General features: G+C 54.9%; 4 protein-coding genes across 10 annotated transcripts; 2 read left to right on the plus strand and 2 right to left on the minus strand.

The window, feature by feature from the left end:
• Positions 1–352: 352 nt before the first annotated feature.
• On the plus strand, positions 353–16,682 carry LOC119107074 (venom protease). Of its 2 annotated transcripts, none has more exons than XM_037230433.1 (8): positions 353–554; positions 10,640–10,813; positions 11,170–11,439; positions 12,435–12,604; positions 13,725–13,828; positions 15,225–15,487; positions 15,862–16,037; positions 16,372–16,682. In XM_037230433.1, the coding sequence occupies exons 1-8, from the start codon at positions 488–490 to the stop codon at positions 16,582–16,584; spliced, it is 1,437 nt and encodes a 478-aa protein (XP_037086328.1). In that variant the 5' UTR covers positions 353–487; the 3' UTR covers positions 16,585–16,682. The 2 variants fall into 2 exon arrangements, with proteins under 2 accessions (XP_037086328.1, XP_037086326.1); XM_037230431.1 differs by lacking the exon at positions 353–554 and adding an exon at positions 9,208–9,276.
• A 1,150-nt stretch (positions 16,683–17,832) lies between these two features.
• LOC119108624 (cytosolic Fe-S cluster assembly factor NBP35) lies at positions 17,833–30,215 on the minus strand. The gene is made up of 8 exons (XM_037232224.1): positions 30,000–30,215; positions 28,000–28,063; positions 27,608–27,697; positions 26,797–26,953; positions 25,550–25,713; positions 23,161–23,256; positions 21,006–21,103; positions 17,833–19,231 (listed from the first exon to the last, which is right to left on the minus strand). The coding sequence occupies exons 1-8, from the start codon at positions 30,033–30,035 to the stop codon at positions 19,019–19,021; spliced, it is 918 nt and encodes a 305-aa protein (XP_037088119.1). The 5' UTR covers positions 30,036–30,215; the 3' UTR covers positions 17,833–19,018.
• Positions 30,216–30,436: 221 nt separating this feature from the next.
• LOC119108484 (protein SENSITIVITY TO RED LIGHT REDUCED 1) lies at positions 30,437–32,826 on the plus strand. Of its 4 annotated transcripts, none has more exons than XM_037232058.1 (3): positions 30,437–30,448; positions 30,732–30,897; positions 32,072–32,826. In XM_037232058.1, exons 2-3 carry the CDS (start codon positions 30,758–30,760, stop codon positions 32,814–32,816), a joined length of 885 nt encoding a protein of 294 aa, XP_037087953.1. In that variant the 5' UTR covers positions 30,437–30,448; positions 30,732–30,757; the 3' UTR covers positions 32,817–32,826. The 4 variants fall into 4 exon arrangements, with proteins under 4 accessions (XP_037087953.1, XP_037087950.1, XP_037087954.1 ...); XM_037232055.1 differs by having other exon boundaries at positions 30,438–30,485; XM_037232059.1 differs by lacking the exon at positions 30,437–30,448 and adding an exon at positions 30,453–30,466.
• Positions 32,827–38,905: 6,079 nt separating this feature from the next.
• Positions 38,906–114,219, minus strand: LOC119107151 (LIM domain only protein 3). 3 transcript variants are annotated; one of them, XM_037230523.1, is made up of 6 exons: positions 114,069–114,219; positions 70,931–71,027; positions 48,011–48,236; positions 41,785–41,910; positions 40,695–40,836; positions 38,906–39,139 (listed from the first exon to the last, which is right to left on the minus strand). In XM_037230523.1, the coding sequence occupies exons 2-6, from the start codon at positions 71,010–71,012 to the stop codon at positions 38,945–38,947; spliced, it is 771 nt and encodes a 256-aa protein (XP_037086418.1). In that variant the 5' UTR covers positions 71,013–71,027; positions 114,069–114,219; the 3' UTR covers positions 38,906–38,944. The 3 variants fall into 3 exon arrangements, with proteins under 3 accessions (XP_037086418.1, XP_037086419.1, XP_037086420.1); XM_037230525.1 differs by having other exon boundaries at positions 38,934–39,139; positions 40,714–40,836; XM_037230524.1 differs by lacking the exons at positions 70,931–71,027; positions 114,069–114,219 and adding an exon at positions 52,085–52,211.
• Positions 114,220–143,127: the final 28,908 nt, after the last annotated feature.

Consider the following 143,127-nt stretch of genomic DNA (forward strand, 5'->3'; position numbering starts at 1 on the left):
AAATGCGGGAACAAGGGTAACACAACACCACGCTCGACCCATAAATTTGTAATGAGAGCAGGCTGGGCAGTTCGGTGTTCAATTGCATACGGTCGGGTGCTGCCCTTTCTGAATGACGACTACGCCTAAATGTTAAGCTGTAACCGGTTACAGCCATCTACAGTACTTTACGCCCCGTCCTCAGGCATCGCCGGATGTCCTGATCTGCTTCCAGGACGCGACCGGGCCTCGGCACACGTGACCGCGAGACGGCACGCGATTGGCCGAGCCCGCTGCGTCCAGCAGCATATAACCAGTCAGGCTGGAGCCGTCGCCACCAGACCGGATTACGTGGCGCGTGGCTGCGCCACTGTTCATCACACACAGGTGGCGGCACACGTGCCTCAGAAAAGTCTGAGTCGGGTCTGGAGTGCGAGTCCGAGTTCGGAGCCCGCCACTAGATCAAGACCGAGTCTAGAGCGCATCGGGAGCTAGTTCGAGACTCGCCATGGCGCTTCGGCGGTCGTCGTTCGCAGTGACGGCTGTGGTCCTAGTGCTGATGGGGACCGTTACAGGTAAGTGCAGCACTGAATCACGCATGCACATGCTGATCGCTAGTCTTGGTAAGATACAGCCGCTAATGTCAACGTTAATTCGTACTAGTTCCCACGGTGCCTCCGCGGTTAAAGGCGAGCTGACTCAGGCAAAGAGGTGCGGTACAGCGTTGTGCATTCACTCGCAGAAACGGACGAAGGACTGCGGTTGGTTGGTACAACCTGGCGTTCTATCGCATGCTTCTTTGTTCGATGAACGCCACTGCATTTATTGTACCTGATATATACTTGAACATGCAGTCGCTTCATTTATGTATACATATATATATATATATATATATATATATATATATATATATATATATATATTATGCGTGGTATAAATCAATGCATCGTATGTTCTTAACAACATCCTGTATCGCTGGGTTAAGGGGACAGGTTGCAAATGAGCATCATAGTGAACGCTATCTTAACGTTCTGAGATAATTTGTGCCGGACGCACCGCCGTGTGTGTGTGAGCAACGAGCGGCGCGCCCGGCGCAACTCCTCCAAAACACGATAACTCACGCGGGCTTACATAACAAAAACACACCCATATAACGAGTGGTAAGATTATCCGCTCAATCATAATCGCATCAGCCGGTGGGACTGGCCCTAGAGCGACTTCACGAGCGCCGCCCACCGGACTTGAGCGTTTGCTAGAGGGTTGTCTGTCCCGTCCGACCCCGCCTGACGCCTGTCGTCGGATTGCCGCTCCCGACCCCTGGCTGGCCCCCATCACGTCGCGATCGTCGCAGATCGGACAGATAGCGGCGGTTTAGTGTCAACGACGAAGGTCGGTGCACGGAAACGCCTTTGACGCGTCAGTGGGGATGGCATTACCGATAGCTTTTTTAGATTTTTAGATTTTAGATTGCCTCAGACCGTTGCGCCTTCTGTTAAAATTCATATGTGTGGAGGAAGGAGGCTTTTTCACCTACTGGCAACCCACGGTTCAAGGATTACAACTGGTTTGTATCATGGGCATCCCAATACATAAAATTGTCTCATACAAAAGTCGCGTGATAAGCATCGCAGGTTATTATGTTGGATGCCGAAGAAAACCACGGTGGACATGCCATATGCCGTGCACGAAACCCCACCGAACCTATCAGCCACACACCAAACAGATCGGATCTAATGAAACGTCACTGAGCTCGACTCATAGCAAGTTGTGTTGTGGTTGCGACCTGCTGAGGCTGTCAAACCGTTTACAATAGCAAAGCTTCCTGCTCGCCTCAGGATCTACACAACTGCTCAACGTTCTTCCTAGGCATAATTAATTCATCAACCTTCCCTTCCCCCATCATCTGTATTTGAATACCATGTGCAGATCTCTGTTTGATCGCCCCACTTTGACGTCACGATGCTGGTGGCAAGGATGGTGCTTGTCGCACTAAACTCAGCACCCATTCTCCCACATTGCGTTAAGCTGATATCCCGTCTTGTCAAGACATCTAAAACTGCTTAATTTGACCGCAGCTTGTGCAACATATATATTGGAGTACAAATAACACCATGAGTAACGCCTGCTTCCAGCGCCAGGCCATAGATAGCAACAGCACAGTCATTGAACATGAGTCATGCGGCGTGTGGCTTATTTCCGATATCGTGTGATGTCGGATGCCTTGGTGTTAATATGTATCGTAATACTGCACTTTCAGTGCTAAGCCTTGACCCGGAAATGAAAAAGACACGATGTGTTTGTGAGCCCTGGACGATCTGTGTATGCAGCAGTGGGACCTTTAGTTAAACTGTGTCATGCGCCAGAAAGCGCGCTGAAAAGGAAGTGATAGAAAGGGAAAGCACCAAAACAGAGTAGGTGTAACTTTGCCCTTGCTTGTTTGGACGCTGGCTAGAATACCAGATCAAAAGCTTAAAACGGCCAAAGAACGCAGAGAAGGCTGTGTCAATCACGCCGGGTGGCACTCCATGGCTTAATGCTGATTTTCTTTAGCCTTGAAGATCTGGTGGAAAACGGATGCACAAGCACTAATCAACAAAGCAGTATCAACATTAGATTCTTAGTTTCGAGAGCTAAGCTTGATAAAACGTGCTTTGAGGGCCCTGAAAAAAATGCGTGCATGCATGCGTTCAGTTGTTTGGATGGGCGTCAATTTTTGTAAATAATTAGGGCGAGGTGCTAAGCCGAGGACCTGTCGATCCAACCCCCCCCCCCCCCCCCCACACTCCTACATTTGCTCGATTAAGGGATTGAGTCCGGTTTTTTTACTAACGACAATTTTGGTTTTTAATTATGTCGCCTTTATCAAAACAAAGTGCATGTTGCGTATATATTCAACACTAATTTTGGTGTCACATGCAGCTATAAACAAACCACTGCATATCACCAAGTAGCCAAATCATTGTCATGTTGTGCCGATTCACACTCCAGCATCTTTCGCAGAGCAGCACATGCCTTAAATCGAAATGTACGTTATATTCTCATCAATTTATAAATGTATGAATCTGCATGCCCTTGGACGCTGTCATCAGAAATGTCAGCAAGAATACGCATCAGAGATGAATAGATGTGTCGTGGTGTTGGCAGTACTCCAGTAATGAGCAAACCCCGAACTGCCATCAAATGAAGTGTCATCAGATGGTGCTGCACGTGTGGTGGACTCCTGATTGGGTTGAGCTTGATGAACGAAAGAAATTTACGTCAGTCAGTCGAAATTTTTTAGAACAAGATTACCATCGTCTGAAAGCACGGAAAAATGTTTAAAAGATTCTTAACCTTGAGACAGGATCACGTCGCATGCAAGGCACCATCAATAACCCCTGATCTTTTCATTAAGGAGTGCTCAGGATTAACACCACGGAAATCAGATACAATCCCGGATTAACGTCGTGTCGTCTTGTTTGAATGTCATTGCCTAAGGTCACTGAGTTCGAAGGCGCACATGTGTTGGCCAGCTGCGTCCAGCGAAAGGGTGCGGCTTGCCCGAATACGGGAGATGGATCTCGACTTCTATGTGTTTTTTTTTAGGCAGATTTGTAGAAGGTGTATCCAAAAGTTTAATATCGGCGGAGGCCTATAGAAGGATGTACATGTTTAAAGCCGTTGAAGCATTTCAGAACCGACTACGATCATTTGTGGCCTTCAGACCTTTGTTCATAAGAACGCCACACATGTTCATCCGCTCACCTATTTTCGTTTCAATATGGGAACATCTAGCAAACGCAACAGCAGTGCAATGCCCTACATTCCATCACCTCGTCACGCTTAGACAGTGTCAACTGCTGGTGCAGCTTTTGGGAGTGCTAGTGACTTCTGTGGAAGTCTCCATGAAGGCGAAGCCCGCTGATCGTCACTGGGACGGCCAACGTTAGTGTAGCGGTACAGCGGCACGTCAGTTTGGGATTCAGTGGACTTTTAATCATCCTGATGTCGGTGACGGGTGATATAACATTGCGTAGCAGTAACTGTCAGCCTGTAAGTGACAGATGAAATGAGATTGTCCGTGATAGATGACATGATGCTGTCAGTAACTGATGATGTCACCCTGTCAGGAGAAGGGGAGGCAGAGGGTCGTTACTCGCGCGCAGCCGGCCCAGCCCTCGGTCCAGGCATGCTGAGGCAACAAGTTCCCGGAGATCCCCGTCCGACCCCAGACACGTGACGTCATACCCTGGAGCTACGGCCCCGTGCGCTCTCGTTGATTTGCTGGCGCCTGCTCGGTGGTTCGTTGAAGCACGTGTAGAATTCCTCTGGTAGGGGAACGGAGGCCGATTAAAAATTTTACGGGGACGTTTTAAATTGCTTACTGAGTTGTATGCTATGATGTCACGCATGGAAGTGCAATGGCAGTATTTCTGAAGAAAACGGCACTCATCGTTGAGCTGAATATGCTAAAGAAGACAACACAAAGCGTTCTCTATAAGGCTTGTGGTGCGTGAAGGGATCGGGCAACCAAAAGTCGTAAAAGTTCAGTTATATTAGGACGAAACAATCAGCTGCGACATTAAAGGGCGTCGGCATAGCCAATGTTGATGTGCAACCGAGTAAATATTATAACTCAGTTTTATGAAAGTCGTCTTTTTAATAGCGCAGCTATGGATGCTGTCGTATTACAGGGTCCGAAGATAGGGGCTGTTATTGAGGAATGCAGCACTGGCAACCACAAGGCTAATGATAAACATCGCAGAATTATTGCCACATGCATTACTCATAACCCTGAGCACAACTTGAAGGGCCGGATATTGACCGCATGACCTGTGTTTGCTTGATAACATCGTTCAACCAACACTTCCTGGTACATGCAAGGTCGATAGCTGTCCGCATAAGAACTCTGCACTCATAACGTCTAAAACCAGGGGCTCCAGACCTTTCTTACTTACATCAAACCACATGAAGAATGCACTAATGACGCTGTTGTCGCGAATGGTGTCATTAATACCCCGGGATGTTCAATTCGAAGTGTGAATTTTGAAAAGTTTGTAATATGTATAAAACAGATATTAATGTATCTATTCATGGTAAAGATATTTGAGCTTTTGTATTTTTTCTGTTTACAATCAACGTTCAACTGCCTTCAAAAACGTCTTCGCGAGAGCGGACTGAACACGAACGCTGTTCACCAAAGTCCAGAATCATCCGCAGCTGCTGATGTGTTGCCGATGGCCTACTCACACTCTGAGCGCGGGTTCAGAGACCGGCAGCTCTAGTTCCCAGACGACAATGGTTGCCTTAAAGACGCGATCGAAATGTCCGGCACTTTTCAACAAACTGGCCAGATAGTGCGTGGTTCACCTACTTAAAGTACCCTCGCTTGCACTTCTAAAATTAGCGTTTCCAGTGCAACAAATAGTGGTTCCGTTTTCCAGCTTTCACAGCTTCTCCCTCGTATCTGGTGGTCATGTGTTGAGCGTCTGGAGCTCTGTTGGAAGCCACACTCCGTCTGTGAGGTCTGTGAGGAGTGTCGCAAATGCTCTCTTGCAGCCGAGTCAGTGAACTGGGCGTGGGCCACGCCGGGATGGCTCGTGCCGCCCCAGTGCGTGGGGGCACTTCAAACGAATGCGGCGCGTCTGCAGCGCGCCGCATTCGTTTGAAGTTTCGTACTACAGCGGCGCGCATGCGGAAGTGGGGACGACAGAGGCAACGCCTGCGGTCGCAGGCGAGTGAGTCAGCCACGTTTCAGTCACTGGTCGACGCACGCATCACGTCAGACATCTTGATGTGCGTCATGGGTCACCTAATTCCGGACCGCGAGACAGGCTCCGAGCACGCGGTCAAACGAGCACTAACCAGGGTTTTCAAGGAGCCGTAAATACGTGCTTCGAGCTGCAAACCTGAGGTTCAGACTCTCCAGTCCTCAGTTGTCGTGACACCAGCTGCGTTTGGGGACGTTGGTTTCCTGGTTTCCAGGGCCAGCATCCGGATGGCAATCGTGCACGATGCATTGAAGCGCGCGTGCGGCGATGTGTTTGATAAGACGGTTGATGCGTTATATTATCATATGCTTATGTGTCGCTTCCACGAAACCTAGGGTCCACGGTCCCCTCGCCCTTATGTCATCCCGTGGTCGTGCACATTTATACACGTTATACAAGTTATACTATCATATGCTTGTGTGTCGCTTCCACGAAACCTAGGATCCACGGTCCCCTCGCACTTATGTCTTCCCATGGTCGTGCACATTTCCATGCCGTCCTTTTCCAAAGGACGAGCAATCCGTGGGCTATGAATTGGGATGAGTGTTCATTTTGTTTCCTTCCATTACGAGATTCTGCTAGTGCTGAACCTAGTTCGCCAAGGAACGTCACTCGCTGTCACCACCTGAGCGACGCGACTGTATCTCTTCCTGTCCGGCCGCGCGGGGTGGCTGCTTTGTCACTCACTGCTTGTGCTGTTTCATACACACTCGGCGCTGGATTCTCCCAGGGGGGGGGGGGGGGGCTCGCCTCGTGCCGTACCGTGACCGTCGGAGCAGGACCGCGTGCCCGGCCGGCCCGCGGCGCCGGGTCGGGGCGTGAAGAGAGGCTTCGCAGCTGCGGCCGACCGGGAAACTCCAACGACGGGGTGGCGCGCGCCCAGGCGTGTAAGACGGCAGCCGTTGCCACTGGGCGGTCGTACTTGGAAGCGTTTACGCCCCTTGATGTAATCTGGGCGATGGGATTTTGGCTACGTCACTTTGGAGAGATCACCGTCTGTGACATCGGGATGAATGTTTGTGTGTTTTCGGAGGCTGGCTGGGACCAATATATCGTGGGCATGCGTGTTCGGTACATGGCTATCCTGAGAACAGCAAGAGCCATAACTGTTTTGAATCTGTGCCATCATCGGGAAGGTTTGGGTCTTTTTCAGATCCAGGTCATTGCCTTACGTGTGTATGGGTTCAAATAAACATTGAACAAAGGCCCGAGCTCAGGATGAACCTGCGCAACATAAAAGCACTGTTTCGCGCACTTTGTTCAGAAGCGTTGCCTATAACTACCTTATTTGTGTGCAGATATGCTTGTCTCAACACCAGGTTAGCTAGAACCCCAGGCCAAGATTACTGAAACTCATTTTTTACTCATTTCAGCCGCAATATTTTGGCCACGTTTTAGTATTTTGCCTACTGTATTTACCGTGTCTGCCCTCATCCCGCAACCTGGTAGAGGTGAGGAAGTTGATTTCATGCCCGCGAGGCTCTGAAAATACATAAAGACATGCCTCCAGTCTACCTGGTTGCTGACAAACGCCATTTTTAGGAGCGCTGTGTGGTAACTCTTCTGTAGGCGCGCGTGACAGGGCGGAGATACTCATTTGATTTGCATTGAATATTGCACGAAGGAATAAAGTGAATGCATCTTGAGCTAATCTTTCTTCAGCTTCCTTCGTCCTATGGACAATATGTAGCAAAGATGTAAAGCGGAAATTACATTTGTACGTCCAGTACTAGCAATACAAAACTGGGGATGGCGCCCGACGTCGGAGCCGAGCGGCGGTCGCCATCTGCGTGACCGGCCAAGCACGTGCGGAGGGCACGCTGCTACGTTTACAAAACCCTTGCACGATTCAAACTTGGTATACAAAAACATATATTGAGATCTTGTTCAGGTGGCCTCACGCTGACTTTTTCCGCGGGGATCTATCTTTGTTAGTTTAGAAATTGTACGGGGTCGCATCGCAGTCCCCTACTTCGCTTGCGTAATGAAAAGAGTCAACCCGGGTTATGGATTAGCAGCATATCAAAACCGTTATCATATAGAAACGCCCAGTACCGCAAAGCTGTCAATCTGGGCTAATTAATATTTGTGCTAGGACATGAGCCTATGACGAAAGATGTTGGCGCTTTTTTACCACCCATGAATGACACCAATGATTGTTAAGTCCCGAAAAGTTCTTGCTGGTTGCTGATTCACGTCGCCGCTCGTGCGTGCGCAAAATGACCATTGCATTCAATGCATCCCAAATCACCAATCAAGCACAACAAAACTGCCGCTCGTTTTTTGGTGCCCCAAGATCCCAGCGATGTGCGCCGTCTAGATCTTACCCCGTGCATCCACCTTATTGTTCAGTATCTATACACCGAGGCTGAAGGATGAAATTAATCGACATTCAACGCTTGTCCGTCGCCAAATGGGATCGATCTCTGGCCGCTGAGGCCTCTGATCACGGGCGCTCAGCTGACCCGCGCCACCCCTCGGCCCGCGTACCCGTACCGAGGCTGTGTGTAGTGAGTCAGCGGGCGGCTGCGGTGGCGCCATCTGCTCCGCGCCGTGCGCGTGGGAGGAGCCGCCCGCCGCTCTCCGCTCGGCAGCCGGACAGAGGCGTCGCTCCCGTCAGTGCTGCGTCAGAGGGGAAGGCCGGTCAAGGGCGAGAACCGACCGCGGACCGGAAGTGGAAGCCCCGTGTCCGGCGAGTCGAAGCCGTCAGTGAATCCTCGCGTCGTATCCTAGGTGCGCGGCTGGTAATTCCTGAGGCCAAATCAGACTTTTCGTAAAATATGCAGCTGGCTTTGTTAAGCGCGGATTCCTTCTCTTAAGTGAACTCATTAACACTGAACATGAAGCGAACAGACCGAAATGACCAGAGCGAACAACTTAAAGGCAGCTAAACAAACAAAAGCGGCGCGCTCACTGTGGCCTTATGTAGAAATCCGTAGGTGCATCATCCGCTTTGAATCATGCTGAAACACAATGTTTGTGGCATTCTGATCCATCGGAATGAGCCTGTAACGTCGAAGTACTGTCAAGGCTCCATCTCTTTTGACTCTATCCGGGCGGCGTTGTCCTACTTACCTCGTCAGCAGCATACGAGACGACGGGAATTAGAACTAACACGGACCGTAAAGTCTGTAATCGACACCAGACCCCACCCCTTATTTACGTGGAGGCCTTCGCCATTTGAAATTACAGTGGTGGGCGTATTTTGCCCTTTTGTGGACAGATGTTGCGGGTTGTCGCCGTGGGTCAGCGTGGCGACTTTTACATCCGCGCTGGTTTGGTCGGGTTGAATCAGCGACAACCTTTCGGTATTCATGTTGTGTTTGCTGCATACTGGAAGCATCCGCCGGTGGTGCGGTGGTGACTCAGTCCCCCACGTGCACGGCCTTCGGAAACTGGTCTGACCACTGGGCCAGAGGCCTGTGAGGTCTTGGCGGCCTTTATCAGCTCTGTCGTGCAGGGGGAGCTCAGGGGAAGGGTTTATTACCAAGCTGCTGACGACGTTGTCACGGTACGAAGACATTAAGAGAATGCATATCCTGCTGAGGTGAGACCCGTAGGAATGCGCACACGTGCGACTGGCTGAAATGCTGCATTAATCAAAACTGGCATTGCCGTAATGTGTGGTGTCCCTGAGTATCTAGCGTGGTTAGCCACATGCGGTTTTCATGGATATGCAAACAGCACTCAACGGACAACGATTTGGCTATTACTATTTATTACTTAGAACTGAAGTAATAACATTTGCATCGGTGAGAATGCTTTATATTTCTAACGTCTTGCCTGCAGGGCATTGATCGGTTTAGGCGGATGACCAGTGCGGATTGGTGTGAGATAAATCTGCTTGCGTGAAGCAGTGCGTGCTATAATATACGGCGAAATATTCGTTGAACATTAAATACCGCAATACGACATGAGTCGTCACTACCTTTTTGCAATTTTGCCTTCTGGTGGAGAGATGAACCTATCGTAAGATGGCTGCCTTGATAAGTACCGAGAAAACGGGCTAACGAAGTTTTGTCCTTAATCATAGACGAAAGCGAAACGAAAACGAAAACAAAAACCAGCCGGTCTTCATATCACTACATCACTTTATGATCCTTCCGTGACTCGCATTCCTAACACTTCCACGATCCATCGGAGCTAATCCCTATTTGTAGCAGAACTTCAACTTAAAACCATTCAAACCACACCAATCAAGGCTGCGTCTCCATGTTCCCATCCAGGTTCTAGCAGAGAGCACCGTGTATGCGCGTTTGCCCGTGTACTGTGAAAACGGTATGCAACGTCCTACGCTGCCAGCGCCTTACGCCATTGATAACGCTGACGTCTCATGCTGTTGATAACGCTGGCGAATCACGCTATCGATAACGCCGGCGTCTCACGCTGTCGAAACTCCGGCGTCTTACGCTGTTGCTAACGCTGGCGTCTCACGCTATCGGCAACGTCGGCATATCACGCTGTCGATAACGTCAACGTATCACACTGTTGATAACGTCGGCGTATCACGCTATCGACAACGTCGGCGTATCACGCTGTCGATAACGCCGGTGCTTCACGCTGTCGAAATTCCAGCGTCTCACGCTGTTGACAACGCTGGCGTCTCACGCTATCGACAACTTCGGCGTATCACGCCGTCGATAGCGTCGGCGTATCACGTTGTCGATAACGTCGGCGTCTCACGCTGTTGATAACGCTGGCGTCTCACGCTATCGACGTCGGCGTATCACGCTGTCGATAACGTCGGCGTATCACGTTGTCGAGAACGTCGGCGTATCACGCTGTCGATAAAGTCGGCGTCTCACGCTGTCAGTAACATCGGCGTCTCACGCTGTCCATAACGTCTGCGTAGCGCGCTGTCGACAGTGTCGGCGTCTCCCGCTGTCGATAACACCGGCGTCTCGCCGCAGGTGACCACGTGACTCCGGTCCACAAATGCTGGACGCCGCGGGGCACAGTCGGCATGTGTCAGACGGTGAAGCAGTGCAGTCGGACCGCCAGCTTCACATACGTGCTGCGCTCGATACGAACGCGGCTCTGCTACTGGCGAAGCGGACAGCCCTTCATCTGCTGCCCCGCACCCGGTTCGTGAGCAGGGTGGAGTGTTTTACGGCGTGCCTGCTTCCTGGGGGATCACGCCTGACGATGAACCCTTGTGCGCACAGCCCTGGCAAGGAAACCGCTCTGGTTCAGAGCCACTCGGACTTGCCGGTTCTTCTCGAATCTTTGTTTGGGCTGACCTTCTGCATCAGAGTAGCTTTTTGTCGATGCCAACGATTTCATTTCGACCGCTCAGGTGTTGCATGAGGGTCCAAATACATCTTGCTCACCTGACAGTCTGGCCGTCCCCTGGAAGTCTGACCGTCCGCTAGTAGCCTGAACGTGACCTGGCAGGCCTGTCCTCCCCTGACGGCCGCCTCTCTGCGCCTGCCTGCCGCAGCGAGCGCCACAACCTCCGGTAGAGATTTCTGGCCGACCTTCTCCAGTGGCAGGCAGCCAGAACGACTGCCAACCGTCGCGCCCCTGCCGCCCCTGCCCGCTAGCCCGGAGCCGTCCGTGCCGGAGCAGGAGGGCGGGGAGGTACCCATGAAGGAGACGATGGACCAGATGCCGACGGTGAAGCCATTTCCGATGGAGCGTGAGGAGCGTGTCACCAAGAGGCCGAGGGCGAGGACCACGCGCCCACCGAGTCAGAGTCACGTGGATAACAGTGAGTGAACCTGTGATACGAAGGAAGGGTCGTGCACCACCTCGCAGAAACACGTCGCGCATTGGTATAAGCCATAGCCGAAGGGTTGTCGCTTGTATCTCCCGGCTTATTTTGCTGGTCAAACGATGTGTGCCTAATCGCGTTTTCCCAGTTAGACTTACGCGCGTTCCTAAGGCGGCCGGTGAGCAATGCTGGCCCGAAAATATGCATCATACTGAGCAGACGGGACGAAAGACTTTTAAATGAAGCATCTGAGGTGCGGTGGTGTCCGAGCTGGGCGTGTCTACTGCCGTATGTGACCCGTCCGACCCACCCACGGGAGGCGACGCACCCCACTTGTGGCGTCGGGCCGTGATATCGAGCCGGGCCATCGCTCTAACGCTTCATCGCGTCCTGCGACAGTCCTCGCGGGCAATGGCGGCACTGAAAGACCGGTCGAGCTGAAAGGATTGTGATCTGGCCCTTTCCCGCCCCGCCCGGCCCCGACGAGCCGCCAACTGGCCCTGTCCCGCGCCACTCAGTCCTCTCCCGTCCCGCCCGGCCCCGACGAGCCGCCAACTGGCCCTGTCCCGCGCCGCCCCGCCCTGTCCCGCGCCACCCAGCCCTGTCCCGCGCCGCTCGGTCCTGCCCCGCGCCACCCACCTGTCCCACCCCGCCCAGCCCTGACGAGCCGCTAGCTGGCCCTGTCCCGCCCCACCTAGCCCTGATGAGCTGCCAGCTGGCCCTGTCCCGTCTCGCCCAGCCCTGACGAGCCGCCAGCTGGCCCTGTCCCGCCCCGCCCAGCCCTGACGAGTCGTCACATGGCCCTGTCCCACCCCGCCCAGCCCTGACGAGTCGTCAGCTGGCCCTGTCCCGCCCCGCCCAGCCCTGACGAGTCGTCAGCTGGCCCTGTCCCGCCCCACCCAGCCCAGACGAGTCGCCAGCTAGGCCTGTCCCGCCCCGCCCCGCTCTGTCCCTCCCCGCCCAGCCCTGACGAGTTGCCGGACGGCCGGCAGTCTGCGGCCGATCCGATCCGGTGGTGGTGGCCGATCCGTCTGCGGCTGACATTCTGCGGCACCTCCACCCGGACGTCGACCCCTTGTTCTCCGTGGCCGGCGGCGCCTTTGGCAAGGAGGCTCGCGTCGCCGGGGGCTCCACCAGCGTCAGCGGCCGCTGGCCCTGGATGGTGAGTGCTGGCCGCACAGCTGGCCAGAAGCGGCAGCAGCCTGTCCCACGTGTCCTGACCGGCGTGAGCGTGCTCTGGTGTCACTGCGCTTGGTGGAGACCTGCTGACCATCTCTGCTGGGTGGTCGTGGTGACTTTGCGCTCGAACTACGCAGGATGGAGAGACTGACATTTGCGCTATGCTTCGCCACTTGATAAGACGGCCGCAGGCCGAGAAGCTATTGAATACTGAAAGCCGCGGCGTCCCCCGCGTCCAGCCCGTTTGCAGCGCCACCTTGGCCGCGACCGAGGCCCATCTGCTTCGACGCCCCGCGGGATTTTGGCTCGCATGTATTGCACAAAAATAAATACGTATGGGTGAGAAGGTCTCACTGAACCAGTTGAGACCTCAATGACCTCAAAGGTTTCAAGTCAAACTGATGTTGAGGTTACTAGAGTTCACTAAAGAGCAAGGTGCGTCCGTTGAAATACAAAGATTAAAGGTTTAAAGCATACGAAATCGAATTTCATTAACCAATTTAAACAACACTATTTTTGGAAGTTCACTCATACCCCTTTAAACTTTCAATCACGGGTCAGATCAGATGACGTTAACCTGCTCACTACGGCACATACACAGCTCCAGCATTTCCCTTTTGTCCCTGCTTGTGAACGCGTTTTTAACGGCCAAATAACCAATGTCATTTATTTACCGAAAATCCCTAAACACACCAATTGTACTATGGCGGCCTATCTTTCACTCAAGCTTTAGCAAAATTGATTCAGACCGAAAGGGTTACCAGCCTTTTAACATTTTTCACGCCTTTTCCGGGTGGACCTCTGTGGGTCGCTTTGGGTCAGTGACCTGGTATGACCTGGAATGATAGGTTCGACAGAGGGTGTTAAAAAAACAAGGAACGGGTAAGCGAAATGTCAGTCCTCTGTGCTTTTGAGATGTTTTGTTTGCCGGTGAAAAACTGAAGGGGTCTCGAAATGCCTCCATCGGCCCGGCGCGATGACACATACGCTTTAGATGGCTTCAGTCCTTGTAAGCTGTTTGTGTGGTCACACTTCTGTGCTGAACTGCTCCAAAAGATTGATGCCGTTTTCAATCTAAAGAGCAGTCTTGTCCCTTGCCCCAGGCCGTGATCGGGAAGGCCAACGGCTCAGATATCACCTGGCTCTGCGGCGGCAGCATAATCGATGAGTACCACGTCATCACAGCGGCGCACTGCGTGCAAGGCAGGTCAGTACCACGTGACCACTCAGTCCGCCGCCGCAGCCGTGTCTCAGAAACCGGTCGGTTGTCAAAGCTGGTAAGCCCGGGAGTGGAAAACCCGCCTCCAAGCTCCGAACGGAGCCCTGACGTGGAGTTCCAGCTGGACAAGCTGTGTCCCATCGCCGGGAAAAAAGTGTCGCGTGTAGGGCCACATGCCCTGCGACATGGTCACGAAATGTCACGCATTACACAAAGACTGCGGGAAAGAATTCGATGGCGTGAGGGTGGATTATCTGGTAGAAGCAGATAGCTTCGTCGCACATGCCGGCGGTGTTTTTTTTTTTGTGCTCATTATTCGTTCAACACCCAGCCGGATTCCTGCGGTAAATTTCTGAACGGGTTTGGAGAATTACACGCGTGTGGGTAGTTGAAAATGCCAGGTTCCAGGGAAATGATGAATAGCACAGGCGCCTGTAATCAGCGATGCTGTTTTTTCCCCTTTCTGATATCCTTGATTTTGTATGGTAGGCGGGCGACAGTGCAGTTTTGTACAGTACACGTTTAAAAGTCCAGCACATCAAATGTCACACTAGTGTCGCACTGTCCCGGCCTGTGACCGTGTTTGAAGTGGGCGCAACGCGCAGCAGTGCGAAGGTATTCCAGTATTTAATTATCATACCCGAACTGTGAAAGTTATCAGGGAAGTGGAAGCGACATGGCTGTGTCCCGCAAGGAAGTCGCTAACAGGATCCGTCCAAAGCCCATGGTGTGCACACGGAAAGGCCGCGTCCGCGCCTCCTGTGACGTCGAAGTCCTGGAACTTACCGGTTACCATTTGTCCACAACTTGAACGGCAGATTCCTGCATTTGTATAAGTTTCGAAGTGGGTTCATTGACGGGTTACTAGCGTATAAAGCCACATTAGGAAAGTTATCACGCACTTTGCGTACCTACGGCTTCCCCCCAGCCTTTGCCGTTAGCCTGACAGGGAAAGCCGTCGCTAATAACACCCTAGGCGATGCGGCGGAAAAATTTTGGTCTGAAAATGTCGGTGCCTAGGCATGATATGCTTTCTAAACCCCAGAGTGTCTTGGATCGGAAGAGCTCATTGCATGCAAGCGGGGGCGTTGCTGGATTTCAAGCCACCGGCGGCCAACGCTAATTCCCAGGCACGCACCGAAGCACAACAACCTTGCTTATGAACCAGGGCCGGCGCAGCTCCCAGCCGAGCTGGAAGGCATGAAGCCACGCGAAACGAACGCGTGTTCAAAAGAAGAGTAGGCACTTAAGATTTGGCTAAGAATCCAGCTGGGCGTTAAACTGAGCAGCACGCAACATGCACGCTGGCACGTTTTCCCTTGTCGCCGTTTCCGCTCCGCGCGGCCGTGGACCTGCCGCCACCAACGCCCGCCTCTCCCTCCAGGCCGAACGTGGTCCACTTCGGCGACTCCAACATCGCGGCCGACTTCAACAGCGGCGACCAGTCGGAGCGGCGGCGCATCGCCAAGATCACGCTGCACCCGAGGTACCGGCCGCCGCGCGCCTACCACGACCTGGCCGTGGTGACGCTTCGCCGGGCGGTGCAGTTCTCGCGCCGGGTGAGGCCCATCTGCCTGCCGCCGGCCGACCTGCGGCTCCGGCGCGGGCAGACGGCCAAGATCACCGGCCACGGCTACATGGAATTCAGTGAGTCTCCGAATATGTTCGGCGGAAGGCTCGACGAATGGGACTGAACGGTCAGGAGTGCGCAGTCGTGTACTTTGAGCGTTGTCGTGGGCTGTTGTACCGCATCACGCGTGCGCAGCACCCTCCAGTTGATTTATATAGATGCTTCGCGCGTTCATACATTCACAGCCTATTTATAGTCGTTTTCCTACATGTATCACCGCATCGTCCCTTCTAATGAGGATGGATAGTAATGGTGATTCACATCTTGTCATCGCCCATGACCTCGGATCTCGACACTCCATTTGCTACCCTCCACGAGAGAGCCTGCACGTCCAGACTCTCTGCCACCCTCAGCGTTTCTTCCTCGTGTTCACGTGTCACATGTGTGGCAGACGGCGGCGAGCTGACGCCGCAGCTGCAGGAGGCGCAGATCAAGCTGGTTCGCCGCAAGGTCTGCAACGCCTCGTACGCCCGGCTAGGCGATGCGTTCTTCGACAAGTTCCCGAACGGCATCCTCAGCCACGTGATCTGCGCCGGCCAGGAGAAGGGTGGCGTCGACGCCTGCCAGGTGAGGCCCGGCAGCTGAGGCTGCGTCATCACTGCCACAGATCATAGACAGCAACCGTCGTCATATGCTCTTTTGATCCAAATGCTGCTCAGCGGTCTCTGAAGCCGCCTGAGCGTCCGAGTAATGTAGCCGGATGTCGCCACTGATGGGATCGTACCTCAGTTCGTCTTTCCAGTCCATCTGTGGCGTGTTGCACCACACAGAACTGATCTGCCCCTGGCACCATTTCCGTGCGGACAGCAATGAAGGTTTCAGGCTGGTCGACGCGTATGGCGTCCGCCACAGCGGCCCCCCCCCCCCCCCCCTCTCCTGACCGCACCTTTGCCGTCCCTAGGGCGACTCGGGCGGACCCCTGATGCAGCACGACGACGTCAGCAACACCTACTACCAGATCGGCGTCATCGGCAGCGGCTTCGGCTGCGGCAACCCCGAGTTCCCAGGCCTCTACACCAGTATCAAGCACCACCTCAACTTCATCCGGGCCGTGACCAGGAGTCGAAGCAGCCGACTGTCTGACCTCACGGAGGCGATCGTGCCGCGCCGGTAGCGCGCCGCTGGCCGGGACGCCAAGCTCGCCGGTCCGCCTGCCGCGGCAGAGATCCGACCGGGCCACGGATCCATGCGGCAGAGATCCGACCGAGCCACGGACCCGTGCGGCAGAGATCCGACCGGGCCACGGATCCATGCGGCAGAGATCATTGTGACGGGCCACCAGCTGAACCGAGCCGTCGCGGTCAGCGCAGCCAGCAGTGATCAGCTTGCCACGCTGACGCTGCGAACCGCCGAACAGTGCGGCCAGCTCGTGCGCGGCGGCCGTGTGCTCCCAGCTCTCACGAGCTGTCACGCTTGGCGGTGGGTCTGTTGAACGCTCGGCTCGAGCGGAGGCAGTGACAGCGGGACACGTGAGGCCACCGACGTCTGCAGGACAGAAACGGGTCTGCACTGTCGACCTGGCATGTTTCTAGTGCAGGCAAGCCATCGCGATCTGTAAAGTTGCTTTGCTTGTGGTTTGTCATGTAATTTGCCAAGTCCTCGGATCTCCGCAATGCGTGTTCTTGGGACGCATCGTATCCAAAGCCAAACTGTCGATCTCCTGAGCTGAACTGTTACGCGAGATGAATCCTACCCCAGCCAAACGGCCTTACGCAAGCCACCGATCTCCGCAGTGTGAGATGAAGAGAAGACTACGTGTTCAACCCAGCCATCCCTACCACCGAGTGCCTGTTGGGACGAGCCTCGCGCTAAGACATGCGTCAGATCTGCTTTTGTTTGTGTTAGATGAATGAGACTTCAATAAAAAAACATCCATATTTGCAGCGTATCTGTCGGGAACGAACCACATGTCGGCCAAGACACCCTGTAAGGCACATGTCACGAGTCTAGCCCAGCCTGGCCACCAATCCCTGCGGTGCGCCTGCTGTGACCGGACAAGGTGTGCGCAGTCTCACGTCTCCCACTGTCTGGCCTCGAGCCTTCACTGTAGCCGCTGTGTCCAGCACTGACTGCTGTGGGCCCTCAACACCGGCGGGCCACGCCATCCGCTGGCGTGAGTCACGACAGCCGCTGGCGGGAGCCACAGCCGCTGGCGGGAGCCACACCAGCCGCTGATGGGAGCCACACCAGCCGCTAGCAGGAGCCACGCCAGTCGCTGGCTGGAGCCATACCAGCAGCTGGTGTGAGTCACACCAGCTGCTGGCGAGAGCCACGTCAGCGGAAGGTGCGGGCCGGCCGGCCGTGCGTCGATCGGCATTAACACGTGTTCAAAACAAAACGCGAATGATTCTAAATAGCTGTATATTGCACCTCACGTCGCCAATATTGACGAAAAAATACATCACAATTCCAGTTTTATGAGCATTTCTAACATGACGCAGGCTGCCCCAACAAGTACACAAAGGGCAGTTTGGAACCGGAGGATTACACTGCCGACATGCTACTGCAATGAACGATATTGCATGGCAAATGCGCGGATCGGGTAACGGACGCCACGGATTATGCATTTCACCAAAAATAGCTTTGTCGTGTGAGGTCACATAAGGCATGGAGCCAATATCGCCACTCCGAGATGTATACACAAACCGAGCAACACCTTTGACAAAATACACTATTGTCGCAATAATATCTGTAGAGATTCTTGCAAAACGGTAACATGTGAAGAAAGTGAGACCCAAACGTCAGATCACAGCGACTGAGAACTAACATGGAATAGCAACGCACCACTTTACAGCGACTATATGTCACGTTCGACCGTCATGCAGCAGCGTTTCTCTACAACAGGTGGAGTACGTCCAGCCGCGGGTCTGAAAATTGTCACATCCCAAACCCGCATCTTAATTACCCCACGCCGACATGCAATCCTTCATGAGCTTATATGCCCCGTCATGCCATACACATGTCATTACTTTACGTCCAGTGGCATGTCAGGCATGTGTGCCCGCCGACACCCCCTAATTGAATGTGTACTTGGTTAAGCTTTTAGCATGGGATTAGACGAGATCGTCCTCTTCCTAAGGCGTACCCGTTATACTTCGACAGCCGTGGCCACGCGCACTGCAGATTTTTTGCTGCTTGATCAACACACCAAATGAGCTGTGAATGCCACTCACGCCTAAGCGCGTGACACGTGGCTGGCACGGCATATGGCTCAGGCTCTGCTCGCGACCCTCAGGAGTCTCTGCTTAGACGGAAGATGACCTGCTTAAGCCATGACCTGGCTCCCACTCGTGGCCTTCTGCTGCTGACCTGCGCTTCGGAGTCATATGTTAACCACGACCACCACAGTGGCCTCCGTCACCACAGCCCAGCTAGAAGAGCGATCGGTCGCCCCCGATCCGAGTCAGCATCGGCGGGCGCTTCGTCAAAAGGATCACGCCTCACCCCGCAGGCGAGTAGGCCATCTCCACCGACCAGGTCCTCACGTGGAGTGACCAATCCCTTCCACTCACTCCACCGTCGCCAGAAGCCCTGAGTGCATGAGGCAATCAGCTCTGCTCGCAGAGTCGCGCCACTTCGGCCGCGATCTTGTCCAGCTCGGCGGCGGCACGGGATTGCGGGTATTTGGCGCCAAAATCGTGCCCCGCCTCGCAGCAGGCGGCGAGGTCGCAGTCCAGCGGCACGGAGCCGAGCAGAGGCAGACCGAAGTCAGCCGTGACCTTGGCAGCCGAGCTATCGTCGGCGAACAGCCGGTACCGCTCCTGGACCGGGGGACAAGGTCAGACTGGTCCACGGACGTGCGTGCGTGCGTGCGTGCGTGCGTGCGTGCGTGCGTGCGTGCGTGCGTGCGTGTGTATGTGTGTGTGCGTGTGTGAGAGGGGGGGGACCATAACACTTCTCGGGTGGGAAGGCTGGTCAGACGGCTGTTCAGGTAGATAAGGCAAACCAGGCCGGTGATGTAGTGAAACTGCGAATGGTGGCATGACCAAAGCGTTGTTGAGTGCTGCTGTGACTGGGACGCAGAAACATGCCGCCAGAAGATGCACAAGTACAGCATCTGGTCTGCTGCACCAGCACTGCACGGAGAGTGCAGCGTCTGGTCTGCTGCACAATCACTGCACTGAGAGTGCACCGTCTGGTCTGCTGCACCATTACTGTACTGAGAGTGCGCCGTCTGGCCTGCTGCACCATCGCTGCACTGAGAGTATACCGTCTGGTCCGCTGCACCATCGCTGCACTGAGAGTACACCGTTGGTCCGCTGCACCATCGCTGCACTGAGGGTGCAGCGTCTGGTCTGCTGCACCATGACCGCACTGAGAGATACAGCATCTGGCCCACAGCATGTGACCGTGACGCAGCGAGGACGTGTTGCCTACATCTCGTCACGTGGGTGGCCAACGGTGCTGACCCAATAACCACGTGACCCATCCGGCAGCCGGCGCCCGGCGTCCGGACGCTGCGGCCAGCGGCCCGGAAGCCAGCTGGCGCCGCCGCCGGCGCCAGCGCGCCTGCGCGAACAGGCGGCGCGGTTGGGTGCCGCCCGACACAAGCGCGCATGCGATGAGCACCGACCCGATGCGACGGCCAAACTGTCACGCGACGGTGATGAGGGGCGTCGCGCGGGCGGCTGAGCCCGCGCGCTGCCGGTCTGTGCGCCCTGCCGCCAGCGTGCCACGTGCCGAGGTCGGGCTCGCCTCGATGGCTCTATGCATGGCCGTGTTCATCGTCTCAGCTTCTTGGCATTGCCGCAGCAGAGGCGAAATGAGGGGAATACCCGGCTGTGTCTGCTCCAGCCATCTCTGCTCTGTCTAGCGGTCTGCTGGATGCACCTTGCTGCGGGTTGAGTCACGTATGACGTGCTGCAAAGCCTCACATTTGACCGTGTTCCTTGGCTTAGCGAGCGTCGATAAAACCGGATACATGATAATTGAAGTATGATAAATTCTCCGAAAGGACCCGCATTGTTGAGAGGACTTCAGTAAACAATATGGAACGAAGTTACAGACGAATGAAGGATTGTCACCCATGTATGTTCACGTACTTGAAGCCTGAGCGTGGAACATAATGTGCGTACAAAGATGGTGTTGCCATGCTATACCATGGTGTTTACCAGCTGCATGTAAATGTGACATGACTTGTCCTGGAAATGTTAAGACCCGAATTATCGCGGCATTTAACTTCGCTGCTCAAGTTGACGGTAATTACATGATTATGAGCGCACCTTGCACCTCCTGTTCGCACATACTGTCGATACGTTGCGATATGCCACGTAATAACATGAACAAAGCATGCACTTTTCAACCCATGAAAAATTTTCATAATGCATGTATATATATATATATATATATATATATATATATATATATATATATATATACAATTCCCATCGTAAAGCACCATTTAAGTCAGCAGGACCCACATATTTTGTTCACGTGCAGTAGTACGAGTTAAACTTATCACAGAGTAGCCGACACATTCGAATGCTGTCCAGTCTGCGCCGTTCTGCACGCTCCGCTGGTATGTCGTCCGTTTACCTGACAGCAGGGGCAGACGAAGTCGGCCATGTTCTCGACGAGTCCCAGTATGTGGAGCCCGACCTTACGGCAGAAGGTGATCTGGCGACGCACCACGCCTGCCGGCACGACCGCGGCCGGTGTGACACACCTCACCGCAGCGCACGCGCACACACGCACGCACGCACGCACGCACACGCGCACGCACACGCCGGGAAGCTCGGAAGAGCTCGGCTGATGCAGAGGGTGCTCTCGGCTGCTTAACCACATGAGACACGCAGGACGGGACCGACTGCATGGCCAGGATGGCACTGAAGGCAAAATCGAACTTAAATCGGTCCCATCACAGCACGTGGACGCTTGGATGTCCTTGAGAATTTGGCGCGCAATGGATCATTCGGTGGTGCAACTGCCCCCCCCCCCCCCCCCCCCCCAGCTCCTACATCCGCTGCACAACAGCCGTGTGTTCGACAGGCGACAGGCAGTCACCGTTATTTGTCTTGTGTCAGCGATTGACAATGCTGCTACGTTGCCATTATCCAATCTAAAGAGAAGGAACACGCATCAGTTTAATACCTCAGTTGTCTACCTAGGACTGACATGAATACCGTACGAATAGCGCAGTCCACGACATTCAGAACCGTCTCCTTGCACGTCGTGCGGCAGTTCACCGCCCACTAACCACTAAATACTCTATTACGTCACGGCCGCTTCGGGGTCGTCGCAGTGAAATTATCGTTTTCACACCATTTCAGGCCGCGCTGCATTCCCTGAACTGACTGAGCCCGCTCGGCCGCCTACCGGCAATGCCCACGCGTCACGTGGTCACCGGCCCCTGTGTGTGGACTTACAGTAGGGGATTTTCCGCTGATTTGCTAGGCAGTTTGGCTTACACTCCTAGCCAGTTACAAAGAGGCAACTGTCCGTCGCAGATGGATCTGCTACTCTATCCACGTTCACCCTCCACGTACCCTTCATCCCGTACCCTCGCAACGTCTCGCCATTCCTGGAGGCGGCTTTAAACCGCACGCCGGAATGATGGTCGCCCTGACGGGGAGTGCCGCCCTCGCTGGGGGTGCCGCCATGACTGGGAGTGCCGCCCTCGCTGGGAGTGCCGCCCTGACTGGGAGTGCCGCCCTGACTGGGAGTGCCGCCCTCGCTGGGAGCGCCGCCATGACTGGGAGTGCCGCCCTCGCTGGGAGTGCCGCCCTGACTGGGAGTGCCGTCCCGGCTGAGAGTGCCGTCACGACTGGGAGTGCCGCCACGGCTGAGAGTGCCGCCACGGCTGAGAGTGCCGCCACGGCTGGGAGTGCCGCCCTCGCTGGCAGTGCCGCCATGACTGGGAGTGCCGCCCTGACTGGGAGTGCCGCCCTCGCTGGGAGTGCCGCCACGACTGCGAGTGCCGCCCTGACTGGGAGTGCCACCCTGACTGGGAGTGCCGCCCTGACTGGGAGTGCCGCCCTGACTGGGAGTACCGCCCTGACTGGGAGTGCCGCCCTCGCTGGGAGTGCCGCCACGACTGCGAGTGCCGCCCTGACTGGGAGTGCCACCCTGACTGGGAGTGCCGCCCTCGCTGGGAGTGCCGCCCTGACTGGGAGTGCCGCCCTGACTGGGAGTGCCGCCCTCGCTGGGAGCGCCGCCATGACTGGGAGTGCCGCCCTCGCTGGGAGTGCCGCCCTCGCTGGGAGTGCCGCCATGACTGGGAGTGTCGCCATGACTGGGAGTGCCGCCCGGCTGGGAGTTCCGCCCAGCTGGGAGTGCCGTCCCGGCTGAGAGTGCCGCCCTGTCGCCGCACAGCATCCGACTTGTGACCGCCGCACGGAGTAGGCCCTGCTCCCGGTGATTAACGCAGGGGCGACAGTAACTCCCCGCCGTTCGCCTCGATTAATACCATCGCTCTGAATCGGTCTGCTCATACCGAAAGAGGTCCTCGTCGGAAAGCCCACAACTACCACCGTATTTCCCTGCATGCAAGGTGTAGCAAATCAAGCGAGAGAAAATGTGAACATGATGTTCAAACTAATAGGCACGTGGCGATTTTCAGGCAAACTTCAAGACATGCACGTTGCTTTTTGCCTGATTCACGGTTTTCTGACCACGCGTCGCAACGGCGCGGCAGTTTTCCAATCATCCGATCTCGCTCTGGGCGGCCACCTGCGCGCGGTGGGGTTCTCACCGCAGGCGAGGTCCTGCGGCGTGGTCACCAGCACCACGCCGTCCGGCCTCGTCTCTCGCAACAGCTTGGCCAGACTCAGGTGCTCGTCACTGGTGCCTGTAACCAGGGACGGTCTGTCACCTGTCACGATGGCTCTCACCTTCCAACGTGTCCAGAGCAGGACTGTGTGAAGCAGTCTGGCAAGAAGGCAGGGTCAGTGAAGGTCAGCGATGCAAGCGTATTTGCCAACATTGCGCTGCCTGCGGCCAGCATGCAGGAGATGGGTGCGTTATACATTCAATACCTGATCGCTGTCTTCTGAGTTTCCCCATGTGTTAGGGTGCTGGTAACGTCAGTTGCGGCCGGGGCAGGCCGTGCAGTCGCCAGCCGGCGGGCATCACATGATTATAATTATAACACCTGATTCCTGCGCACGGCATTCAATGGATTCCTGCCTCAGATGTAGCTGATGTGGCATCAGGTTGTGATTGGGGACGTCAGCACGTGCCGCAGATAGCACGTCAGATACCGCGGATGTGGCGTCAGTCTGTGATTGGGGACGTCAGTACGCCCGTGAGCATAACCGTATGCACATGCGCTTCTCTCACATATCTCTGTCAGTCAGTCAGAGGTCAGTGGCAAACCCAAGTTGGTTAAATGACTAAAATAAACCCGAAAAGAGAAAAGAAAACAGGTAAAAAGGGAAAGGCGAAGCTGAAAATGGCTTTGTCAATGGCGAACACCATAAAACGGAGAAAGGAGATTCATACGTACAAAAGGCACCATGAGATACTAGTGAACACCGAACTGAAAGCAGATACAGGCCGGCCCAAAAAAACGCATTTAAACATATAGCACGAAAACACAAAGGCGCGAAAATCCTTACCAATCACGCGCATCCAAGAAGGATACCAATAAACAAAAGGTCATAGTCGAAATGATGACGATGATCAGAAGAGTCAAAATGCACAAATGCATTGGATGAAGCCAGCTAATGCACCGCTCATGGGAAGGACCAAAACAGACTGGCCCGACAGTGCCAGGACAGCCAGAGTAGGACTGAACTCAACCCCACGGACCGGGCCGGGACTGAATTCGAATGGACTTGATGAGACCCGAACGGAGCGAGCCCAGCTGGACTGAACCTGGCCGGACCGAATGAGCTGGACTGAGCCTAGCTAGATTGGACTGGACTGGACCTAACCGTACTGGATGGAACCCAGCCAGATCTCTCTGGCCGGACAGGACCTCGGGCGACGGGCTGGGCTGGGCGCAGACAGGAAAGGAGAGGACAGGATACTTCTCTAGACTACGAACAGCCAGAATCGCGCCCGACGGGACAGGACAGGTCAGATCTGATCAGACCAACGGGGGAAAACAGGAGCAAGCCGGGCGGGGGACACCGGCAAAGCGGTCAAAACACAGAAGTGCCAGACCGGACCACATCGGGACGGAATTATCCGGATCGGACCCGGATCGGGCAAGACTTGACTGGCTGAGGCGGAACCAGGTAAAACGGGGATCTAGCGTTACGGACTGCATACCGAAACAGGAAGGCGCAGACAGGACAAGAGAGGACAGCATGGAACGGGCCCGGATGCCTGAATTCAATCGTGCCCTATTTATCACTCCGTAAATAAAATCGGAACATTATAGTAGTTTCCAAAGAGGCCCATTATGAGCTTACCCGAAATGACTAACCCGCTCGCCGGATTTAATTTCGACATACGTGATGACCGCTGGATAGTTTTCCTACTGACTTATCTAGTATTGTGCTCTTTAATCCTTTCTATTCCAAGGATAGTCCATGTTTACTTTTACCCCCGGTGACCTCTTCCATTTTAAATTGTACTCCCGTGCATGCCCAATTCGGATTTTTCGTGCCGGCGTTATTTTCTCTTATCATCCTAAATCCTGCCGGCCTACATTCCTCCCGACTTCTCCGTTCCCCCTCAGCTTCCGGGCACCGCTTCGTTGCCATCATGGTGTTGGCTGCATGGCTACATCGCACTGGTCCTCTCCAACCCCTCCGAACCAGGAGCGGCCGCTGCTCCAAGGACGCACTTAGGCCGGTGTGGCCAGTAGCGCGATGGAAGGGGTCCGCTCTGAGGACGACACGGGTGCTTCCTTCATTCATTCTGCCACGCAGCCCTATGAGCTAAATGTTTGTCCTTTCAAAATGGCAAGAGCAGCAATCCCCGGCCCCCCCCCCCCCCCGTCCGGTGGGGACCGCACGCCCGGGCGTCGCCCCCAGTCTCCTCACCGGGGGGGTGTCGCCCCCCCCCCCCCCGTCCGGTGGGGACCGCACGCCCGGGCGTCGCCCCCGGCCTCCTCACCGGGAGGGGTGTCGCCCCCCCCCCCCCCGTCCGGTGGGGACCGCACGCCCGGGCGTCGCCCCCGGTCTCCTCACCGGGAGGGGTGTCGATGACCAGGTAGCTCAGCCGTCCCCAGAGCGTGTCGGCCAGCATGGAGCGGATCAGGTGCGTCTTGCGCGGCCCGCGGAGCGCCACCGACGACTCGTCGGACGGCAGCATCGAGCCCACTGAGAGCACCCGCACGCCGCCCAGGCTGGAGCTGCGCGACGGACAGCCGCCGTCAGCGCCGGTACGGCGACGACATTGGCACACGCGCCACGCCTGCCTCACTTCATTATTGAATACAGTTCAATGTCGTTGCTGCTGATTTGCGTCGATGCAAGTTGATTTTCTCGAAATGTTGGCATTCACACCGCATCTGCGGGACCTGCTAGCAGCTTTGACAAAATCAGATTGAGCTTCGCAGGTCATATAGTTACGCAAATTTTAAAGACCATACTCATTTTAATTAGGCAAAATCATCAGTCGACATCAGCATGATGACGAAACACGCTATATGCCTTGCCTGCGTCAATAATATTGCTGTATTTTCACTCGGAATGGTGAAAGCATGTTGACATCCTTCGTGATACGAGGACATAAATAACGCTAAACAAGACCAAATATCTTACCCTTGAGCGGGTTTGCTCCCTAGCATAGCATGCTTCCATTGGCCTCTCATCTTGTCTGATACACCAGTGAACATGCCTACTCAGTCTATTTTCTGATTGTTTCTTAGCGCAGTGGTAATCCCTTTAGCACGCGATACACGTTCAAACACATCAACAAGTTCATGGCTACATGAATTCGAACTTTATCAAGCAGTATAACTGTTATCACAGTGCAGAACCACAGCATGAATGATGGATGCGCGACCATTGTCCATCGCCACAGCTGTGGCAATGGCCAATGGTCGCACGGCCGCCTCTGGCCTCCAGAAAACACGCGCGGTCACGCCGCCTCCGGCCTCAAGCAAACTCACACATCTTAACCGCCATGACTCGGACAGACAAATTATTCCCTGCAGACACCTCCAGCATCAGGTCAGACTCACATGGACGGCCTACAGTCCCCCGGCAGACTCATATGGCCGGCCTCCAGCCCCGGCAGACCCACATGGGCGACCTCCAGCCCCAAGCAAACCCATCACATGGGCGTCCTCCGGCCCCGGCGGACTCACATGGACGGCCTCCGGTCCCAGGCGGACCCACATGGGCAGCCTCCGGTCCCAGGCGGACCCGCATGGACAGCCTCCGGTCGCAGGCGGACTTACATGGGACGCCTCCAGCCGCAGAAGACTCACATGGGCGGTTTCCAGCCCCAGGGCGTGCTGATGATGTCGGCGCCATCGACGGCCAGCAGGCGCGGCAGGCTGGGGCCGCAGATGTCCGTGTCGAGCGCAGCGACCGGGCCGCGCCGAGACAGCCGCACCACCAGGCTCGCCGCCAGCGTCGACTTGCCTGGGGGAACAGTCAGGCCGGTGGGGACGCGCGGCTCTCACGGGAGACGCCACCCGTGGGGAGTTGGCCTGCCAGGGGCTTCGATGTCACAGTCGCCAGCACCGGTCACATCCGGCAGGGCCTAGCTTCGGTAGCAGTCTGGAGAAAACAAGCAACTAAGTAGACAAATGTTCACAAAAGGATTGTGCGTTAACGTATTGCTTGGGGGCTCAAATCGCGAGTCAGTCTGACTCGTCAATTAGCCGCACGACACTGGTGTCGTGCGGCCAATTGACACTGTTACGTGCGACACTGGTGTTGCATCTACCGTCCGATGCGACTTAACTGGATCGCATTAAGTAAACCCATGCAAAACATAAAGACAGCGCTTTTTCGATCATAATTGTGCTGGCATATAAAAATGCATGGTGCAGGGCTATAGCATAAGCGGAACCAGCCAGCATCAGTGCCCACAGCCCGCCTTTACATGATGGTTACGTGGGGTACAGATTAGTGTCATCACGAGACTCGGCGAAACACGCTCCCGACTTCGCCGTTTAAAGACCGCGTTAAGTGTGTGGTGGTACCAGCGCGTTCAAACAGATGTTCTTGGTGTGCTGGGAAATGTTTGCTGGAAAATGTTTCATCGCAGTATACTATTCAAGCTGCACTTACCCACTCCTCCTTTGCCGGACATGACAAGAATTTTGTGTTTTATAGCCTTCATTCGAATGTTGAGGGCTGTTTGCTTGGGGTCTGGACCACCTGTGAAATTATACATGTGGTCAGCATCTGTTGTTACGTAACGAAAATCACACACACACACACACACACGTACACGCACACGCGCACACACACACACACACGCACACGCACACGCACACGCACACGCACACGCACACGCACACGCACACGCGCACGCGCACGCACACGCATATATATATATATATATATATATATATATATATATATATATATATATATATATATATATATATACATACCATGTTGATCCATGGCATCAACAAGCAATAAGAAAATGACGCGGGAAAACATTCAGTTATTACCTTGTGCCTGACAGAGAGCTTGACCAGGGCAGCCTTGGCATCCCAATGCTCGACCTGCCTCCTCCTGAAGACAAAAAATCCTGTTTCACTTCTGTGGAATGCTGCACCACGCTACGCGTTCAGCACCTTCTTCAAGCAGACGTCAGTGAAAATAGTATCTTAATGATGACAACAACATGGAATTCCACCACAGAATGAGCTGAATGATCCAGGGTCAAGACCATGAAACTCATTTAAGTGCACATGTGACATCCCTCATGCTTGATCTGACCCTGGCAGCATGCCAAATGTGTTTAAGTGCCCGCATGACATCGCAGTACATTGGCGCCCAACTTGCCAACTTGCGAATGCCTGCGCGTACTGTTTGGGTTGGTGTGGAGGCTGGGTGAGAGGAGCGACGAGGTCGGCACTCATTGGCAGGCGTGGCTTTAGTATTCATGGCATTTCATGGGTTTCATGTGATTTGGCTGGGATCCTGATGGTGTGATGCTTAGTGCACAGGGGGTGGGGAGCTGTATTGTTCTGTGCCCTAGTATGGGATGTAAAATATCCACACCTTGAACTGGACTGCCAGTGAATGGTGGCTTGCTGGGCCATGCCAGCCAGCACTGCATGGGAGTTAACTTCCTGACAATAGGAGTTTTCTTCCCGACACAACAGCAGTGAGAGCTATCACTGTCATAAGTGTATATCAGACAAGCTGACCAGGATGAAATGACACAGTTGGGAACATGCACAGCCTCCATGTGAGAGACCTGGGTTGGATTCCCTGCATACCCTACAGCCTCTGCAGGCACTGATATGACAGAGGTCAGTGAGAACTCTAGAGGCCAATACTGCAACCTCACAGACCAAGCCCCAAAACTCCTCAGCCACCCCCATTATCTGAGCAGGCACAGGAGACTATCACCCTATAAACAAGGCCACCAGTGTTAACAATGATAAACAAATAGTAATAGGTATTAGTTATGAGGATGGGCAAACAAAGGCACAAGATTCACATAAGTTGCATTCCAAGCTGGTGCACTGATGGAATAAAATGACTCAAAAGAATATTCACTGCACAGGATAGCACCTCTATTCAAGTGAGGCAAAAGAAGTTGGTGTGCCTTGTGAAGGATTGAACAGACAATATTTTGGATCACTTATCTGAAAAATCAGCTGCAAGTGTGAGCAATTTCAAGACAGAGAATAACACTGTGGGGAGCAACATGGTGCACCTGGTGGAAAACACTTGGGGAAACCAGCCCAATCACCAATCATTCTATCAACAAGAACAATCATAAATATGATACAAGCTGTTCAGGACTATCCAACATTGGTTAGAGAGTCAGTCTATTGGATAGCCCAATTTTAAAATAGAAGTGCACCTCACTTATTGATGTTTCAGCCTTTTCAGAAAACATGGTCTTGACTATATGGTTTTTGTTGCTACTTGGTGACTCAAATGCACAATGAAATTAATGACTCCACACCTCACTAAACTTAATGACTCACAAAACAAATGCAACCTTGTTGAACAGCCATACATCATATACTGTATGAGCACCTGAACCTTATGGCATAATGTTAATCAGCTTGAGGGTGATCACATGCCATGCCACTTGGGGCATTGTGTCAGTGATGGTGGCCAACAACAGGAGTTCATTTATTGCCAAGTTAATAGTTTAGTACCATAACCCCTTAAGTTTTTTCATCATTGCTGGTATTGAGTGCTGTAAGGCAGTGGTGGAATTAATATCTGTTGCAAGCTTATAAACTAGCCTAGAACCACTTTGGGAGACATTCTTGTTGATTTGCTGCGGACAGGAATCATGAACAGTTGGGTTCACATCAGAACTTCCCTAGCCTTAACTAGATACATGAAACATTCAATAACTGAAAGCTACTTAAAGCTCGATAGATGACCATATAGTGAATGAATTTGTGCACTGGAACAAAATTTGAGAAAAACAAATTGCTGCCACGTGACGCGGGGAATGAATGCCTTCACATCTCACCAAAGCATTTGGGCATCTTGTGATATCTTCATCCATCCCTGTCAACTAAAATTATCTTTTCACTTGTAGAGAAGTTTACACCTTCAAAACCATAAGCCATAGATGAGAGGAACGTCCTGTTCAAGACATTGCCGTCCTCCAAAATTCCACACTCCACATTCCATTCCTTTTACAACTTCCACAAGTGTCCCTACAGCGCCGTATACGCTTTAATAATCGGAGGAAGTTCCCAGGTGTATTCGCTAATGGCGATCGAAAGCTTGCAAAACTGTGAAATGTGTGTCTTTTGACGAATGAAAACAACAACAATGACGTCATTACACTGCAGTTGGCCCTCAGAGCAAGTCAGTGTTCGAGGTAGCGAGCATAGTGTCGTGAACTGATCATAGCTACGAGACTTGCGCACCTGTTTCCAATGCGGGTGCTTGGCACGCAGCACACAGTGCAGTGTATCGGAGGATGGCCCCGTCTGAAATTCAAGGATTGGTGGGCGGCAATTTTGTTCGCATTGCACGATGGGCTGGTGTTTTTTGTTGATCTGTGGCATCAAAATGGTGAATGACGTTGGCTTACAAGGCCATTTATAAAAATATTGCTTTCTGGGCTCTTGAGAAAGCATAAGAACACAATATTTTAACCACTCGTCCCCTTCCATCGCGATTTGCCTGACCATTACGGTTGCATTGCCACAAAATGAATTGCATGACCATCAATTGAAATTCCTCTTTTCAGGCTGCATGTGAGGGGTAAACAAGACCATGCCACAAGTAGATAAAGATGGCTTTATTCTTGTCAGGCACAAGAATTCTCGTGGTCCGCCAGCATCCCTTATAACCAAGGGTGTGGCGCCACCAACTGACCTGAAGCCGGATGTCATTAATGTCCCAGCTGTCATCAAGTATGTCATACATGGTCTGAGGCATGCTTATGCTCATGCATGGGAACATATGCTTGAACTGTTTCAGCAGTAGATGAAAAATGAAGCTATGTCATATATCATGATTAGCTTGTTTTGAAATGTTCATTAAACAGGTCAACAACTTATACCACTGTGGGTGTTTGGTATATCTTATTCTATACCATACTTTAATAGTTAGCATGATGAATCAATGGAGACAAGCTATCAAGACAACTGATTTGATAACAGCCAGCATGAACTTGCATGACCTTGCTCACTTTTGTTTGGTATATGATAACCATAACATACTGTATAATTGTGTGTGTGTGTGTGTGTGTGTGTGCACATGTGCATGTGCATAGACATAACTAGTCTTGAATGATACTTAAGGTCATTTCAGGTTTAGTACCATTTTATGCACTCATCAATTTCATAATAACAGCTTGCACTCCACCTATTGATTAACCCTCCACCTGATTGGGGGCTTGAAGCACCCTCATAAGGTGTGTTGAGGATGCCTCTGGCATGTTGTGCAATCATGTCTAAATTTTCAGTGACTATGGGGCATCCACTGTGTGTGTGTCTTGATGTCAAAATGTGCTTGTGGCTTTTCTAATTTGGAGCAGCCGCGATTCTTTGAGGAACACTGCATGATAATTTATGGCCTTGGTGGGCGGGCGGACCATGTCGCGCGCGAGGTTGGCCGACATCACTGCATGAACGAAATGAGATCTGGGGTGTAGTTACTGTTCAGGTGGACGGACATAAGCCCCCCCCCCCAACTTGGGTGTCAGTGCTCACCCCAGCTGTGGGAAGACAGTGTCAGAATCCGGTGAGAAGCCTGCTTGTTGGCATATTTCGGCCGCAGGTTAGGTCATTTTTCACTGTTGAGCCCCGCGACTCGTTTTCGGAATCACGTCGCCGAGCCATAATTGATACATGTATGTATATGTATTGATACATATACATATACTGGAAAGTGCGATCGTTTGGAAAATTTGAACTGTGACCTGGCATAATTGGGTCAATTATTGGCCTGAAACCTCAAAACTAGCACAAATCGCAAGATTTCCTTGAGATTAATCTGCTGGTGTTTTCTACCAAACTCTATCTTTATTACTTTGGAAACGCAAGCGGAGGGCATCTACATTTCACCAGCGGCACCTTTCCCCAGGAAAATTGAGCGTCTGCGCGTGAGGCTCACCTCGTCCCGCTACCTGCCACGCTTCCTGGCCGCCGTCGACGACTGCCTGTCCGAGCAGCGCGCCGGCCAGAGCGCCGTCGCCGCGCCCAACATCGTCTGCTACGGCTTGGGACACGTGGCCAGCGCGCCGGCGCCCCAGTACCAGCTGGCGCTGCTACTGGAGCTGCGCGCGCACCTGAGCGCACCGCGGGTCGAGGCGTACGACCCGGTCTTCTGGCCGGAGGAGGCGGCGCTGCTGAGCCGACTGGGATTGCACGTGCTGGAACAGGACGAACAGTGCGGCCGCCGGCTGACGGAGCCCACTGTCCTCTACATGCCCCACTGTGAGAACGTCCACTACAACAACCTGCTGCGCGCCAACTGGCATCCGGACGTGCTGCCGCGCTGCCTGCTGATCGGCAACAGCCTGGCCTCGATCGCGCTCAAGCTGCCGCCCAGCCTGCTGCGCGAGTTCGCGTTCGTGGAGCGCGGCGCGGCGCACGCGGCCGAGCGCGGGGTCGGTGAGCGCATCGACGAGCCTGAGCTGCTGGCGCCCTTCAACGACACGGCTGTGCACTGGTTCAGCGCGGCGCGGCTGCGCGCGCTGCCGGCCTACTTCTGGGACGAGGCGCCGACGCAGTACGAGCCGCCAGAGCCGCAAACCGACTCCTCCGACGATGGCGGTCGCGCCAAGCCGCGCCGCCGCCGCCGCAAGAAGTCGCGCAACCACAACTGAGCCGCGTAGGTCTGGCGGCCGACGCCGTGCGGCGGTGGTGGCTGCCGTGTTGGCAGCGCTGGCGGCCGGCGTGGCGGCGGTGCGCTACGGCGGCGCCCCTGGCGGCGATACGGTACTTTGCGACCGCGGTCAGTTCCGCCTGGCAGGCATGGCGGCGTGCCGGCCGCTGCTCGGGTGCGCCGACCTGGCTGAGCTGAGTCTCGGCCCGCTGATCGGTCAGGGCAGCACCAAGAGCGTGTACCGCGCGCTGTGGCGCAGCCGGGAGGTGGCGCTCTCGACGCTGGCTGATCCCCGGCTGCGGCCGGACTTCCTGCATGGTCTGGAGATGCTACAGGCTTTGGGGCCGTCCGACCGCGTGGTCCAGCTGGTCGGCTTCTGTCGCACCACGGACGTGATTATCACCGAGCTCCAGCCGCTTGGGGATGCGAGCCGCGTGGCGCGCGAGGTGCGCGCCGCGGCGGGAGCGGCTGGCCCGGCGGCCGCCGCCCTGCTGGCGCTGCGTTACTGCCTCAGCTACGCAGAGGTGCTGGACTACCTGCACAGCTCGCCGGTCGGCCACCGCGTCATGTGCGACACGAACGATCTGCAGAAGACCCTGCAGCAGTTCCTGGTGACGTCAGACCAGCGGCTGGTGGTCAGTGACCTGGACGCACTCCCGGACGCCGCGGCCGGGCCCGTGCTCTGCGGGCGGCGGCCGCTGCAAGGAGAGTTTCTCGCGCCGGAACAGAGATGGCAGGCTGGCGTTAGTCCGCAGGGCTATGACGAAAAGACTGATGTGTGGAAGCTGCCGGCTGTGTGCGGTCATTTTTTAAGGGCGTCTCCTCACGGCGAGTTTGTGGCGCTGCAGCTCCATCGGATGCACAAGAAATGTCGCAGCCCCGAGCCGTCGGCGAGGCCGTCGGCCAAGCAGGTAATCTCGGAGTATGCTCGTGTTATTCGCGACCTGGAGCAGTCTGAGCCCAACTGAACGCGACATTTGGCTCTTCACGAGCCCCGCGGTTGGATTTTCTACGTCATTTTCTCCCTGTGATACTGGGACGATAATTTGGGAATGCACAAGATGATCGCACTGTGTTTTGTGTACCTGACGTGGCTTAAATACATTGCATGCACCTGTCGAGTTTTGGTTATTGATGCTGTGGGTCATAATTATTTTGCCTCTGATCTCTGCCACACCCTTACACCCGCGCTGTCTACAGTACATGCCTGAAGTGAATACCTTGCTACCTATGTGGACCGTAAGCGCTTGTACTTTGTTTGCGACGTACAGCGTCTTGATGACACGTTCGTGACCGTGCTACTGGAACACGTATGCCCCTAACATGACAGACTATTAACACGGCAGCGGCTGACGGACGACACCGGCTTCCTTCGTCCATGATATGACTAAAGAGCCTCCAAATTTGGTGAAGTACACTTATCGACGAATTTCACACAGCACACATGTAGTTGAATTGTTGCACAACGCGAGAGTTACTGTTTGATGTAATGTTGTTACTGTGCAGTGACTGTTCGTGTGATTTTAGGCCCGTTTCTTTGTGGTAGCCTTACCATTGCTTGTTCATGTTTTGCGCTTGAAACAGATTGGCCGTGAACCAGGGTTTTAGTCGCCTCCTCTTCTGGGATGATTCGTCTTTCACGCATTCTATCGATTTGCAAAGCCGCTCACATTTTGTCTTGATAAACTAGAAACTTATCGATCGTGCTAAGTTTCTAGCCTAGAAGGAAGTAAGCTAATTATAGAGTTCATTATAGTCAAATCCGTTCACATTTTCTCTTGCATTCCTCCAACGATGGGGTATGAATTTGAAACGTGATCATAGACGCTCTGTGACGAAATATCCAACAATGTTGGATATGAACTATGGCGGGAAAACAACGGTACGAGGTCTAGAACGATGCGTAAAACATATGAAAGGAAATGGTTTGCCAATATCATAATACACACACACGCACGCACGCACGCACGCACGTACGCATATAAGTGTATATATATATATATATGTCCGCCCCGGACCTGAATTGACCCCCGTTGGCAAGTTGTCAGCTGACCTTTCTATTCCAATCAGGCCAAACAATGCACCTGCTCTGGAACTCGTACCCAGTGCCGCTGGACTACGAGCACTGCATCTTGCCCCTAGGCTACGGGGGCGTTGAAAAAGGTCTAGTTTGATTTAAAACGCTCGCTGATTCCGCATTGGCGAGCTGTTTGATGCATCCTTGGAGGCTCCGGGCTTTTGATTTAGCAGCACTAAAGATGAAAGACAAAAAGATGAAGATGAAAGATGTTCGTGCAAAGTCGCCCAAATCGAATCAGCCATATATTCATCGATTTGTATATTCTACCGTTTCGACACCTTTGTCATCGTCCGAAAAATGCAAATGGCACAAGCAAGAAGCTTTGAATTTTTAAGGATGAGAAGTGTGCATGATTACCATAAAACATCGTAGAGTACAGATTTAGTAGATATTTAGGACTGATTCGGTGGCGGGCGGTAGGTATTGTAAATATGATTATGACGATGTGTCTGTATTGTTTTCATTTAGGTCGCATTTTATACGCATACAAATAACGATAGGAACATTGGTCTTCTGGTCTTTAGTACTAAACGATATTTTATGACAGCGATGTGCACTTCTCATTAAAAATATCAAATTAAAAGGTACTGATCGACAAACATTTGGGTCATTTTGCACGAGCGATCTTTTGTCTTAACGATACTAGTAAGTCGAAAGCCTGTAACCTGGAACGATGCGTAAAAAGCTTGACAGGGCGGAACCAATGATCGTTTTTAATCAAACACGCGCGCGCGCGCGCACGCACGCACACACGCACGCACGCACGCACGCACGCACGCACGCACGCATGCACGCACGCACTCACACACACGCGCACACATACACACACGTATATATATATATATATATATAATATATATATATATATAATATCTCTCTCTCTCTCTCTCCCTCCATCTCTCTCTCTCTCTCCTCCTCTCTCTCTATCTCTCTCCTCCCTCTCTCGGTCTCTCTCTCTCTCCTCTCTCGTCTCCTCTCTCTCTCGCTCTCTCCTCCTCTCTCTCCTCCTCTCTCTTCTTCTCTCTCTCCTCCTCTCATCTCTCTCTCTCTCTCTATTTTTAGATGTCAAGATGCACTGAGGAGTGGAAAAGTGAGAGGACAATGACATGTCGTATAACGGATACGTTTCAAGAGCTAGTTCTCTGAAAACAGGGATTCCCACAGCCATGCTTTGCAAGATTTTCATAGCCCTCTCTGTCTCAGGAGACCGGAAAGATTGCAATACATGTCGCTCAGTTCAGTCCCTTTCAAAGAGGTGAAAGAAAAAGCTTCCGCGTATGGAGATCGACTTGATGAACACTGGAAGTCTTGTGTCGAAACACGGTGTATCCAAATCGGGTACGACAGAAGAATGCACGCCAGCCAGTATTCTCCGCATCTGATAACGCCCTGTTGCAATGTGTTGGGCTCGTCCAAAACATGTTGAATTAATGGGCGGACACAAGAGCGCCGGTCTGCGTCAATGGTCGAGGGTGGGGCGCATAGTCTGGCGAAATAAGGTATGGGATAAGGGAGGAAAATGACCACCTAGCACCAAAATTGACCAAAAGTGTACCTCCCTTGGTCGACCCGCGTTCTTTTCAGGGTCGAGGGGCTGGAGTCTCAACGCCAAAGGGAACCACACCCCTGACTCTGGTGTACTCGAGGGCCGGGCAGCCTGAACTGTCCTAAAAGGTAAGGTTTCGAATGGCTGTAGCCCATTTTATTTAAGCGAATGCAGTATTATTGTCTTGATTCGTGTTTATTAAACAGAATCAGTTATTGGGACGGCATAAGTCAGTCATAACAAAACGCCCCGGAAAGGAAGACTGTAGGTCATATTTAAGCTTTTCCTCGATTTTATAGTGCTCCAGAAAAATGTATTGGGGGGCCCGAACCAACATTTGGGAACCAAGTGCATGCGGAGCGAGGATTCTCACTGTATAATGCAAACCGACACCCCTGGACAGACGTGGTAGCATCAACAGAATAGCCGAATAAAGCTCACCGCCATGTTCGCCTTGCATCTTTACGACAGGCATTGTCCTCCCTTATACCTCTGTGCGACATTGGAACATTATAATTGTATGTGCGCAAGATGCCGACAGTCAGATAAGAATGCTATCATCGTCGAATAACTGGATTTCTATCACTATTTCTGCTGTACGAGCTTCCGGCCGTTCGCGCAACTCAGACATCACCTGAATGTGATCTTACCTGATGCGGTAGATTCACTAAAGTCAGAAATCGATGGATTTTGGTCGGGGAAACCGTGCATGCATGCATATATACATTCACCATGATTTTTCGTGACACTTCTCTTAAGTCGTCCCGGGATTCGCCTCGGGGTTACACAGGAAGCTGTAATATTGCGACTCTTTCAACTGATTTACGAAACGGCGTCTTACAGACAGAGCAGAACACCGACAAAGACGGCAGAACGCTAGCTCAACCGGTGTGGTAGGCAGTCGCAAAAAATACATCATGGAGGACATTCGCATGAAAATGTGAGAAGATCCTCACACAGAAGATCCTCACCTACTCACATCATGTTCATCAGGTCGTGTTGGCTCTTCAGAGTGATTGCCACGTGCACTTCATGGGTTGGTGACATGCCAGTATTTAACCTTTCCGCTCGCATAGCTGTCGTGGGCAGGCGCACTGTCCTGTGGCAGGCACCGGGTGCAGATCGTGACGTCACGGACCACGTGCTGAGCGGCACGGCCGCGTCATCGGCAGCATGGGCGCTGGCCCGTGGAAGTCTGTCTGCTACCTGTTTTACGGTTGCGTCAGTTACATGCGATTTAACATGAGAAGTTCTCACGATGCAAAATGTCACCTGCTCTTCTGTTCTTTACCCTGATCATGACTGCATCTGCTGAGCGTCCTGAGCGTCCGAGCGATACACGTCCTATGCTTCGCCAAAGTAACCGTAATATGAAAGTGTTGTCAAAGCACCCTCAACTTGAAACCATACCACAAAATACGCCACAGTGGTTCCACAAGTAAAACTCAGACCGTCACACTTTGTATATGTATTATGGCACCGATTACGAAACACAAGCATGCAGTAACACAACGGACGCTGAATGGGGATGTCATAACAAATATTTATAAACTGACTCGATGAGCGTTGCCGGGGCTGGACCGTCTATGCCTGGCCGTCCTGTCCCTGGCCAGCGGCCCTGCACGCTCGCCGGTCATCGGTTGACGAAAACAGCACCAGTCCCTCGGAGGGACACGGACTCTGCCCATTGCATACGGCCATCACTAAACGCCGGCCGCCCACTCGCAGCTTGGTAACTCCGGCGGCGCCATCTCGCCCACCATGCCCACACTCCCGACCCCGGTCTCGGCTTGGCTTTTCTGGCGGCGGCCAGCGCGCGCGGCCGAAAATCGCCACCTGGGCCGAGATCCCAACTAACGGCGAGACCCGCGGCGGTGACTGACCAGCCAAGCCTGACGCCGGCCGAGTGAGGAGAGAACACGTGTCACCGGACGGTACAGCGGGGCCGAGGTGTTGACAGGCGCGCGGCACCAGGCTCGCGCGCTGCTGGCCGACGCCGGACCGCGGCACGGTGGGAGGCCGGTTCTGAGCTTCCATAAGCGGGACTATTTCGTCACAGCCTTTCCCTACCCGGCGCAAACTCAACCTGCCGCTCTACAGACGCGCGCCGCTGCTGCCCGCCGATAGCCACCGCAACCCGCAGCACCCCCGTGACAAGAACACAACAAAACGTCACGTGCTGTCGCCCCACGCCGCGTGCCGGGCAGCGGCAGTTCGGCAGCCGGCCCGGGGTCTTGGCGCCAGCCGGAAGCCGTCCGGCACCGCGGCAGAGAGGTGCCACTCCATGCCCGCCCGGTGGACCGCACAGCGCGGCCCCAGCCACACAGCGTCCGCGTCGCCGTCGCGAACGCGCCACATTCGTTGTCGGCGACGGGCGGCGCTGCCCGGCGGCCGTGCGCTGGCCGCTCCGGTCGCCACACGGTCGCGCTCAGAAGGGCGCGGCGGCGCGGCCCGGGGTCTGCGCGCGCGGGCGGCCGGCGGCGCCACTCAGCGCCGGCCGGGGTCAGCGCGTCTCCATGGTAACCGAGTCGGGACTGCCGTAGCCGGAGGAGGCGTCGTCGCCGGCGGGCCGCGCGGTCAGGGGACTGTGCAGGGCCGCGGACAGCGGACGATTGGCGGCACGCCGCCGCTGCTGCTGCTGCTGCTGTTGCTGCTGTTGCTGCTGCTGCTGCTGGGGCTGCCCCGGCTGGCCGTCTGGCTGCGGGCGCAGAAGGGAGTTAACACAGAGCTGGGAACAGCGCGAGTGGCACCACAGGGGTGGGAACAGCGTGGGAGGTACCATAGGGCTGGGAGCAGCGCGAGAGGTGCCACAGGGCTGGGAGCAGCGCGAGAGGTACCACAGGGCTGGGAACAGCGCGGGAGGTACCATAGGGCTGGGAGCAGCGCGAGAGGCACCACAGGGCTGGGAACAGCGCGGGAGGTACCACAGTGCTGGGAGCAGCGCGGGAGGCACCACATGGCTGGGAGCAGCGCGGAGGCACCACAGGGCTGGGAGCAGCGCGGGAGGCACCACAGGGCTGGAAACAGCGTGGGAGGCACCACAGGGCTGGGAGCAGAGCGGGAGGCACCACAGAGCTGGGAGGGGAGCGGGAGGCACCACAGAGCTGGGAGCAGAGTGGGAGGCACCACAGAGCTGGGAGCAGAGTGGGAGGCACCAGAGCTGGGAGCAGCGCGGAGGCACCACAGAGCTGGGAGCAGAGCGAGAAAACACCAAACAAAGAGACGCACAAGAGTCAGCCGCCAGAGGCCAGAGGCATAGCCACCACAGGTCAGGACAAAGACGAGAACGGCCACGGCGCAAGCCGCTTACGACGAGTCACGCGGCTAACGGCAGTGTAGTTTGATGACGCGGGATGACGTGGACTGCAGTCACAGCCAACCAGGACCGATTGCAACGATTGCCCATGCACGCTGGGGAGAACACATCTAGTTCGTTTCTCCGATATGACAGATTGTATGTATCAGCAGCTAAACACGATCTCATGCCCACGAACGTGCGTACAACCTCTTAAACTTTACCACACATAGTGTGCTTAACTGCGTCCAGTTCTTTTCAAACATTTTGGCATGCAATAGTCGACATGCTCCATTGGCAACGCGACGTGTCGGTAACCCAGTCAAGTGAACCACTAAGACGGGTCGAACACATGTTCCTAGCCTTCGCTGGTAAGGAAGGCTAGGAAGGAACATGATAGGCTTGTGACCTATCCACAGGTACCGCCGCCGTCTGCACATCCCCAATTCTGCGTGACGTGGTGTGTGTATGTGGGGACCAATCACCGCGATGTGATCCCATGACCTCAGGGTGAGGGAAGCCGAAGCAAGGTGGTAGCATACATGACGCTCTTGCGAAGCACTCAACGCGCCAGCCTCGGTTCACGTTTGCAATAAAAACATGCCATGCCTTTGAGAATGGAGAGAAACACAGCTTACGGTGATCATACAATGTGCATTATGCACGGGCCTTCATACTAAGTTCTGGGACAAAACGAGCACTGCCAACCCGTGCTGTGCACTCGATGCGGCTTTTGCACGCCTACGCGCAGCTGCGCGCGTCACGCACGTCTACCGAGCACGTTTGTTGAGTACACAACGTGTACTTTGCGTACCACACGTGCACATATCAAGCAACGCTGCATGACCACCGTTGAACATGCCGGCAGACGCGCTGAAGAGCATGGAAACAGCCAGGAAGTGGGTGGATCGCCGTACTAGCGTGTAGGACTGCGTGTGTGAGTGCGTGTGAGTAGTACCTGCAGATTGTTAACTTGCCGTTTGATGTGGTCCAAGCTCCCGGGCGTATAGGGAAGGGAGGCGAACACGCGTCGCTCCTCGTAGTCGTACTCGCACAGGATCTTGCCTTCGCACAGGTAGAACCGGTCGCCCACGCAAAACCTGCCGAGCCAGACGACGCGTCCCGGTGTTACAAGCCTGGCACAGATGACGCCAGCGACCCATACGGGCGCTATAGATGGCAGCACTAGACGCAGTGGCGCCGTCGGTCGCCGCTGGCCCAGCGCGGCTGCTGACCGCTGCCGGACCGGCCGCCTCGGACAGGGGAGCACGCTGTCACGGACCGGTGTCTGCCACCCGATCTCGCAGTCAGCAGTAATGCGGCGCCGACAGTGTCCACGTGCCTGCATTAACCGCCGAGACCACCACAGAAGCAGCAGCTCGACCGCCGCCAGACGACACGCCCGCCGGCGGCTCGACCGTCGCCGGGCAGCACGCTCGCCGACGGCTCGACCGTCGCCGGGCAGCACGCTCGCCGACGGCTCGACCCCCACCGGCCAACACGCTCGCCGACGGCTCGATCGTCGCCGGGCAGCACGCTCGCCGACGGCTCGACCGTCGTCGGGCAACACGCTCGCCGTGGCTCGACCGTCGCCGGCCAACACGCTCGCGGACGGCTCGACCGTCGCCGGGCAGTACGCTCGCCGTAGCTCGACCGTCGCCGGGCAGCACGCTCGCCAACGGTTCGACCCCCGCCGGCCAACACGCTCGCCGACGGCTCGACCGTCGCCGGGCAGCATGCTCGCCGACAGCTCCGCCCGGCCACCGGCGCAAACCAGCCATGGGCGGCTTAGCGCGTCGTCGAGATTTGGTGCGATGTGGGGAACACGGAGCCGCACTTTCACATCTTGATCACGTACCAGCGCCGCCGGATTAGCCTGTGCGGCGTCCGCTTTTTGATAACCGGTGTCCGCAGTCTTTTTTCTCAAGCGGAAACCACAGCCTTGTCACAATCGCTGCGCGCGCGTGGAATCGAGACAAAGACTTGTCGCAGCGGCTCGCCGGCCCCGCCAGCGTAACACACAACACGGCGCGGCCGCCAAGTCTCACCGGTGGTTGCACTGCTGACAGGCGAAGCACTCGAGGTGGTAGACGTGGTCTCTGGCGCGCATCACCATCTCGAAGGCGGGGATCAGCTTGCTGCAGGCGGCGCAGTGGCCGGTGGAGCCGAACAGCCTGCAGAGCGAGGCCGCACGGTCAGCGGGATCGCACGGTCAGCGGGGCCACACGGTCAGCGGAGGGGGGGGGGGGCATGCCCGGAGACGGCCGACGCGGCGCCAAAGGGCCGGCCGTGACGGTCACAAACGAACGAATCGAGCTCGATGGCGCCTTAAGTCCGCGTCCATGCCATGTGCAGCAAAACTCGACACTGTTTGGTGATCGGTACTCATGTTATGTGTACACAAAATGCTTCTCAAATGTTGATGAGCCATAGGCGTTCTATAGAACGGTATATTGACTATGAGCCACGGTGGAAATCCGCCCCAAGGGATTGTAGCGAAACGGCACGTTGGCTTTCCAATGCTGGCCGTCATTGTACCAGGAGGGCGCTGCCGCAGCGGCGCGCGGCGCGCGGCGGGCTCAGTTACCTCCCCTGCCAGCCTGACACCTGTGACAGTCATCAAACACCAGCGCGCCAGGGGTCGGCCGGCCGGCGGCTCGGCTGCGGCGGGGGCGCCGTCGGCTGGCGGGCCGACGGACGGCCTCATCAGCCGCCACCCCGGCCGCGACGGCCCAGTAGCGCGCAGACAGATCAACTGTCGCACGCAGCAGCCGCTGTGTCGAGCGGCGCTGTTTCAATGGACGCTCGTCGGCCAGTGTCAGCGGGCCTCGCCGCTTCATCAGGATCAGCGGATTTATAGCCGCGCAATGCCAGCTCTCGTCTGGAACCGTTGGCTCGGCTAAAAGCGGCGTGACCGAGGCTTTGGGTTTTCCATGCTCGCGTAATCGTAAGCCGTTCCTGGCCCGGTCGTGTGACGCCACTCGCCGGGCGCGATGCCCTGCCTCATCACTGCACACACGTACTACACCGTGTGTCTCACGGCTGGCCTGACGTCCGTGACTGTGTCATCGCGTGCACTGTGTGCCGTGACTATCCCGACACCCATCACTAGACGGTGCAAACTAACGCTCGGGTGAGCGCACACTCACAGTTCTGACAATGCCAAGAAGAGTCATGAGTAGAATGAGCAATTACCAGCTCACAAGCGGCGCGATTAATCACCTCAGTAATTGTCACGCTAAAGTTGGATTTCTCGTAACAAAGCTACGTACTCAAGCCATTTTCCAATTCCTCCGGTAATTGCCTCCCATCCGACGATGATAGGTCCTTGATACTAATGTGGGTTTTGATTGATGAGATAATTATATGGAATGATTTAAAATGGGATAATAGTGTCCCAAAGATAGGCTGGCCGCGCAAAGTTGGGAGCGGCCGCGTCATCGAAGTCATTAGGCCGGCGGCACGGTGGCTCGGAGCGCGCGTCATCAGGGGCCAGCTGGCCCCGTCGCGCCAGCCCGCCGTGTTGCCGGTGGTGGGCTCGGCCGGCCCCTTTTGCGAAAGCGACTGAAGCACACCTCCTCGGCCCCGCGTCCGACTGGTCTAGCGTGACGCTGTGAACTTGGACCGCAGCTCGACCCCATTCCGGACCACCCAGGACCGCCCTGAACCGCCCGGGCCATGTGGGACCGCTTGCGGCTACTGGGCACGCGAGGTGTCCGGGCCCTGCGACCCTCTTTTGTGGTGGGGTATCGGGCCCTACGACGCTCTTGTCTGGTGGGGTGTCAGGCCCTGCGACGCTCTCGTCTGGTGGGGTGTCAGGCCCTGCGACGCTCTTGTCTGGTGGGGTGTCGGACCCTGCGACGCTCTCGTCTGATGGCGCGGCGGCAGGACTCAGGTGAGCCTGACCGGGCGTTACACACAGCTCGGACGACGCGCGCCCCCGCCGGCCGGCGACGGGTCGGGACCGCCGAAGGCGTCGGCACCGCCGCGTGTGGCGGCGGCGACGGCCCGAGGACCGCCCGGTTTCAGCGAACACTGCGATCAGGGAGCCATCGGCGGTGCGGGACGGCCCGGTACGCCACGTCCCGGTGACGACTTTCCGCCACCCGCAGACCGCGGCGCCGCAGCTTGCTAAAAACCAGCCACATTAACGAGCTGCCGACCCCGACCAGCCTCATATACGGAACGTTGTCGCCCCCCCCCCCCCCCCCCCCCCGACATTCACAGTCCACCGTCAGCTGCACGCGGCGATGTTGACAGTGACGTCACGTCAGTGGCGTCACCACGCCACACCCAGCGGCGCGCTGGTCTCCACCACCACAACCGGCGGCGGGCGGCGGGCCTCTGGCGGCAGCGGCGGTCGGCGCCGGCCGGAGCCGTTACGCGGCGGGCGGCGGTGGTCGGCGTGCTGCGCCGTGCCCCGTGTCAGCCGGTCGGCCGCCGCGCCGCCAGTCATGGCGCCTAATGCAACGCGCCGGATTCGCCTGCCAATTAGGCCGGCTCGGCGGTCGCCGAACGCGCCCCCAGAGTGCACCGCCGCCGAGCCGTATCATATAGAAACGCAATTAGCGACGCGCCGAGTCATGGATTTAATCACACTAACAAGCCCGGGCTAATTAGACAAACAAGAACGGATAATTACTGAATTCCGCTAATTACGCTAATGAGCTTGCAGAGGACGGCGGCGACCGATCTGTTTGCGCCATTGCTGTAACCGGACAGCTTAGGCCCGTGCAAAGGGGCGGGCAGTGGTGCTGAAGAAGCCTTGTGGACGGAAGGCCTCAGATGCTGCCCGCCCCTCGTCTTGGTGCGCGCCTGTGCCGACGCCACATGGTGCAGCGGCACGGCAGGCATCACGCGCCAACGCATGGGGGCCAGGAGCATCGGTAGCGGTGAGGGACACGCAATTTTGCCCACCCCTCCCCCTCATTCCTGCCCTTCAAACTTCCGTCTCGGCGCCATCATGAAGAGCGACCCTTCTTCTTTCCTCTCTCCATGCTGCGCCCACGTGCAGCCTGAACAGAGCGAAGGCGATACAAACGGCACGCCGGAATGTTTGCCTGGGGAGGGAGCTGCAGCGCAGGGAAGAGGTCCAAGGCTGAAGCGACAGCCCCGACAACACAGCATGCCGCGTCAGCGCGGCCTGAGGACTCACAACGGATTGTGTTGACCGACGGTCTGCCGAGCAGATGGCAGGAGAGTATGAACCACACGTGACCTGGCCGAACGACATTCCAGCACCGTTACCGCCCATCGCCGAGATCCGCTGGCGGCGGGGGGGGGGGGGCCGCACCCACCAGACAGCCGCGGACCACGGCCCGGACCGCCACGCCACAGGGGCGACCGACGTGCCTGCGCCGGGAGGCCGACTACACAATCAAAATTAATGAGGCATGGGGAATCACTTCTGCCGGCTCTGGCTATGGTCTAATGGCAGTCCGATAATATCTACACCGAGTCCGCCACTAATTAACTTCTTAATTAAGTGATGCCATTTTTATACACATTTGCTTAATCACCAGCGTTAATATCCGCGAGACGGCGCCGAGTGTGGACGGACGGGGCCTCAGCAAATGGTGCACACAGCAGCAGCTGTCCAGGCCGTCATCCAGGCGCCATCTCACCGACTGCCAGATCCTGATATATTGGTTGTAAAGGCATCCGACAACGACGTTATTACGACACTCGGGTCAGACACCCGAAATTTCCATTTTTCAGTAGATCGGAAGGAGTCTTTCCTGGTAGAACCGACTTGGCAAACATGATTCCCCCTCAGTCAAAGACGAATCAACGTCTAATTGCCGGTAAGAGTGTCAGCATCCACACACAAACAGACCAGCGCAAGCAGCGGGCGCCAAATCCCTTCTCTCAATTAGCGCCCCGCGCCACATTCCCGCGCTTTCTCTGTTCCCCGCCACGCACACGCACGCCCGCTCGACGCCGCCGCTGTTGTGTTCCATTTCGGCCCGCCGTCGGCGCGTCGCGGTGCCCGGCTCCCTGCCGAGATCTCACACCCAGTTTTGGCCCACTAATGAGCCGATTGTCCCGCTGTGTGGCCCGATACCATCCGCCAATTAGCGGGCTGCCAACGTGTCTATCGGTCGGTATCGGCGGCGGCGCCTTCGCCGCGCCGCGCGCCGCCGCCTTTTCCTGGTTGGTGCGAGGGCGGCACCACCGGCGGCGGGCGACGGCGGTGCGCAGGCGGTGTCACCGCGCGGGGACGAGAGCGGCGCGCGGGCACGACCCCTGCCCCGCCCGGCGCTTTTTGGGCGGCGAGGAGGCCGGCCGCCACGACGCCGGCTGCAGCCGCCTGTTTATTTCTGCGCTCATTAATCGGGGGCCGTCGAGCGCAGACGGCGTCCAATTAGCCGTGAATGGGGTGCACAATCGCCCCGGGTGGTGGGGGGAGGGGGAGGCGCAGATGGCCGGCTCAGAGTCAGCGGGGGTCTGCGAGACGTCGAAAGACGTCCAACAGCGGTATGGAGAGCCTGGCGAACGACCATGATGTCACACTGCAGGCTGATACACGCTGACGACATGTTTCTATGGATGCGGAGAAACCTTCGCATTCGAGCAACGCTCAGGAAAAGCGACTCCCGGTTCTGTAAGTTCGAATGTAGCTTGACCTAGACACACGGCTGCCTACCTTGGATAGAGCCACGGGCAGCCGTGAGCTGAGCTTCAAGATGCACAAATGGTGTTCATGTCACCGCAACGAGCCCCGCATGCTAAGTAATGTCCCTAGTCTGGTGCCACTGGTGGAAGCATCAAACGTTTAAAGCAGCAGGATCTAAAACATTTGCACATTCATTGTTGGCAAACCAGAGAGGACCTTGATCAGGTGCGAGGACACCCGACGGTCGGAAAGCTGCGGGCCCACAGCAGAGCCGTCAAAATAGGCCAAGCACGCCACCTGATCTGTCCTAACAGGGGGCCTCGGCCACCGTCTCACAGGCGTCAGCCCGAGGCGGGGTGCAACTCCGCCTCCTCAGTGTGCGGTCCGAGCCACCACCTGCGCCGGTGCCGTCCGAGCGCCTGTTCAGCACAGTGCGGCATCAATCTGCCGCAGACTCTTCCACTGGACAGCACCAGAGTGGATCAGCGACGGCGGCGGCCGCCCCCGTCATCTCCAGCAGAGCCAGCACCGTCGGCATGTCGCTCATATGTCGCGGCCGCCCGAGGCGGGGGGGTTATGGCGCGTCGGCAGCAGGCCTTCAGGCTTCAACCAGCGGCCAGAGGCTTGTCGCCTGTCACCGTGGCTATGACACATCCAATTTACTTTAATGACTTTGTGCGGCCTGTAAGAAATTTAATTAGAGAAACAACGCCCTGTGTCTAAACCTGAATTAATTGTCCGGCGGCCGCGTCGTGAAAACTTCGTAATAATGGCCAGGCGGCCGAGCTGGGACGAGGTGGCAGTGTTGACACAACGCAGACAAGCGCACGTAAAATTGGACGCTTCAGACCACTAAGTACTTGTCTAAGTAATGCAATAACCGGCCGGTTTTTGTTGCTTAGGACGAGGGAAGTTGACGGCTTTGCTCCCAGCCAATGCCAGTGCAATCTCACGCAGGCAAGTTGCGCTGCACTGTACTCGGGACACCTTTTTGTCCCCTAAAATTCTAACATTGAAAACTACTCCAATCCAATAATCCAGCATTCAAACGTCGCTCACAAAATTCGTCGAAACCCGCTCAGCGCCAAGCATGTCCAATGGCAGTAAAGTACTGAGCACACCGGGTGCTTCTGGCGGCCATATCAAGTCTCCTTCCCACTGCACAACAAGTCTGCTCCAGAGTTTGCCCGCCGCCGCGTCCCGGTGGTCTCCAGAGACCGCAAGACATGCGCCAGAGATCCCTCCTCATCTGTGGCCGCGACAGGGCAGTCGGCTCCCACCCCGCTCCGTCGCCCACTCCGGCCGCGACAGGACAGTCGGTCTCCCACCCTCTCCCCCTCCGCCGCCCACCGCGGCCGCGGCAGGGCAGTCGGTCTCCCACCCCCTCCGCCGCCCACCGCAGCCGCGAGAGGGCAGTCGGTCTCCCCCCCCCCTCCCCACTCCACCGCCCACTGCGGCTGCGACGGGGTAGTCAGTCTCCCACCCCCTCCCACCCCTTCCGCCGCCCACTGCGGACGCGACAGGGCAGTCGGTCTCCCACCTCCTCCGCCGCCCACCGCAGCCGCGACGGGGCAGTCGGTCTCCCACCCCCTCCCTCCTCCGCCGCCCACCGCGGCCGTGACAGGGCAGTCGGTCTCCTAAGGCCGGCCTCCGCCCACCTGAGATAGTCGCGCCGACAGAGGATCAGATTGGCCTTCTCGTAGAGCGTGGAGCCAACCTCGCCGAGCCGGCAGTCGCAGGCGCCGCACTTGAGGCAGTCCTCGTGCCAGAACTTGTTGACCGCCTTGAGCAGGTAGCGGTCGGTGATGGCCGTGCCGCAGCCAGCGCACGACTGGGCCGGCGACGTGTTCGCGCCGCTGCCGCCCACCTCCGGCTTCTTTCGGTCTGCGGGCGGAGTTGACCTGGGGTCAGGGCAAGTCACGTGTGGGCCGCGGGCAAGACTCCAGCCTGGTGTCACTCACGCCCTGGAAACTGGAGACGAATGGGTTAGGAAGCAGACCAGCTTCACGACATCGCTGGGGAAACACCCGATAAACCGGCAGCGTCCTCAGCGTTCCCAGTAGCGTCCTCAGCGGCACTAGTCATCCCGGAGAGTCCGCACAGATGCCAGTCAGACACTGCACATGGACGGTCTCATCCGGGTGCAGATACCCTCGTCCACGTACAGTTATATATGACTGCGTGCAGCATGTGCAGCCTGCCGAAGGTCTCCTTCAGTGAAGCAGACTCCACCATCGTTTGGCGAACTGTACAGCTACATGAGGACTGACAGCACTGGTGCACAAGGACTGACTGCCAAGCTGCATGAGAACGCTTGCGTCACGATGATAGCAGCCCCCATCCAGAAGAGGATCAATATTCTCATGGACAGCAACCAGCAGTCGCAGTCAGCGGCGCAGTTCGCTGTGTCCTTGTGCCCTCATCTAGCGGCTCGTCGTCACTCAAAGGGGGAGGGGTGGGGGGCATGAGGCACAACTGCAGTCCTCCTGGATATCCCACGCCCCTCCCCGCGGTGAGTGAGCTCATCAGCACCGGTGTTTGTCCCATCGGAGCCGACCGACGGTCAGTGCGCGGTCGGAACCGACCGGGCGGCGCGTGGAAGGCCGGAACGAGATCAGGAACCATACTGGAGCGCGCAAGACTAAGACCGAGACCGGAGCAGCTGTTCCCCAGCGAAAGTCACCTGTGCCACCGGGTAACCCCCCACCCACCCACCCTACCGGGCGCCACCGCCGGCTGACGGTCAGCTGACGCCAGGCAACTGACGTCTTCTGACGCTGGATGACTGACATCAGACGACTGATGTTCACTAACACCAGGCGGCTGACGCCCACTGACGTCACACGACTGACGCCCACTGATGCCAGACGACTGACGTCCACTGACACCAGACGACTGACGTTGGACGACTGACGTCTACTGATACGAAACGACTGACGTCCACTGACGTTAGACGACTGATATCCACTGACACTTGACCACTGACGTCCACTGACGTTGGACTCCTGACGCTGGACGACTGTTATCCACTGACACTTGACCACTGACGTCCACTGACGCCGCCCGCAAAAACAGTGCCGGCTCATTAGACGGCGGCGGCAGTCGCGTAATGAGACGCCAGGCGCGTCGCGCCGCGTCGCGTCCGGGCCCCTCCCCCAGTGGCGGGGGGGGGGGGGGGGGGGGGGGGGGCGGAGAGGGGAGGGAGGCAGCGGGACGGCGGGATGCGGGCGTCGCTGATTGGCTTCCCGTGCTGTATTTGTTCAGTATCGTCGTGTGACCATGCGGGATGCGCCGGCGGTGGCGGCGCCCGAGAGATGAAATACAAACAGAGCCGGCGCCGCGCCTTTGTCGCGGCGCCGGCGCAGTCCGAAGCCGACACCGAGGATCGTCTGAGGCCCCGACCAGCGCAGCCGGTGGTGGAGACGGCGCCGATGAGGAACGGAGGCAGCGTGGCCGAACGGACCGACGGGCAAGGAAGACAGTAATGGAAGGGAGTGACCGCCGGAAAAGCGTCGTGACGGCAATGCTTCATGAACAGCGGAGGGCTTGCTCACGGCTCAGTAAACGAGAGATCCATGGCAGTCCTCAGGTCATTGGCAGGTTGGTGGCTCTGGAACTGAGAGCCATTCGATGATCAGCGTGCCTAACACGATTCTGGAGAGTCACTGAGTAAGCCCGTTCTGATGATGGACTGGCGACCCCCGCCACAGGCTCCGTCGAGTGGAAGTGCCCTCCGCTGCGCCAACTCTTCCGAAAAGCTCATCCAAAAACGTAATTAGTCGACCGAAATTTATTGCCGACCAATCTGGAGTTAAATCGTTATTAAATTAAAACACAGTCGTGCCAACCGCCGGCCACGTAGCATTTTATTTTCCGCATAAATCAGCGAGCTACCGGAATTAAGTACACCGCCGGCGATGTAATTCATTAGCGGCCGGCCGCCCGGCGGTTCCGGTCGACCGCAGCCGCAGTAAAATTCATAGAGCTAATGGCCGCCGGCCAGCCGGCTCGCACGCCAGTGGCCCGGCCCGCCAGGCTTTGTCGACTGATGGCCGGAAAATTGGCGTTAAATTGTTATCGATGCGTTTGTAATGGATTATTCCAATCGGCGTGGTGCGTGCGCGCGCCCGACCGGCGCCCCTCGTTATCGTGCCGTGCCTGTCCTCGTTCCCGTGCCAGTCTCCAGTCCCCAGTCCCTTGTCCCCGGTCCCCTGTCCACAGTTCCAGTCCCAGTCCCAGTCCCAGTCCCAGTCCCCGTCCCAGTCTCATCCTCGTCCCGTGCGCGCGTACGTGCGTGCATGCGCATGCACGTACGTGCGTGCGTGCGTGCGTGCGTGCGTGCGTGCGTCCGTGCGTCCGTGCGCGCGGGCGGGCGTGCGCACGGTGCGCGTCAGCAGCGGCGGCGGCGGCGCAGGGTGTCGGCCAGCCGACACCTGCCCTGACAGACCGTGCGCCCTCAGCGCCGCCCGCGGGGTACCGCTCGGCGCCCGCTCCCACGCCACGTCACCGCCAGGCGTGCGTCGGACGCGACGCGCGGTGTCGACGGCGCGCGCCGCACACTGCGACCCTCGGCGTCGGAGTTTCGAAGACAATCAGCCCGACGCAGTCGCGCAAAAAACCGCCGGCGCCGGAAATCCATCCCGGCCGAACAAAAAGACCATTAAACACTCGTCACATTTCTCAAATAATGGCACAACATCCCGGTTTCATTTGGCTAACAGTGGGCGTTTGATTGGACGAGCAGTCGGGACGACTGATTGGACGTCGGCTTGCAGGCCGGCGCGACTGATTGGTCGGCCAGTCTGGCCGCCGGCGTGACCGCGACGCTGTGGTTCGGCTCGACGGGGTGCGGCGACGACTGATCGCCCTAAGAGCCGACGCCGGCCGGCCAGCGGCGCGTTCGACGACTAGGCGCAGCTAAATGAGGCCGGCGCTCGCCGACTGAAGCGACCGCTCCTAAATCAGGGCGGCCACTCAGTCTGGAGGCCCCGCGATGCAAGACCAATCATGATCGCCGCCGCATCGAACGACGCATTCAACGGCCGTGGTTATTAGTGTGCACCATCCCACGCCAGTCGCCACCACGGAGCCAGTAACCGACTAACACCGGCTGCTGAACCACAGGCCGAGGTTAGAACATTGGCTGTTGGTTTACATGCAAACAAATGACTCGGGGACCGCGAGAGGTGAGACGGCCTTCACATACTAATTTGATGGCGTGCTTGTTCAATGGGGCGCGAAGGTATGATCCCGGCCGCGTGATGACCCGAATTTCCCAAACAGTCAAACGGACGGGAGACTGGCAGGGCACGAGGTTCGGTGCTAGCATTGGACTGTGACGTTCTCCGCCCCTAATATATCTCTGTTCAAGGTAGTACGCCTTGCTACAGGTGAAACAGATCAGGCCAAAGACAGCTCGCCTGGGTGCCGATTCGCCACATTTCCGATCTCGAGCGTCACACGAGGGTCACAGACAGCACATTCCACGCCAGACGTCCCAGCAAGGATGTCAGGGGTGACAAGTTGGCTCAAACTGTCAGAATGCGAGTGGCAATCTGGTCAGGCCAGCTGGTCATATACATCGCAATCCACATCAACAGAATCGCATTGAGTCCCAGAAAACGGCCAACACTACAACACATTTGCCGCCCAATTTTCGCGACTGCTGCGTCCCGGTGGATCACCTGCACGTGCGTCGCGCGCCGGTGCCCACCCCAGCTCCGCCTACTGACCGTGACTGTCAGCTGGCCTCTCCGGCTCCAGGCGGGTCGCCAGCACGACCGGCGCGCTGCCCTCGGTCAGCATTGGCGGCCTCTGCCAGCTGCGTCCTCCCGCACACCCTCAGCCCCTCACGCCACAGAACCGACTGCCGGCTGGCCGGCCGGCCGGCCGGATGCCCGCCACAACGGCAGAGACATCTAGCGGCGCGATGGGACAATGCTCCCCGGCGCGGATAGAAAGGGGGGGGGGGTCGTAGCCGGGGACAGAGTCCTGCAGCGGAGGAGGGCCCGCGATGAAGTCGTGTCACCGAGTCGTGGGGGTCTGTCATATTTCAACCAGTCCGTGGTACGAGGTTGGACAGACCGAGGGGACGCTCCGACCGGGAACAAATACAGCCGAGTCGCGGGGCAAATGACTACGGAGCGCAAAAGGCTGACACGCAAAAGGTAGATCGTTTGTGCATATCTGATCCAGCAGCGTGTGGAAACGATGGCGATGCACGACACTGGAAATGTTGGAAATTAACACGGCGAACCCTGCACGTACGCTGAGCTACATTAATCGGCTGTACGGGCCACGAGTGTCGATTTGTATTCTTTTGTGAGGGTCCCGACCCCCCCCCCCCCACAGTAGCGCAGGCAGGGGGACACAGGGGGCACGTGCCTCACACGATGGGGGGATGTGCCCCCTGTGATAAAAGGCCCGAAAAGCCAGCTAGAGGTCTCATCCCGGGGCGCCGGCCCACAGGGCCGGCCACTCCAATGCCAGCCAGAGGGCCCTGCGTGCTGATCAGAGGCCTACTCAGTCGAGATGGGCCTATATTCCGGTCAGAGTCCACCAGTAACGTGCAGTCGGCCCTGCGGCGGCATGGGTCTGAGGGCCTATTTTCAAAGCAGGGACGAAGCCGAAGCTAGCGATTTATATTACTCGGGGCCCCACAGAGCCTGACAAGGGCCCTGTGTTGTCAAGGGGTCCTAAGTCGGCCAGAGGCAGTGTTCGAGGAGACTCCAAGCGCCTAGACGGCCCACCGGGTCCGACGATCAAGGACCCGATTGGAGGGTCTAAAGTCATAAAAGGCTGGTCGGAGCCGCATTCGGGGGACCCGACCTGCGCAGACGGACCATCAAATAGCGGTCAGAGGGACCCATGCGCCGATCGGTGACCTCCTGAGTCGATATGGGGCTATATGTCGGTCAGGTACCGCCCGTACCACATAGGCGACTCCGTGTCAGTATGGGCCTGAGGACCTACTTCCCAACAAGCTATAAAACCGGGGCCAGCAATTTACACTGGTCTGGCGCCTTGCATCTGTCAGAGACCCACAGCGCGTAACGGAGGGCCCTGTGCTCGCAAGGGCCCTGAGCCGACCAAGGGAAGTGTTCGATGAGGCGCGAAAAGGGGCCCGGGCGGCCCACTGGAAACGACGACCAAAGGCCCGGTTGGAGTGCATTAGGTCCCGAAAGACTGGCTGTAGGTCACAAAACGAAACGCGGCCCTTAAGGTCGTGACCTGACATATCACTCAGAGGTTCTCTTGCACCGGTCGAGGAACTCCTGAGACAATGCAGGTGTCTAAGTCGGTCAGAGACCACGAACGCCTAACAGTCGGCCCCACGTCCGTCTGAGCCGTTGAGATCCATTCCCCGAGCAGAAACGAGGCCGGGTTCCGCGATTTTCAATGTGCGGGGTCCCTGGCGCAACCCGAGGGACCACGATGTTGAGTAGGGGTCCTGTGGCGGCAAGTGACTCCGAGTCGGAGCGGTGTTGGAGGAGGCCCAAAGTGGGCCCAAAGGGTTTCTCGAGACCAAAGATCAAGGGCCCTACGGGATGACTGAAGGGTCCGAAGGGCTGGCTGTAGGTCACAATAAGGACCCTCGCCCATAGGGCCGTGATCTCAAATGTCAGTAAGATGATCTTTTGCACCGACAGAGACCCCTGGCACAGAGCGTCCCTCTATTTCGGCCATAGACCACGAACAATGAACTGAGTGTCTAACAAGGCACTGTGGTCCCTCTGTGTCAACAAGGGACCTCGAATCGATCAGGAGAAGGTTTGCTTAACAGGGACGGGGACGGTAGCCAAATGGCAGAGGGTCTCTAGCGTTGGTCGGGACCCTCTAACAATTGAAGGAAACACAAGAGCTTACGACGAATGCTCGCAATGAGGCAATAGAAGAGTCCTGTGCCAGTCCGGGCCACAGTACTTAACGGTGGGCTCTCCATCCCTACTCCAGCGACCGCATGTGGCGAGCAGGGATGTTGTTGCGTTAATGACAGTTGACGCGTCCATCCGGGGTCAACTGCGCGGGTCAGAAGGTCTCCCGCGTCAGGGAGCGGACCAATGTGATGTGATGCATCCCCTGAGGGCCTCCGAATCGGTCAGGGGATGCCGCCCGTGTCGCCAGAATGACGGCCGGAAAACACACCGCGGTGGGACAGAATGGCCTCTCAGCCCTCGACCGGGAACAACAATGTGCCCTATTGTGTTGCACTCATAGGGGCCACTTGACCGGAAAGAAATAAGGGGTATCATCAGTGTTGAATGACGTGGGTCGGAATGAGTTCAAAACGTACATTGTTATCCTTGTTTCCCTGAGAACGTTCATTATTTTGCGAAATCGAGTAGTGAAAAAAGCACCATAGAAAGTTTTGATGCCGCGCGCCGGGTTCCAATAGTGTAGGGGTTAACGCGCCTGCGTTAACCGCTGCGCGTCTGTGAAACCACAGGTACGGGGTTCGATTCTCCGCAGTGCCCGCCCTTCCCGCCAGGGTAAGAGGCTGGCGATGCAGTAAAGCCCCAGCAGCTGAGTGCGTCATAAAGCCCCAATGACACGCCCGTAATCTCGGGGCGCAAGGACAGCGATGGCTTGGGTTGCAGCTTTCGCAAAACCAAACGGCGTTGGCCGCTGCAAGTAACGCCAGGAGGCGGGCGCCGAGCGTGCTGCAATGACCATCGTAAAATAATGTTTTTGAATGCCTTTCAAAATCAATTCGTGCAGCCCGAAGATTACCGTCGGCGAATCTTCTTTCGCAGCTTTGAGATTGTCCTCTGGACAGATAAAAAGCTACAACGATACGGAAAATAGAGATTTTGCCATACTCTTCCAGCTCCATCAGCAGATGCCAGCATCACTTTGCGGTGCTGTACAGATCAATGCGTTACTTTCAACGACAAAAAAACGCACAGGTGAAACATACGCCCGGAATATCTCTATATGTACGATTCGGTGTCCAAAACCGTTGAGAGGTACTTCTTTCAGAAGCGCCACCATTTTCGTCTACCTGTTGGCCACACCCTAATGTTAGCTGCGTAAAATAATTTGTGCCAGTAATCAATTCCGACCGAATGTTAACCAGACCCAGACGAGCATGGCTTGGCCATGTTAATACATAGTATTGACAAATGTTGATCTTCAATCTACATTCGCGGAATCTTTGCTATCTCTGTACAACCCAGAGAAAAATTTTGACAGAATTTCTGAGTTTTCTCCTTTTGAGAGGGTCACTACACCATTGTGAATGAAGAGCACCGGGGATTTATTTCATGCGGTCATTACACGCATGGGTTTATTAGTTGATTCAATGAAACTTGAGACAGAATTGTTTTCGCGGTAGCGTCTCGCCGATATTTCAGTTATGGAACGTAAAGATGTAGTATACATGTACATATATATATATATATATATATATATATATATATATATATATATATATATATATATATATATATAAGAAAACATGCCTTAAACAACAAATGGCCATATCCAGCGATTTTTGGTCGGGCCTTTTACTATAAGGGACCCTTTGTCAATCCTGCGTCACCTTGGCAAGGCTTTGGCTGCGCCTCTGCCCCCCCCCCCGCCATATTGGCGTGGGCCCCCAATGTTTTTGGCTAGAATGCTAAAAAAGGTAGGTAAAAGATGACCATAACAGAAATACTATTCTATTTGGTCTTCCTGCGCAGTGGTTTTTCGCACTACTCTCATAACAAAAAGTCATGGTTGCTCTCAACAAATGATACAAATGGCAACAGCTGAGTGGATAAACGATGCAATAACCTTCACATACCTAGGGCCATAAAACACGCAACGGTGTGTAAGTTTAAAGTGAAAAGCTCTGGATTATGGGAATGACTTAAGTCCTTCGTGGCTAAACCCGTCCCCGTTTCCCATAGCCAAAATGTGTGCCGCCTCCCATGACCGCCAAGGAGGAGCCCATCGGTGCTCTACAGTGGCCTCTAGAGGGGCGCCTTCACGTGCCCATCAGAAAAGACGCGTGCGTACAGCGCCTGCTCCCTGGATCCAACCATGCATGATTTATATACTGCTTAAATCAAAGACTTTTATAAGTTATACAAAGATTTAAAAATTATATAACGTTTAATCAAAACAAAATGGACAAAACCCGATGAAAAAACGGGGGGGGGGCGGGTGGGTTGTCGGGCTTTTGGTTCGCCCTCCCCCCTCAATAACCTAAAAGTGTCACCACCGGTACAGACGGTGCGCGTTTTTTATAAATGCATGGTGGGATGAGTGGATGAGGGCGCACGTCTTGCATGAATACCTGGCTAAATGAGGATCCGCGTCTTGCACTAATGCCTGGGTGGATGACGACGCGCGTCTTGTATCAATGCATGGCTAAATGAGGACGTACGTCTTGTATTAATGCCCGTTTGGATGAGGACGCGCGTCTTGAATCAACGCCTGGCTGGATGAGGACGAAAAACACGGCATCACGTTACGTCCTGACACGCGCCCGGGTGGCCGGCTAAATACCCTTCGCTCGGGTGGGGGGTCATATTGACCCCCTGAGATCTCGGGAACTAAGAGAGCTAGAAACACCAAATTTATAGGGTGTGTTGACCTGTACGTAAAATCACTTAGGTCAAAGCTTAAGGTTTCTAGGTCATAACCTTCGGGTCAAATAAGATCAAAGAAGGTAAAATTCCAGGTTGGTCTCCAAAGTGCCCCCAGAACCTAGATAACTGTTTCTAAGCAAAAGGTCACATGATCAGTTAAGGTCAGTGACCTTTTTTGACCTCTTGAAGGCCATGGTGACCAAAATCATACAGACTGCTCTGAGTTTTGCATTTGAATAAGCGACAAAGATTATGCTAGGCGGCATGTTTCTAAAAACAAAATGTTGACCTGGGTCATTTTGGGTCAATGACCTATTCTGACCTGTAAGAAGCCCATGAAAGATATATGGTACGGATCCTGCCCGATAAATTCGCCATGATCACCAGAAACTATCCCGTACAGCGAGCCCTAGAGTAATAAAACAGTCTGGTTTCGACCGTGGTCTCACTTTATATCTGACCTTAGGTCAACGCAATTTGCTCATTCAATATTTATGTTGCCTAAGAAAGCATCTCAGAGATGTATAGCTTCGCCTAACACGCCGTTGTTGCGCCAGATTAAAAGATTCCCTTGAAATAGACTTCGCTGAAACCATGGCCTGATTTTGACCTGCCATAGGTCAGCGACCTTACAAGGTACATCCGAATTTGTTACGCTAACGATCCGCTATTCAGTGATCTACAGCTGTGCAAAATTTGGTGCGGCTACGCGGCGCCGTTCGGAAACTATTCCGGAAAAAACCTTCGGGCGGTCAAGTTGACCCCCTCCCACCCGAGCGCGTGTTAAAGCGCGCTATGAAATGTGTGAAGAAGTCTCTACTGTGATGTCATATCGCGGGCGATCATGCCCTTCTCCCATGGCGTCACATCGCGAGGTGATCATGCCCCTCTACTGAGACGTCATATCGCGGGGTGATCATGGCCCTCTCTCGTGGGGTCACATTGCGGGGTGGCCATGCCCTCTACCGCGGAGCCATATCACGGGGTGATCATGCCCCTATACCGCGGAGTCACATCGCAGGTTGATCATGCTCCTCTACCGCGGAGTCATACCGCGGGGTGATCATGCCCTTCAACCGTGTTGTCGTATCGCGGGGTGACCATGCCCTTCAACCGTGTTGTCATATCGCGGGTGATCATGGCCCCTCCCATGGCGTCACACTGCGGGGTGATCATGCCCTCTACCGCGGAGCCATATCACGGGGTGATCGTGCCCCTCTGCCGCGGAGTCATACCGCGAGGTGATCATGCCCTTCAACCGTGTTGTCATATCGCGGGGTGATCATGGCCCACTACCGCGGCGCGTCCATTACCGCTGCAGCTGGCCACTTTATCCCGCCCTGATTTGCGTGCCGATATAAGCCACTCAATAGAGCAATTTGGGACGGTTGCAAATGGGTCCTGACAATGGCTATCGACAGCTTCAAAGCAAACCTTGGCCAGGAAAGAACGGCATCATTATCTATGGGACGTGCCGCCACTCATAGTTACATTTTCAGACGTGAGTCATGACAGCTGGTCAAGAAATTGTACGGGTTGCCTTGTCAAATATAAAGCGCTATTAAAGGAAAACAAATGCATCAAGCAGCCGATCATCTCGGCCCTCTGGCTTTACGATGACGTTGGTGGGACACACCGGCTGCATCGCAAAGCCATCGCGAGTTGATTTGCCCGCGGTGATATCCTGCTGCCACCAATGCGTTTGGGGGGCTCTCGTATGCCAGAAATCAGTCCAATAAACACACCACACGCCTGGTGGTGGCCCTTTAGATAACGCTTTGTGCGATGGCACGTAGCCGACGACCCACTTGACCGCAGTCATGAACTTGGGGCCTACCGAGCTACGATGGAGGTCCGCTGAATCAGAACGCCCAGGGCTAAATAAGCACACCCCGTGCTAAATAAGCATATCTCACGACGACGTCTGCACGACTTACCTGGCGACTGAACTTGCTTTATGAAGCTGGATTTCGGTTCGGACCATCTGGCTGTCCATTTGGGAGTGAATCATCATTGGGTTAAAGGGTTGAGATCATTCATTAGGCCAATGGGTCTAGACCGGTCCCAAAGCATACGCCTTATTCTTGGATATTGCACTCTGAACCAGGCTGGCTAGGCTGGGCCCATCCTCTTCTCCACAGTCTTTCAGGCTGGCTCTATCTCCTCCTCCACAGTCGGTCTGGCCGACCCCATCCTCTCCTCCACAGTCGGTCAAGCTGGTCCCATCCTCTCCTCCACAGTCGGTCAAGCCGACCCCATCCTCTCCTCCACAGTCGGTCAAGCTGGTCCCATCCTCTCCTCCACAATCGGTCTGGCCGACCCCATCCTCTCCCCCACAGGCGGTCTGGCCGACCCCATCCTCTCCTCCACAGTCGGTCTGGCCGACCCCATCCTCTCCTCCACAGTCGGTCAAGCTGGTCCCATGCTCTCCCCCACCGGCGGTCAGACCGACCCCATCCTCTCCTCTGCACTCGGTGAGCCGAGCTACCCTACGTCGATGCTGCGTCCGCCGGCCGTCACCTCAATGCTCAATTAAAATACCCCGCTAATTGGCGAGCGATGGCGGCGATAGAGGCCGGCCAGGAGCGCCGACCCGGCCCGGCCCGGCCCGGTCCGGCCGGAGGCGGGAGCACCGCGCAGCACGGCCCTCCGCCGCCCTCTGATTGCATGTAAGCGGCCTGGCACGCGCCGCAGAGCGCCCCGTTCCCTTTAATTGGCGATAGTGACGTGTAGCGTATGCTAAGATGCGGCCATCAGATAGCAGCGAGCGGTCGAATTGATGGGAATTGAGCCGGACAATTTCGCTTCGAATATCGCTCTGCCAAGTCACCGCCGGCCGGCCAATAATTTACACAGTGCCGCCGGGGTGCGCAATTCAATTAAACCTCTTGACATGCCCGTCTCGTCCGTCATCTCTGCATGAAAATCGCGCGGCTGAGATTTGTCGGCCGGATTGGGCCGGCGCGAGATTGTCGGCCGAGTTGGGCCGGTGGAGATTCGTCGGCCGGATTGGGCCGGCGAGAGGTTGTCGGCCGAGTTGGGTCGGCGCGAGATTTGTCGGCCGAGTTGGGGCGGCGCGAGGTTGTCGACCGAGTTGGGCCGGCGGAGATTTGTCAGCCGAGTTGGGCCGGCGCGAGGTTGTCGGCCGAGTTGGGCCGGCGCGAGATTGTCGGCCGAGTTGGGCCGGCGCGAGATTGTCGGCCGAGTTCGGCCGGCGCGAGATTGTCGGCCGAGTTGGGCCGGCTGAGATTTGCCGGCCGGATTGTGCCGGCGCGAGATTGTCGGCCGAGTTGGGCCGGAGATTTGTCGGCCGAGTTGGACGGGCGCGAGATTGTCGGCTGAGTTGGGCCGGCGGAGATTTGTCGGCCGAGTTGGGCCGGCGCGAGGTTGTCGGCCGAGTTGGGCCGGCGGAGATTTGTCAGCCGAGTTGGGGCGGCGCGAGGTTGTCGGCCGAGTTGGGCTGGCGGAGATTTTCCGGCCGAGTTGGGGCGGCGCGAGATTGTCGGCCGAGTTGGGCCCGCGCGAGATTGTCGGCCGAGTTGGGCCGGCGCGGAATTGTCGGCCGAGTTGGGCCGGCGCGAGATCGCAGGCTGGCGCACCGGCGGCCGCCAAAGTGGCGGATCGGAGCGTGACGGCCGCCAGAGAGCCCGGCAATCGGCTGCTGCCATTGCGCCCGGACGCGACGTGACTTGCACCGACGCGCCGCCGGGCGGACCGGACACAGCGACGCCTCTCCCATGGCGCTAACAAGCGCCGGCCGGCGATACCTTCAGGTGGACGCTCCGGCGCTAGGGACAGTCTAGCGCCGCTTTAAGAGACAACGAGGTGTTCAGTGTTCCCCGCGCTGGTCGTGACAGGTGACCGCCGAGCCAGCCGGGCTGTGTTCACTTCACTCACAAAGAGCGGTTTCCACCGCCGCTCCCCTTCCTCCCCTCCCCCCCCCCCCCCTCCCCTCCAAGTCAACAAATGTGTCTACCTAACCTGCAACCCAGCTCAGTCGGCTGCGGTCTCCAACTAACCGACGCCCCCGCCAATGTACCTTCGATGGCCCGTAGTACCCCAGCAGCCAGGATGTCCCCAACCTTACCCGTGGCCGGGCGGGGTGGCGGCCGGCCGGCCCCCTTCGGTGCATGACCCGTGTCCCGGCCTGGGCGGCAGCCGGCCGACCCCTGTCGGCGAGTGACCCGTACCCCGGCCTGGGCGGCAGCCGGCCGGCCCCCTGTCGGTGGGTGACCGGTGCCCCGGGCTGGGCGGCAGCCGGCCAGCCCCCTGTCGGCGAGTGACCCGTGCCCCGGGCTGGGCGGCAGTCGGCCAGCCCCCTGTCGGCGAGTGGCCCGAACCGCGGCCTGGGCGGCAGCCGGCCGGCCCCCTGTCGGCGAGTGACTCGTACCGCGGCCTGGGCGGCAGCCGGCCGGCCCCCTGTCGGCGAGTGACCCGAACCGCGGCCTGGGCGGCAGCCGGCCGGCCCCCTGTCGGCGGGAGGCCAGCGACGGACAGGGGACGGCCGCCAGCCGGCGTCATCATTAGAGCCGGCCGCCGCTGTTGTCGCCGCCTGGAGCCGCTAATGGTCCATCCGGCCATTATTGAGGCGTAATGAGGTGCAAAATGTGCACAATACCCAGCACAGGGCGGCGGCCGTGGCTGATAGCGGGCCGAGGGCCGGTACCCGGGCCACAAGGAATCAGGGTGGGGCTCATCCCACCAAAACCTCCAGGATGATGGCGTTACACAGTAAATTGGCGTGCACCAGCTCAACATGTACGTCTGCGGGACAAGACCTTGTCCACAAAACAGACTATCGATCCCCAGAATAGGCTATCACCCATGGCAGCCGTCACCTGTCCGCGCCACCTGCTGCAACAGAGGAGCCGCCGCGTTCGCACAAGCCATGAATCAATGGTGTCGATGCCTCATAACATTAAATAAGGCTAAGTAAGCAGCAATTTCAGCGCTGCCAGTGCTTGCCAGCTTCCCCCCGCCATCGCGCACGGCGCCGGCTAAGGCTGCCACGACCACGCTCAATTCACAGCAGCCGCCCCAATAGAGTACCTAGACATGTAATCTGGCCGGCGGCGGCCGGCGACCGGCCCGCTGGGCACCATCGATAGTCGCACCTCCGTCGCGCGCCAGCTCGTTCCGGGCGCGTCCGATCGGCAGTCGGCTGTTTTCTGACGCGGCCGGCTGCGGCGGCCGATCAAAAATGGATCTGCCGCGCGGCGCCCGGCCGCCCGCGCGCGCCGCAACCGGCCATTGGAGGCGCCGTAACAGCCGCCGGCGCGAGCCGTAACAGCCGCCGGCGCGGGCCGCACCGCGCCGGCCCACCTGTCGGCGCCGCTCGTCCGTTTCAATTACGGCGCGGCGGCGACGATCGGCGCGCCCCAGCCGCGCGCCGCTGTTTGTTCTCGCAGCGCCGCGAACGGGCCGGGGGTGCTGAGACGGCCGGATCGAGGGCATGGACGAACCTGACGCCCGCGTGGCTGCGTGGGCTTCTGCACCGGGCCCTGGCGTCCGCGCCGACGTGGTCCGCCGGGCCATGTCGGCGTAGACGCCCTGGGTCCGGTACGGCCATGTGTGTGAGTCAGGCTGGGCAATGTTGACAAGTAGCGCAGTGTAGCAGTGACCTGCTGCCGACTGTGCAGCAGGCGCTGGGACGCAGGACTATGCGGGAGGACCGGTGCCGCTCTCAGTTGGTCTCATCGACGCCCGGCATCCTGGGCCGACCTCATAATGTTTGAGCCAATCCCATCACTGTCCCGATTTGATATTACAACAGCGTTGGACTGACCTCATCAATACCATGAGCTTGCCACATCAATAACCTGACCTGACCGACCTTTTCACTACCCTGGGCTGAGCACACAAACCGGCCGCCACGCAGCGCCACCTAAGCCGGCCGGGGAACGCCACGGCGGCGCCTCAAAGTGCAGGGCTTCCGGGAACGGTAGCGGCGACGCTCGCGGGGGCGCACCACCGCAATGCCGGCCGGGCCGTACTGCACGCCGTGCGGCCGGAAGACGCCCTGACCGACCGACCGACCGACCGACCGACCGACGTACGGCCAGAGGGGAGCGCCGGAGGGGGGGGGGGGCAAGGGCGCGGTCAGGCGGGCCGACCGGGCGACAGGGAGCGCACACCACGCACCACAGCCTGGCGACCGTCCGCCTGCCAGGCGACGCCAGGCTCCTGCACGCTGCCACGCTGCATGCTCAGTGTTGAGTGACTTGGGCTAGTGATGGTCCCAGCCGCGGTTACCGCCCCTGAGTGACTCGGGCTAGTGATGGCCCCAGCCGCGGTTGCCGCCCCTGAGTGACTCGAGCTAGTGATGGACACAGCCGCGGTTACCGCCCCTGAGTGACTCGGGCTAGTCATGGCCCCGCGCCGCAGTTACCGTCCCTGAGTGACTCGGGCTAGTGGTGTCCCCCCCCCGCCGCAGTTACCGCCCCTGAGTGACTCGGGCTAGTGGTGGCCCCAGTCGCGGTTGCCGCCCTTGAGTGACTCGGGCTAGTCATGGCCCCAGCCGCGGTTACCGCCCCTGAGTGACTCGAGCTAGTGATGGACACAGCCGTGGTTACCGCCCCTGAGTGACTGGGGCTAGTGATGGCCCCTCCCCCGCGGTTACCGCCCCGCTGCGCCGCTCAAACTAACTTCGTCCGACCGGCGGCAGGCACTTCGACCCGGTCTTACGCCATGAAACAATGAAAGCCGCACTTCAGCATTTCGACAGCGGGGAACGACTCGACCTCGAGTAGCCGCGGGGCCGAGTGGCAGCCTTCATTTCCGGCCACGGAGCGTCGCGTTATCACGAGCGCGACGCTGAGGGCGGCGGCGCTCGGCCGACACGGGACGCGTGTGGTGGACCAGTGCGCACCGTTGCGCGCGGTCCTATGGACAGCGCCGCAAGCAGAGCGTGAGCGCTGGCCGCCGATTGAGAACGGCCAATTCCAACGGACGTGTTTCGCGTTGCAGATATGGAAGTCGCCTAATTGACGGCGTTTCTTTGGCCACAAAGGATTCAGAAAGTGCATTCTGAAGCGTATAATAAGCTCTATCGCGGGTGGAATCTGATTAAGGCAAAGTAACAATAGGGCGAATTAAGACATGCCATATACAGTCACACCACAGACCCTCCGTAATTAAAAACTGGATTTCTAATCGCTTCCGTCCAAATTACTTTCACAAAGTGGGTCAAGGCGCGTATGGGGTTTCAGCCTGTACTCGTTTTAGCAATTAGACTCAGAAATGACAATGGCGGACTTATATCAGATATGCTCACCGGGAATACCACCAATTTTGCTGGCACTCCCCTGGCATGTCACCTGCGTAATGAAATGAAAGTCCAGGAATCACCGTTGCTGATGGACACAAAATGGACATGTTCGAAGCACATGCGTTTGCATGCACGCATACATTGAAATTTGCAACCGCCGTCGACGATGCTTGTGTGACCGTAGCGTTAATCCTTTCTTAGAGATCATTTACACCTGCATTCGTCCGATCGCCAACATTTCCTTCTGTCTCCGATCGTTTTGCACTTTCGTTCGTGCGAACATACCCACTTTCTGTCGGTTTCATGGAATGCTCTATACGGAGACCATACCAACCATGCAGCGGTGGGCGTCGGTGAGGAAAAACATGACGTCAGCGTTTGCACTTGAGAAATGTTTGAGCTTTGGTCGTGTGTGGTAAGTGTCCAGCAGGACAGCGAGTGCGTGCTAATTTGATACAGCCTCGTAAAACGCGCATGACAAGCCTGCCAGCTTTCCAAGCTACGAATGTCTTGCGTCTTAAAGGGCGTGCAACGCTTCGAGAGCGTTCAACAGGGCGAGACTTGCGGCTCCCTACGGCTACCAAATCCTGCAAAACAACAGCGGAAGGCACTGTTTTGAAACCGATGCACTAAGAGCATGAAATATAGCAGCCTGCGTCCATCATGTAGGCTGACCTTCCATCACGATGAGAGGGGGGGGGGGGGGCAAGCAGAGTACCACTGGACAGGATGACATGTTTGAAAGGTGCGGAGAATGATGCATGTTTACTGAAATTGATTACGTGTCAATGAGAGCTGGGCATTACAAGCTTAGGAGCTTGCGGTATGTAACTATGCCGTCCGTTGGAGGTGATAAGCCAACCATTCGAAGGTTCCAAATACGGATACACATCGTTTCATTGCTCGCTGGCGTGACGTTAATCCGTGGAACAGGTGGCCAGCGTACACCAGGCGACCCAGGCCCCAGCCGACTGCTGTTGATGTCCGCCCCCCGTCGGGACCCACCTCACTGGCCGTGCCCTCCTCGTGCTGGCCGCCACCCCGTCCGCTACCGGGCACTACCAGCCCGATGAATTCCGATAGGGAGGACGGCAGGCAGCACCACGGGTCTGCCGAAAAAGGTCGGCAGCGATCACCCACCCCCGTCCCCCCCTCCCCTCCCCTCCCCCGACCATTTGGCCGGCTTGTTTACGTGTCATCGAGAGTCCAGCCTACCAGCGGCCAGCCAAAATAAAAGCAAATTCATGTCGGCTCTATTAAAGGAAGTATTCATTTTCATTTGACTCGGGGCTCGGACTGGGCGGCTTTTATCTCGTTAGGGTGACTTGGGCGCTAGTAATGGCGATGTCTTGTTCCTCGTCGCCAAGCAGGCGTGCCGCCATCTTGAAATGATAAAGCAAGTATTAGCCGTAATGCATGTATGCTTGTACACAGCGCGCCTGACGCTGGAATGTGGCGCCGCCGCGGTGGACCACAGATGGAAATGTGGCTGACGCCAGCCTGGTGACACCCAATGGCCCCGGACCTGCACGGAGGAAGTGGCGCATCGCATCAGAACGCCCACCGCCGCGCCGCGTCGCGCTCAGCGTGGGAGACTCCGCCGAGTCGGCACTGCTCGGATCGGATCGGTTGTGGATCACGTCGGCTAGCCGTGACTCGGCATCGGTTGTGGGTCGCGTCGGCTAGCCGTGGCTCGGCATCGGTTGTGGGTCGCATCGGCTAGCCGTTGCTCGGCATCGGTTGTGGGTCACGTCGGCTGGCCGTGGCTCGGCATCGGTCGTGAGTTACGTCGGCTGGCCGTGGCTCGGCATCGGTCGTGAGTCGCGTCGGCCAGCCGCGGCCTCGGCATCGGTCGCGCCGACCACGTTGGTCACACGGCGTCACCCGTCGCGGCGTCGCGTCATCACGGAGGCGGCCTGACTCGCCGCCGAGCTCACGTCCAACCCACCGCAGCATGCGGCGCCCCGCGCTCATGCTCAGCCCGTGCCCTGTGGGGCCTCCGCGCATTCGGAGCAAGGCCCAGTGTCGAGTGTCGGGTTCGGTGTGTCGGCGGGGGTTAAGATGTCGGTTTCAGCGCGTTGGTAGGGTGTGGGTGTCGGGTTCAGTGTCGGTGCGGGTTCAGGTGTCGGGTTCAGAGCCGCGCTGCGCCTGGCTCAAGCCGCACCGCGAGTGAGGCCGAGCCAGCTCTCACATCAATATGGCATGGCTCATGACTGACGCCTGCCGGCCTGTGAGGTGGTGAACTCACTCTTCCATAGGCGGATCCTGGGGGGGGGGTCACGGGGTCATGGCCCCCCAAAAACTCTGAGCGTATGTTTTGGCCCCCCCAAAACATTCCCAGAACTTCATAAAAGTTTCGTCTACTTACCGTCTGTTTTAACTACGCGACGAACGAGACGAACGGCTGCCCCCCCCCCAAAAAAAAATCCAGGCTAGATCCGCCCCCGCACTCTTCCAAGCCTGTCAAGGTCCCCCTCGTCCCCCCAGTATTCAAACAGCTCAAAACAGCACATCTTAACGTTCTCTTTAAACTTATGCTCCTCCCCATCGTCACCCGGTGCGCTTTGTGGACGAACACTTGAAGCAGCTGATCACCTGATCACCTGAGCCGTGTCACCTTTGGCTTTTATCTAAAAGTTGTGGATGGAGGATTGGCTATCGACATCGCGCTCTTATCCGTGGACCAGCGCCGACAATGCCGTCAACCGCTGGCAGCAATACGCACAGTGTCACTGCGTGCTCCGCAGGATCCCTCACGTAAGGTCGACAGTCGCATGAGCCAGGCGAGGACTAAATGTGCGTGGCCAAATGTACCGGCAGGCCTAAAATGGCCTTACGTGGAACAGGCGAATCTGGTTTCGGCAGTGATGGCGAATCAGTTTTGCAACGCTCAATACCCAAAACAAACCCGGGTTACACAGATTCCCACCAGTGCTCGGGCGGCCCGCGCTGAGTTTTCATGTGGGGCTTACTGTCATCAAAGACGGCACATAGAAACACAGGAGTAGATGCCCACGATGTTCACGCTCACGATGCATGCCATCGGATGTCTTGTCTCCGAAGGTTGCTCGATAGCTGGGTACCAGTGGACGGGCATCGCCTTGCTGTATCATGCAAACGTCTCGATTGTGACAATGAGGGAGCCGCGCACTCGATGACATGACCGGAATTGCGCGGCTCCACACGCGTGCCAAGCGTTTGTCACATGGCCCAAATCTTGCATGAAACAAATACGGCGAGGGTTGAAGGGGGAGGGGGCTGAGTTTTTCTTCCTCTGCATTCGTGAGCTCAGTTACTGAAGGCTGGACTCGGGAACGGCGAGTGAAGACAAAGGGAATTAGCACAACTAAGATTTAAGAACCGCAGTTACGCAAGAGTGCTTGCGACACACTACCGGAGTAAGGCAATGGAGGTTTTTGGATTGTAGCGAGAAGGAAAGGCACCACACATATTAGGTATGCAGTGCCTGACACTGTGGTGCCTGACACTGGCATGACACTTCGTTTTCGGCTAGCTACGCGATCTTAAGATAAAGGCACTGACAACACCGCATTCGTGAGAACTTAACTCAGTTACGTTGGTCTTTTCGGAAGCTCATGTTTATTCCGATTGTTACCGAGCAACGTGTTAAGCGGTGGTGGATGACTGCCAGGACCTATGGCTGAAGGCAACAAAAAGCAGCTAAGATCGTGGCAGGAAGTATACGTACGTGCAATCTTTAGGTAAGTGCTCTCTGTCACCTCGAGGATTTGGCCAGTTGCCAACGCCTCTGAAATGCTGTCGTCCGTCCCGATAGCTCAGTTGGTAAGAGCGCTTACCTTCCGATCCACCCACCCATGGCGGGATGGGTTCGGGTCGCTTTATGCGTTCGCTACTTCCCACTGACAGATATGGTCTGCGGCCGGTGGCAGCGGCCGCGCTAAAGGTCAGGTAATGTCAGAGGGTAGAGTGAACGGTGCCAAGCAATGTGGTACGTTAAACTTTCGCCACCAAATTCTGCTGCTGACCTGACATTGCGTGATCAGATGGTGGGGGTCAGCGGTCGCGCAACACGCAATGCTTAGCGTGATCCCTGATCCCAGAAATACATCGTTTCGAATGGTTCGGACAACATACTTGAAAAAGGAGAGGATTTATGCAGATGTCCTAAAAGAGAGGTGATGACAATTAGAGCACTGCTTCTGCCCGGACAGCTGGAGCTGGATTCCAGACCCCTGTGTATCGTTGGAGCTGATGTGATCAGAAGAAGACTACCACAGACTGCTGAGTAGTCCTCAGGTGAAATGGCAAGGCCGGTGTGAAGAAGAATGATCACCAAATACGCATTTGACACCCCATATTTTGCGACTGGATATCTGCGAACGAAAAAAGTACAGAACGTCGACTAATGTCGTTTGATCGTATGCAGTTGGCATTGCGACAGCATCATGCATGGAACCATGTTTTGAATGTCGGCACGCCGTCTCATTATAATGTTGTGTCGCGGAGGTTTGAAGTACTGCGCCTGTCGCTCACCGTAGCGTTGGTCAACACCACACGGCCAATGACAGCCTATCGCTGCGCTCGAAAGCTGGCCTTGACCCCCAGCGTACGAGCCTCGACCCTGCAAAGCCTCGATGGGCGCGACTACGTGACATACCGTGAACACCACATCGACAGTGAGATCACCATCTTCAACAAGTCCCTGCGAGTGATGGTCCATGTCGCCGCGCTCACCGTATCGCAGACTTCATGCTCTGCCGAAGCCGGCAGCAGGTCACCAGCAGCTCGTGCAGTGAGGCGTTCGCGCCGTGGCGTCGTGCCGCTAACCGGCGTAATTGCATTGCCGTTGCATGCAGCGCGCCGGTGCTTACCACCAAGGCAATTGGCCCGCTGCCGCAGCGCGGCGGCCGAATCTATTACCCCCTTCCATCAATTTGGCGAATAAAATTTCATATCCATTAATATAAAAGAGCCACAAATAAACGAGCATTCAAGATAAATTAGATTTTGACAGGCCAATTTCCCGCAATGAAGAATGAATTCCGGAAAGATCAGGATTAGGGTGGCGCGACGGCGGCGGCGGTGCAGGGAGCTCGGTGCATTGTTTTCGGGCGCGCGCCACGTGGCCAGTCCCAGAGCCGCCAGCGGGGTGAGGCCGAGACTCGCGGGGCAGGGCACGCGCCGCCGTAGAGGGTCGGGCGCGGCGGCGGGGCCGGGAGAGACGGCCGCCGCCGCGCTGGCCGGCCACGCGCTGCCGACTCGCCGGCGCTGCCGGCCACGGCCGGGGCTCCGCGGACAGCACCGGCGCCGCCAACTTTCCGGCGGCGGCGGTTTGAGGCAATCGAGCTAATACGCTTCCGGTGCTGGCCTGTCAGCACGCTGGGCGGCGGCGCTGGGCGGCGGTCGGCCGTCTGAGGGCCTCGCGCGGCGGCGGCCGCCGGCGCCCGGCACTTCTCACCGGAGCCCCGCTGACTCCTCCCCGCCGGCGGCCACGTGCTCACCAGCGAGACGAGTCGGCGAATGCTTAGTCAACACGCAGCTGACCTCAAAATCACGTGTGTACCGGTCAGTGCTCAAAGCGGCCATCTGTAGTAGGAGTCCGTCTTGCAAGCGTAACGCAACGGCTGCGCGGATAAGTGCATCTGCATACGCTGGCCGTTCGCGTGGATGTAGCTGACCGGAGCCGTCCTTGGATAAGAGCGTCGGCAAATACTGTTCACGGCACAGAAATGGATCACGCGAAACCGTTCGCGCCTTGAGAGCTATCCCGAGCGTTGCCAGCGAGCCCATTTGCATAATAGCCACTCCGCGCGCCGGCGCTGTTACCAGCGCCCGGTGGCGCGTTCGGCCCCCGTTCTGCGTCAATAGTCGCCACGTCCGCGCCGATTTCGTCTGTTGCATGCGCTTTCGGTCGCATCCGCCGGGCTGTTGCCGGCCAGCCAACAAACATCCGCCGAGCGGCGCCACGGAGCCCCGGTTCCGGCGGCCGCCGAATCCGACCCCGGCCCCGGCGCGACGGGCGGCAGGGCCTCTCAGACGTGACGCCGGCGCCGCCCGGCGCCACTGACGTGCGCCCCCCGGCTGCCGGCGGTGCGGTCGGCGATCAGCCGCTCCTCAGGTGCCGGGTCCGAGCTCGAAAACCACGCAGCGCATATATGTCACTGCCTTGTCGCGACAAAGCACTGACAAGTTGTGACATCGGTGATTGTGATAATTACATGCTGATGTAGACTGATCGACTTTACTCTAACTGTACTGGGAGGCCTCTGACCGGACCTCGCCTCGTGCGGGGCTTCAGCACAGTTATAGTTCTGTCAGCGGCCGATGCAAAGGCAGCGTAAAGCGTGCAGATGGCTGCTGCAAGATATTACATCACGGCCGGATGTAAGCCACCGACCCAAACGGAGCCCGCAGTCCGTCACGAACGGACGGGGACGAGCGGTGCAGAGGAGATGCACGACACAGCATAATCCGGCACTGGCGACAGGAGACCCGGCGCCGCTCAGGTGGGTGACGTCACCGCCAGAGGTCACCCCTCACCCGGAGCGTGCACCCACAACGCGTCCCCATCACAGATCCCATGCCGTCGCAGCCCGTGCCAGACGTCCGCTCAGACCACCCTCTCCGACACAGGTGGCGTCGCCGGCAGGGCGCGGCCCCGGCCGGCGCCGCCGCCGCCGCCGCCGGCCGGGCCGCAGCTGGCCCCGGCCCGCCGCCAAATTGGCCGCACAGCACCGCCGCTCGCCGCTTACCGACACTGTCGAGACCGGCGCCGAGCAGCTGGCCTCCCGACATGCTGCGCGTCTTCAGGCACTGGCTGTTGTTGTTATGCATGTCCACGGCGGCGTCCTGAAAACAATGGCGCCATGATCAGCCGCGCGTACCGGCGTAATCACGCGGCGCGCGCGCGGCGGCCGCCACGCGCCGCCCGGGCAGCGGGCGCCGGCGTAGTCACGCGGCTCGCGCGCGGCGGCCGCCACGCGCCGCCCGGCCGCCCCGGCAGCGGGCGCCGGCGCCGCGCCCGCACCGTTAATGGCCCGTTTTCCCATGCTAATTGGAGGCCGGGCTGCAGCCTGCAAGCGGACGCGAGCGCCACTCGACTGAGTAATTAGCAGCGTTCGGTGCTGATGCCGATTCTCTGGCGCCGCTCGACATGGGCTGGGAGCTGGGCCGGGGCCGGCCGGCTCGGGCGGGCGCCGGGGAGGGGCCACTGGCTCACACGGGATACCCGGTCCGGCCGGCTGCCCCAGCGGCAGCCGCACCCTGGCCTGGCCCGGCCATCGCCGCCGGTGAGCCGCCGCCCACACCAGCCAGGTATCACACCAGCTGTCAATAACGCCAAGGCAATCAACTAATGCTGAATAAATCCCATTTGTTCTCGGGCAGCCGGCGCGACCGATGGGAAATTTACCCGCGCACTGCCGCCAATCACTGTGCCGCGGCCCAGCGTACAACAGCATCAAACATCGATGAATGGCTCCGTCTTTCCATTAGCCAACTAATCAAAAATTCTATTATCTTACCGGCTCCGGAATGGTTTGCCATTTCGGGGTCTATAATTCATTTTCTAATATATTGTGTGCTTTTCATTTTACTCAATCACTCGGGCCAGAGCGCCTTGGCCGGGCAACACAGACCCACGTACAGTAAATATGCACAGCTAATTAGCGTCAGATGGTGGTCCACCGGCCGGCCAGGCGTCCTAGTGCTACCGTCTGTGACTGGCCGTAACCACACAGAAAGCCAGGAAATGGACAGATGAACGCTCACAGATGGTGATTCACAGTGTAGTGGAGAACGTTCGCTAGTCTCACAGAACGAATGAAGCACTGTAAAAACAAAGGCATCATTGCCTATGGCGATGGGTCTGAGCAGGGTAAACCGTCACCCGTGCGATGGTGAGAGCGGTCTGGAGACAAACCGATACCTGTGCGATGGTGAGAGCGGTCTGGAGGCAAACCGACATTCGTGCGATAGTGAGAGAGGTCTGGAGGCAAACCGACACCCGTGCGATGGTGAGAGGGGTCTGGAGGCAAACCGACACCCGTGTGATGGTGAGGGAGGTCTGGAAGCGAAGCCGCTGGGTGGTTTCAGTGCTTTAGCTCTACTTATGTTTATCTCGGGGTCGAATGCGAGTCCCAAATCACACAACACTGCTTAAAACACGAAAACACCAACAGAAATGCTAATGCTTTATCGCTTTACCACCGGCCCTGAACGAGATTTCCGTTCTAACGCCCGATACGCTCCGACGGCAGCGACATTCGCGCAGTCAGCCGAACTGCTGCCCCACCAGACGCTATGCCAGGCCGCCAACTCCGCCAGCTCAATGTTTTCAAGTTAAAGGAAAATTGGGTGCAGTGGGAATACAATTGTCAGCGCTCTAGAATCACGGCCATTTAAACCGTTAAGTTTGTATTTAGACCAGAAACTGTATGACCAGCGCATTTTATTCTGAAGTGGTCAAAACCACCCGAGCACCGAAACCGGGGACAAGATTTCATCAAAATTCCTCGGAACTCTACAAAAATCACGTGCTCATCCACAGCGTCGAACCTTTTCCAGAACGATGCTTGCGCATTAAGAAACATAGCTTTCACGAGCCACTCTAGCCTGGATATTGGCTGCGCCTAATGCATTAATGGATGCAAAAACAATTTGGCCCGGCTTAATGTCAAAGAGAGTAGGATAGACCCCACTTTCGCCACAGCCAATCAGGGCACGTCAAACTCGGACACCTTATACCCCAGGTCTAATGTATGTTTACACACCACCCAAAACCAATTAGCGAAACACATAAGGGCGATCATGAGAGGCACGCAAGCCTCCCCTCCACCACTATACAATCACCCAGCCGGCTCCCCGTCCCCTTCAGGACCGATGTCGACCGCGTCTGTGATTGCCTCTGCCCGTGGCCACGCCGCTCCGGCCTGCCGCCCGCCCGCCGTCAGGTCTGGCCGCATCCCCTCCACCTCCCCTAAAGGTGCGTCCAGCCGGACCCTCGCCAACCGAGAAGACATCATAACCTCCTGCCGACCGCCCTGAGCGAGTCACGTACGCCTCTCCCGCTCCCCGCCGGTACAGCGCGGGGGGGGGGGGGGCGCCGCCGCCGCCGCCGCCGGTACGACGCTGGCGTGCCGTGATGCCATCGGCCGGCGGCGGCGGCGGCGGCGGCGCCCCGCTTTATCGGCCAGTTATGGCGCATCCGAGTCGGGACATGAGCAGCGGCTCTGTCCGCCTCCAGATGTAACCGATGAGCGGAAAATTGGACGGACTGCACTCAGGATGGCCCGATCGGGAAATTCAATAGCGGTAGCTCCGGGCACGGCATCGGCGGCCGCCGCGGCCGGGGACGGCCCAGACCGGCGTGCCCCATACACGCGGCATGCATCGGGATGCTGCAGGTCTGCACAGGACCCCTGAGGTCAGCAGCGGATGGCCACCACCGTGGTCAGTCAAAGACGGTATTCACTGAGGTCAGTTAAAGACAGTCACCATCGATGTCAGTCGCGGAGGGTCATCCCTGAGATCAGTCAAAGACAGTCACTTCTGATGCAGCAGCAGACGGTCACCACTGAGGTCAGTCACAGACGGTCACCACTGAGGCCAGTCGCGGAGGGTCATCCCTGAGGTCAGTCAAAGACAGTCACTACTGATGTTAGCAGCAGACGGTCACCACTGAGGTCAGTCACAGACGGTCATCGCTGAGGTCAGCAGCGAACGGCCACCACTGAGGTCGGTCACAGAGGGTCACCACCGAGGTCAGTTGAAGACAGTCACCACTGAGGTCAGTCGCAGGCGGCCACCACTGAGGTCACTCACAGACGGTTACCACTGAGGTCAGTCACAGACGGTCACCACTCAGGTCAGTCGCAAACGGTTCTGTGACCGGTAAAATCAGTTACGAACGGTCTGTGGAGCAGCTGAGAGTCCGACTTACTGTACTCGTTGACCGAGCCCATGGCATCGGGGCTCAAGACAGCCTGGACAAAAACCAGGGCAGGCAGCTGAAACTGGGCTTATGATTACCCCGACACCTGCGGTACGCTGACGACAATCGCTGCCACGCCCGTCTGCTTGCGTGAAACCCACGACTCCGCATCTGTCAGAATATTTCTCTGGAATTAAGGCCTTTTGACTAGGACTCCTCCAGGCGTTGTCCATGGAGACCCCTTATAGGCAGAACAAGGCTGTTGGGTCAGCGGGTTGCTGTTGGCTATGCTATGCTGTTGGCTGAACAGCATAGCATTTGATAAGCTTAACAGCGCCAAGCAAGTTCTAGTACTAGCCGCGTGCAGACTGGAAAAGCTTTGAAGACATGACAATGCCATACATGAGAACCCATAAACGGTACATAAGCCGCAACGTCCAAATCATACAAAGGCGACGTTAAATCAGGTGTGGTTACAAATATTACTTGTAAAACATGACATAATTCCTCTCCCAAAACCACTGGCTGCACATAACACCTCATGGTCAGCTTAGGATTGCCGCCGTGAGGCATGCAATTGCAATGAACCACAAATAATTGGTGGAACATTGAAGTACTGCTGCATATCAAAGTGGCATTCTGGCGCGATCCATGGGGAGAAGTAACAATACAGCCTAGGTACCTTGCATTCTGTCTGTTATTCATGAATAGTTTGGTGTTTTGGCGGTTTTATGAGGCTTTGACAAAAGGACACGGCCAGTGGGGGCGATGGGCAGTGTCCCCAATCCCCAGCCCCTCCCCGGAACCAATATTTTGTATCGGATACTGGGTGATTTCACAGGAATTCGTTCTAATTTCGCAGTTCAAAGAAAAAATTAATGTTGCTTCCCCCCCCCTGAGGAAAATTCAGGCTGTGTGCCTGGTTTTTGACAATAATAACGAAATCCAAGTAGCATGACATAGGTCATTTATACTACGAGCTATACGGTAGGTGCGTGCAGAGGAGGAACGATGGATGGCTTTTACCACTTGAAGCATGACACGTGACCATTAGCCAGTTGAATGCGACGCGCCAGGCTGGAGTGGCATAGGGGTTGACTTCAATCGTCTAAATGCTTGGACAACCTTCTCAAAGTTGCACAACATTCTAAAAAAGTTGCACAACATTCTAAAAAAGTTGTCTATCAGTTGTCTTCGTTTAACATTCCGTTATCACATCGCATTCAACAAGTCCTAAGAAACTGCCATCGCTGACAGACATGACCTGACTCTAACCTGCCCTGGGTCAGCAGTCTTACGGGATACATTTCATCTTTTAATTCAAATGATCGATTTTTCAATTGTGTAAAGCGATAAATCACTGAGCGCGGCCACATCGAGCTGCTCAAAACGCATTCTGGAAAACCTTGAGTGCGGGGTCCCCCACCCGAGCCTGTATTAAGGAAGGATTCAAATCACACCAACCACTAACCCCCCCCCCCCCCAGTGAGTTTTAAGGAAGGGGTGAAATCACCCCATCCCCACCCGAGCGCGTATCAAGGAGGTACAACCCTTGGACAGAGTGGAGCTACAGCTCTCAGCATCTTGTTTCTGACGTGCAGTAGACGACCTCCGAGATGACGCAGACAGCACGCGACCAAGCTCCACGCCAATATTTCATCCACCATCGCCTCACTAATTATAAGGCTTAATTACATCGCTTAAAATGTCACGGTGTTCCCCGAGGCGACAGAGGTCGAGTCAGCGGCTTTATTCAGATCCTGCTCTTTGCCGTTGCTGCGGTGCAATGAGCAGCTAGGTGTGAGTTTCACCGGGCCGACATAACGGAACGCCCGAGGACGTGCCTGGCGGCCGGCCGACCGGCCGCCAGTTCTTTCCATATTTGCATTTCATCAGGTGGCCGGCGTACGCCATGTTGATTTAGGGAATTGCCAACCGGGCCGCTGTCGAGCGCTCCATCTAGTCAATCAGCATCTCATTAAATGAGGCAGGGGAGCGTCACGACCGGGACTCATTCGCTGCGAGGACCCCGGCCGGCCGCCGTCGGACACCAAACGGGGCTGGGGACATGAGACACCCGACCGGCCGCCGCCGGACACCGAGCAGGACTGGGGACGCGAGGCCCCCGGCCGGCCGCCGCCGGACACCGAGCAGGACTGGGGACGCGAAGCCCCCGGCCGCCCGTCGCCGGACACCGAGAAGGACTGGGGACGCGAGGCCCCGGCCGCCCGTCGCCGGACACCGAGCAGGACTGGGGACGCGAGGCCCCGGCCGGCCGCCGCCGGACACCGAGCAGGACTGGGGACGCGAAGCCCCCGGCCGCCCGTCGCCGGACACCGAGCAGGACTGGGGACGCGAGGCCCCGGCCGGCCGCCGCCGGACACCGAGCAGGACTGGGGACGCGAGGCCCCGCCGGCCGCCGCCGGACACCGAGCAGGGCTGGGGACGTGAGGCCCGCCGCCGCCGCGGACACCGAGCAGGACTGGGGCGCGAGGCCCCGCCGGCCGCCGCCGGACACCGAGCAGGACTGGGGACGTGAGGCCCCGGCCGGCCGCCGCCGGACACCGAGCAGGACTGGGGACGCGAGGCCCCGCCGGCCGCCGCCGGACACCGAGCAGGACTGGGGACGCGAGGCCCCGCCGGCCGCCGCCGGACACCGGGCAGGGCTGGGGACGCGCCCGGGGGCCCGCATCAGCTGACTGACAGCGGCAGAAATGCGCGCATTTCGACCAGGGCCGGCGGTCGCATCGCAGTTCACCCGTGTCATGGTCGACGCGTGTGTGTCAGAAGCACCGCCAGAGCACGTGGACTCCGCGCCAGCCAACCACGCTCATCCCCACATGCCTCCGGACATCACGGCACGGCTTAATGTAAAATATGTCACTGCCCGCCTTGCTTTGTTTGAGTTGTTATGCCTTCGCTATGCTACCTTGCTTACCTGACATACCTTGCCTTGCGCCGGATGGCATAAGCCGGGCAACGCAGACTATTGCCTGGCATTCAACCAAGAGTCAAGTGTCCACTGTCGGATGCACTTCTAGGCATGTGCATACGTTGAGGGAAAAGGTCGACCATGCCGATTCTGGACCGTGCCAGACCGAGAAGTCCCTTGCATACAAGCTAAACGGTTGCACGTTCGTGAGCCTTTGTGTAGCCATCGTTATTAACGAACACATACGCACGTATATTGTCCACGGGTGAGAACATGTTCAATGAGCGAAAATATCCAGCAGCTGCAGATGCAGCACGAACAATATGACTTGAACGAGCCACTGTAAAAGATCACCTCCAGATAGTCCAGAACTTTTACGCACATACGAAGTCGGGAGCGTTATTGCTTGGGCTCATTCCCGGTAAAGCCGTATTACCCCGACCGAGCTAATTTGAGCATTATTTTTATATTGAAAGAATCTGACAAGCTAAGCAACAACGAGGCCGTCGCCATGACTTTGTGACGTTCAAATAATGTGCGTCCTGATCAGGCCAGTCGAAACATCCATGTGGTCGCAAGAGCGTGTTCACCTTCAGTGCCTTCCAAAATCTGAGCCCCTCCCGCTGTCCCCGCAGAGATCGACTGCACCGTGCCCCAGTCCGGCGAACTCGGACTGCACCGCGCCCCAGTGCGGCGGGCCCGTGCTGCACCGCGTCCTAGTACGGCGGGCTCGGACTGTACTGCGCCCCATTACGGCGGACCAAGACTGCTGCCTGGACCGGATGCGGTCTGGTCCCAGCTTGAGGCGACCAACGTACGACGGTCTGTCTACCCAGCCGCCCCGCTCGGTACCCGCCGGACACCCCAGCCCGGCACCATCGGCACCGCCGCCCACTGGCTGAACAAGCCCAGCTAGTCATAGTGGCAGTCTGTCCCGCTGGTCAGTCACCACCACCGGTCCACTGTTCGAGGACCGGTCCGCAACCGGTCCGCTGTTAGAGGACCCGCCGGTCCCCTGTTAAAGGACTGGTCCGTCACCGGTCCACTGTTAGAGGACCCACCGGTCCCCTCTTAAGGACTGGTCTGTCACCGGTCCACTGTTAGAAGACCCGCCGGTCCACTGTTAGAGAACCGATCCGCCTCCGGTCCGCTGTCCGAGGACCGACCAGGTATTGGTCCACCGTCAGAGAGCAACGGCGCTGGAGGATGGCACAGCGACCTTGCGTGGGGTTTGTCGGGAACAACTACCCAGCGGTTCCGCGCCAAGTATTCCATCCTCCCTCCATAACATCGGAACAAAAAATAAATCCCACTATGCGAATCAGCACGCCAGCAGGGTCTCACACTCGAGTTCGTATGCTTCACCGCCTTTCCCCGCAAGGGTAGACATGCCTCAGTTTTCACAGACGTCAAAGAAGGGTCGTGTAGTGAGGTGCCACAACAGCTCACCCCAACGGCACCCCAGGCCCATCACAAGACAGATGCAAGGTCAGCTGTCGCAGCTGACAATGTAACACCGATTCCAGGTCCGGGCGTGGACGAGTAGGCGACCAGAACCGTGCTTCCAAACCAATGCACACGTTGGCAGGTCGCTGTTGCCTTAGACCGTGCAATTTTCTGCTGGCCAGTCGTCAACATGGCGCGTCTCTTTGCAGTTCAACCAAAAGTGTAGACAATTGGTATCATTTAGAGTGCTTAGGAAACCTGCCTGTCGGCCTAAGAGACCAGGCGTACTTGGTTACACACAGACTGCCTCGTGTCTCTGCATCCTTTACGCACATGGTTCATCCCAATAGCGTGCCTGCGGCCCCCGGACCAGCCAGACGGCTGGTGAGGCCCGTAAGGAGCGCACACGGCCCTTCGGGACGTCGGCTCGCCGCTTCGGTCGGCCGGCGGTCACCGCGCACAAGAACGCCTCCCGACACCGGTGGAACATGTGGCGCCACTCGCTATCGCCGCACCGCTGGAGTCGCCCTTTGCACTTCGCACTGTAAGGCGAGTGAAGCGCAAACAAGACCCCGCGAAAGGCCGACGTAAGCGGCGCACTGGCGGCCCGATCAAACGCGGCGGTGTCTCGTGTCAACACGCGGACCGGTGTGCTCCGGCGCCGCGCTTTTTGTCCGCCACAAAATGCGATAGAAAACAGAAATGCGCCAAACGCGGTCATTAGACCATCGCAGTTTGCGTAAGGAAACTTTTTTCACGTTGCAGAACGATGGACATTGCGGACATAACCCAGGGCACGGCTGTCTATGTCTCATGTCTGATCTGTGTTGTGGTCTCAGAGGAAAGGTTCACACATGCGCAACACCTTTCCGCCTGCTGGAAGCCGTGGATGACTTAACCATCGAATGTATGGCTGTAAAGCAATTAGCACGGTATGAATTTGCCTGATCACCCAACTCACAATAGTTGACTAATGATCCGCTTGTCCATTGCGGTCGCATTGTAGCGCGGAAAAAAGGGTTTAAGTGTAGCCAATGGCCCTCAAAAGATAACGACTCCTTATCTGTTTCCATGTGAATGCTTTAGCGCACTTAAAACTGCACAACCTATTGTCCTTACGGTTTACAGCTGCTCGAAAAGCATATAAAAATTGTCGTTGCTGTTTTAACGATAACACACACACACACACACACACACACACATATATATATATATATATATATATATATATATATATATATATATATATATATATATATATATATATATAATATTCCAGGATATCATGCACGGTGGAGAAAACGCATGATGGATTGCAAATCGCTTATAGATCTGATCAGGCCCTTGGACGTCAGGTCTATGACAAAGTATCACCACAGACAAGGACATCCAGCAACAAATTACCTGTATGTGTGGATAACGCATGCAGTTCTGTACATAAATCACACCCACGAGGCGCAGTCTCACTGCATGAGCGTCTGGGGTCCGCCGCGCGGCGCGAGACACCCGGCCAAAGACGCGGCGTCCGTGGCGCAGATAAATCGGCGGCAGCTGTCGTCGCGCCGCGGGAGACAGCGCCATAATGTCCAAAACACAAACTGAAGCCTTACTTATCGCTAAGAGCCGCGCGCGGCGGCGGCTGGCGCGGCTGAAAGCGGCGCGGCCCACGAATGACGAGCGGCGACACCGAACGGCTCTCTCACATAATGGGCTTTATAGAAAGGGGAAATGCAGCCACTTACTGGATAAAGCTCTTCTCTGGTCGCTAACATCCCTGGAAACGTCAAAACTTTGCAAAGCTAATGGAAGCGATGTGGGAGGTTGGGGAGGGGGCGGGGTCGACATCGGTGGAGTCCTGACGACGCAAAAATACTCGCCAGAGCGCTGGACGGGGTCGGGCGGTGGCGGGCAGTGGCACATGCTCACATTTGAGACATGGGGACGACATGAGACGGGCGGTGGCAGCGTGCTCGGCGGAGTCCAGCACAGGGCTGGACCGGCGGTACCAACAGCGCTGCGCTGAACCGCTTCCAACGTGGCGGGGACAAAGTCAAGCACATCGATGCGGTTCGGAGAGCGCCGGGCTGAACTGGCCGTGAGGCGGGCGCCCAGGGAGTTGGACATGAAGGCACGTCTGGTTGGTAGGTCACTCTATACAGATACGGACATGGGGCGGACAGTCAGAGGCGGATGTGAGAACCTGAACCGAAGACACGGACATGGACCGCCCTAGAACCTGCGGAGCATCGAGGAAAGAATGCTGAGACGCGGCCCACATTACAGGAGGAGTTCGGAAAGGCGTGCCAGTTGATATGGAGGTACTTTCATGCGTATTGCCCTTCAACTTCACGACGGAGCCGGCGGTCCAAAAGGAAATGGGAAGAGGAAGTGCGCTCAGGCGTAACCCAAAAGGGCGCGGCTCCAAACACTGACATGGCGACGCATTCACCAGCGCTAACGTCGAAGCTGCAGCTTATCAGCGGGGAGTCGGCCGGCCAATGCCCCTTCCTTTCGAAGGCGTCGTCCCAGTCCTGAGACAATATTACTGCTGGCCGACGCCGCAGTGGTGCGGCAGATAAGCCGAGTGAGCCGAGCCTGACGGACAGCGCCAATGGCCGAGTCCAATCAAAGACGCTCCGAAAATGTCACGGGCCAATGAGACGCTACAAATGTCACGGGGGCTGAAGGCCAGCAGCAGGACATGGGTTGCACGAAAAGTACCGGCGGACTTCCCGGCACAGTCCGATTGACGAGGAAGAGTTGAGATTGCGGTGCAGAGTCGTCGTGGTCACTATAGTGGCCGACGACACCTATTCACGGTTAGACAATATTTTGAAAAATTGGCGCCGCAGGGAAGCGTAAGAAACCTTTGCAGACAATATTTTAAAACTATCGCCGAGTCAGTTAAGTGTTAACGTCGCCACCGCACCGCCCACCGTACGGCAGTCTCCACACATGAACCTATTAATTGCACCGCTGTGGCTCGGGCATAGCAATGCTATGGAATGACAGGGACGCAGCTGGGGCTTTGGCAAGGCTGATGAAATAGTTCAATCTAACACAATTAAAAAACGTCAGATGCAAGTCGGCGCCGGATTTCGTGAAGTAGTTAACAGAAAAGCAAAAAAGTAGGCGAGACAACGGATTAATCTGCCCAGACGGTGCTCTCCCGTGTGACGCCGTGGACATGCATGCATGTACCATTCGAGCTATCGGCTAAGTGGCACCAATTAGACAGGTCATAATCAGCGGAATACACGAAGATGCCGTTATTGTGACACCGGTTGGACAGGTTATAGCCAGTGAAATACACTAAGACGCCGATAATGAGGAAAACGGCTGTTGGTTCGAGCCAACCATCACGATGAACCAAGTCACGGAACAGCGAGTCAGTGTTGGCTTCAGAGACATGAGGATCGCTGGGACCGAGTGTGCACTGGGCTCATGACGCGACTAAAGGCCCGGACACGTATGTGAGAGCGTCCTATCAGGCCGCTGTCAGCTAAACAATCTCCCATCTGCCTTGGACCTCGGGAGTACAAAACGCTGTCGTGTGCAGCGGTCCGAGATTAAACTGATGCGGTGACGCGTCCGACTGACCGCGGTGTGGGGTGTTAGACGTCTCCACCTTACCAGCTGGTCTGCGACGCGTCCGGCTGACCGCGGTGTGGGGTGTTAGACGTCTCCACCTTACCAGCTGGTCTGTGACGCGTCCGACTGATCGCGGTGTGGGGTGTTAGACGTCTCCACTTTACCGGCTGGTCTGTGACGCGTCCGACTGACCGCGGTGTGGGATGTTAGACGTCTCCACCTTACCGGCTGGTCTGTGACGCGTCCGACTGACGCGGTGTGGGGTGTTAGACGTCTCCACCTTACCGAGTCGTCTGGCCCCCGGCCCAGACCGGGCAGCGTGGTGCGACACCGCCCACGGCACGGGTCCGACACACAGATCCCGGCACGTACCGGACATATAAACCCGCCCTGCCTGGCCACCAGCTGCAGCCTGCTGCACAGTCCGGCCGACAGGCGTGCTGCCGGACAGCCCGGCCGACAGTTTAGCTGCCGGACAGCCCGGCCGACAGGCATGCTGCCGGACAGCTCGGCCGGCAGACGTGCTGCCGGACAGCCCGGCCGACAGGCATGCTGCCAGACAGCTCGGCCGACAGGCGTGCTGCCGGACAGCCCAGCCGACAGGCATGCTGCCGGACAGCCCGGCCGACAGGCGTGCTACCGGACACCTTAGCCGGACGGGACACATGCAGTCCAGCACTGTCACACACCACAGTCCGACAGGAGACATACAGACCCACCACGTACCCAGACATAGTCGTGCTGCGCGGCACGTCTACACACCGCGGGCCGGCGTACCGTGGCGGTGTGGTGGGCCGGCGCCATCCGTCCGCGCCGGCTCTTACCTCCGTTGGCGACGGACGCAAGTCCTCGCTGTCGCCCTCGGTGTACACGCCGGCCGAAAATAATCGGTCCGCGGGCCGGGCACGGCGAGCGAAGCGAGCCCCGTGGCTGACTTATCATATGGGCAGCCATGCAGTGATTTCGGCGCCAAAACCAACGTCGATGCATCAATGACTAATCGTCACTATCCTCTATATCCCACTAGGCGATCCTGTCTACGATAAACAAGGTAATTCGAGATGTGCTTGTTGATATGAAACGTGCTTTCAGTCAGACATTGGTGTTCCCAGGGAAGTGACTGAGTTATGCGTGCATCCGACGGTACTGTGACTCACTCAGTTACGTATCCCCAAGAGCAAGCTTAATATCACCCTGCTGCATGCAATTTCCGGTCAGGACATGCATTTTGTGGGGACATGCCAGCTAGATGGTTCCGAAATGTCACTAAATCTTAGCGCTCTGAATAAAATGGTTTGGTCACGGGACGTGAAATACCAACAACAACAAACACACACCGACTATTCCCACCTCGCCGCCTGGCACGAACTGCGGGCGAGTGAGACCAGCGCCTCGCCACCCTACAGTGGTCAGGTAAGACCAGCGCCTCGCCACCCTGCAGTGGTCGGGTAAGACCAGCGCCTCGCCACCCTACAGTGGTCGCATCTCTCGGTATTCAGGGTCATGGTGGGGACCGCCAACAGCGTGATCGTAATCGCAATCAAGCACATTAATCGTTCCAAAGCCACGGAGCCGGGTTGGGCTCAGATGAGCGAAAAGGAACGGATACCACACAATGTTCAAAATCCTGCTACTTCCAAGACAACTTTGAATTGTCGTAAACCCCCCAAAATGGTAAGATCTTTAGCCTATCGCCATGAAGTCTTGTCTACCAGATTATAACCATTATTTTGGCACATGCGCAGTCACGTAGATAATGCCCGATTCCCTTAGTCCATCAACATTTGATTGGAAGAGAATCCACTACATCTGTCGGGAAATTACGACCAAAACTACTGACGCCATATTGGCAATGGATGATTCTGGAGATGTCACTGAACTCTACAGCTTTTTAACAAGTCAGGATCGGTGCCATGGTGAAGGCTGCTCCTCTGAAGGCCAACAACCGAGCCGAAGAGATGACTGAGAAATGGTGCACCAGTTCATGGACACGCACAGCCTTCAACACCTCAATGATTTTAAAACCCAGGCAAGCGATGACGTCAGACGAAATTGGCTTCCTTGAATGAAACAGGGGCACGAGAATAATGCGTCCATCATCCAAAAACATATTTCAGCTATTGCTCGTCAGCCCGTGTCCTGCTTCGCTGAGTCGCATGCGGCGTGGGCGAGTCTGCCAGATTTGACCGGACTCATTAGCTAATTGCGGTGTTAAATTTAATAAGTCATACCCGAACCGCCAACGTGCGAGCAGAACGCAAGACACAGTCGCTAACCATGCATCAGCGTAGTCAGAATCTGGGATGGAGTGGTGGCGTAATGCGAAAGGGCACTGAGTCAGGGGGCACAGATGACAGTACTGGTGACATTCGGCTTTGTGTGAGTCACCTTGGCGCGCACAAGTATAAGGGGGCCTGCCTGTTTTGCATTCTTTCATTGCACCGAAGCCTGCACCTAACCAAGGTACCAGACAGAGGCAAAACGACCGTAATAATTCGCATTTCGTCAAGAATGCGTAGGGAGACGGGTTGTTGGGAGAGGAGACGAAGGGAGACAGTAACAGACGAAAACAGCTTCTGCCAGCCGTTTTTTCCGGTTAAAATAAACTGTCACAAAATACTGGCGGCTAAAGCTAGAAGACATTGGTAAAAGCTCAACAGAACATACTGTAAGCTTATGACATGAAATGAAACAGCAATAGCAGGTAGCGATATCCGCTACCCCTTAAGCATGGCCATTGTGGTCGTGGTGTCCGTGTTGAGAACACTGTAACAGGTATTAAGACTGGTTAACAGACCAACGTCACATTATGTCAAAACTTGTTAAAAAGATGAGTGCAGAGATTGTTCTCTGCGAAAGTACAGATAAAAATATAAAATGTAAGGGCATCGGTTGGCACGTGATTCATTAGGTGGAATCCTTTGTTAAAGCCCATCAAAGGTGAAAGCCAACTTTGGAGAACACAACTCCATTTTACAGCAATAACATAATTTCTAGTGTGAGACCTAACAATGGCCAATGCTTATGTCACGTTACGCACCGTGCTTAGTGATAATTCACAGAATATTTGGAAAACCCGGCAGAAAATAATAAAACCGCGTAGCTTCAAGAATGCCAAAAGTATATGCAGGAAAAACGCATGACGGCAAAAGCAGACATGAAAATCCTACAAACTAAGCTAGCCTAAGGTAGTCCAATCTCGAGTAAGTATTGACCATTAGCATACCCTTAACCATGGCAGCATAGTTCGATACCTCTCCGTGGCCGCCCTTCGTGCGAGAGGCATATGTCATATAGACTCAGCAGCTGAGTGCGTTGTAACACCCCTATGACGCGCGCACGCACGTACACGTGCGTACGCATGCACACGCGCAAGCACGCACGCAAGCACGCACAGAAGACTTCGAATTTTCAGAGATTTGTCAAAAAATACCATGGGATTGAGACTGCTGTAGAAGTAGTCGCGCATCATAGAAACCGTATTCGATTCTCATAACGCATAAATTCGGATTTTACTGAGTGCATCAGTTATTGTAACGATACCATTGGTTTTGAGCATGCAGAAGACGCATCAGCGTTCCGATGCTAATCGTTCCGCTGAATCAGGACCACTGCGACTAACATATAGCATAACTAGCATCAGGGGCGTACGCACATGGCTGCTCCAGGGGCGCGTGTCTTTCCTTTACCAAATATATTGCATGCATTAATATGTAGACGACCAAATGCTGACAGTTACAAATTCTAGGTCGACAGGTAAGGGTAAAAAGGTCGAGAACATCCGTTGTAACAACGGAAGAAGTCGAGTGCGCCTGCAGCTCAATAAACTTGGTTTTTAGAGACGTTTCAGTTTGGCCTGATCCCCCCCCCCCCCCCACACACACACACAAGCACCCTTATTGTGAAATCCTGCGTACGCCCTTACCTGAGAACAAAAAACACGTCATGGTGCAAGGTGGCTTCTAGGCTTACCGCCAGTTTATACAGATTTTGAAATTTAAAAAACCGTGGCAACCCCCCCCCCCCCCCCCCCCCCCAATTCAGTTGAGTCTGGCTTAGCGACCCGGTGACGGCAGCAGCGACGCAGCTGTCACTGTGCGGGTCCGGCGTCGCGGAGAGGGTGGCAGCGTGACGAGCGCGTCGGCCCACCGCCGCACCCAGCGAGTGCACACGGCACCATCAGCAGTTCCATCACTGTCCGGCCTGTCCTCACCACTGTCCAGCCCATCCTCACCACCCTCCGGTCTTTCCTCACCGCTGTCCGGCCTGTACCCACCGCTGTCCGGCCTGTACCCGCCACTGCCCAGCTTGTCCTCACCACCGTCTAGCCTGTCCTGACCACTGTCCAGCCTGTCCTGGCCACTGTCCGGCCTGTCCTCACCACCGTCTGGCTTGTCCTCACCACTGTTCAGTCTGTTCTCACCACTGTCCGGCCTGTCCTGACCACCGTCTGCCCTGTCCTCACCAGTGTCCGGCCTGTTCTCACTACTCGCAGCCACTTGTTTAGCCAGCATTGTCATCAGAGGCGGAAAGCCCCATCAAATCCACGGGGTGTCGGGTTGGGGGCAAATGACAGGTTGCAAGGAGGACACAGGAGCGTAATTTGCGAACTTATTTCAGCATTGAGCCCAGTTGTTATAACCAACAATTTTTATCTCGAGCCTTGTAATGTATATCACGAGAGCGAGAGCAGTATGTTTAGTCGGTGAGCAGCCTCCACCTCCTTCTATGAGGACGTGAGCAGCCCTACCCATTCAAAGCACTCTGGGTCAGGCTGGCCGGCAGACAGGCCCCACGAATGGCCAGCAGAACGAAAAAAAACGCTTTAAGAAAAGCAGGCCCCACCTAGAAGGGGACAGCGCTACTCACACTGAAGCCGCTTGTGCCGGCCACTGTGGCGACGTCGCCGCTGCGCCGCCACCGTCGCCTCCGCGCCGCTCTCGCCGCGGAGCCGCGTCAGCGCCGCCGCAAATTGGGCCGGGTTTAGCCGAAAACAACGCCGGCGATCTGCCGACGTCATGCGAGATAACGAGAGCGTCCCCAGGGTGGGCGGCCGGGGCCGCCGCCGACTCCATTAACGAGCCCGCGGGCCATTAGTGGACGTCACGTGACTCTGGCGGCACCATGACCCGGTCACCGGTCACTGGCCGCCGAGCCGAGCCGAGCCGAGCCGAGCCGAGCGAGCCGAGCAGCCGAGCCGAGCCGAGCCGAGCCGAGCCGAGCCGAGCCGAGCCGAGCCGAGCCGAGCCGAGCCGAGCCGAGCCGAGCCGAGCCGAGCCGAGCCGAGCCGAGCCGAGCCGAGCCGAGCCGAGCCGAGACGAACCGAACCGAACCGAACCGAACCGAACCGAACCGAACCGAATCGGACCGGACCGGACCGGACCGGACCGGACCGGACCGGACCGGACCGGACCGGACCGAACCGAACCGAACCGAACCGAACCGAACCGAACCGAACCGAACCGAACCGAACCGAAACCGAACCGAACCGAACCGAACCGAACCGAACCGAACCGAACCGAACCGACCGAACCGAACCCGAACCGAACCGAACCGAACCGAACCGAACCGAGCGCGCCGCGGGTAGTCGTGACCACGGGCTGCGGTAAGTACGTGGATTGGCTTATGGTATTCACAGATGATTCTTGGATGTACTCGCGGACGCGCGTAGTGTTGAATAATTCGAGGGCTCGTGCATTATCTACTGACTTGGTAGATCGCCGAGCTCGGCTAACGACGATATAATTACTGACTTGGTTGCAGGCCAAGATAAACATTAATTATGTCTAGCCCGAAGTCACGCATGACCAGACGGATTTTATCCGCGGGGCACGGCATGCCCATTGCACGTAAGTACAACAGGCCCCGTCAAGGCTGAAGTAGCGATGCATAACCGCGTGAATGTTACTCCCCCCCCCCCAAAAAAAAAACTCGCTTTTCGTGTCATGTTAACGAGTTTTGCCAGTTAACCTAGAATGCAATAAAATCACGTTGCGTGATCAAATTTTTCGGCCGCACCGCGACCCGCCAGGCAAATGTTCTAAGCATCATACACATCTTGAGCGAAATCATACACAAATATGTCCCCGTCAAACATACCGAGATGAGACTTGGGCATTCTCTGCAGCGCGATCGGCAAACATACAATGTTTTGGCCACCCGCTTCACCGGCCCGTCAAGTGACCAAGACGCATGACCAGCGCACGGAAACAAGGCCAAGACAAGGCTATGGAGAAAATGCCACGAAAGCACCACAAGGACGCCGCATGGATGCGTTCAGATTGCGTTGGAAGCAAGGGGTTCGATTTCCGCGGTGCCCGCCCTTCCTACCAGGGTGAGAGGCGAGCATCGCCATAGAGCCTCAGTAGCTGAGTGTGTCGTAAAGCCCCCATGACGACGACGAAATTGCATTGGATAGGTAGCGGTTTTCGTGTCACTTTCATGAAAGACACGATGGACTGACATCTTTTAGATCTTTGTATACCACACCCTCTCCTCATCACAAAAATGTGCAAACGCTGGGAGTCTTTCAAGCCTCTGCCTTTAGCTCCAACGTTCGGTTGGTACGCTCCTGGCGGTGCTATCATCATCCAGTTACAGTGGCCAGTAGGTAGTGGCTGGTGAAATGGTTGTAAGCCTAGACTACGTCGTAAAGTTTGAGACCAATTTCCATCCGGGCCTCTCCATTCACTCAACCGGGGACGAAAGGCTATCCAGACAGAGACACTGCATACAGAAGGGGGTCAGGAATTTGGTCAATGTCCTCGTTAATGATGTCACTTCTAACACTACGCTTCAGCCATTTATTTCTTCGGTTGTCGGCAGGTGTTAGTGGGCCGTGAAAAACTACGTGATGTAATGCCGTTAATCCGCGTACCAACGCATGCCAATCGCAAATACTTTTGGAGGCCACCGGATTCGAACCGATGGCCCAGGAGGCCACACACAGTAACCCCTCAGCCAAGGCGAGGGTGTGATTTATCGGATAGTAGTTATCTTCAGAATTGAAGACACGGTTGCGCATTTGAAGATACTGAAGCAAGTATCACATATGATGGAATAAGCCCACTTATATGCCCACTATTGGTGCTTTTAAGGGGAAAAGACTGCTCTAGACAACACAATCTCCATTTAGTTAATACGTTCCTCAATCTGCCATTGTTTGATTGCGTCATTGCACCTTGCACATTGATTGGAAGCCAAATGGCGGTCGTTATTTCTGGAAATTGTGCTCATGAACGTCAGATATAAACGACTGGACAATTATATTTGTATTGGCCCTGATCATCGCATGGCCAATGCAATGACATAATTTGAATGACGTTATCATGGCGTCGTGGATGCCTGGGTGACCCTGGAGTAGTCTGCACAAAAAAGTCTGTACGTCCTCGCGGGCGAGTAGTGCGGAAACTAGAGAGGTTTAGGTTTAAGGATGGTGTGGCTGTGAACTGCACCGAATGATCTTAAAGATGGCTTTCTCAGTTAAAACCCCCTTCCCCTATACATGTGAAACACTGGTTTTAGGGATGATCTTTTGAAGATACTGGCACCTAAGTCACGACTTCCATAACCCCTCTCCGGCTGAAACGTCTGTCAGGTCCAGTTTGGTCGTCTGATACCTCCACACCTCCAAACGGTGTCGGCGCGTGGCCGCTGCCCGCGAGACCTCGGCCGGCCAGAGCCTCGCGCAGCGGCGCGTCGGCCGGGTCGGCTCCATTACTGTCGCACGGATCTGCCATGCAGGGCGGCGGCGACGGCCGAAGCCGGGCCGCGGCGCACACCATTAGTAGCCAGAATCCTCGGGCGGCCATTAAGTGGCGGCGACCCGAGCCTGCAACTAATGCTCTGTAAGTGCGCCGCCGCACAAGAAGAAGACGGTAAATACGGCCGGCCGGCTGCGGCGGGATTACCGGCTGTCCGCGAGCGGCCGTCTAATGGCGCCTCTGGAGCGGGCCCGGCCGGCCACCGACACGCAGCGGCCACGCCGGCCGGAGGCGCCGCAGCCACGGCCACGCGCCAGGCACGTTTGACTGCGCGGACATTAGCGCACAGGGACACGCTTGACGCGAACGGGGCGCGCTGACGGGCACGGCGCGACGCGAGGCGCGTCCAGTGAGAACATGGTCAGGCGACGCGAGGCGCGTCCACTGAGAACATGGCGGCGCGACGCGAGGCACGTCCAGTGAGAACATGGTCGGGCGACATCACTTTTCCAATGCGCACGAGATTGAGGGTAAGGCGTCACAGAGGCCAAAGAAGGACGTAGACTTGGAGGACATGCTTTGAGAAGGTGGACGCGAGGGCACGCGCACAAGGACGAGTGTTTCAAGATGAGGGTCACTGCCAGGGCTGAGACGAAGAGGCAAACGAAGAAGACACGCGGCACGAGAGCGACGACACCGGACACCAGATCCGCCCGCCGTGAGGTGAAGGAGGCCACATAGCTGTACGTGAAAGGGACATGAGACGGCGGCGCCCGCCGCAAAGCGAGCAGATGCAAACCAACATAGCAGAGGCAAAGTGGCACACAGGCATCCGGACGCCGAGCGAAACATGGCGATGCTACTGCATGCGAGATGAGGAGGAAGCGGGGGCGCCTCCGAGGCCAGTATGTGGGCCCTGTTACGAGCCGGACTGAACGGGAGATATATGTGTTCGGACTCCCGGCGCGGTACAATAAGTAACCCGCTGGTTAACGGCTCACACACCGCCCCGAACGAATTGCCTTCAGACACTCGCCGGCAATTGGCTGCCCCATGCTGAAGTCCATTAATCAGCTGCAGCTAGGAAATTGCTGCAACACAATCACACGCATCCGCCATCGTGGCACATATATTAACCGCGAGACCCCGGTGTGATCATCAAAGCCCGCACGCTCTCGGTCGTCGGCATAATCGCAAACCATAACTATATTACAGGACGATGATTATCATTTATCCTAACGATGCAGCGCCCCACGCTCATCCACGAAGCATGGCTTGTATTTCCACTTCTGGCCACCATGACGCAGTGGAACGCGTTTCCGGCCACCGGCGCTGTCGCGTGCAAACGGATTGCAAACCCAACACCTTCGCGTGCCAGGCAGATTGCGCACCCGACGCTGTCGCGTGCCGGACGGATTGCGCACCTGACACTATCGCGTACCATACGGATTGCACATCCGACACTATCGCGTGTCAAACGGATTGAGCACCAGACACTACCGCGTGCCAAACGGACCGATATTATCACGTGCCACACGGATTGCGCACCCGACACTGTCGCGTGTCAAACGGATTGCGCCCGACACTGTGCATCCCGACAGCTGCTTCCCGGCCATCTATTCTATATGCATCGCGACTATTCGTTGCCACGGCATCTATCGGCCGTTGTCGCGAACTACAGCACTCTCTGGTCCGCCAGCTGGTGGAGGGGGGGGGGAGGGGGAGGGGAAGGTAGGAGAGACAATTTTCCGTGCGGGGTGGCAACGGCGCATGTGATACCTCAGGTCGTCAGCGGCCCAGTTCTTCGCGCCTTCGCCGGAGCTACAGCATTTGAGGTCGGTGGCTGGGCTCAGCCCTGCGTCTGTCTGTTCGCTGTAGTGGGAGACCGCTCTTCAAACTGAGCTAGGCCTTCCGCTGGTCGAGGACATATGAGTCCCCATGGAACGAGCCCAGACAATGACATGCACTTTGGAACACGAGCCTCAAGGTGAGGCTCAGTCAGATCTCCAGCCAGCGCCGCTGGCCCAGGTATGCGAGACAGCCCACCGCGGGGTAGCTGTACGTTCCGTGCGATACAGCCCCTTGCTGAGGCGCAAGTGGTGCTACGCCAGTGAACTGGAGCCTGTCCTGGATCACCATGGCATGTCCAGGATCACTAGATCGTGATCAAGACCACTGAACCTGTGCAGCATCACTCTAGTTTTGAGAATAGTCTAGTAGAACGGTTGTGTGCACCAAATTCCCCAGCTGAGGTCACGGGGGTCTCCAGACACCATCTCTAAGTCCGAGGGCATCGCAAGATGACATCATGGAGACTAGAGGGCATGGCTTACCGGCCTCCACAGCCGTTCTACGCTGCCTTAAGGATGCAGAGCTGACATGGTTCTCGGAAAACGTCCCAGACAGCTAGCCGGGGCCAGTAAACCGCTCAGGGAGGCTTCGTCCGGCATGGCCTTGCCTGCAGTACTTATCCAGTCACCGCTCACGCGAAACGCCAAGCATGCTTCCGGTACCATGAAGCGTGCAGCGTCGTGTGCCGGCAGTGCAGCCCCGTGTGTGGCATGTGCCTCACTAGCATGCCGAGGGCGGGGGCGGGTGAGGAAGCCTGTCTGCGGTTAGTGGGCCGCCGTTACAGGAGCTGCTCGTCACCCGTGGCAGGCCCCGGTGTGCCTGCAGCCTCCGAGCACCGTACGTAAATCAATGCTGTTATGCATGGCAGGTTCAGCATGAGCAGAAAACACGGTCACTTTTACCGCGTGAACCCCCGTCCTGTTTGCAGGCATCTGCCTAAAGTCGTTAGCGGAAAGCAACCTACAGCCAGATGCCCCCCTGCTACTTCTGCGGCAAGTCCCGCTGATGCAACCTGATGCACCTACACAAAATTTGCATCACAACCAGATGCAACTGCTGTGGAGATAAAGCTCACGGCAGACCAAACAACCGCATGACTTTTCAATTGAAGACCAGGCTGAGGCACTTCCCAGCAGACGTTTCGCTATCTCCTGGTTATTTCCTTGCTTCCGGGTTAGCGAGCAGCCGGTCCCATGCCGGCGTGGAGACGAGGCGTCACCTGCCGCGGTCGGCCGGCGGCGGCGGCGGCGCCCCACGGATCGCCGTCGCCGGCTCGCGCCTAATGCACCCCACTCCCAGCGGCTAGGCCTGGCAGCGGCCGCCGGCGCTCACGCCTAATGTACGCCGCGGGCAGAGGCCGGCGGCGGCGGCGGCGGCGGCGCCGGGCGGGCGGCGGCCGGCGGACGGCAGCGGCGCTGCGCCTCGCGCCGCCCCTGCCCGCAGCGGGCCGGGTGATCAGGAGGAGATGGACCTGTCCGAGGAGGCGGGGGAGTGCTCGGACTCGAGTGCAAAGGCGAGCGCGAGCTGGGGCAGTAACCGCATGACAGACCGACGTGGAAAATTGCACGATGTGTGCATGACGTATCCCTACCCGGATTTCAGCATTATGCAGATGTGATACCCAGCTACAAAGCTGGCACCATGAGCTTGCAATTTAGACCTGTCGGTCACCGACCGAGCCAGCGCTGTGGACGCAAACACATGTCCGGTAGTGGTGGGACACTGTGCTTCTCGGTGCTCGGACATGACCTGATCCGTGCAAGACACGTGGCGGCCGGTGGTCGAACAGGTGCCAGCCGCCGGCCAGCACACTGGAACCGTGGACCGACACATACAGCGCGATAGCGGTTCTTATATAAGGATGACTGTTGCGTACGGCTATGAGATGTATTTGTGGGACGAAACTGCGTACGCTGACCAGGTGCGGGTAAGGTGTAGGTCTACACGGGTAACTGTCAGCCAGCTTCGGTTCTTGCTCCACGAGCGGCTGTCAGAACAGCGGTGGCACCGTTCAACTCTGTCGTCTTCCGCACGCACGCACACAGGCACGCACGCACGCACGCACGCACGCACGCACGCACGCACACACGCACACACACACACACACATGCACACATGACGGGCGACGGGCGACCTCCCGCCCTAACGCAGGCGGCCCCCGCCCTAACGCAAGAAGGGGGGCCTTCGCGGTCTTTCCGAGCGCAGCGCGTCGGCCGGCGGCGCGGCCTGCGTGGCCGGCGGGCTGTTTATTTATAATCGCCGGCACACATCCGGCCGGCGCGGCGCGGTAAAATCGCCGACCGTCGGCGGGGCACGACCATTAGCGGCGGCCGCGCCGGGAGCCGACCGCTCCCAATGGTGTTTAGATAACCCGGCCGAGCGCCACTTAGCGCCCCGTTTGCCTGGGGCCGGCTAGCACCTGTTCGCCGGCTGATGCTATCCATTACGCTAATCGTACGCCCGCTCCCTTATGGGCTGCGAGTCCCAGTGCGGGAGGGATCACGGCGGTCCTCGGCGGCCGTGACGGGCGCCGAGGACCGCTGTGGGCTGCTGTGCCGGTCACGACAGGTGACGTCTGCGCGCGGGGCATCCCAGCGCCGGGAGGGATCACAGCAGTCCTCGGCGGCGGGGTCGGGCGCCGGTCACGGCGGGTGACGTCTGCACACGGGGGGCTGCGCGGAGGAGCCTGCGCTGGAAGCTGGCCTGACCTGGCATCGGGGCCCCGGTCCTGGTCCAGAGGTGCTCCGGACGCCGGTGGGTGGCTTCACCGCCAGATGGGGTTGGTGGCGACAGGTGCACTATAAGAGCCGATGGCAGGCGCCGGATCAAACAGGCGCTCTCGGCTGCCGGCACGGCGGAGCGACGCGCTAAGTGCCGCCATGGGGGGCCAATTATAGCGGCGTTTTCGGCGGTGGTCCATGGAGGAGCCGCCCCGCTGACAATGGCACTGCTGGGGTGCGCAGGGGCGGAACGTCCCGCCGTGCATCCTGACTCTCCGCCATCATCATAAATCAAAGCCGTAATGAGACGTTCGCATGATGACTCCTTGTTACGCAATTATCATCTGGAGAAACTCGCGCAGTCCCTTGGAGCGTAACGTTTCAGCGGCCTGACACGGTTTGCAGTCCCTGCGGGGTCAGAGACGCAACGGCAGCTAGTTATGAGTACCTCGGATTGGCGTCAATGAGAAGGAAGGTGATTAGGCTTGACTTGCGACTTCTTATGGCAACATCACCAGGCTTCGACCAACAACGGAGTGTTGATAGAAGCCACTCTCAGAACTCGGGCATTAAAGCCGTGGAAATAGCGTCAAAGTGCACTTCAGTCAGTATATTCCTTGATGCAGAAATCAGCTAACGGACGTATAGCTGTGAAGCGTGAAACGTCCGACACGCCTAGCACACAATTTTCGTAAACATACGACATAAATGCGCGTGGGAGGTTATGCTTCTAACACCGACACAACGTTCTTTAGGTCTGAATGTGTAACTATTCTATTAAAAGACATCAACTTTCACGTGACTGTATCGCAGTCATGTCGATTTACTGAACACCTGACATGAAGCGTATTCGCGCCCGTTCATTCGAATCCAAAGCCTCAGTCGGACGTCCATCCCGAACCTGATGGACGATTGATGATACATCTCTTCCCAGGGCGCTGACGCATGAGTCAAACCGACAATCCCAGGTATCAATTTCACATAGCTCCACTGAAAACCTCGCCGCTGCACGCTGCCAAACGTCAGGCTCGTTTTCATGGGGGAGGTACCGCGCAACGTTTCGGGCCTGCCCATCCAGACCACGCCGAGCGTCCCTGTCCCTGTCCCTGTTGAGAGTCCTGTCCCTGTCGAGCGGACCGGGCGAGGGTACCGTCGCCAGCGCCGGCGGCGACGGGGCCTCTGCGTGCGGCGGCGCCGGCGCCCGTCTGACGCCGACGCCGGAGCGGCTGACGCATTCTTTCATCAAAGGCCGGTGGCGGCGGCGGTCTCATTAGTGGAGTCCGGAGGAGTGCGCGACCAGCTCGTTAGCCGGTGAGAGCACCATTACCTGCTGCCGCTGAAAAATGATTTGGAAATTAATTGGAGGAAAAAAATGTGCAGAAGTGACAATCATGACGCGGCCGGGGGTTATCTGGGTACAGAATTCGTGGGCGCGTCGATTAATGAGACAGGTTTATCAGCAGATAATGAGACGGTTACGTGTCTGTCAGCCAAACGAGGCCATCTGTTCGGGCTCTGCTGGTGGCGGCGGCCAGCACCGCCAACGGCACGGCCGTCGCGCGGCGGCTCTGGCACACTGCTGGCCTGCGCCGCCCGCTCGTTAAAACACTGCCGTAATGAGGGGAATGTGGGGGCGGGGCCGCGACCGCGTCTCGCCAGGAAACCGACCCGGCAGCCGCACCGCCCGTCCGCGCAGCCGGCGAGACCAGAGCTCGCAGGGGTAGAGCTCAGGCTCAGGTTTGGACCAGCGCGAGGTGCGGTTTGCTCGTGCCTCGCAGGCCGCGTGAAAATGAGCTGTGGACGAATGTTTGAGCGACAGATGTCGCGTGGTCCTAGGATCGTGTGATCCAGACGTGACCGAAAACCGGCCGCATGTTCCGCCGCGGCTTCATAGGCAGCATGGCCTGTCGCGGCGTCACAGGCAACATGCCACATGTTCCGGTGCAGTACTGCAGGTCACTGCATGCTAGCGAAAAGCATGATTTTCTCTGGCAAAAGAACAACACGCGCTCGTTAAATTCGCACTACGTAGGCATACGAGCTGAAAACAAACCAACAGCTCCTTGTTCTTTGACGCCTAATTCACTGATGGGCGGATGAGTTTTTCGACTACCGCGTTTAGCACAGTCCGTTCGACCGTGTCTCGCAAAACGGAAACACCGTAGGTTGCCGTTTCGCCTTATCACAGCAATGGCTGTATTTACGTCCCCATACGCGAACACTGTTGACGTAGTGCTCTGGTCAGCAGATCGGGGGACCTGCCGACATGCTGCACTGCCGGCACCCAAGAGCGCCTTGAGCTTAGCGCGTCGCTCAAGACGGGGAGACACTGAAGGCCACTTAGAAACGCCAGACGCCATAGCAGCGTACTGTCGCTGGTGTGCAGTGTGAGGTGTCGCCGTGCACGAGCATGACTCCCATCGCACGTTAAGAGCGCCGACACCCGACACCCCGCCTGCCTTGGACTGCGTCGCGTGTCCACCGCGGATCGCGCTGGGGACACACCGCGTGCGGACAGTATGTGCTGTTGTCGCAGTCGCATCGTGCCGTCTGAGGAACAACGAATGTGCTGCATTGCTGCGGCAGAACCGGCAGGTGGTCCGGGGTTTCCAATTAAGAACGAAATTGCAACGCAACGACCCCATGAAAGCATCCTCCAGTGAACAATGAAAGATTGTTATAATGGTTGAAAGCGCCATAGGCCATGTGCGGAGTCTATCCACGTGCAACAGAACGTACAAATGGCGTTTGATGTGACGGCGCCATGTCCAGTGTTCTAGTGTGACAAATGTTTACAAAAGTGCCGTTGGGAAAAGCACTAGCTATATATTAGGTGGAGAGCACGCGTAAAAGGCTCGTCAGTTGACTCCGTCCTTACTCACGGCATCTCTCAGACAGCTCCGACTGGTCAGGTCCGTGGAGCGAGCACGTCTTGAAGGGATGCCTGTACAATACGTTCTCCAATGTTCCTTTTCCTTTGGCGAGCAGGAAGGTGGTACTCCCGAAAGGACCATCTTCAGTTACAGCAAGCTCAGAACAGCCCAAACGATGTCACAGTTTGCTCTTCGTTCTTGGCCGTAACGATATGGACTAAAACCACTAATATAAAAAGCAATACCAAACTCTCCTTTCCACTCGGTGCCACGTCTCAGCAAAACTCCTTAAATCATTACAGCTAAAGGGTAAGCTTTCGTCATGAGAACCGAAGGCAAATTCGCATCGAGACTACGCCGTAATGGACTGCGAATTTAGCTCCGAACCATTTTCGGTAGGCTTGATCCAAACTCACACGCGCATCACACAATTTCGTTCCACCCGTACTGGCAGAGAGGCACAGAGTATACCGAAGATCAGCGGATGTCATCGGACGCGCGACTTCGCCACCTCAGCTGCAAACTTTATGTTGCCGTAAAACGCTCTTTTTATGGACAGCTGCAGCTCCTGCACTGCGGCGAAAGCGGCGCGTTTGTGACGAACTCGGCACGGGCTGACGCACGGCCAGCTGGCGCCGCTCGCCGAGATGGACGTTAATGGACTCGGCTGTTTGGCCGCCGGAGGGCATTACTCGCTGGAGGTGGGGTCCTTGTCACGGGCAGACAGGCCGCGAGACGGACGGAGTCGTGCCCCCATCCCCCACCCCGCTTCCCAGTTCCTCACAGACCCCCGTTCGCTCCACCAAACAGGTAGACAGATGTTTTATGAAAAGGTTATGCCTCCAGTAACGCGGCGGTCTTTGCTAGACGACAGTTAAATTGTGAAACCAGCTGTGTTCATTCAGGTTCTCAAGCATGTCGGGAAAACATGAGGCCGTTAGTACTTCTGTCAAGTATCTGTCTAAAAAGGCAAACGCAATATGAAAAGCATTGGATTCGCCAAAGCGGAGACAACGTTTGCCTTCAAACTATGCGGAGCCCGTCCACCCTGAACACGCCGAAAGCCACGCGCAGATCTAGCCAAGATGCCTCCTAGGTCAGGGCATGTGGCTGTAACTGATACTACGTCATACCACCAACGCTCAGGCTGGAATCGTCAGCTTCTTTCGAAGGGGGTCCGATGGTAATTTCAGCAGTGGAATGATTGTTCGAAGAAGACAATGTAAGCCCTTGGAAGAAAATCATAATAAATGGTGAGTACCGATCCATCAGCACGTCAGGGACCACAACGGCTATCAGGAGCGGCATATGTTCTACCCGTGTGTGGCATTGCTGTTGCGGAGTGTACGACATATGCGTTGTGGGATACGGCGCGCCAGTTTAGTTACGGGAATATGACGCACGTAGTTGCACATTCAAGCTTTAATGTTGGCATGGATACCATGGAGCCAAGAGATCACAGCTCCGAGAGCACAGTGAATGAAGCATAGCATGCTTATGATATCGAGGGCGAGCTACAGCAGCTGGCGCTACCGCCCACCACTCTGGCCACACGCCGGTTTCGTAAGGTGATCTGAAACCTTGATACAACCATTACGAAGTCTTATGCTTTCAACCGTGCTCGTGGTCATGACTAGCCATGCTCAGCGCGCGGCATAAAACACGGAGGATGTCTATGATATATCTGAATAATTGGTTTATAGTTTTTTAACAAAAATATTGTGTTATATTGAGGTGTTCTTAAGCACGCAAAAAAACAATATCGAAAAACCCGGGGCTTAAAATACTTTGCTTTCATATACTTGCGCTTTACCTGTAAAATCATGCCAACACTGCGCGGTACCCTTATGTTAAAGGAGCGTTATAAAGACATTTCATAGGCATACGGCATAGGTTAGCACCATGGTATCTTTTTTGTCACGCCTTTGCTCGCTCTACCCACAAGTTGTAGCAGGTGTATTCATGAAAAAATATAATATAATAGCGCGCGAATGATGACGCCGGTTAGCCATCAGCTGTATCGGGAAAAATACGGGCATCGGGTTCAGCTGTGAACAACACCCCAAATGTCTTTCTGTTGTACGGTGAGCAATGGGATCAGCGCCCTGTTGCGTGTGTATAGCGAAGAAGCGAAGGAAGCACAGAGGGGAAACAAATCCCTGACAACCTTTGCATTGTTTCGTTATATCGCTTGCAGGCTCGGCTCTTTTGCTCAACTGATTTGGAAGTCGAGCGTGTTCATAAAAAACTGCTGTGAGCTATCGAGTAAGCGATTTATTCTTAAGCGTTTGCCAGGCTGGACACCAAACGCTGCTTACGTAAGGGAAGGTGGCGATATGGGGCCCAATGTTTCTCGGGTGGTATAAAATGGTACGGATTATGTATTGTTCTTATACGTCCGTTTTCCATATCTTCGGAAATCATCAGCATTCAAAAATCGTTCCAGCAGGTTGTAGGTCGTCGCATACTATCCCCTACTGCTTCTCGCAGCGCTGTGTGAGTGTCGGTTTTAGGTATTTTGGGACCTTAAATTGTATTTGCCGCTCAAAAACACAAAAAATTACCTAGAAAACGGTTCTGCGAAATAAAAGTCAATTCCTGTTACGCTCCATTTCCTCACGAGCTGCTTCAGCAGTGTCAACAGTGTGCGGTGGTGTCCCTGCAGAAGTCATGTCCACCCGCGGTCTGACGAGTCAGGGAAAGGCACTGATTGAGCCAATCCCTCAGGCACAAAACGAGACATCAAAGGACCTAAATCAAACATGTGTGACATTTAATAATAACATCGTTACGACAATACCAGGCATCAAAAAAGTTTGGTGACTTCAAAAATCCCACCACAACCTGTTTCTTTGTGATGTATTGAATGCATCTCGAATGAAACTGCCCTGTATGGCGTCGAAAGAAAGTGCACTCTTCCATGGAACGCCATCACAATTTGGAAGCACGAAGTGCTCCTTCCGTTCCTTACGCCGGGACAGAACACTACTTTTCCAGTGCGTGACGTGCTCCCCGTGCGTACATGCATTTCAAGAAGAGTGCAGTTGCGCCAAGCTGTGTCAAGGGGGGGGGGGGGGCTAAATAAGCAGCGTGCTCAGCGTGGCCCACCCCACCCCGGGTTTCGCACAACACAGGATTTCCTGCAGAATGGCGGAGAAACTCGGCCGTCGGCCGGCCTCGAATTCGAAGCGGACGATTAGCCAGTCGTTTGGGCTGGGAGCCCGCCCACTGTAAGGGAAACTACGTCGCTGCATGAGGCCCGGCATGTGCTGCTGATGGCGGCGCCTGCCAGCGAGATCGGGTGTAACCGGCCCGCAGCACGACATCCCGCTCCGCGGCCGGCCGAACCGCGCGGCGCGCCCACACCGTCATCCAGCTATGCATCTCCAAAGGCGCGTAATTACATAATTTCCGGGCGGCCCCACATCAAACAGAGGCAGCCCAATCACCACCGCACACCGTCAACGATTCATTTTTCCCCGTCGTGCTTCCAATTACAGCACCGGAGCGCCGCGCCACGATGGCCGCGTGCGCGCGCGCAGTGATCACACACGCTGCTGATTGCCGCGGGAAGAATCGGCCCGCAATTAGCTGCCGGACATTTGGTAGCTGGTTGGCAGCCTCATTACGGCGGCCGATGACGTCACTGAGGCGCGTAAGGCGGCGCAACTCTAACGAGCGTCCGCCCGGAAATGATACTGCACGGGGAAATGACGCGTCCGCGTCGCCGGCTCGAGTGCGAACTGCGCCCCCGCTAATGGCGGCCGCCGTCGCTTTCATGGCGCGACACCGGCGGCCGGCGCGCGCTGTTTACTTGGCGAGCATTGCTCCTAATGGCCTGGCGCCGTGCGCGCCGAGCCCGACCATTGTAATTCGTTTGCGTCACTAATGGCCTTCCCAGATTATGAGCGTCTTTCTGCTGGGAGCGCCCGCGCCCTTCTAATCACCTCGCCACCAGTGTTGTCGCAGTTGTCATTGTGCAAGGCTCCAGCCCGCCCAGCTGGGCCTCTATGGGGCTGCAACGCGGGACTGGTGTACTTAACATAATTGCAGGGCGTTGACGCGCACGTTAAAACGGCGGCTACACCGCTCCCACCACGCCGCAAAAGAGAACAACGAACCTCCATATGCTTACGAAACCATAAACCTTCCTCTCGGTGATTTACTGCACCCAGATCTTTTGATATCAAGTTTTTTAATCAAAATAAATTTATGTTTTAATTTCCATGTCGTGATGCAGTTTTAATAGCGATAGTCTTCCCGTACGTTTTTCATTAGTGCCTTTATTAGGTTATTCATTAGGCCGACGGTCGGTGGGTGGCGGGCGGGAGGTGGGGGGGGGGGGGGGGGGGGGAGGGGGGAGGGGGGGGGGAACCGACGAGGTCGGACGCCTCAGTGGCGACTGCATGCGGGCCATGCTCCCCTCCCGCTGTGGCCGCCGGTGGGCAGACCTGAGCAGACGAGTGGGGCGCGGCGCAGGCGTCGATGGGCGTGATAGCAGCCTTCTAAGACGGGCGGCACACCAGTGCGTCGAATCGCACACCGTCAATCGTCAGTGTGTCTGGCTGTCAGTGAGTAGAAGGGATGACAAGTGCCTCTCGTTTCCCGCAGACCAGTGCCCTAGAATTGCCGACATTGGGTGTTACAGCAACACCCTATGAGGAGGAATTTCTCACTCCTTTTCTCCTCGTTTTAGGTAAACTTTTCACTTCTGCTTCACAATGTCCAACCACACACACACTAAACCCATATTTCCCTTTCAGAGGTTTTAAGATGTCATCCAAGTCCGAGCTGACTTGAAACCACCAAGCATAAACAACGCTCCATAGAACCTGGACACCTATGGCTAAATCCTGCCTCACCTACATCTGAGTCATGTATATGCATGTATAGAGCAAGGGCGCTAGGCACCTTCAAGCCCTGGAGCCCCAGCAACCCAGCCGCTTGCATGCATCAATTTGTGTTTGTTTACAAAATACATCATAATCTACAGCGGTTCGCCAAGTGTAAGGTTCACACGCATCCCCAGTCTTTTTTTCTTTCTTTTTTGGTAACACCACGCAAAAACCACGCCAGCAAATATAAGCCTGATACAAATACCAACAAAGCCTGGTAGACAATTTTATTCTACGCATTCCTTCCCCCCGAAAAAAACTTGACCACCAAATTGCACCACTCCAAAAATGTAGGAATGAAAAATTCAAGAAGTGCCTTCTAAATGAAGTTTTTAAGCTTAACATCATCGTTTGAGCACTCATTTTCATAGATTTTAGTAAAGAGTTGATTACAAAATTTCACGAAAAATAAAACAGCAACAAAACATTGGCGTCACATAATTTTGGGGGCCAAGTACACTGCTATGATTTTTTTCCTTAATGTCCTCTCTTTTAGTGTTATGACCTCAGGTGTGAAAAATCAAGGGCATTTTTTGCCATGCTTATTATCTTACGTGCGTGCCAACTTCACATGTGCGTCTTTGGTTGCCGGAGTATCTCTCGCTGACTCATAAGTTCCAGCTTTCGTGACTTGAATTTTTCACTCCTGTATGATCTCTTTGGGAAATTGTTTTGCTCGTACCCTAGCTCAAAAGCGATTCTAGCTCACTGCCGCAGACTATTCCTAAAACACTGTAAACCTTGTGTACATTAGTGTTATTCAAATGCACCAAGGATAGCTTTTGCCTGCGTTTCAAACGGTTACCATACGGTTGCCAGTGACGCTGTCGCCGCCTATCCGTGAGGCTTTAATTCTGAAAGACCGTATACGGCACACAGCAGGTATCGACAGGCCAGAGAGATCATCCTCCCCTTAAGTCCTAATCCGTCACTACATACATGCATGCAGACAAGCATGTCCAATTTTGACTGCAGTTCGTTGTCTGGAATTTGTCCCCAATGGCTCTGATGTTCCATTTCCACTCCGATTTCCGCGAATTTTTCTGTCAGCTCCTTGCACGCCAATCTCAAAATAAGCTTGCGACAAAAAAAATATCCGAGTGACATGTGTTCAAAGGCCTTAGTGACCAAACTGCTTTTATAATGAATCACATGCGAGCTTTTGAGTCCTGCTTTTAATCGGAATAAGTTTCCCAGAAAATGGCGATTGGCCGATGTTTGGACCGGTTGTTTCACGGCCGACTCGCCAGCCATCCGTGCGTGAGATGCCGTCCGGTCTGGGCGGCAGCAGTCCCTGCCGTCCGGTCTGGCCAGCAGCAGTCCCTGCCGTCCGGTCTTGCCAGCAGCACTCCCTGCCCGTCCGGTCTGGCCAGCAGCACTCCCTGCCGTCCGGTCTGGCCAGCAGCATTCCCTGCCGTCCGGTCTGGCCAGCAGCACTCCCTGCTGTCCAGTCAGCAGCACTCCCTGCCGTCCGGTCTGGCCAGCAGCACTCCCTGCCGTCCGGTCTGGTCAGCATCGCTCCCTCCCGTCCGGTCTGGCCAGCAGCACTCCCTGCCGCCCGGTCTGGCTAGCAGCACTCCCTGCCGTCCGGTCTGGCCAGCAGCACTCCCTGCCGCCCGGTCTGGCCAGCAGCAGTCACGCATGGAGTGGCACCCCACACAGCCGTCCTGTCATCATCATCACCCCACACAGCCGTCCTGTCATCATCATCACCAGCCCGCTTCGGTGCCCTGGGCTATTTTGAAAGTGCGGCAATGCTGCTCACAGCTCTTTTTTTAAACTTGCCAGAAGTAAGCTGCCTATTTCATGCCTTTGGTCCCTGGTGTGCACTTAATGGTACCATGCACAATGATATCCAGTGCGCACTCACTGCACATGTTTTTTGTGATAGTCCCGGAAAGTGATTCTGCCCTCTGTTTTCGCAGCAGTTGGCCTTCAGTTGCCTTGTGTGTCAGAGACCACCTCGTGTGTCTTTGACAGGACACAACCAACTAGTGAGAATAAACCTGGATATCAGGGTCATAAAGGCATACGACATACACCAACAGTACGCGGTATGCGAAATCACTGGAACAAGGAGGGCTCATTTCAAGCCAAGTAAAGCCAGCGAAGCGAAATCAGCGAAGCCAGTGGGGTGCCCCAGCGAAGGCAGCCCACTCAATGAATTCAATCGAATGGACTTGTTAACAAACCCTCATTAGCATCGACACGGTTTACGATGGATGACGCCCACATAGCCATTAGAGGTTGATCCCTCGACGGCCGGGCTGCACGTCCAGCTGTGTGCAGCGGCAGCGGTAGCGGCAGCGGCAGCGGGCCGCTGCCGTGCTGCAGAGTCAGCTAAGCCCAGACGACGGCCGGGCTGCAGGTCCGACTGTGTTCAGCGGCAGCGGCAGCGGGAGCGGGCCGCTGCCGTGCTGCAGAGTCAGCCAAGCCCAGGCGATTGGCGCAAGCCAAAGCAACAGCCACACATTTCCCACATTATTGAGGGCACATTCGCATTTGAAGTACTGTTTTCCTGCACAACCCCCACCACACCGACCTTGAAGTTCAGAAATATTGGGTGATGAAGCCCTCAAAAGTGGGTAAGTTCTGACCCTGAATGGAGCCACGACATACATTGCCCAAGCCCTACTGGCAATATGGCCAATTATGCTAACAGAAATCGAGAAGAGGCACGGGGAACCAGTATCGTTCATTAATGCACCGGAAAGGCTGGGTGCATTTTACTGGTAGCCCCGACTTGACTGAGCAATCGCTTAAAAAGCTCGGGAATCATCGAGATTTCTCCATGTGGCCACCTAAACACAACTAATCGTGTTGTGTCATCGCTGCCTCGCTGGATTCAGCAGATGGTTAGCTATTCGAGTGAGACTGTTCCTTTGATGACTACAATCAAGCTTATCATGTTCACGTAATTATTCTGTCGATGACTTTAATCATGCTGATCAAGCTCACGTGACTATTCTGCTAATGGCTTTAATCAAGCGCTTATTCCATCACTTCGCTAATCCCTCCGATAATTAGCTCGCTGTCAGCCTACAGAAGGGAGTGCAGTTTAGGCACAGTGGCGTGTTGTCGGAGCGTGGGAGTTGTCCACATGCCGCCACACAGATCGGCAGTTCACGTCGGATATGGATATAACCCACCCAGCACCAACACACACTGACCCGACAAAAACCAGCTCTGAATAGCGCGATGCCGTAACAACAAACCACCGATGCGTCCGCAATAGAGGGTCTAGTGACACGGTTTTTAACACGGACAGTACACGGGGATGGCCGCAGGTAGGTCGCGCGATGTCACCCGTCACCACCGAGGCACGTCGCGGTGTAAAACTAGGGCAGGGGCAGATGAAAACACCCGAGCTGTACCTGAAGGCCAGGCGCTCGCGGCACCAGGTGATCGTGTACTGCCGCAGCCCGGTCAGTCGTTGGCTGTGAAGCGTGCGCCGCCCCGCCGCGGACGCCCTGCCTCGGCTGGCGTCACGTGACCTGCATCTGACCCCGTTAGGTTAAGTCCGCTCAGCGCTGCGACACCGGCGCCGGCAGCCGGTCTCATTTGCTACGACCCCGCACCATTCTTCACGCCTATGCCAGCGGGCCTGGGTCGAGCTGTCATTGCCGTCGGATCTCAAGCGTTCGGCAGACTACTTCTTGGTCGCGTGGTGACCAAACTCATCTGACAGTTCTGAAGGTCCCTGTACGGATAGTTCACGTCTCATCGACCCTGCTCACTCCCAAATTATAATACACCAACGTCTTAAGCGCGTGCCTGGACGTCGGTCAAAACTTTATCAGGCGCCGTTTACCCTCATGGCACCCGATGAGCGCTCTCCTACTTTTGCTCCACCACCGAGTGCTAAGTTGAAACAATGAAAACCCGATAAAGGGGGACCACTCGCGTAATGGCATTCGCACACAGGGAAATCTAACCCGTTGGATGGTAGGCTGGTAGCGTTCACCGCACCATGTCCGGCATCCGGAGGTAAGACACTCTACGGGGCCGAAAGCAAGGATAGCGGAGATAACGCATTTCCGATCTTAATCTTGTCGATCGATCGAATCGATCGAATCGACCCTGTCTCGACACTGCCTCGAGTGGTCGAGTCTCGTCGAGCATGTCTCAAGTAGCGTGGGCACTGACCCGCCCAGGCAACCTCGGACATGAGATGCCGCCCTTAGATCAGCAGACGTAGCAGACGCTCGTCCAGACGTGTCGGCCCTGTACAGAGAACCGGCCGCCAGTGCCGACTGCAGGACTCGGACGCGCGTAGTGCCGCCTCTCGTGACGCCGACGTACGACCGCCGGACGTCTCGGCCAGATCAGATCCGCCCCAACAGCCAGGCGCCGGGGTCGGGGTCCGCCCCCTCCCCTGCAGCGGTGGCAGTGTCGGACGTCCGGGGACAATTTCCAGCGGATTGAATGGGGCCGCCGAACGATCGCCAGCCATCGTGTCATTTATATGACAGCTCTCGCCGTCATCCAGCTATTGGACAGAGTGGGGCCGCCGCCCAAAGAACGAAGAAACGCACCCCGAAGCGGCAGTCGTCCAGACTGACGGCTCTAAGGGGCCGCCACCTCCTTGAATTGCAAAAAAGAGCGAATGATATGGCGGGCAAACAGGTGGAGCAGAATGTTTGCTTTCTCAAAGACCCGCGACACGTAATGTGCACGATATAACTTGCAACTTGTTCTACCTAGCATTTTTTGAATATTTAAAAAAACGTTGAAACCCACAAAGTAGACACTTTTGGATGATTTATTCAGTGTTGAACCTGCCAGACCCATTAGAAGAACACAGGTCAGGTGTCCAATGAACAAAATCATTGGAGAACTGCCGTTGGCTTAAAGAGAGGCACTGCGGGAGGGAGGGAGGTGACTTGTGGGGTGGCAGGATAACTCAGCTAAAAGCAAAAACGTCGTGCGTCTGTGGCATACAACGTACGGTAAATACATTTTTAGACAAAACGTGGAAATTTAGGTTACGCGGGATGACAAGGTCAGACCTGCTGCAATGTCTGTGGGGGAGACAAAAAAATATTGAAGTTTACTGCGTAGGTAGTTGCTGCATACTGTCCTGATCAGTGGCGCAGGCAAGGCGGACACAGAGGGCACGTGACCCCTCCTCCCCCCCTTAGGTTCCCAGGGGCCTTTGGACACTTCGAGACCCACGATTAAGCCCGAATAGCCTGCCAAAGGTCGTATTCAGGGGCCCTGCCCCACGGAGCCGAGCACTCCAATGTCAGCCAGAGAGCCCCGTGCGCTGACCAGGGGCCTCCTGAGACGATAAGGGCCTATATGTTGGTCAGACACCACCAGTAACACACAGTCCACTCCGTGTCAGCATCAGATCCCATTCCCAAGCAGGAGCAAAGCCGGGGCCAGCGATCTACATTGGTCGGGACACCCCTGCATCTGTCAGGGGCCCACAGTGACTAAAGAGGGGTCCTGTGTTCGCACGGGACCCCGAGTCGACCAACGGCAGTGATCCACAAGGCTCGAAGAGGGGTCCAGGCGGTCCACTGGAACTGACGATCAAGAGCCCGGTTGAAGGCCACGCGGACCCGAACGGCTGGCTGTAGGCCACAGGAAAAAAATCGCGGTCCGTCGGGTCATGATGTGACATATGAGTCAGGGCGCATCTTGCACCGTTTGAGGATCTCTGAGACAATGCGGGTGTCTCAGTCGACCAGAGACCGCCAACACCAAACAGTTGGCTCCTTTTCAGTCTGAGCCCTGAGGTCTCATTTCCCAAGCAGGAGCAAGGCCGGGGGCCACAAGTAACATTGGTCTGGGTCCTTACAACCATGGTTGGGGCCCCTGTGTCGGTGATGGGCCCACAGTGCCTGACAAGGGGTCAAGCATCGACTAGTGGTCCCCGGTCGGTCACGGGATTTGTTAGAGGAGGTCTGAAGAGAGCCTGAAAGGCCCCTTGGAGCCAAAGATCAAGGGCGCAATTGGAAGGCCTATTGTCCTCTTGATTGGAGGTGACAAGCCCGAAGGAATGGCCGTAGGTCACATTAAGGATGCCCTCCCGCCCGTAATGTCGTGGCCTCAATGTTATTTAGAGGGTTTCTTGCAATGATTGGAGACCACTGTGGCAGCGCAGGCTTCTATTTCGGCCAGACAAAACCAACACCGAACAGTCGGCTACGTGTCGACCTGGGCCCTGGGGGCCCATTTCCCGAGCACGAGCGAGGCCGGGTTCGCGCTTTGCAACGTTCGGGATCCCTGACACAATGAGGGGTTTCTCTGTCGATCAGGGGCCACAGTGCCTTAAAGGGTCCTGTGGCAGCAAATGAACCCGAGTAGGCCAGGGCCCGTGTTTAACGGGCCCGAGTAGGAGCCGAAAGTCTCTCGAGACCGACGATCAAGGGCCCGATTGGATGGTTCAAGAGCCCGAAGGGCTGACTGTAGGTTGCATTAAGGAAGCTCACCCGTAAGGACGTGATCTCAGATGTCAGTAAGAGGGCCTCTTGCACCCATTGGAGACCCACGAGACAGTGCATTTTTTCATTCGGCCAGAGAGCGCTTACACTGAACAGTCAGCCCCGTGGCGGTCTGAGCTCTGTGGGTCCATTTCCTCAGAAGGGACAGGGCCGGGTTCACGATTTACATTGATTGGAGCCCCTGCAACAATGCGAGGCTTTTGCATCGTTCAAGAGCCCACAGTGCCTAACAGGATGACCTGTGTCAATAAGGGGCCTCAAGTCGGCCAGGGGAACATTCGCTGGACGGGGATGGGGAGGGGACCGTTAATGCCAGAGGGCCTCCTGCGTTGATCGGGCCTCTGAAAATGAAAGGAAACATGAGAACTTGTGGTGAGTGTTCAGTGAGACAATGGGTTCACAGTGAGATCATGGATGGATTCTGTATCAGTCAGCGCTTTCAGTACCGAACGGCGGGCCCTCCAACCAGATTCCAGCATAGGCCCGTTATTCGAAATGGAGGATATGTGCCGATTATTGGACTAACTGCAGTGAGCAGAGATCTTGTTGCGTCAATGAGGGTTCTTGCGTCGATTCTGGACCAACTGCGCGGGTCAGAAGGCCTTCCAGGTTTCGGAGGGACCAATGTGATATGATGTATGCCTCTAAGGGCCTCTGGATCACCCAGGGATCCTGCTCCGTGTAGTCAGAATGGCAGCCGGAAGACACCCCGCGCTGGGACGGAATGACCCTTCAGCCCTTGACCGGGAACCATCATGTGCCCCCTGACGCTCCACTCAAGGGGACGTCTTGCCCGGAATATAGTAAAGGGTCGCATTAGCGTTGAATACAATGAGTTGTGAAGAGTTAAAAAATGAGCAAGGCCATCCCATGTTTTCCTGAAAATGTTCATATTTGGCAGAATCAACCAGTGAAACAAATTATATCAAAAGTTTGAGTCTGCGCGCTCCTAATCTCGGGAGTAAGGACAGCAATGGCCGGGGCTGCCAATTTACGTTAACCGTGCGGCGTGGACCACTGCAAGTAAGGAGAAAAAAAACTGACGAAAAAATCCAGGCAGGGTTGATCGCGCGGGAGCTTCTGGCTTCCGTTTCAGTTACAGGAGGTAAGAATGGAAAATAACTAAGAAAAATACACCCTAATAAGTAAATGGGTCTCACTCGGCGGCTCTTTTCTGTGGAGGGGCTTTCACTATCAGGAGGCTCTTTGTCAACTTTGTGCCCCCCCCCCCCCCCCCACTTGTCATGGTTCTGGCTGCGCCCCTGGTTCTGTTTGACATACAGGTAGCGTCTTCCTTTTCGTTGAAGATTTTCTCTTCAGGCCTTAGCAATATTGTAGCTTGTTGGCTTTACCATAGGCCTAATAGGAGGAGAGCATCGTCTGGCGATATTTTAATTATTATAACGTCCATATCTTTCGATGTACATTGTCTTACATGAGCCATCCATATACCTTTATGTATTATACATGCCAGTCCATACCTTTATGGCGGAAAACAAAACGTCAAAGCCACAATATGTAACGTCTTCAAGACTTTTTCGGTTCGATGTGGTATAAATCCAAATTACCTGCTTGTCCCAAGACCACTAAAGTTAGGGGAATTTTTGGGACGTCGAATAACTTAAAGGGAATGCTTCACATTTGAAGCTTTTGAAGCAAGCATCAGATATAATGAAACAAGCTCACTTATAACTGTTGGTACGCTTTTTAATAGCAAAAGACTGCTGTAGACAGCACCATTCTCGGTTTAGTAAATATGCTCCTCAATGCGTCATGGCTTGATTACGTGATTGTATCCTGCACGGCATTGATTGAGAGCCAATTGACGGTCGTTGTATCTAGAAATCGCGCTCACGCACGCCAGATATGAAAGCTTCGACAATTATATTTTTAATCGGCCTTGTCCGCGGCATGGGTTATGCAATAGCATGATTTAAATGATGTTACTATGATATCATGAATGCCAAGCTGACTTTGAAATACTCTCTCCGATACACCTTTCCAACTTTTCGCGGGCGTGCGGCTCAGGAACTAAACTAACTAAACTAAACAAGAACTCAGGAACTTAGGTCCTAAGAAGGGCAGAATTTTGAACGGTGCCCAAAAGACCTCCAGATGGCCATTTCAATTCAAAACCCATATAAATGTGGAGCACTCACTTTAACCGTTAGCATGTACGTGAGGGCATTTATCAATATTGTACAATGAAAAATTTAGACCTCAACCAGCAAAATAAGGCCAGTGCTTTCGCAAGCGTTCTGTCGGCTGCCGCAGTGTCCAAAAAGTGGTTAAGCACATCAAGAGAGCATGCGCACAACTCCCAAACCAACCCGCTTCAGCAGAATACTGCACATCGTATCGATGTGACGCCTAGGTAACAGCAACGGTTATAGTTTTGGCTACGGGTACATGATAACAATCTTGACATGATAGATCCAGATCACTTTGTCTCACCGCAACTTTACTACGGGCGCATTTCAGCCGTTGAGGCATGCGTCGACGAGCGTCAGATCTTCCGGGCCCTGCGAAATAGTAAATCAATGACAGGTCTCATCTGGCCAGAGCACTGAGTGCTGCCTCCCATCGCACAGAGCTTGGTGTTAGCTCAGCTCGTCCACTCTACTAGCTTCTGAGTGGCGCTGAGCGGCTTACACCATTGAGCATCATACTGAGTGTCTGCGCCTCGTCCCCGCCGTTCCAACCGGGCAAAATTTTGAGTAGTTGCGGTAAGTCTTCGCGCTTCCCACTGACAGGCCATCGCGTGCCCGTTCTTTAGCTCCCTCTGCTCCGATTGCGCTTCGGACGGGCAGGTAGCCATATCTCCGAACAGACACCAACATCCCGGAGCCAAAGTTTGAGAACAGAACCAGAGGACGGAAGAGAGAAATGGCCTCGGTGGGCGGTTGACCCAGTTTCCCACCTCGGACGTGTTCCCGTTCATCGGACCAGTGTCTATGCCGCTTCCCCAGGACAAATGCTCCCCGCGCCATAAGGACAGTGTTCCCCTCAGCGGGTTGGGTCGTGGGTGCGCTCGGCGAGTGAGCCGCTTGCTGCAGCTCTAGCCCCATCCCTCAGGGGAGGGGGAGGGGCCCGCGGCACAGTCGTTCTGGACTGGCCGCGCGGCGCTTCTTGCGGGGCCCACGCCAACGAAACCGCTCCGGCCTCGGCTCATGGAGCCAACGCTGACCTCACAGAGCAAACGGGGTGGACCATCATATCCAGCTGATGGGAATGATGCTGAAATCCTCTGGTAAATATTTGGCATCCTCCCGGAAAATACCAAGGTCACCTATAGCTTGCGGCATTTCATTAACGAGTTCATCACCAACGCCAAAACGGCTAAAATGCCAAAAATGGAAAGTCCAACAGGTCATATATGCCATTTCATTTGTCTACGCAAAATGAAATATATAAAGATATGCAATACTGCGTATGTATTATAATATAAGCCTTTCAAACTGCAAAGACCGGACCCATGCAACGCCTCACCACATACGAATCCCGACTCACGTCTTGCGGATCGTGACTCACGGACCACGACTCACGACTCACGACTCACGACTCCCGGCTTACGACCGGCGCGGCCGGTGCGTGAGCAGATTTCCATCGGGGGCGGAGGCGGTCGGCTGTCGCGGCCGGCTGCCGGTCAAGTGGTCTCCACGAGGGGCGTGGTGAGACGCCAGCGGCCGGCCCGCCGCCGGACCGGACCGGACCGGACCGGACCGGACCGGACCGGACCGGAGGCGCGGCTGAGCAGCAAGACTACTTCTCAAAAAAAAATTGCGGGTCTTTCTGCTGATACTAATGAGCCTCCTCCATGAGAGAGACGGAGGCTCTCCTTCCCCAGCCTTGCAAACTAGAATGACGCTATATGGTGTTGCGTGACAAGAAATGCACACAAAGAAAATTATCTTTGCCGCCTCAGCTTTTCTGAGGTCCTGATCCCTGCTGGCGGCCGATCCTGCAGCAGGGCCACCCGGTGCCGCCGTCGCTCGAACGACGTGCGATGTGCGGGGAGGGGAACGTTGACATGCCAGGGGGCGGGGCCGTGCCCGTCTCACCGGTTTGGGGGTGCAGGCGGGTGGGACTAATCGGGTTCCGCATGTGCCACGCAGCCGGGGACACAGCCTCGGGACGCAACTCGCCACGGACTGAACGTCCAAAAGGCATTTAAAACTGGGCGAGGTTAGCCACAGGAGAAGTGAAAGGATTCAACACGCCAAAGAACTGTTTTAGCATCGCGCAAAAATGTAGCACAAACTGGCATTCGGGTGTTCGAAACGAATGTGGCGTGCCACGAACAAAGAACTTAGATATCCCAGTTTGTAACGTACCACAACTTTGACCCAGCAGGCTAACATTCGCCCCTTTCCGAGGACCCCCGCACGTGATTGCTCACTCACGGCAGTCGATCCACAGCCTTTCAGAAGCCGTCCTCAAAGCACCTATCACACACGAAAAGTTCCTTAGCATTTCATTATTTGTATCTGAGGTAGACCTGCCAATAGCCCGGCTTTTAGCCATGTTCTCAAGGAAATGTGATCAGGTCGGAGCTGCGACCAGGACAGCTGGTTCGTGAGGAAAATCAGCCTCTCATCGCGACCGCCGAGAGACGCGTGAAATAAGTGTGGAAATGTTTCACGGAGCTGAACTAGGCCCGAGCTTTTACGGACGTCGGAATCACTAATGTGTCACTTATACAGTGAGGCTGGAAAAATATGCCGTGCAGACGAGCCAGTAACCTATGAAACATACCTCACGCGAGCCAGCGCGGGGCAATGACAACATGACTCCCTTAGAGTGCATGGGCCTTTCCACAACCGTAAGTTTTCTACGGATAGGCGTTCCTAGGAAGCACGTCTCGTGATGTCTCCGTTCTGGTGGCAATGCCCCGAGTCTTAAGCACTTTTATCGCTGTGTTCACAGCACAAACGACGTTTCAGGGTATTGATTCAAAGCACGGGCGCAGCCAGTATATACGACGAAGGGGGGATGTAACTGGATTTGTGAAGGGGGGGGGGGGGGATATGACATTCTAGGACCCAGCCCCAGCCCCATTCATAGGTTCTACTCGCTGCAAAGAGGCTGCAGTTGCCACGGTTGCTAAAGGTGCAGCGCCTTACGTATCAATGCGCCACTGAAAATTGATACCCTGACGTCGTAAACATTTGCATCAATTGCGCACCCTACGGACCTACTCGGTTACCCACTCTACGTCACTAAATTTCCGCTGATCGACGCGGCATGTCACCGCCAATAGTAGTAGCCAGCGAGACGCAAAGCCCACATCACCTTCATGGTCACCAGATGGCGAAAGTGTTCCAGTAGTGTAGTGATGAAAAGAAACTGCACTGATCCTGCCGGGGTTCAAGCCTCATGAACCCCTTGCCTTGGCTGCGCCTCGATTCCAAACCTAGCGGCGACCGGTTCATGCAGAGATGCTCTGGAACTGCTCGCGGCAGGCAGAGGCGGCAAGTAGGCCGACACGCAACTCACCTGACGAGCTGAGGCTTGGTGGGATCCCCCGGCCGCGTGTTCCGTACTGCCGATCTTCGACAGCGTCTGTCAAGCGGGACCAGGCACCGAGCAAGTCTCTTGGCCGCCTCAGAATCGAGACCGTCTGCCGCGCGCCCCCACCACGCCGCGGCTCCGCGCTGCGACTGTTTACCATCAGCTGATGGACGACGGAACTGGCGCCGCCAGCGCCGCCTGGCGGACGATCGACGCACTACAGCGACCAACGATTTGGTGTCAGGCGCAGACGGCTCGGCGAAGCTTGCAAACTTGCTGAAATTGCAATGGCGCGGCGGTTGCAAGATTGACATGTCCCGCGGACCTCGGAACGGATGACTCTGGACTTCAGCAGGCAGGCGTCGCAGAGCTGTGAGCAGGGCGATGTGACCCATTACGGGACAGAAGGTGGGACTTGCAAAAGGACACCGGGACGCAGGGCTCCGCTGCTTGCTCTCAGCGGCAACAGTCGCTGGGGTGCGTAAGCTGAGCCTACTGCTATTTTTAACAGTGAGGTCTTTTTCATGGCGCTTTTCTTGCACTTTTTCACACGAGGGCTTTAAAGTCGCCCCGACCCACCTTTAGGGGAAGTTAGAATTATCGGTCTACTTTGGAGATAAACAGTACATTAACCCCGTAACAATGCATGTCAAAGTATGTCCAAAGTTTGCATTGCCTGCGCAACTTAATAGAAGTCCCGGTATATACACACTCCTGGCATATAAACGGGCGCGACTCCCTGTGGATTTTTAGTCTATTATCTCAAAGGTATTTTTGACGCGCGATTCAGTCCATATTCCCCTTGCCATTATCGCTGTGTGGTCTCCCCACGGTATTCTTGACCTTGTCTATGAGCCCCGGTGTACCTGCTGCCGTTCCCCCTCCCCCGCTCCCAGCCAATCGTGTCCGTTCGCCCCTGCCTGGCTGCCTGGCTCCCCGTGGCCGGACGCCGGGAACACCACCGCTGTCTCGACTCCCCGTTTCCCCGCCTCCCGCCTCCCCGTGGTCGGACGCCGCGAACGCCATCGCGGAGTCCGCTTCCCCGCCTGACTTTCCGCCTCCCCGTCCCCTCCCCCCCCCCCTTAGCCGGAGGCCGGGGCAGCCGCTGCCCGACACCCCGTTTTCCCGTTTCTTCGCCTCCCGCTTTCCCGTGGTCGAATGTCGGAAACGCCACCGCTGCCTGACATCCCACCTCCCCGCGTCCTCTGTGGCCGGAGGCCGGGGCAGCCGCTGCCTGACTGCCCGTCTTCCAGCCCTTCCGTCTCCCCGCCACCCCGTGCCGGACGCCGGCTACGTCGTCGCTGCCTGACTAACTGACCTCCCCCCTCTCTGTGGCCGGAGGACGGGGCAGCCCCTGCCCACCTCCCCGCCTCCCCGTGGTCGGACGCCGATGTCGCCATCACCGCTGACTGGCGGCCAGCGCTCAGCGCCGCCGACGCTGTGGCCTCAGCGTCAGTAATGGCCGCCCTTGTTAATGCCGGCCCCTGTCAAAGGCTCAAAGAACAGCCCGCGCCAATTAAGAATATGCAGCCGGCGGCCACCGACGATCGACGAAAAATACGGTCGGCCGGGCGGCGTGGCGTCGGTCTCGTCGATCGCGGCGGGCCGGCGGTGGGCGCCCGCTCCGCCTCGGCGGGCGGCACCCCCGCGCGCGGCGGCGCGACCACGCCGGCCTGCGCCGCGGCCCGGACAACAAATCCGGGCGTCAGGGGTCGATAGCGGAAAATGAAGCCATTCGTTCGGTCATATTGGAGCGGACTGAGCCACGCCGATTTATGGACGGCCGGTGATGCTCGGTGCCGTGAGGAGTGGACAGCTCGGAGTCGCCCCCTGGTGCCGAGAGTCCGGGACTCAAGCGGCGCCGAGAGTCCGCGACTCGTGCGGGAGTGCTCACCTATCAAAAAGACGAAACCACACCGGCTTTCTGGCTGCGCCACCGGATGGTTGGTGTTGAGCAGGAACGACGTGCCCGATAATGACAGATGTAGTCGCGTCTGTCCTTTCCCGACATAATCCCGGTTTGCCTGTGAAATGTGTGGACGGCATCATTTTGTGAGGATCACCGCACGCTCCAAGTGTAAGCGTATAACCGCAGGCGAGGCATTCGCCATGGCTGGCATTCGTGTGACTGTGCCCATGAAAGGAAATGGCGTCCTGATAAGGCATTAGCCTATTCCCGCACGAAATGTCAAGACATTCTGAGAATGATTGGGTGAGCTAATTCGAGGCAGAAAGTGCGTGGCATGGCGGCGTCGCTATGTGGCCGCGTAGTCACAGTACAAAACACAGCAGCGCAGCCGACACGTCCGTCCACTAGCCTGAACGACGAACAGCAGCTGTGTGAGGGAAGAGGATGCGATTGCTTTGTAACTGCGGGACCAGCCTTCCGTTCCAGACGCCGGACACTGGACGCGCAGCTCCGCAGTGTCGTGCTAATCGTCATCCCGAGAAGACAGTCGGTAGGACAGGATAGTTCTGCAGCATCCGGAATCCGGCCAGGGTAGTCGGCAGGACAGAGTAGTTCTGCAGCATCCCGAATCCGACCAGGGTAGCCGACAGAACAGGACATTTCTGCAGCATTCGGAATCCGGCCAGGCTAGTCGACAGGACAGGGCATTTCTCCAGCATCCGGAATCCGGCCAAGTTAGTCGACAGGACAGGATATTTTTGCAACATTCGGAATCCGGCCAGGCTAGCCGACAGGACAGGGCATTTCTGCAGCATCTGGAATCCGGCGGGTTATTTGCACTATTCTGTCGGAATTGCCAGATTGTCCAAACTTACACGTCACGTTGCGTGCTTGTGGTAAACGCGACGAACGTGGCCACATCTGTTTATCTTGGCAAGAGCGGAGCGGTGATCGCAAAATGCAGAGTGGATGCGAGCATGTTCATCAGAGACTTGGCCGCCTGGATGCTTCCACGAAGCTGCACGTGTACTGTAGTTGTGATCCATCATAAATGCAACTTGCCTTGCTTTAACCAACCGGATATTTTCACGTAGCGGGCCGTCGCAGGCGCCTCCTACGTTCAGCACCATTCCGCCTGCCGTAACGCGCTAGCCTACTTCTGTCCTAGGGGGCTGCTCGCTTGTCCTTTGTATTGATCGGAACCTCCGAAATAATGCAGAGTTGCTGGCTATTGGCAGTGCTGGGCCTGTGGCATCAGCTATCTTGATTTTAAAAGTGATCTAAAAAATACGTGGGCGCTAAAAGACAGTCGAAATGACGTTAGCACAATACATACCAGTCGGATAATGATTTAGCCAAAACTGTTTCACTCGCTCAAGTTCTGCAAATTCGTAATCTTCCAAGCAGATTTCAAACAATTCATAAGCAGAATATGAATATCAATTATGAACAAACGGCCTGACGAGGAAGAAACCGGCTATTATCCCTATAATTGAAGAGAGCTAAATAGTTTAATTGCGTTGAAAAGGGACTTCAGTCAGTTGATCACGTCCAGCGCCACTGCGGTTGAGTCACTCTCTTTTTGAAACTTGAAAGCTTGGAAACTCTTTTTGTTCTCTTTCACAAAACACAAGTTGTCTCATGCGTTACTCCAAAGATCTGCACCGGACGACACTTTACAAATTGATAACTGGGGGTTTTAGACCGATAATCCATGAACAACTGCAAGCCTGCCAAATGTGACTTTTCCAAATGGCTGGTGGACGAAACATGCATGTCGCTACGTCAACGAATTCGCACTGTGATCTCAAAGAGATTTCGCGAGATTGAGACAAAGGGCAGGGGTCCATTTCCAATCTGATATTCATGGTCAGCAGCCAGGAGCACTCGAGAAGTGCGGAATACAGATGCTGTGCGGGCTGGCTCGGCCGAGTGAACTACGTATGACGAACCTGCCTCCTGACCGATGCCTTGCCTGTTAGCGGGTAGGCTGCTCATTGCCCTCATAGCTCTGTGCAGGAGAATTTGTTCTCACCGACCCATCACCCACCAGCGTGTAGTCAAGATTTTCAACATATTTTGTTTTTCCTTAAGATTCAATTCATCTTAAAACCAGACTTGCTGCCGAACACAAAAAAATTGAAGCGATCATGTTTTCATTTATCAGGGTAACAATAAGTGTCATTGACAGAAAACCCAAGACAAACATGACACACCAGTAAACCAGGCTGCACAACATTCATAGTTGACAGAGAATGTTTAACATCTGAAGATATTGCAGTAAGCATGAGATATGATAGAATAAGCTCACTTATAAATATTGGTATGCTTTGAAGTGGAAAAGTCTCCTCTAGACAACACAATTTTTTTCAATTTAGTAATTATGGTTTCCAACACACCACCATATGGTTGCGTCATCGTACCTTGCGCAACATTGATTGAAAGATTGATTAATTTGATTTACGCCTGGCTGCAACTGTGAGGTTGCTGTACTCACAAATTTGCCTCGTTTACACACAAACCATAACTCACAGATCACAATTCATATTTATGATCAGTGAAATGCTTCGGAAACTGAGCATTTTGTTTCACTAGCTTCTCCCACTTCTCAATACAGCTCGCAGTCCATGATATATATTAAATGCGCAATAGTTGTCGAAACTGAAAAATTGGCGGCCTAGAGTCTGTCTACATATGTGTGAAGAAGATGCCACTTGGGATCACGACCACTGGGACTTCACATATAATGCGTTTTCCCTTACTGCAAGAATTATTATTTTTCAGCATTTCTAATGAAGAGTTTTGTTCTATCTGATTTGTCCATTTCTTTTAATGTTTGTATTTGTATACAGTCCTGTGTCAAGAATTACATTTCAACATTTGACGACAATGCAGTATTCGTTAGGCATCCAAACTTACAGTCAGCAGGCTAAGTGGCATGAAAAAGAGCTCCTGAAAATTATTTTTACAACTCTGGTTCATTGTCGTGAAAAAGGCTTTTGTGGCATTGCTAGCTGTTAATGATATCACTGGGGGACGAATAACTATGGACAAAATATTATTACTATCCTTACTTTCACCCAGTATCACACAAACGGTGCGATGACAGTTGCGGCGTGAAATGTGTCTAGTGGTAAGAGAGCAGTGTGAATCTTTTCAAAGCCGCCATGTGGTTTTTATTTGCTGCTGTTGCATTCTGTTTCCACTTAAAGAGAGTATGCCATCTTGCATTTTTCACTTATTGTTACATCAAACGCGAACGATTTGATTAGTAACACCAGTTTTCTCGAAATCATGAATCGCTCAGAATTTCAATTTGAAGTAGCCAGCCCTATTATTTGACTCCCTGCTCATCACAACGAAAGTAATGCATTTCATTTGCCCTACTTTTTCCAGCGTGTATGTTCTGTAACGTTTGCAACACGCTAGTGTGTAAGCGTTTGGGCAGTTAATGGCACGAAAGCTTGAAGCCCTATGTGTAAACATAAAAACATGCGGACATGAAGTTTTCATCCCGCAAATTCAACGAAACGTTATATTATCGCTTTGATTTCTTCCCTATGCGTTTACCACAATGGCTATCTTTCGAAGCCCATTTTGGCTTTCAGAATGGGAGTATCATGTAATCCATGTGACGCACTGGCTCAAACTTCAACCAATGCACTTATCGGTAACAGGCCCTTGCCCGTTGCGCCAATTACAAACATTTTTTTATTCGCGCTAGAAAAGGTGCGCACCGTGGTTGTCATGACAACGGTGCTCGCGACTGCAGGGAAGAAGTGTGGTGGTGTTACGTGACACAACTCAATGTTTTTATTGGACGCAACTAGTCCTGAGATTTCACTACATTATGCTTTCAAAATGTGCCACTAAGGTGGGGCATTTTCTTGAATGATAGCAAATATCCTGTGAGATACTGATTGGCTCCTCAATGCGTGTTATGAAATTGTGGCAATTTTAACGGAATCAAACGATATTTGTGCTATGCACAACGTAATGAACTGAGAAGACTTCCCACAGCTTGAAACATTCAGCATTTACTACTCTGTCAGTACAAAGTCATCAGTCGACGCATGCAATTTTAGAATAAATGGCATGCAGTCTTTCAAGATGAGCTAGACGGGTGGAATCTTTAGTACATTTCAGTGAAAGACAAATGTAACTTTCGCCCTTCTTTTTCATTTGCAATTGACAACTTTCATCACAGTGAGTGACGTCTGCTTCGGTGCATTAGAAATGCCATTGTCCGGGTACTTCGATCGCTGCTCTCTAGGCAATATCACTGCTGTTAGCCGAACAATGCCAAATTAGGTATAAGCTTACGCTGACATACCAGTTGGCAGGGCAGCGTTGGGCAGCATTTGGCAACACGGCATGTTGTTGTTTGTTTTTTTTTGGGGGGGGGGGGGGTTGGATCACTAACTTGCCGAGGCGGGCTTGGCCGCTGGCTGATATTTTGGAGAAATTTGCGTCTCAAGTCCGTGCCAATCCATCCCACCATGCGCAGCTGTGTTTATCAGCACCTACGTGCGGGAGGGGAGGGGGGGGCGTTTTGTCATTTTTGTTGATTGTACTGTACCATGGGATTTCAACATAGGCAAACTACAAACCCATCGACATGTTAAACACAAGCGTCGTCGGTTTTACGCTGCACTTAATCCGTTACTGATCAGGGCTTAAATTGACGTCACTTGGCGTAAACCCCATTGAGTACATGACAAAAGTGTAACAGTGCGCAAGTTGCATCCATTGTTCAGGCAACCGCTCGTCGCTTGTCTGCCTAGGCAGGTCGATGCCTAATCAATTTCGACAGTGGTCCCCGACAGACGGATTTTTTGTTTGGTTATCTCGTTTGGCCTCGAACTTCTTGACTGGTGGTTATCGTGACCCGGCATTCAAGCGATCATCACTCCCACATTAGACCCTGAATATTTCGCGGCTAGCGTTATTGACAGCAACGACTCCAAGGTTAGCATAATAGGAGTTGCTAGTGATGCGATATACGTTTATACGCTTGACAGATGAGTTAGTCCACGCGAAGATGGCATCTCAGCAGACCACTTACATCGATACTCATGTTGGTCACTTATGGTGAATCAACATTTTATTTGATATAAGGCGGCTAATCTATAGGTTTCCTAACAAGTAATGCACAGTACTGCTCTAAGGTCTGCTGAAAACGAGGGTGGCTAGCCGGATAGCTTTCGACGACCCGCACTGAGTATAAGGCGTCGGGAAACAGTGGAACAAACACACAAACAGCAAAATATGAAATATAAATTCCAGCGACCGGAAAACACAACGTGGCTCCTAAGATACCAGAATCGCTATACAGCCGTAATATTCGTCAGACTGAGCTGATAACGTCATCTTGGCATATGGTTTCCGCAGCGTATTGTTTAAATTACGCCCGCTTAAAAATAGATCTTCAGTCATGTGATGTCATGACTGAAGCCCTGGCGATGAACACTGATGCCTCTGGTAAGCTTATACTAGGCATGCGTAATCCTTATACTCGCACGTGTCACCGGAACGTTTCGGCTTAGTCTCTTTATTTCGGGCCGGTCTTATCACAGTACCGCATGTTGGGCGACCTGACGTGAGGGCTCATTGGATGAAGTGCTCGAAATGTTAACGCAACGTTCACGGTGCTCGATGTTTGTGGTAAACACTTCTAGCCGCATGCTCGCTATGAACCATCGAACTTCCAATTTAGGTGCCTGGGTTGCGTGCATTGCTTAGCGTGCGTCGGGCGTTAGGATTTGAGTGTTCGAATTGTTGATTATTTTGATTTTTCTAAATGTCAGTTCCTGCTCGGTGTCAACACGTTGTTAGTAAGGTTACTGTGTTAAAAGTCTAGAATGAATGTTCAACAGTATACATAGCGTGCTCCGAACATGATACGGTAACGGGCGAGGTTACCGGCCGAGCGAGCTTTAAGATCAACTGGCCAATAATCTTATCGCGTGGGCACCACATAAATTGGGTGACCGTGGCCTGAGCTACAAATCATTTGCTTTGAGCTCGAGCTACAAATAGTCTCGCCTTGTGACTTCGGCCCGGTGGGTCACGCTCGCCGCGGGCTTGTTTCTTTGCAGCCACTGATCGCACACCCATGGTGTTTCTGATAATAAGTAGCACACGAAAAAATACGATGTAAAATTCTTAAGCACCGATCAGGCGGCTTGTTATAAACAGTGTCATCAGGGGGCTCGTTATGCAAATGTTGCGATGCCACCACTATTTCACCCACCCACTCGATAAACATGGGCAAAGTAAAATTCTCACTGGCCGAAAAACAGCAAAACGGGGACCCCAGACGGGTCAAAATTTCCATGACCACAGCTTACAACGGCATGAGGCAAAGCAGAAAAAGGAACATCGTATCAGCAAAAGTTTGGCCGATGCGTAAAGGTTATCACGTGACTGCATATTTCCATGAAATACATAAATGAAACCATTAAAAAAGTTACTTTCCACCCTAAACTCAGCACTAAAGATATCTAAGACCACTAGATCAGCAACGCCCACGCCAAGTTTACAGCAGACGTGTGCATCGAAGAAAGGGCATCAGCTGTAAAATGGTATTGACTCGCAGGCAAACTGGACAGACTAAGGTACACAGAGCAATATACGCAGAGTAAAATAACAATAACCTTCGCTCGTAATAGAATGAATAGGTCCAGAAAAACGCATATATATATATATATATATATATATATATATATATATATATATATATATCGGCCGTGGTTTATGCTCAGTATATGCACATACCTCAAACACGCGATTCAGGTCACGAACGTCGTGCAATAAAATGTTCATTTTTTGCATGCATTACACGCTGCTCTCGGACCGCATTAAATCGAGAAACTTTTTTGGAGAAAACTGCATGATGGACCGTGTGGGACAGGCTTCAAAAGGCTCCAGGAAAAAGTGATGGTGTTCAGTGTAGGTTTCCGATTTTGTATTTGAATTGATTCGGCGATTTTAACTTCGCGACATCTTTACAAACCTCCAGGACGGATATTTTGAGCGAACTCGTATCGACGAACTCCGTATGATGTGCGTTAGTGAAGTCGTCGCTGAATGGAATGTTTTTGGCCTGGTTTTTGCGACTCGTATTTTCTGCTATTTTCTTTATCTTGTGAACATAAGATAATTATTTTCTTTAACACCCATCACCATGTTGCTCATCAAATTAGCGTCGTCTAATAGTCGTGAACCGGGCGAGTTCGGGCAACCCAACCCTGCGGTTTTTTTGTGAATTTGCTCGCGTCGTAGATTTTATCATTAAGCGATACCCCGGAAGCTTATACATATGGATTTAGTTTGATGCAATGCACCACGCGCTTCTTTGCTCCGAGCACACTCTCGGCATAGCCGTTTCCGGTCTACAGAGATATTGATATCTCTGCTCGGTACCACTCGGTACAGTTCATCCAAACTTCAGATTAGCGGCCTGTGTCTCCGACAGTACTTGGCATAACACCATGCATAGGTTGTTAGCCTAACATAAAGTATATTAGCATATCATTAGCGTGTTTAGTAGCATTGTTGTTAGCGTATTTAGAGAATCTTGAATGATTTAATTGTGGTATCTTTTCGTTGGCGGCGTCTGCGCAGATGCAGTGCAATTTCTGCCAAAGCATCTTGGGCAACTCCAAATTGATTTTCCTTAACCTTGTTCACTCGCTACCTTTAGCATCGCTCTGAAATGTCATGCATACCCACGCTCCCTAATGTCGGTTGACGACACCTTCCAGAACGCTGAATGCATGCCCTCTAATTTGAAGATCGGTAACGAATCCTAAACTCTGTACCTAGCGCACAGCGTAATGATCAGCCATGATAAGGAGCATGGTCCCGGTGGAAGGTCTGCAAAACACCTGTTGTACCATACTTTTGCAGCCCTCTCTTAGGAGGTAGTCCGGTTCCTGCGCGCCTGTTTTGCAAGTGATGGGTACCATCGATCTTGGCCCGCAGCATGGTGATTGCTCTTTCCAAGAAGCGTGGGGCAAGATCAGACGTCCCCGAGAACTATCGGCCGGTATCCCTCGCTTCTGTGACCTCCAAATTGGTGGAGATGCTTTTTATTGACAAGCTGAAGGCATTTTCTGTGCCTAGTTGCCATTTGGTTTTAAAAAGGAACGGGGTACGCCTCAGGCCATGATCCATGTGCAGAAAATTGCTCATAGCTACCTCAGACGGGCTCACGTGTGCTTGCCACTAGCCTTGACGCACGGCAATGTTTTGAACTCCTCTGGCATGCTGGCGTCTTGCTGCGCGCTGCCGAGCACTTTTCCGTGCAGGGCTAGACACTGCAACCAAGCTGTATGTGATAGGATGACAGAGCCTCCGGGTACACAGCGTTGCCTGCCAGAGGCCATTTTGTCGCCACGTCTTCCGGGTACACGGGGTCGCGTCAGAGGGCCATTCTGTCGCCACGTCTTCCGAATACACAGGGGCGTGTCAGGGCCAATCTGTCGCCACGTCTTCCGGAAGCACGCGGGTGTGTCATTGGTCACTCTATCGCCACGTCTTCCGGGTACACAGGGGTGCGTCAGGGGCCGATCGGTCGCCACGTCTTCTGGGTACACAGGGACGTGTCAGGGGTCATTCTGTCGCCACGCCTTCCGGAAGCACAAGAGTGTGTCAGTGGTCATTCTATCGTCGCGTCCTCCGGGTACACAGGAGTGTGTCAGGGTCCATTCTGTTGTCACGTCTTCCGGGTAAATAGGGGTGTGTCAGGGGCCATTTTGTCACAACGCTTTCCGGGTACACGTCAGGGACCATTTAATCACCATGCTTGCTGGGCACACAGGGGTGTGCGTCAAGGAACCATTCTGTCGCCACGCTCGCAGTGTTTTTCTTTTACCGCTCACGCAGCAGCTAGGTAGTGGTAGTCTAAAAGGACGGCATCATGACTTCCACGTACCGGTGTGGTGCGGTATGCTGATTACCTCACAATTCCTGCCAACAGCATACTTCATCAACGTTCATATGCTGAGCACGCTGGAAAGTTTAGCGGAAGAGTGGCAATTGGAGTTTGCCTGGCGTGACTCGGTCAAAACGAACGGTCACTGTTCTCTTGGGTGCGACCCCTTGCGCCAGACAGCGAGTGACACTCCTGTAATCAGCGCCGGTCGGTTGGCGCTCAGTTCAAGCATTCAGTCACGTCGCGGTAAGCTGTGTTCCCCTCGAAGCAGCGCGGACGTAACGCAACACGAGGCGCGTGGACACCAGGCTTGGCCGGGCGCGCGGCACATTCCAGGCAACGGTGCTGGCCGGCCTGCTGAGCCGGCCACTTTCAGCGTAGGATGAGGCGTTTCTGTGGTGCACCTTCGATTCCCCAGCAGCCCTAGTGCACTGCCATTCCGACGCTCTCGCGGAGAGTTTCGTAAGAGTGACTCTTTACTGCTTGACCGGAGCTGGGGACGGCGATGCGCGTTGTCCGTTGGAAGCCGGCCCGCAGCCGAATTGTTTCAGTGCGACACAGATGCGGGTAAAATGCTGATATAATCTTTGTATGTAATATGCCGTCCTTTTCGAGGCTCAGTAAATGAGATGATAATAATTGAGATAATATCGTCATTTGACTAGTGCTTCCTGGTATACTGAAGTTGATTATGTTCAGAAGAGCTTATGATATTATAGCCATCCCATTTATAAATTTGTGCATGGACGTTCATTATCAGCGTCGCCGGAGTCGTCTTTCATCATGCCACTCGCCCCACAATGCAAGGTTATGCTCGTGACTGTAATTGATATGCCCATGTATGACCATGATTTGTAAAGAACAATCCGTCTGTAGTATCGACCGAAATGTTGGTAAACTATTTGCAGCACAGCCTGTATTCGGCCGGTTAGCAACATTTTTGTGAGTTGCACTCTTAAGTCTGGGTCCGGCCGCGACACGTTTGACCTCACCCAGGCCACTCATGCCTGTTTCTCTCTGTTACCTGTAGTGAGTCCGTTGCCTGCGAGCCTCACATCCAACCAGATTACGACATCGACTTCAAATACGGGTCGGGTATATAAAGCTCCAGCACCCGTTTTCCCAGGGCTCTATCTTTTCACGGCTAGTCTACTCTCTAACGTAGTGATGAGGGGAAAGTAAATGCGCCAGTTACCGTCCTTCCGTCAGATGAACGTGCTTGGTAACTTGCAGACATCAATTCTGGTCGCTCTCCAGAACATGCGAAATGGCGGCAACAATCTCGAACCACTTCCAAAGGATCACCGGAGGCCAGTTTATGGGCACTGGGCTGCAGCTCCCGATCGGAACGTCAAGACCGTCAGTTCTTGGCTCGCGTTGTGATGCCGTCATGATTGTGCTCGATATCAACTAAATGGAAGACTCGAAAACACGGAGCACCACGGGCCACAGCTCCGGCAACATGTCCATGTCGAGCCCGCATACAGTGTCTAGTGACACCCCCCATGGGTGAAGCATGCCCATGGACAAAGAATTGAATAAGAGTTAATCCAAATGCTAAATAAGACACTAGCGGAAATGAACAATAGATGGTTTGCGGTCGAGTTGCATATGAGAATCGGCGGCCCAGATTGGTCGAAATGAGTTAAAAGCAATGACAACTCAAGAAATCACACTAGATATCGAAACAATTTAACAGGTGTGCTGGCGGGTAAATTTGTTTCAAAAGCGGTGGATGGAACAACAATATTAAAATGGACTGCGCCGGGCTCCGAAAATTACGGTCATGAAAAACTTTGAAATCAAGGTAGTATTGTGTGCTAGTCGACCGCCCAAAATTTATAGTCTTCCAAGTTTCTTGAATCGAGACACGTCGCCCAGAAAAACTGAATGCTGCTACCTTACTTGGACCGTAGAAACGCAGAGTCTTTACGCATCGATGACGGGATATTGGGTCTTGAGTGTAGATAGGCACAAGAAAAGGATTAGAACTACTTCAGATGAAACGACACAGTGGAGCTCTGTCTGTAGTGTCTGCAACACAGCCCGAAAGATGCTTAACTGACGCATAGACGGCTGGATTAATGATACGACCTGTAGATGCCAGGCAACATTCTTTCGCTTTCGTCGTCTTATCCACAGGTGTGGAAACAAAGCGTACAAATATATTCTTACGCATTTTGTTCCGTAAGAGTAGTAATATTGCCTTGTAGCCGAGGCTGGTATAAGATTACCTGGCAGGTCGAGGCGGCTGGAGCTCACCTGCACCAAGCCGGAGGCTCAGCGGCACTCGGCGCACCCGAATTTCATAGTAACAAACGGATGCAGACATTTTCTAAAACGCTGGCGTGTTTTAGTAAATGTGCACGAGTGAATGCACGCACCAGCAAAACCCGGATGGCAAGACCGGCAGCGCGATGCTCGTAGTGCACAGTGTCATTATGCACAGGGCCTTGGGAACTGCTGAGGAAATGTTGGGTGCACCACGTGCAGAAAACCTTCATAAATACTAAACCAAGCCACATGCTCACACCACATCTCAGCTATGGAGATTAGCATGTGCCGTATTTCTTCCGATACCGAAATATATCACGACTTCACTGAAATGGTAATTTGATTACGAGTGCTTGCAGCTGGAAGGTGATAAGCGTTTGCATTGGAATGTTCTTCAATTGACTTGATTGATTGAATCACTAGAGCATTGGAACAATATTTTTTGGCGGCAGAGCGTACAATATTTTTCACCACATCCTTTCTGTGTGTTATTATGCAAATGGCAATCGTTCAATCATAGATTAAGTAAAAATTCAAGACATGTGAGTGAAGGCGGAATTAACACGCGCCCGAGCGGCCGGTTGAATACCCTTCGCTCGAGTGGGAGTCATTTTAACCCCCTCCCCCAGAATCTCATAAACAAAGAGAGCTAGAGATTCCAAATTCACAGGGTGTGTTGGTCTGCACGTGAACTCACTCGCGTCAAAATTTAAGGCTCCTAAGCCCTGACCTCCGGGTCAAATAAGGTCAGATAAGGTCTAACTTTAGATCAGTGTCCAAAGTGCCCAGAGCCTGGATTACTGTTCAAAGCAAAACATCAGTGGTGCTGATTACGGTCAGTGACCTTGTGTGACCTTTCGGAGGACATGGTGATAAAATCATTCAGGACTGCTTAGAGTTTTGCATTTGGATAAGAGCCAAAGATTACACGAGGCAGTACGCTCCTCAATACAAAACATTGACCTGGGTCATCTTAGGTCAGTGACTTAACTTGACCTTTAAAAAGTTTATGGAAGGTGTATAATGCGGTTCCTTTTATCAACAAATTCACAATGGGTGCCAGAAACCACCTATTACGGCAGCCTCCATGGTAATTAAACAGGCTGGTTTCGATCTAGATCTGACCTTCATATCTGACCCTAGGACATTGAAATTTGTTCATTCAATTGCTGAGTGACCTAAGAAACTTCCCCAGAGGTGTATAGCTTTGTTTAACACTCCGTTGTTGCATAAGGTCAAGCGCTTCTCCAGAAATCATTTTCGCTGAATCCATGGCCGGACTGACCAGTCATAGGCCTGCGACCTTACAAGGTACATGTACTTTTTTATACCAAGCGATCTGCTATTTTATTTTTACAGCCGTACAAAACCCACACCGCGCCGTTCGGAAACCATTCCGGAAAACCCCTAGGGTGTTCAAATTGATCTTCACCAGGGCGAGCGTAAACAACATCAATGAAAATGTACGTGACTTTTAAGCAGAATACAGCACGCCGATGTTTCGAAGGCAAGAACGGTCCTTGACGTGCCTCTCTGGCCAAAGAAAGGCACCGCAAACAAATCAACAGTCATGCGGTCAATTTTTGACCAACATTTTTGAAAGTCATAAGCATGCGGCTTAGACAGGCGTTTCTAACTTTTGCAGCACTCACGCTCAGTGCATTGCGTATCCAAATCTTGTGGGACGTTACTTAGCTAATGCTTACTACAACCATCACGCATCGTAAGCAATGATAGGCAGCCCTATACATCTTGAATCTTGGAAAAACAATGCGTTCTATACCTTTGTAGTTAAATGCTAACAGTGCGGGCTTGGTGTGCGCTTGCATTGGCCTGTTTCATTATAAGCATTTATGAAGATTGTGCTGGTCAAAAGATTCCAGACCACTCATAAATAGCTTACGCATCATTTCGAAAGAGAACGTTCGGATGTGTGACTAAGCAATTTTAAGAAAGAAAATTGCAAACAGCTTTGCTCCCCACCTTTTCCCAACTAACCTTACGTCCCACTAATCTCCAACTATACCCCAACTAATCCTCAACTTCCAGTTCTACACTTGCTTTAAAAAAACCTTTGTTACACGGTAGACCTGAATAGCCAGGGAGCAATCCCGTAATGAACTGGGTTTTCGATACTTTGGAAACAAATTTCAACACTCCCGACTCCTTCTCTTGAGGATTAGTTTAACGATCTCCCGCCGTTGCGGCGGGACGCGGGGACTTCCCGCGTATCCGCCTCGGCGTGCGAGAGCCGCCGCCGATCCGACGTCCCCAGTGTGCCCCAAGGTGAGGCTCGGTCGCTTGAATCGGATGGCTACATGCCGGGGCAGGTAATACCCGATCGCCTCTTGAATCAGCCCCAGCCGGGACACGGCAGACCACCCCCATCCAGGTCCAGTTGGGACACGGCGGATCACCCCCATCCAGCCCCAGCCGGTACGCAGCGATTCACCCCCACTCAGCTCCAGCCGGGACCCCAACGATTCACCCCCACTCAGCTTCAGCCGGGACCCAGCAATTCACCCCCACTCAGCTCTAGCTGGGACCCAGCGATTCACCCCACCCAGCTCCACCAGTCTCGCCTGCGTACGGAACCTAACCAGATCACATCGCCTTCCCAAGCCAGCGCGGCGTTCGGCGGGCGCACACCACCCCCGCTCCTGGCGTCGTCACCGCGGTCAGCGCGGCGACCGGACGGCGCCTTGTCGCGTGCGGTAGCGGCCGTAAATCGTCCCGCCGTCGGCAGCACGGCTCCCGTCCGGCCCCGCCGCAGCTCCGACTCATTATCACATGCGGTTGGCTCATTAGACAGGTCGTTATAATTTCGAGGGATGGGAGTGTCCCGCACCTGGCGGCAGCCGCGCGCGGCCTGGCACCGCTGCCTCGGAAGCGGCTGGAGCGGCGCGCAGCGGCTGGTCCGCCGCCCCAGAGGCGGACTGAAGCGGCGCGCCGGCGGCCAACCCGTCACCGGACCGCCGTCATTAGCGGGGTGGTGGAGGAGCGCCGCGGCGCACGGCCGGCCCGGGCCGCTGGCCGCCACCGGATGGCACAATCAATGCATCAGCGGCAGGGGAAATTAGCCTGCTCGAGCGGCGACGGACGGTCGCGCCGCACGGCTGCCAAAGTTCGTGGCGGTCCGGCGCCACAGCGGCCTCTGAGGGCGGGGCTCGACGGCGCCGACCGATGCTGATGACCGTTTTAGAATGATGACGACCCTGGTCGGTGCGAGGATCGCGACCGAAGTGGAACAAAGTTGCTCCACTGAACTTAACAAAGTGAGGTCGCGTTGTAAGGCTCTGTTGCTCACGGGGTCATCTGCGAATCGTGATTTTATTTGGCTCGGTTCACATATCTTGTGCCACCTGAATCAAGTTCCCTGAAATGCGTCGCGTGATAGCACAGAACCGCATTCCACGCCTTCGCCCGCATGCAGTGTGGGACGCCGCAACTCGCGCACTGTTCCACGGACGGCATCAGCTCAATACCTCGCTAACAGGCCGGGACACCTGCGCCAATGAGGCCGGTGTTGAATCTAATTAACAGCCGCCCAGCACGGGAACCACCCAGCTGCCATGCTTCAAGTGACGTCTCATCACGCCAGCGCTGGCCACCGACCAACGTCTCAGCGCCGTGCCCTGTGGACTCGGCCCGGTACGCTACGTGCGCCACGTGCGCCACGTGCGCCGCGTGCGTGCCGTTCCCGTGCCAACGCGTGCGGTGCGTGATGCCGTGGGGCCACCCGCGCGCCGTCGGCATGCCCCGCAGCAACCGTCGGAGCCGACGCAGCTTTCGAGCCGAGAATAGCCGACATTAACTGTCCCAGTGTTATGTTAATTAGACGTGGTGACCCACCAAGCGGGCGGGCGCTGCTAAGTGCACAATAACTTATGGCCGAAAAGATCCCGATGCTTGTCAGTGTCAGATCAAAAACTTGGCCCATTATACGACGGAAATCCATTAACGGGTAATATGGCGCCGGATTTTAGACTCCGGCATTTTGATTAAATGGTTTGTTTGAATACGGCGGCGAGCTTTCAGAAGTTGTGCGAAAATTACTGCCGCCTGTTGAGACGAGTAACGTCAGGGTCTGATGACGTCACGGTCCGAGATATTGGAGAGCACTAAGCGCACTGCATAGGGTGTTGACTCTCTCTCTCTCTCTTTCTCACACACTCTCTTTTTCCCTCTCTCTCTCTCCTTTTTAAAGTTATTTTTCTGATGTATCGTGTCTGTTTTAATGTCATATGTTTTGACAGGTTCCTGCCAGAATAACTCAGATGCACACATTCGAAACACTTCATTGGGCCTGCCCATTACCATGATATGTATGTGGGAATAAGCGTAAACCCAAAAATGTACCGATCTATTTGCTGGGAACCCGCAACCCGCAAAAGCCGGGAACTGTTCAAGACCCATCAGAAGACCCCGGGCACCAAAGCCTGGCAGGATGTGTCAGGCTGTCGAGTCAGAAGGCTGAGCCTCTAGTCGACGCCTCTTCAGCCGCGCACCGATCCAAGTGCGCCACGTTATTCGAGGGCACCCGAGAAACCATAGCCGATGGAGCTTGCAACGCCTGATCCTCAGTCGCCGAAGCACGCGTCGACCGCGGAGCCAGAGCCACAAGACGACGTGGCACAGAGCCACAGCGCCGTGCTGAGATGCGTCGACTGTGGAGCCGGAGCCACAAGACCACGTGCCACAGAGCCACAGCTCGGTGCCGAGACGCCTTGACCGCGGAGCCAGAGCCATAAGACCAAGTGGCACAGAGCCCCAGCCCCGTGCTGAGATGCCTCGACCGCGGAGCCAGAGTGGCACGAGTCCGTGCTCCGCAGTAAAACGGCCGCTCGCGCTCGCCGGCTGTAAGTAATTGATCGGCTCGAACGTTTCGAAGAGGGGCAGCATTTTTACCGGCGCGCGGCCGGCGCAGCTCTCAAATTTAAAAGCCACCTTTTAGCTCATTAGTCGGCCACATTTTAGCGGCTGGACGCTCGGGGCTGCCGTATTGGCACCGGTGGCCGATTCTAATTCATGTAATAGCTTTGTAATTGGATCAAGGCGTGCTAAGAGGCGCCTTTGCAGTGGAGTCACGTTGCCGCTGGCGGTCCGCAGTCGGCGACTTTGTCTTCATTACTCAGTGGGCCTAGCCGGCGTGGGACGACTTCGAGAGCGCGCTAGTGGCCCCCCCCCCCCCTCCGCCAACGGCGGAACACACTCTCGCCCACACCTCCCTTCTCTGCTCGCCTTGGCTGCAACGGAAAACTGATGCCCGATGTGGTGAAAGAGGCCCATCGATTCACGGTATGTGTCTTCGTGTGCTCATTTATATGGAAAATATGAAACTTCATGAGTGCGTACCGTCGGGTGTTCTGCATAGCTTTTTAGGTGTTTAGACATGTTTAACGTTTGGAAAAGTTGTCAGTCACTTGGATTATACTTACCCTTTGCATAAGTAACCAGTATAAAAATAACATCGTGCAAGTGAAGCCGTCCCTAAGTGGACAAACGACTGATTCTTCGCAACAGCATGCGTAGTGGAGCCACATCTCACTTCACTGTACCAGTGTCGGCTCGTTGAGCCAGCCATTCCTTCTGTACTCACGCTGCGACTGGACGGTGGAAGAGGTTTGCTTCAAAGATGGGTATCAACCGGTTGGGGCAATTAATATTGTTGTTAAAAATGAGAATCAGTCGGTGGGAAAGGCTGGTTTTGGCAGCAGCGATTATGTTAAGACAGTCACTGTTATCATGCTTAAAGAAGATCTTCGCACTAAGAGGACCGGTCGTCATTTTGTGATCCAGATCAGGAAAGGCATTTTTTCGAGCGGTCACAAGTTGGGTGGACATCACGAAGAGCGATCTGTAAAAATGAAAGATTTAAAAGGGCTAATCTGGTGCTTTGCAAGATTGACAATTTTCAGGGAGTCACAATTTTTGCGGCGCTTTCAGTACATGCAGTGTGAGTTATTAGGCAGTAATGTGCCTGTGGCAATTCTCGACGGACGTCACTCGGAGCGATATGTTTAAAGGTCTAAATAAGACCAGGTGCGGCGCATCCGAATTCGGAATGGAGAGGGGGGGAGGCAAAGACCCAACGAAGGGCCCCCATACTGAAAAACCTCTATATTTCAGAACAGGCACGCAGCCAGAGCTTCGGCAAAGGAGAGGCACATGGTTGACAAAGGGCTCACTGATAGCAAAAACGCTCCCGAAAAATCTTCGAATATGGCCCAGCTATTAATGAGGGCATATTTTTGTATTTTTCAATTCTATCTACAACCAGAATAAAACCCAAAGGCTACCGCGAGCTCAATTCTGCTTGAATTTTATAGTCAGCCAGCTGAAGAAATCATGCTCTAAACAACTGCATAGAATAAAATACCAGCGCTCTTCGTTTTACCATAGTCCATTGAACTTTTTCTAAGCCGATGGAAGTCAGAAGTTTGTCAGAATCTTATCTAGGCGGAACAGAGAGATTAGGGACCCCGCAAATATTGACCGAAATGGGTCAACAATTTGCATTGACATGACCGGGCCACATTTGTCTGGAAATATTCAACAGTCAGAATACATTGGTGCTAACATTATGCAACATGGTTTTGGGAATGCACACTCGCAAATGTTTGCAACAAAAACCTCGACGGCAGATGTTGTAGTCTCGAAAGGCCGCGCAGCGCAGGCCCCGCAGCTAATACTAAGTCGTGACTAAGGGGTGAACGAAAATGATGACATATTTGCCAGAAGTACTTTTTGAACGCTTTAGGACATCAAATCGCATAGTTAAAAGGTAGCCAGACGTATATTTGACCAGTACGATTTTAAGACTGATGAAATGAACGGATTGGCCGTTACGGCACCACAATGTGGCGCTGGAATCTGGTGGCGCAACTGGAGGAGTAAAGGTGGAATCTCTGTTTTTCGTGTTACTGAAGCTGTTGATATGTTCATAGGACTGCCTTAAAGTTGTAGAAGGATACGCCCAGCCTAATCTTTGAACGGCATGAATTAATTCTTAAGACGCTCGGAAACATCATTTCACGACGGTCGCTCTCGTGCTCACGGCACCCGCCTTCGGGTGTTACTGGCAGTGGTCAACGCCGTTCGGTTTCACGGAAAATACAACCCAGGCTATCGCTGTCCTTGCTTCCGAAATTGCGAGCGCGCAGTCTAAAACCTTTTGATAATTTGTTTCGCTTGTCGATTCTGCAAAAGAATAAATGTTTCCATGTAAACATGGGATGGTCACGTTCATTTTTTAAGTCATTTCGACGCACCCTTTTCAACACTAATGGGACACCTTATTTTTCCCCGGGAGGGGGGCCCCTTGAGTAGAACACTAAGGGGCGCGTTATTGTTCCTGGTCAGGCGCTGAAGGGCCAATCCTCCCACCACGGGGTGTATTCCGGCCGCCATTCTTGCAGCACGGGGCGGGATCCCCAGGCCGATCAAGAGACCCTTAGAGGGATGCATCATATCACATTAGTTCCCTATCTGACACGGGAGGCCTTCTGACCCATGCAGTCCGCAGTTGACCCCGGATCGACGCAGGGATCCTCATTGACGCAACAACATCTTGATCACCACAGGTGGTCCAATAATCGGCACATGAGCCCCAGTTCAGCTTGACGGCCCCATGCTGGATTTGGAATGGCGGGCCCACTGTTCGGTGTTGGCGGCCCTGACTAGCGCAGGAACCTTCTATTGCTCTCACATAAGCTCTCATGTTTCCTTTCATTGTCAGAGGGCCTCGACCAACGCAAGAGGCCTTTGTCATCCGGGGTCCCGTCCCCTTCCCCGTTGAGCACATCTTCCTCTTACCGACTCGAGGCCCCTTGTTGACACGAAATATCTTGTTCGGCACTGTGGGGCCCTGAACGATGCAGCAATCCCGCATTATTGCCAGGAGGCCGACCAATGTAACTCGCAGGCCCGGCCGTGTCCCTGCTTGCGCAATTGGTCCCCAGAGCTCAGACTGACACGAAGCTTACTGTTCGGTGTTGGTGATCTCTGGCCGAAACAGAGAAATGCTCCCCCCAGGATTCTCCAATTAGTGCAAAAAGTTTTCTAACTGACATTTGAGATCACGGCCCTATGTTACGTTAGTTAGTACGGACGGGAGTCCTTAATGTGACCTACAACCAGTCCTTTGAATCGTTTAGCCTTCCAATCGGGCCTCTGGCCATCGGTTTCAAAAGACCTTTCGGCCCTTTTCGGGCCCCTCAAACACCGTTCCTGGCCGACTCCGGCCACTTGCCGCCATACGACCCCTGTTAGGCACTGTGGCCCCTGACCGACATAGGAGCCTCTCATTATGTATGTACATTGCGAATCGCGGGTCCCGGCCTCGTTCTTGCTTGGGGGATGGGCCTCAAGGGCTCAGACGGACATGGAGCCGACTGCCAGGGGTGGTAAAATTTTCCGACTTGGTGGATAAAGCCGGCGGCAAAAATGCATATATTCACAAGAAGCTGAGTGCCAGAAATGCATTTGGCAGAAAGCTATAGTAACAGCCACGATGAAATAATGCGTCATTCTCTGCAAAGGCTAATATGAGGTCTTCATAAACAGGTATTATGCCTCCATGGTAACACATTTTGTCACACAGCACAAAGAAAGCTTTTCGTGGGCACTTTATCGTATTCGACGGCACCACCGCTTTTCGTTTTTTGTTTTTTTTGTTTTGTCTCAACCAGGCGACAAAATTTTCCCACGATGTTTAGTTGGTCGCTCACTTTGGTGACAGGTTAGCGACAAATCAGTGCATTTCGTGTGGCGCGGTCGGTCGGCCGATTTCCTGTTCTTTACCAGCCAACGCTCAGCGTCACAAACTAGATGGCATACAATGGTGACAAAGATCTAGATATGGGGATTCATCTGGCCGCAAGGGCATGCTTCAATTGTTGCGGTGCCACTGGCATGAGGTGGGCGGTGACTTTTAATGCACTGCGACTTTGAGAGCGGCAGTCGCATTGCGTTGTCATGACTGCCTGCCTAGGATTCGATTTTTGGGCCTTGTTTACTTCGTTAGCGGTGCCGCGATTCAGCGTCCTCTGCTAAGCAACGAGAGGCATTGACAGTTTAGAATAAATCGGCGACATGATCCGATGAAGGCAGAAATTGACCTGTGATTATCCAAACCGCCTTTTCAAGACACAGAAAAGGCTATTGACTCACTGTAGCAGTCACAACCGACCAGCCTTCCTCCCTTTGAAACGAACCGTGGGTTGATGTTGCAGTCTGAGATGGTACTCCTCATGAAAGGGAATGGCAGGAGCTGATTCTTGTCCTGACTGAGTATGGATGTCAGTCACATATATCTACAAATCAGGGGGTGCCTAGTTTCCTGTTCAGTTTAGGGCTCTATCCCCCTAACTTGGGGAAGAAGTGTACCAATCTAGGAAACTTTCATATTTTGGGGAAAGACTGCAAAATTTGTCACTGCTTCCCCAACCTTATTTCAAAAATATATGTCCCTGCCTAGAATGCAATTATGTCATCAGTGTTTTGGCCGCATTTACACAATTATGCACAGTTCAACATTTTGCTAACATAAGTCATGGTGTCTGAAAACTTAAATGATAGCCAGTGATATAAGCAATGAGAAAGCAATGGAAAGTGAGGGGTTAGGTGGCGCAGCAATTGTAGGCAATCAAAAGGGGGACTGAGTTCAGGTTCCATTGGTATCTCCCCAATTACCAAGACCTTTACTGCAAATAAGAGGAAGTGCTGTAGTATCCTGGTTCAAATGTCCTGTATATTCAGTGAAAGATTGACATTTGGTGGTCCATGATGAAAATGTTGATTATTTGCCAGGGATGTCAATTTCTATAAATTATTGGGTGCGGGCGAATCAAAGGACCGACAACCTATCCCCAACACAATCTTTTCTCACCGGGCTTAGCGCACTTTTTTGATTAAACGCGCTACATGCTTTTAATCTCTGTATGATTCACAAAAGCCTTTTATCTAAGCGGTATATAAGCCACGCATAATTGGATCCAGGGAGCAGGCACTAGCCGCACGCGTATCTTCTGATCGGCACGTGACGGCGTCCCTTTAGAGGCCACCTTAGGGCGCCGATGGTGCTCTTCTATAGCGGTCATGGGAATGCGGTCAAAATGGCGACATGCAATTTGTTGTGGGGGACGGAGACGGGGTTAGCCATGAAGGACTTAGGTCATTCCCATATTCCAGGCTTTTCACGTCAACCTCACAAACCAATGCGTGTCTTATGGCGCTAGGTATGTGAAGTTCATTGCATCGCTTATCCGCTCGACTGTTACGATTTGTATCTGGTGGCGAGAGCAATCATGACTTTTTGTCACGAGAGTTGCACCAGACGCCACTACGCAGAAAGATCAAAGAAGATAGTCTTTGTGTTGTGATCATCTTTTGCCTACGTTTTTGCACTACTCCAGCCAAAACAGTGGGAGGCCCAAGCCAATATTGTGGGGGGCGGGGGAAATCAACATTGAGAGGGGCAGGGCCCTCACAAAAGAATGCAAATCGGCACCCGTGCTATTTGCTGATGATCGCACCCCTACTCCAGCAGGAAAGTGCTGTGATTTGTTGTGCAGTATTTTCCCATGTGTTCAGCCCCTTTGCAGTTGTGGGCATGACATTTGCATGGATGAAAATATTGTATACTTCATTGCTGTTTTTTTCTAACATTAGATTGAAAATTGTCCTGATGGAATCCTTATTATACTCACTATATACATTAAATGCAGATTCTGAAGACGGACAGCCTTCCCTATATGCAGCCTACCTTGGTAGAAGAAATGAACTTTGTTTCTGTGGTGGTGGCATAATGACAGGAGTACTAAATTTTATGCATAATTAAGGGAGGTATCAGCCCATGGGTCATGGTCAATGAATCAAGCCCAGATGAGGTGGTTTTGACTCATAATTTGCCTTTTTCATTATTTTTGTTATTTTCCTAATAAAAGTGTTGGGGCAGTAGGAAACAGCATTTAGGGGCCCAACCCAACATGGCAGTTGTTGGGGACCCCAGAAATTAATTTGAATTAACACTCCTGCAATAGACATGGCCAGAACTACAGGTAACCTTGGATTTTCTTTCCACTTAGCATGCAGGGATAAATGTTGGCTGGCTGATGAAATTTATATTAATGTCTTAAGGTTGGAAACGAACTGTGTTGTTCTTCTGTAACAGCCGATAATTCCATGATCTGAAATGCAGACTTTCACACTGGCGTATATAAAATGAAAAAAGGATAGTGGCCAACAACGTTAACCCTTGCCCTGCCTTGTCGTTTTTCATAACGTGGACTGATAGGGCGGAAGGGCGAACTCCTGCCGTTTGCAAATTAAGAAAGATAGAGACTCGCGAAAAGACAGCGTGCCGTCATTAACAAAATCTTGCGATTGGTAAGACGTCTCTTATTATTGTTTTAGCTTTGCATTGTCATATGTACGAAACCATGCGGTGTAGATACATTGGACATAAAGAGAGCGCGTTTCTTGTGGGATTATGAGTACAATGGTACGCAGTTTTATTCATTTCGAGCCTATATCTATAATGTAGGGCTTGGTTGATGTAACATTGTCAGCCCTCCACGCGCGGTCCGCAAAAGCGCCGCTTGCCTCCCGCGGCCCCTGCCGGCCTTGGAACGTCTTGCAGCGCTCGTAAAAAACATTGCTTCTCAGAGACCAGATTGCAAGAGACACGTTTTTGGCGCTAACAAGCGCGCAATGAATGCCCCAGAGGCTACCAAAGATTTGAGGGAGACTGAATGATATGCCGGACTGGTATCCCCAGAAATACTTCAGGGGGACGTCGCATCGCCCCCCCCCCCACCCCCACCCCCCCCCCTTTCCCCTCTTATGTTGTTCAGAACAAACTAGCAGCCTGATATCAAGTGATTAACATATTTCAGTACAATTTACTTGTTGTGGTACGGCGAAAGGCGCCTACCAGGCAACACATGTCGCGCCAGGCTTGGAGCATACCTTAGGTATGGTGGTTGGCTTTATGACGGTTGAGATGAGGCACGAAGTGCACACGTGATTTTCAGAAGGGGTTGCAACCTCGTGGAGGCCTGCATATTGGACGTCATCCCCACTGTTGCCTGCCGCCGGTTCGAACTCTGCCAGGTATTCTGCTGCCTTGGCTATCGGGGTCCCTCGTTGTCGTTTTTTACGCGGTCGTGGAAAGTAAAGCCAGCCGTAGGTTGAGTTTAAACGTGAGGCCTCGGCAAGTCCTGAGGGTGGAAGACGACTGCTGTTGTCATTTTGCTATCCCATAGTTTAGGGCAGGTGCGCCTGCTTTTCTAGAAGCAGCAGTTATCCTGACATTAGTTGAAGGGCATTTTAAAATGGAGCGTTTTGGTTGTGTGCATGATATTGACAATGTTGGCGATTAAAGAGGTTTTCTGTGATGTGCTTATTCCTGGTGACTCTACTGGGCATGGACTTAATTCATTACTGTTTTATGTCATATGGTATCATATTATGCAGATGGCGACAATTTTGCCTCTAAAAATAGGGTCGGCGACAAAAAGTACACAATTACTACTCCTGCTGACTGTTTGGGTCGTTCCCCAGGCCCTATATCATAGGGATGGAGAACTTTAACAAGAGTGACCTAATAGAAACCCTCTGACCGATATTTCAGGCCATAGCACTACGGGTGGGGGGCCGGGTCCGAGTCCAATCGGGTCCTTGATCTTTCGTCCCGAGGGCTCTCCGGCCACCCTTCGGACCTCCCCAAACAAAGTCCGAGGCCGAATAGGAGGCACTAGCCGAGACATAGCCCCCTGTTATGCCTTGTGGAACTCTGACCGACAAAGGGGGCTCCATCCACTGCTTCAGGCGTTCAGACCAGCGCAGATCGTGGTCTCCGGTCTTGCTCCTGCTTGTTAATTGGTCCCCAGGGTTCAGGCTGCCAGGGAGCCAACTGTTCGGTGTTCGTGGTCTCTGGGCGAATTAGATGCCCGCATTGGTCCAGGGATTCGCAAACGGTATAAGGGTACCTCTGACTGATACTCCAAGACACAATCCTGTGGGCCGCGATTCTGTATGTGACCTACAGCCAATCCTTCGGGCTCTCATGCCCTCCAACCCGGCCTTTGATAGTTTGTTCCGTTGGGCCGCCCAAGACCCTCTTCGGGTCCCATCGAACACCGTCCTTGGTCGGCTCGGGGCGTTTGCGAGCACACGGTCCTCTGTTAAACGTTGTGGGACTCTGACAGCTACATGAGCACTGACCTGTGCAAATCATTGACGCTTGCTTTGTAGCTGGTTGGGAAGTAGGTCCTCAGGCCCATACCGATACAGGGCGGGATGTGCGGAAATGGTGGTGCCTGCCGGCATATAGACCCATGCAGACTCAGGGTGGCCCTGGTCGGTGCAGAGGGCCCTCTGACTGTCATTTGATGGTCCGTCCCGCAGGGTGGGGCCCCTGAATAAGACTTCGACCAGCCCTTCATGCCCTTAGACCTTCCAATCAAGCCCCTGATCGTCGGAGCCGGCGGTTCCTCCAGACTCTGCGGGCCTGTTCGAACATTGCCTTCAGCCGACCTGGGGCCTTGTTATAGATCAGTGTTTGCAATTACGCAAAAAAGACTACATCCAAGTAACTTACATTTTGGACTGCATGCTAATTCCCTGCCGAGAACGTGTACAGATATTTTGTCTCGCTCTCAGCACGATGGTTAAGACACGGATGCCTCTTATGAGGTGAACAGCCGATAACACTAAAAAGCCAATGACCGACATAACAGGCCCTTTGCCATCACAGGGCCCCACTAGGCGGCGCGGGGCCCCGACCAATGCAAATGGCAGGCTCCAGCTTTCTCCCTGCTTGGGAAACAGGCCCTTAAGCCCGCAAAAGTTTATCAGATGGTCGCCTGCGCCGATTGGGGCCCATGGGAGCGATGGGGCCAGTCGATCCACGACCACGAATTTCGAACAATTTATCCCGTGACGGCAATTTCCAAAGCCGGGACCATCCTGGGGCCCGCGATTGTCATTCAGGGGAACCTTTGCATTGGTTAGGGTCCCTGAGGCAACGAGGGACCGCTGTGTTGGTCAGGAGGCCACAGCACGCCTAACAGGTGAACCTCTGTCGGCAAGAACCCCTAGTTGGTTATTGTTTCGTTTTCTGAATAGGGACAGGAACTTGACCCCGAATGTCAAGGAGCCTCTTAAGTTGACGGGCTCGCTGATAATAGAAGGAGATGGGATAAATGATAGTGAAAGAGTTCATAATAAGACAGTGAAAGGGTCCTGTGTCAGACATAGGCCCAACAACGAACGGGGCCCCCGAACTCCCCATTTTGGTCAGGGGACCGATAAACTGAACTGGAGTCATCTGCCCATTAGTAGACTCCCTGTGTTGGTAAGCGACCCTTTGGTGTCAGTGAGGCCCCCTGTGGCGATCCGGCATCAATTGCTCCAGTCTGAGTGCCTTCCGCGTCAAGGAGAGGACCGATGTATGATGCATCCCTCTGTAGTCCTCCTGATCGACTAGGGGGCCCGGACACCGTGTATCCAGAATAGTAGCCGGCAAATAACCAAGGTGGTGGGTTGAAAAGGAAACCTCATTCAACCCCTGACCGGTTAAGACAATGGGCCCCTTGTACTCTATTTACAGGGCTCTCCGTCCGCGAAAGGCAAGGGGTCTACTTGGTGTTTAATCCACTGGCCCCTCAACGAGCGCATTCATCGGCATGATGATGCCAATGAAGAAAGCTGGAGGCCCTCGAAATAAAATGGGTCGAATCTGGTGAGTCTTTCGGGCGCTTTCCACCGGGAGCCCTATATCAGGCTGTGTGCCGCTCCCACTTATTCTTACCGAAACTTCGGCCCCTCCCTTGGTGTAAGATGGAGCTTTTGATATCAGAGATAGACTCTTCTCGGGCTTAAGTAATTCGATCGGCCCTTTTCATGCCAGAGATGTCCACTTCCTCAGTCTAAAACGTAGCATTTCATGATTAAAGTAGGGTCCTAATTGGATCTATGATGGGCCCTTTCCAGACCTGAGAGAGCCCTTTCCGTGCTCACGATGGGCCACACCCAAACCCGAGACGGAGCCCTTCTGAGTTTGCAGTAGGCCCGTCCTGATCAGAGGCGGGCTCGTTTGAGTCCACAATGGGTATTTTTAACATATCCGAAAAGGGCCCACGAGCCTGAAACTGTTATAAGGGTTTCCGGCCTTGCAATTGATGTTTTCATGACCTGAGATGGTTTATCTATGCTTACTCTGATGACACACAACTAACGAATGTCTTCCACAAATTCTCCACGGGTCTCCTATGGGACACCTGGAATGTGGAAAAAGACAGTTTTGGCCCTTACATGGGGTACAATTTTCCCCGTGTACACACCGCTGCTGCCTTTCTGAGCTCACGACGGGCCCGCTCCAGACCAGAGATGGACCCTTTCCAGGCCCAAAAGTGAAAAAGACGTTTTCTGAGCGTGAGGTTCTCTGTTTCTCAGTCTATGCTGAACCCCTACCCGACTTCAGATAAGCAGTTTCTGAATTTATGATGGACCCTTTCCAGACATGAGGACCCTCTCTCAGCCCACGATGGCCCTTTTCTCGTACTGAGACGGGTCGTTTCTGAGCATACGATAAGCCCTTTTCAGATCAGAAACGGGTCCCTACCCCGGCTGGAAGTGACTCGAGTGTTTTCCCGTTTCTAAATGGGCCATTCCTAGCCTTAGATGGGTCCTTCGCGGACTCGACGTGACTCTCTTCTGAGCTTAAAATGGGCCCTTTCCGCACGAGACATGGGCCCTCTACGACATGGGCTTGCTTTGGTAACACAATAAGAAAGTACTACACACCCGAAGATCTCTTCTGGACCACCTAAAATCATGGGAGGGGGGCTAAAATATACATTTATCCGCCTCAAAAATGGGGGGGGGGCAGTTTGGCACCTCTGCCCCCCCCCCCCTTC

The sequence above is a fragment of the Pollicipes pollicipes genome, unplaced genomic scaffold, assembly GCF_011947565.3.
Source record: "Pollicipes pollicipes isolate AB1234 unplaced genomic scaffold, Ppol_2.1 Scaffold_6686;HRSCAF=7923_pilon_pilon_pilon, whole genome shotgun sequence".
NCBI lineage: Eukaryota > Metazoa > Arthropoda > Thecostraca > Pollicipedomorpha > Pollicipedidae > Pollicipes > Pollicipes pollicipes.

Bases quoted from the DNA above. Each gene is read 5' to 3' on its own strand.
- LOC119108624 (XM_037232224.1), bottom strand. From the start codon at position 30,035: ATGGATGAAGATATCACAAGATGCCCAAATGCTTTG. The intron at 28,064-29,999 runs GTGAGATGTGAA...TTTTGTCTTCAG, and splicing joins CAAGATGCCCAAATGCTTTG to GAGGAGGCAGGTCGAGCATT. The intron at 27,698-27,999 runs GTAATAACTGAA...ATAATTTCACAG, and splicing joins AGCTCTCTGTCAGGCACAAG to GTGGTCCAGACCCCAAGCAA.
- LOC119108484 (XM_037232058.1), top strand. From the start codon at position 30,758: ATGCCACAAGTAGATAAAGATGGCTTTATTCTTGTCAGGCACAAGAAT. The intron at 30,898-32,071 runs GTATGTCATACA...ACCTTTCCCCAG, and splicing joins AATGTCCCAGCTGTCATCAA to GAAAATTGAGCGTCTGCGCG.
- LOC119107151 (XM_037230523.1), bottom strand. From the start codon at position 71,012: ATGCATAACAACAACAGCCAGTGCCTGAAGACGCGCAGCATGTCGGGA. The intron at 48,237-70,930 runs GTAAGCGGCGAG...CTCCGCCCGCAG, and splicing joins CGCCGGTCTCGACAGTGTCG to ACCGAAAGAAGCCGGAGGTG. The intron at 41,911-48,010 runs GTGGGCGGAGGC...CTCGCTCTGCAG, and splicing joins TGTCGGCGCGACTATCTCAG to GCTGTTCGGCTCCACCGGCC.
- LOC119107074 (XM_037230433.1), top strand. From the start codon at position 488: ATGGCGCTTCGGCGGTCGTCGTTCGCAGTGACGGCTGTGGTCCTAGTG. The intron at 13,829-15,224 runs GTCAGTACCACG...CTCTCCCTCCAG, and splicing joins GCGCACTGCGTGCAAGGCAG to GCCGAACGTGGTCCACTTCG. The intron at 16,038-16,371 runs GTGAGGCCCGGC...TGCCGTCCCTAG, and splicing joins GTGGCGTCGACGCCTGCCAG to GGCGACTCGGGCGGACCCCT.